At 43.8% G+C, this 106,782-nt stretch overlaps 3 protein-coding genes, 2 long non-coding RNA genes and 1 pseudogene across 7 annotated transcripts; all 6 read left to right on the top strand.

The window, feature by feature from the left end:
- The first annotated feature begins 7,036 nt into the window (after positions 1-7,036).
- On the top strand, positions 7,037-12,215 carry CDKN1B (cyclin dependent kinase inhibitor 1B). The gene is made up of 3 exons (XM_086401950.1): positions 7,037-8,024; positions 8,582-8,711; positions 10,869-12,215. The coding sequence occupies exons 1-2, from the start codon at positions 7,550-7,552 to the stop codon at positions 8,701-8,703; spliced, it is 597 nt and encodes a 198-aa protein (XP_086258076.1). The 5' UTR covers positions 7,037-7,549; the 3' UTR covers positions 8,704-8,711; positions 10,869-12,215.
- A 1,198-nt stretch (positions 12,216-13,413) lies between these two features.
- On the top strand, positions 13,414-14,325 carry LOC147372667 (uncharacterized; annotated as a pseudogene). Its single transcript, XR_015164242.1, has one exon. The product of XR_015164242.1 is annotated as an uncharacterized LOC147372667 (transcript).
- A 1,341-nt stretch (positions 14,326-15,666) lies between these two features.
- Positions 15,667-44,281, top strand: LOC147372666 (uncharacterized). Of its 2 annotated transcripts, none has more exons than XR_015164244.1 (2): positions 15,667-15,792; positions 41,549-44,281. It is a non-coding gene; the product is annotated as an uncharacterized LOC147372666 (long non-coding RNA). The 2 variants fall into 2 exon arrangements; XR_015164243.1 differs by lacking the exon at positions 41,549-44,281 and adding an exon at positions 33,975-34,347.
- Positions 44,282-63,160: 18,879 nt separating this feature from the next.
- APOLD1 (apolipoprotein L domain containing 1) lies at positions 63,161-68,793 on the top strand. Its single transcript, XM_086401949.1, has 2 exons — positions 63,161-63,298; positions 64,997-68,793. Exon 2 carries the CDS (start codon positions 65,000-65,002, stop codon positions 65,738-65,740), a length of 741 nt encoding a protein of 246 aa, XP_086258075.1. The 5' UTR covers positions 63,161-63,298; positions 64,997-64,999; the 3' UTR covers positions 65,741-68,793.
- Positions 68,794-86,167: 17,374 nt separating this feature from the next.
- DDX47 (DEAD-box helicase 47) lies at positions 86,168-99,257 on the top strand. Its single transcript, XM_086404098.1, has 12 exons — positions 86,168-86,360; positions 87,552-87,645; positions 89,736-89,924; positions 90,178-90,249; positions 90,467-90,585; positions 92,314-92,385; positions 92,511-92,627; positions 93,156-93,302; positions 94,026-94,163; positions 95,783-95,853; positions 96,425-96,554; positions 98,686-99,257. The coding sequence occupies exons 1-12, from the start codon at positions 86,268-86,270 to the stop codon at positions 98,815-98,817; spliced, it is 1,374 nt and encodes a 457-aa protein (XP_086260224.1). The 5' UTR covers positions 86,168-86,267; the 3' UTR covers positions 98,818-99,257.
- Positions 99,258-100,637: 1,380 nt separating this feature from the next.
- Positions 100,638-105,166, top strand: LOC147372663 (uncharacterized). The gene is made up of 2 exons (XR_015164897.1): positions 100,638-103,647; positions 104,760-105,166. It is a non-coding gene; the product is annotated as an uncharacterized LOC147372663 (long non-coding RNA).
- The last annotated feature ends 1,616 nt before the right edge of the window (positions 105,167-106,782 follow it).

Below are 106,782 nucleotides of genomic sequence, written 5' to 3'. Positions count from 1 at the left end.
GGCGCATGGTCCTAGTTGCTCCCAGGCCTGTGGGATCTTCCTAGACCAGGGATTGAACCCATGTCCCCTGCATTGGCAGGCAGATTCTTAACCACTGGACCACCAGGGAAGTCCCTTTGTTACTCTCTTAAGGAATATAACCTCTTATTCTTTTTTCCCTCAAGGATATAGTTCATTTCAATATATATACTGACTGTAACAAATCAAATTCTCAATCTTCCCTATTCTTTATCTCCCAGACTTTCCCATTTGTATTAGTTGTTGTTGTTGTTCAATCGCTAAGTCATGTCTGACTCTTTGAGACCCGTGCACCACACCACACCAGGTTTCCCTGTCCTTCACTGTCTTCTGGAGTTTGCTCAAACTCGTGTCCATTGAATCAGTGATACTATCCAACCATTCCATCCTCTGTCACCCCCCTTCTCTTTCTGCCCTCCTGTATTAGTTAAGATTGACTATAAAATGTTATAACAAATCGACCCAAACTAACATGGTTCGACAAAGTAGAAATTCGCTTTCTTCTCTTGGGTCAAGTCATTGATGGTGGCTCTATCATCTTTAATGTGTGGCTTCCAAGGTTGCAGTGATATTCACCTTAACAGTCCATGGGAGTGGGGAGAGAGAAGCGGAAGGGGAGGGGTCATGTGATAGGTTTTATACACTAGGCTGGAAGACACATATCACTTTTTCCTACATTTTGCTGGAAAATACCTATCATCAGACCACATCCAACTACAAAGGAGGGTGGGAAATTTAACGTAGCTGGGCAGCTGTATGCCTGGTTACAATTCTGATACTGAGGAAGAAGGTGAGAATGGAATTTGCTGGACAGCAAGCCATTTCTGCTGCATCCTCCCTTTGTGCTACTTCTCTTATTTAATGGCACCATTCTCTCAGTTACCCTTAAAGTCATCCCCCATTTCTCCATCTTTCACCAGCCCTCGTATCTGTTCTGACTACCTAAGCAAACCCACATTCATTCCTTGTTTTCCATTCCTTCCTCTGCGCCACAGCTTAAGGCCCTTGTATCTCTTGCTTAGGCTGCCCAGGTGGCACTAGTGGTAAAGAATCCACCTGCCAGTGCAGGAGATGCAAGAGACGTGGGTTCAGTCCCTGGGTTAGGAAGATCCCCTGGAGGAGGGCATGGCAGCCCACTTCAATATTCTTGCCTGCAGAATCCCAGAACAGAAGAGCCTCGTGGGCTACAGCCCATAGGGTCACAAAGAGTTGTACACGACTGAAGCGACTTGGCACACACACAGCTCTTGCTTGGGCAACTGCAATCAGCCTTGAAAGTCACCTCCCTATGTCAGTGCCTCCATGCTCATCACAACCACCCTAGACTCTGCTGTCAGATGCCATTTCTGAACCCAAACATCTGACTGTCCAAGACAGCTTGGGGCCCTTCAATTTTTTTAATTAATAAAAAAACATGTATTGATTTGCCTGCACCAAATCAATTAGTTGTGGCACAAGAGATCTTTCAGTTGTGGTATACAAACTGTTAGTTGTGGCATTTGGGGTCTAGTTCCCTGACCAGGGATTGAACCTGGGCCCCTTGCATTGGGAGCACATAGTCCTATATTGTTTTAATTAATTCTTATTAGAGGTACTTCCTTGGTGGTCCTTGGGCTAAGACTCCATGCTCCCAGTGCAGAGGGCCCGGGTTCAATCTCTGGTCAGAGAACTCGATCCTGAGGATTCCAACTAAAGATCAAAGATTCCCTAGTATCACAACTGAGACCCTGCGCAGCCAAATAAATAACTTAAAAAATTTTATTGGTGTATAGTTGCTTTACAATGTTGTCTTCAACTGTACAGCAAACTGAATCAGCTACATATATATATATATATATATATATATATATATATATATATCCCCTCTTTTTTGGATTTCCTTCCCATTTAGGTCACCACAGAACACTGAGTAGGGTTCCTGAAGCTATAGGTAGGTTCTCATTAGTTACCTATTTTATACATGGTATCAATAGTGTATATATGTCAATCCCACCCCTCCACCCCCTTGTTAGTTTGTTCTCTACATCTGTGTCTCCATTTCTGGACTCCACATCTATGCAGCTTGGGTCCCTTAACTGTTACCTCCACTCCTGGTCAAGGTGGTGATCACTGCATACAAAGTATCTGCAGCTATGCCTTTGTAACTCAGTAGCTCACACCAGACAGCCTCCTGTTCTCTGTTCCAAGCCCTTTTTCTCTGGTCTCGTGGCTCATGCTTCTACCCTATTGCCTCACATTTGTGCTCTGTGCAAAACTCAGTTCCCTTTCGATTAAGGCCATAATGGGATTGTCCACCCACCTTTCATTTGGCTCCGTCCCTAGACTCTGTTTCTCAGAGCACAGGCTTGTTCTTGGTCAGGAGACATGTTTGAACAGTGATCATGTTATTCTCTTCACCAAAAGCTCCTTTGCTTACTGAATAAAGCAGACTTTTTCACTAGCATGTCACCCCCATGCCTGTCACTGTCTGATCCCAACCCCCAATTACCACCCCTGCCAATACATCTTTATAATTTTTATGGTCTCTCTGGAGTCCTCAAAGCATTTCTCCAAGGGCACTTTCTCATTCTTCAAGATCTGACTCATATCACCTCCTTGACAGCTTCCTCTTTCTCTCTCCTTTGTACTCCATCTTTGAACACAGTTCTTCCATATTCTGCTTTCTATCTATGGAGAGGGTGGTCTCCTTATCTAAGATGAAAGTGTTAGTCGCTCAGTTGTGTCTGACTCTTTGCAGCCCCATGGACAGTAGCCCTCCAGGATTCTCTGTCCTTGGGATTCTCCAAGGAAGAATACTGGAGTGGGTAGCCATCCCTTCTCCAAGGGATCTTCCTGACCCAGAAATTGAACCCCAATCCCCTGCATTGCAGGCAGATTCTTTACCATCTGAGCCACCAGGGAAGCCCTCTAGGATGAATACTCCCTAAAAGGCAAGAATTGTGACTTCCTCATCCTTTCATTCTCCACACTGCTGAGAATACCACCTTGGGGAATACCTTACCCATGGTGAGAGGACATCATTCCAGTGCTTAGAACCTCCTACTGCTTCAGTGGCCTCTCCTGTCATTCAGTCATGGATTAAAACCCTGCAGCGGCCTACCTCGCTTTGTTTGAGCAGATGTTGCTGCTGTTACTCCCTCCTCTCTCCCCTTTGTTCCTTGAAGACAAAATCACACTTCAGAACTTTTGTGTTTGCTGTTCCTCTCCATCCTCCATTAAAAAAAAAAAAAAATTAAGTCTTTTGAATTTGTTACAATATTGCTTCTATGTTTTAGTGTTTTGTTGTTTATTTTTTTTTGGTCAGGAGGCATGTAGGATCTTAGCTCTCCCACAACGGATGGAACCCCCACCCCCTGCATTGGAAGGAGAAGTCTTAACCACTGGACCACCAGGGAAGTCCTCTGCTGTTCCCTTTATGGGGACACTACATGGCTGCTCTCTCTGGAGTCCTCAGAGCATCTCTCCAAGGGCACTCTCTCCATGAAGCCTTCCTGGACCACACTAGTCACACTGGAACCTCACAACACTCTCTTTCCCCCTCCTCTTGTTATTCTCCATAGCATGTATCACTTCCTTCCGCGGTATGTATATTTCAGCCATGTATCACTATGTATTTTCTGTCTCCTCTCCCCCTACTAGAGTGTAAGCCGTCATCCTAGTGTAAATCTGCTTGTTTACCTCTGTATTTCCAGAGTCTCGGATATCAAGGCACTCAGTAAATATTTGTAGAAAGAAAGAATAAGCAAATTAATAGAAAATGCTCAGTAAGTATTTATTAAATTGAATTAAAAGGGTCAGAAACAGACTGTGAAATTTCCAAACTCTAAAAATGTGTCGGTTTAGGAGCATAGTGAAATTGAGCGAGCGTCGCCTCACCGTAAACATCCTCGAGGAAGGATTAAAATCGTGTACTAGAGGTGGGAGGGGCAATGGGGCCAGGAAGCGTGCGCCTTCGCAGAAGTTTTGGGGGCTGCCTGACTTCCCCCCTGCGAGGAACTGCACCTGGGAGGCGAGCTTGCTGAGCCGCCCCGCCGTGACATTCGGCTACCACACAGGTGTTTTCCTTTAAGTAATTTTGGTCTTCGTCTCTCTCCTAAGCTGTTAAAGGACACACACAAATCTTGGGTGGCTTATGAGCCACTTCTCAGCTCTAAGGAGAAGACTACCAAGAGTGAAACTGACAACAAAAACATCACCCAGGACGAGATTCTGGGGCTTGGGGGCAGCCGAACCCCCTTTATCAGAGCAGCGCGAGTGTAACTTTCTGTCTTCTCCCAGGCTCCGCCTTTAGGCTGTTTATTGGAAATTCTTCTCCCGGGCTCAGTCTTTTAAAGCCGCCGCCTACTGTCCACAGGAGGATGGCGCTCACAGCTCCGGGTTCTCTTCCCTCGGGGACTCCGTCGTATTTTTTTCACGCTTCGTCGCTACTACAGCGGACGCCTGCCCTCTCACTATTTGCCCCGCAGTTCTACGGTGCCTTGACTGTAAACAAAACACTTTAGATCATAGCAAGGTCGGAGTAAGCACAGCCTTTCTGCTGGCAGCCAGACGTCTTAAGGTGGCGTCACCGTGACTCGTTTGGTTTTCAAGATTAACAAAGCGACAAAATGGTGGTCCTACATACTAGTTAAAGAAATATTCAGGGTGCGTAGGGGATGAAAAATCCATTTTTAACTTTTCTGGAAGATATTAATTCCACGAATAAAATCCAACATCTGTGGCAAGGTGTAATACTCTAGGATGTCTCCATTTACATAGATATGGTAGCTGTGTACTTATGCATCTGAATTTATGCTCATATAGAATACAGAATTTTGGTGTAGTCCAACAACTGTGTAAAGATTTCAACAAAAATAATCTATAATTTCAGGAGTAGGGTATAAATTATGGTATTGAGACCTACCCTAATTTTTCTTTCCCTCTTCTCCATCTTCTCCAATTCAGTAAGTTAAGTGGGGGCATTCGACCTAAAATAAAAGAAAGAAAGAAGATGAGACCTTTTACTTAGATGCCAGGTGAAATATTTTCTCTCCATCAGGTAGGAAGTCCGGCCTTTGAAAGCACTGCCTCTCTTGCTGCTCTCTGGGTCTCACCCTGCCCTTTTGGAATCTGCATTTTAGTCATATTAAGTGCAAGGTCATACCAAAGGCCAGTGACAGTCGTATTTAAATATCAGGGACCACAGGCCACATCAAGAAAACAGCTGCAAGCAGCCCAGAGCATGAGAAGGAGCCATTTTGAATCATTTATAGGAGAGGAGGACCTGCAGACTATAGACAGGAGAATCACTCTGGGTGATACCCAGAGAAACCTCTCTTGAGTCTCAGTTTCCTCACTGGTTAAAAGACAAGGTTGAACCACAGGGTTTCCAAGGTTCCTCCTAACTCCTACATTCTGGAGTGTCTGAAGCAAGGCAGGCACACAAAGTGGGCAAATACTATGTGGGTTAAGAAAACAAGTTAAATGTCAAACTCACCTGTAGCATAAATGCCTAAGAAAACTGTAGTGCACAATTGCTGTTGGGCACTGTTAGAACCGGAGATTACTTTCCAGTAAAATGTGTAACTTTGTTCCAGAACAAAAGGAGGATAGGGAGGGCAGTTAAAGACCCTTTGTTTCAGATGTAACAGCCTGTGCATCCTGTTTTAACTTCCATCACCTTGATCAGGAGCACACTGTTAGGTAAATTTCAAGTTGCAAAAGGGAGCAGAGAAATGCCGAAATACTGGGTTGACCAAAAAGCTCGTTTGGGCTTTTCCGTAGGATCTCCTGGAAAAATCCGAACGAACTTTCTGACCAACCGAACAATCTCAGACGTGAGAACACGGTTGTGGTTGCTTTAGAAATCACTTCGCAACCCGGACTTTCCGATTCCTTTCACTCCTAGAAGACCCGCCGCCCTTTAAAAGCGTCACTCACTTGCATCTGAATGGTGTTCTGGGTGGGTTCCAAGAAGCTGAGTTTGGTAGGAGAGAAGGGTGGAGGAAGGAAGAAGCTGTTGTGTTTGGCGGCTGGACTCAGGTAGAGGAAACTGCTACAACCCGGCAAAGAATTGAAAAATACAAAGAGGAGACGAGTTCCCACACGCAGCCCGCGTCAGTGATCTGTACTTGGGAGGCAAGAACCTGGCCAGGGGTTTAACATGGTTTTTTGTTTTTTTGTTTTTTTTTTTTAAACTAAAAGTGTCTGAGACAGCTACAAAGTTTATTAGGGGCTTGAGAGACCAGTTGACTTTTTGATCTTGCAATCCTTTCTTATTTTTTATTGAGGGAGACCTTGGGTTCAGAATACATGATTAAGACTGCATCTATTCAAGGGTAATTTGTAGAAAGACGTCCTCCTAGGCTTCTCCCCTAAGCCCCTAGCCTCCCCTAGAAATAGCAAAGACTTCTAGGTTAAGGGTGAACTAACCACTGCTCACCCCCAGCTTAAGGCACCCAGGCCGAGGGGCTCCCCGCCTCCCCCGCCGTGTGAGCGATTGGGGGCCCCCGGGGGGGAGCCCAGCTAGGGGGCCCAGCTCCCACACTGCATCCCCCCATCCCCCGCTCGGCGAGTGCGGGGAAAACAAGATCGCCAGCCATGGGTACCACCACTGGCGGCCGAGCACCTTGGAGCTCTCCCCGGCTTTCCCGGGCGAGGAGCCGGGGAGGTGCGCAGCGCCCGGGATCAGAACACCCGCCGGCCGGCACCGCTGCCCAGGCCCCTCCCCGGCTCCCCGGCCGTTTGGCGAGCTTGTTTGTCTTATTTGTAATTTCTCCTAGGCCAGCCGGAGCAGGTCTGCTGGCAAGACGTGCGCCTCCCGCAGTCACGCGACCAGCCCCGGGTCCCGGCCGCGCGCTCGGCGGCGGCGGTGGCGGCGGCGGCGCGCCCGGGAGGCGGGGAGGCGCGGCGGGGCCACCTTAAGGCCGCGCTCGCCAGCCTCGGCGGGGCGGCTCCCGGCGCCGCGACCAATGATCTCCTCCTCTGTTTAAATAGACTCGCGGTGTCAATCATCTTCTCCTTCGTCAGCCTCCCTTCCACCGCCATATTGGGCAACTCCAAAAAGGGGGCTCGTCTTTTCGGGGGTGTTTTTTTTTCTTCCTCCCCGCTTTCCTCTGGGCTCACTCTCTCGCCGCTCCGCGACTCCGCGACGCCCGCAAGGTTTGGAGAGGGCGCTCGGGCGGCGGGACCCGCGGGCTCGCGGCGGCCGGGACTCGGAGCGGCTCTGCCCCCTCCTGTCTCGGCGGCGCTCGGCTCCCCTCCCCTCCGCTCCCCGCCCTCCCGCTTGAACGGCCGGGATCGGGGCTGCCTGGCCCCGGGGGGCTGCCCCTCGCCCCCTCCCCCAGCCCCGTGCGCGCCTAGACGCTCGGGCGCTGACTCGGCTCGCGTTTGTTTCTCTTGGCTCCAGGGGCCGGCGCAGGGCTTATAAAGAGGGGCTCGGGCTGGGTCGGGGCGTTTTGTTTTGTTCGGTTTTGTTTGACGAGAGAGAGAGCGCGCGCAAGAGCCTCAGTCGCCGAGACCCCCCACCCCCACCCCACCCCCCGGGAGGAAGATGTCAAACGTGCGAGTGTCTAACGGGAGTCCGAGCCTGGAGCGGATGGACGCCAGACAGGCGGAGTACCCCAAGCCCTCGGCTTGCAGAAACCTCTTTGGCCCGGTCAATCACGAAGAGTTAACCCGGGACTTGGAGAAGCACTGCAGAGACATGGAAGAGGCCAGCCAGCGCAAGTGGAATTTTGATTTTAAGAATCACAAGCCCCTGGAGGGCAAGTACGAGTGGCAGGAGGTAGAAAAGGGCAGCCTGCCCGAGTTCTACCACAGACCCCCGCGGCCACCCAAAGGCGCCTGCAAGGTGCCGGCGCAGGAAGGCCAGGATGCCAGCGGGGCCCGCCCGGCGGTCCCTTTACTTGGGTCTCAGGCAAACCCAGAGGACACGCATTTGGTCGATCAGAAGACTGATGCCCCGGACAGCCAGACCGGGTTAGCGGAGCAGTGCCCTGGGATAAGGAAGCGACCTGCCGCAGATGGTAATGACCCTTTCCGATGCCTAAAATGTCTGTCTGTGTCTGTCTGCCGTGCTCCTTTCCCTGCTCGAGGGTCTTTAACCGCAGCTTTCTTTTCAGCGAGTTCTGACTTAGCTTTTGGGGCGGAGGCGGGGGGAGCGCACTTTGCTACTCTGAGGTACATGAGTACATGCTATTTATTTAGTTGCCTGCTTGTCTGTTTATGACTTTTAAGTCAGAAGCTTGAGATTGTGTTATCTGATCATTTCTCTAACTGAAAACATCGCGGCTCCTCCCAGCTAGACAGCGGTAGGTATGTGACAACGTTGGGATGTTTATCAACTGCCTCCTTCTTCGCTTTGGAGAGAGAGCTTTGAAGCGTAGAAAATACACTTTCTGTTATGTGAAAACAACTTCATTTTGTGCCCTTAAAGGCCACTGGGAATGACGGACCCAGGATTGTGGGTGGAGGTGGTGGGTTTTTTGTCCCTTGACTCTTGGGCTCACTTCTGTCGGCCATTGTTTTTTTCTAATAAAGATTGTTTGTGTGTGTTCTTTTTAAAATTCCCTCTTGCCCTTAGATTCCTCTCCTCAAAACAAAAGAGCCAACAGAACAGAAGAAAATGTTTCAGACGGTTCCCCCAACGCCGGTTCAGTGGAGCAGACGCCCAAGAAGCCTGGCCTCAGAAGGCGTCAGACGTAAACCACTCGGTGGGTTGATGACTTGGAGCAAATAAGTGACACCCCAGTTGGGTTGCAGGAACTCGTGGGCTTTCAAGCCCCAAGATAACCCAATCTCAGTGGTGGCTGGCAGATGAAAACTTGTGGGCTTTTGTTTTATGCTTTGGGAGGACAAAAAGGTAGGAATGGGGAAGACTGGGAATCAGTGGGGAGGTACTATAGTTCTTCCCGGTTTTCACCTCCTGAGATTATTTTCCTTTGAAGCATAACTGGTCAGAACAAGTGTCCCAGGCAAGTACTTGTAACCGAGGCTCCGTGAGTAGGAAGGTCAGTTGCCTGAAGGTGCCATCAAAACATGTCCAGAACAATAGGTTCTTTTTCCATCTGACCAAGAGCAGGGGTCTGCCTTCATCCCACTTCATGAGAATTCATCTCCCACAGGACCACATTGACTCAGTAACAGATTTTGAGCTCTACATGGGCAAAAATGGCAAATAAATGATTTAATTCAGAACTTTGAGGGAAAAGTGAGGCACTTTTCCTCACTGAAAAAGTGGTTCATATCCAGATAATCAAATAGTTAGAAATGTCACGAGAGAAATATGTGACTTGCTTTTGTCTTTATCATTTTCATATGCTCTCACACTCTCTGGCTTCTGATAAGTTTGGAGGATGGAGAAGGAACCTGTGTGTTTAAAAAAATAAAACTGAAATGGAAGGCTCAAAAATACTAAGGTTCCTGCGGAATTTCTGATAACACTGAAGTTGCAAAGCAGAAGTTAGAGTGACTCTGCCAGAGTAAGCAATCCAGGAACACGTCAGCATGTGTATGCTAATCATGCTATAACAGGAGAAGCTGGGTACTTGTAGAGGAAATGGAGAGTACTTATCAGGGCTGGCAGGGGTAGCTGTACCCCCAACTTTAGAAGTGGAGATTTTTGCCATTTACTAAAATATGATCAACATGAAAAGCTAATTTGAATAATCAGCCCCCAGCTTTACACGGATTGGTCTTCTTAAGGATCAAACTACACATATTCATAGTCTGTAAACTTTTTACAATAACTATGTCCTTCTTTCTCTCTCCAAACACTCTAACTAGCCTAGCATATAAAGAGATCCTAAGAAATGTTTACACTAACTTTTAAAATCCTCATTTATAAAAATTTTAAAAAGGATGAAGGTGAGGTTCAAGTTGGTTGTGTTTTTAAATCAGTCTCATATATAGGACTTGGTTACATATACCTGATATTTTTCAGAGCTTATATAAAACAGTGCTATGAAACCTCTACATCACAGCTTCTATATATGAAGTAGGTAAATTGGATGAAAATGATTTCTGAAGTAACCCTAACACCTGCGGCTCTTGGTTTGTGACTTGTGGCATAGGTCGTCAGATGAGCAAATCAGACCTGCTGAATTTTGATCTGGCTACATTCTCACATACCGAGAAGCACTTGTTAGTAAATATTGCCAGTTCAGAGAATACAGGAAATCGTAGTAAGGACCTATTCATAAGCATTCGTGTGTATATTTGTACATATGACTAAGACTAGAAAATTTTGGGGGAAAAAAAAGTGAATAGAATTTTCTTTGGAGAGCCTTTATAAATATCATTGCCAGTTATTTTTCAAACTGAGAAAATTCTGCTACTCTTAAGTGTTATTGGTTTCTGAATTTTCCCATGTCTGTTCTTTCTCATCTTTGACCCCAATTCTCTAGACCAGGGTTTCTCAACCTCTGCACTGCTGACATTTGGGGCCGAATAATTCTTTGTTGAGGGAGGCTGTCCCAGGCATTGTAGAATGTTCTGGCAGCATCCCTGATCTATTGAAGCACATGCCAGTAAAAACCCCTCCGGTCATACCCAGTGTGACAACCAAAAATGTCTCCAGACATTGCCAAATGTCCCCCTGGGGGTGGGGGGATGGCGAGGGGCAGGCAGCAAAATTACCCACTGTTGAATACTGCTGTTCTAGACAAAAGCCTATAGCACAGGGGAGAGTGAAAAGCCAGTGAGAGAAATGTTGGTTGGAGATGACTCTAGTCACCAGCTTTTAGTATGTTCATTCTTTCCCATTGCTCAGGTATTTCCCAGCTAAAACTAACAAAATAATTCCGGTAATATATTGACAATGTTATTCTAGTGCCTTTTCTTCTAATTCTTTCTCCTTGTTTCTTTTGCAGAACTAAGAGTATGTTTCCTTGTTTATCAGATACATCACTGCTTGATGAAGCAAGGAAGATATAAATTAAAAATTTGGAATACATATCGCTGACTCCAAGAATGGACATCCTTTACAAGCACTGAACAGCAACAGACTTAATAACACTAAAGTTTTAGGCACTCTTAAATCATCTGCCTCTAAAAGCGTTGGATGTAGCATTGTGCAATTAGGTTTTTCCTTATTTGCTTCATTGTACTACCTGTGTATATAGTTTTTACTTTTTATGTAGCACATAAACTTTGGGGAAGGGAGGGCCGGGGTGGGTACTGAGGAATTGGCATGGGGGGTTGTATTAAGAGCTTGCTTCGATTTAGAGCAAGGACAAAAATATTTGACTTGCATGAAAAGAAGCAGTTTGGGGAAAGGGTTTTTGAATTATTTTCTTTAAAGATGTAATGTCCCTTTCAATGAAAACTGATATTTCATGTAAAAAATCATCCAAATTTGAACACTGGCTGCAGATAATTGCTGTTTATTTTTACATGAAGTTTTTTTCTCATTTGGGAGCTCTGATGATTCCGTTATGTAGTAGCAAATGGCTTTTTTTCTTTTTTTTTAACAACAACAAAAAACTCAGTGCTCCCCACTAGTATCCCTTACAATTGGCATTTACCAGTATTCAGCAGTCTGGTAATCACTCCAGGTACCTCTGGCCACTCTGGCATGTATGTGGGGAGTGTTCTGAATGCTCAGAATTGACCATTTAATTTTTATCAGATTTTTGAGAACATTTCTTAATTTTCTTTTCACTTCAGGGTGTGTAGACACAGTCAAAATAATTCTAAACCCTTGGATATTTTTAAAGATCTGTAAGTAACTTGACATAAAAAATAATGAAATAATTTTTAATTTACAGCTTCTCATTCAGTTTCTTAATTTGTCCAAAGGATAGTGGTATTTTTAAAGGAAAGTGCATATAGAGAAAAGCACCCGTGGGTTGGCGAAATGGATACTACATCTTTAAACAGTATTTTTACATTGCCTGTGTATGTGTATGAAACAAAACCATTTGAAGTGTACCTGTGTACATAACTCTGTAAAGACACTGAAAATTATACTAACTTATTTATGTTAAAAAGATTTTTTTTTTAATCTAGACAATATACAAGCCAAAGTGGCATGTTTTGTGCATTTGTAAATGCTGTATCGGGTAGAGTAGGTTTTTCCCCTTCTGTTCTTCTGTTAAATAATATGGCTATGCTTAAAAGGTTGCATACTGAGCCAAGTATAATTTTTTGTAATGTGTGAAAAAGATGCCAATTATTGTTACACGTCAAGTAATCAATAAAGAAAACTTCCAGAGCTATTCGTTGAGTTGAACTGTATGTAAATATACCTTACTAAGCTTGAGGTGTTCGACTTAGCATTCTAGTCATTTCCACAAATGTAATACGATGTGGCAAATACCTAGATAATTCAGGCCTACCACTCAGATGATGTTTATGTAGGACCGAATGTAGTAGTCACGCTTTTCCACTTAGTTCTGTATGGGTGGACAAAACTTTAGAAGTGGAAAGTGGGAAAGCCACATTTTCATATTAATAAGATGGTAATATTTATATCTTCTAGAATATGAATATGTCAGAACCAAAAATTCTTACATAAGTGTAGACTGATCACACACTTGCAGGATTGAAAATGAAACTAACATGGTGACTTCTCTAAATTCTGCATTTACACACACAGAATGTTGTAAGGAGCTAGTGCAAATTGTTCAGACCCCCTAAGCTACACCTCTCTTCCAAAATATTCAGATATATAGGTCCTTTAGCAGGGGGCGTGCATTCCACACTAATTTAGATAGAACAGGTATCCTTCAAATTGAACTGGCCATCACACACCAGTTCCTCAACTTTACATTTCCTGGTTACACTCTACACAACCTAAAACTGGTTAATCTGAATACCCAATCTGAGGGTTTGGGGGTCCCATATCCACATAGCAAAATTATTTTTTATTTAAATAAGAAAAAAAGTTAAACAGCATCTTTAAGATTTACTAAGATGATCCCTCTAATTTAAAATTCCCTTAGAAAATGTGGCTAAGGTGTAAAAAGTAATTATTTTTTCTAGGAATCTGCAAATGGTTAAATCGCAAAAATCTGGATTTGGATTAAATAGTTTCTCTTGAATAGTTGCATTTAATTTATTGTACCTCAAAGGGGGCTCTAAACAAGATGATTTCAGCTTATTTTGACCCGAAATTGCTTATCCAAAAAAAAAAAAGGATTGTCTGTCTGCGACTGCCGGGAAGGGAAAAATAGGTCCTTTGGTGGCTGGGCCACATCTTCCAAGTTGGGGTATTATTTTAATTAAAGGCTAAAGGTGTTTTTGTGATTCTATTCAAAACACGAAGGCAGGGTGTTTTTCAGGAAGAGACTGAGAAAGCAAGAAAAACAATTCAAAATGGGGAGGAAGGAGTGGAGAGTCAGGAAATAATGAAATAAAGTCTCTCTGAGCCAAAAAGTACTTTAAAACGTGTTTCTATCAGATGGGGGGCAAAAATCCTTTTCTAAAAGCTGCTTCTACCCCCCACCCCCGTTTCTTTCCCCAAGAGGCATCGTTAATCCGAATTTTTAGAGATTACGTTTTAGGAGTACAGGGCCAGAAAGAAGTGGATGCTCGCCGCGCCAGGCACGTTCACAGGAACGCAGCCCCTAAAGTCATCGTGTCGGTCCTTCGCCCGTTCTGCGTCAAGTCTCTAAAAGTGTCCCCGAGATTCTGACCGTTCTCTCCCCGACCCCAGACTGCCTGGCCCGCCGCGGGCGTCGCTCCGAGGGGATGCGGCCGCCGGCCCAGGCACCCCCCACCCCGCTACTCGGGCCACCGCGCCGTAGTCTCTCCGCCCCGAGCCGCAGCCTTACGATCGCCCGCCGCGGCAGTTGCGGGGTCGGGCTGACCGGAGCCTCGGCAAGAAAAGACTATCAAATCTAGCTCCTCGTCTGCTACCGGCGGCTCCCGCAACTCCCGGATCGCTGCGCGCAGTTCCCGCGCCCCGGGCACCCGCAGGCCGTGAAGGGCGGCTGCGCCTCGGCCCGCGCAGCTGGGCTGGGCGGTTTCTCCGAAACTTGCCTCTCTCATCATCTCCCCTCTGGGCTCAGAAAGAAGCGAAAACCCCCATTCCTCTCCACAATCAGACCCTGCCCATCAGTACCCCGTCAACTCCAGGGCGCTGGGGAGATGTGAGCGGAGGGGAGAACCTTTCCGAATTCGTGGACCCTCCAGGGCAGCAGTCCGCTCCCACCCCCACCCCAGGCTCCAATGATCCTCAGCCCCGCGCATTTCGAAAGCCTTCTCGGCTCGCCGGCGGCCCAGGAGGGCCGCAGCCGCGCGCTAGAGGGGCCGAGCGCCGCTGCCGCTCGCGGGGGTCGCTTCCTCGCTTACACCCGCTCTGCCAAGTCCCCCGGTCGCATCCCCGCTGCCCAGTGAAGGGGATCAGGGCAGAGCAGGGAAGAACTAGGAAACTGTGGGTCCAGGGGCGTGATTGCAGACGAAGGGGACCGTGGAAATCTACAGGAGGGGAGCGGGGCGCGCGGCCTTTCAGGCCACGGTGCGCCCACCGGCCGCGCGCCGGGACCTTTCCCGGATGCCGAGGAACGTTGCCTTCGCCATTTCATCTTCACCCTTGTTAGCGTAGACACTTGTTCTTCCGAAGCTTTTTCTGACTGGGAAAAAAAAGTGTTTTGAAAGCTCATCTAGGATCTGCTATCTGTTTTCCAGACTATTAGTTTTTTTTTTTTAAGTTTGCCAAGTCTTTCACCTGGGCCACACCCTATGCTCGCTCCCCTCCCTCCCGGCCAAAATTAAGGTGAAAATCCTGTGCAGTGGGGGAGGGCAAGAGGGTCCATGGTCACGCTTGACCCTGCCTTCCCGGGTGTCGGCATGGGGGCGGTGGCACCGCCTGTATCTCGGCTTGCGTGGGGGTGGGGCAGGGTGGGGTCAGCGCCAGCCCGGACCCCGCAGAACCGAAAGTGTAGCCTTCGCACGTCAATTCGAGGCCCCGTGGAGTGGGGGTGGGGGGGATGGTGGTGCTCTCTGCGTACTGGGCCTGTCCCGCGTGGGAACACACACAAGAGGGAGGCAGGAGTCAGTAAGTGAACAGTACAAAAAGGAGTAGAGGCGGGCTGGGCGCGAAACATCGACGCGCCTCAAAAGGAAGGCGAAGAAAAGGCCGGGAGAAGGGCGCGCAGCCGGGGGACCGCGGGGCCGGGGGATTGCATCATTGTAGCTCCCCCGCCAGAAAAAAAAATGGGCTCCGAACCGCGGCCACCATCATGGCGCTCGGGCCGGGCCGCGCTTCCCGCGCGCCTTCCCCGAGCGCACGGGGCCACGGGCGCTTCGCGTCGAGCGAGAGATCTGCGGACACGTTCCCCTTCCCTCTTTGGCACCCGGCCCCCACCCGCTCCTGTCTTTTGTGTCCTTGTGGACATGTGTGCGTGCCTCCCCGCGAGTGTGTGTGCAGACCCGAGAACTTGCAGATTATTTTTTTTTTTCCTCTTTTTTTTTTTTTTTTCCCCTCCTGTGCTGGTGGTTGTAAACTTGATTGGCATTGGCTGCGCCCACTGACCCCGGCGCCGAGTCCACTGAAGATTTAAGGTGGATCCGAGAGGCTGCAGCTTCGGGCGGAGTCTCGGGCTTTTAGCTAGTTTTGGAGGAAAAAAAAAAAAAACCCAAACCGTGCGCCCGCCGTGTTTTTACGCATCCCCTGCGGTACCAGCCCTGGCGCCCGCCCCGCCCCGCTGGCTCCTCCCTCCTCTCGCTTCCTTCCCATTGGTCCGCGAGGGCAGTTTGAATTTTTTTTCCTTGGGACGCTTGTTTTCTCGGGGGAAAAAAAAAATTCCTGCGCCCCAGATCGTGTGATGAAAGCTACCTCGGCTGCCGGAGGTGGGGTGTTGTAGCCGGTTTTGTGTAGGCGGGAGGGAGGTGGGTTGGTGGGCCGAGTTTCTAGTCCCAAATTTTCCTCCTAAGAGCGGTTGACAGTGTGCGCGCGGGTCGGGGGGCGTGGGGCCGCGGTAAACTATCTGGAGACGCTCGGGCTGGGGGGCACAGTGTAGTATAAAAACGTTAATGGATGTCCAGGGCGCGTCGTTTCCCCGGCTGCTGGCCAGTGAGACTGGGAGGCGCTGGCAGGAGCCCTAGAGAAGACGCACCTTTCCCCTGCCTTGGGGAAGCATCGGGAAGGGCGAGGGGCGGGGAGGTGAAGGTGGCCGGGAAAAATAGACCGTCTCATTTCCTAGGAGGCTGAGGAGTGGGGTGGGGTGGGCAGTGGTAAGAAACCGAAAAAGTACATCTATAGCAAAAATGTATTATTTCAAAGGTCATCCATTCGGAATCCCTCGAGATTCAGGCAGTGCCATTTTTTACTGAATTTGTGGGGAAAAATTGCTTTCTGTCTCTTGATTTCTAGGGTGTTTTTGAATAAGAAAAATGTTAAAATCGAGATAGAGATTGAGACTGAAAGGGCTTTTGATTTTTGAATCTGAAGTGAATTCTTTCTTTACCATGTAGGATACTGTTATTTGTAATACAGGTCTAAAACAAATGATCTCCTTCAATAATTTATATCCCAGTTGTGTTTTAATGTGAAAATTTTGAAAGTTTATAATAATTTGGGTTATTCTCCAAATTACTGTATTTTCAGATTAGTGAAGTTAGCATATATACAGTTGCTTTCCCTGTTATTTTTGTGGCGGTGTACCTGATGATTTTAACCAGCTACCCAGCGCCAGCCTTCAGTATAACAGTTCCTATTCTGTCCAACCTACAGTCCATTTTTTTTTTTTTTTAAACTACTAAACTTCCCCAATACTTCCTAACCTCACTAACCCCTTAAGGTTAGCCCAGACCACCTGAGCTCTTCAGACCACCATCAACCAATCTCCTTGTGCCCTTAGCAAGGAATTTTTGATGTTACAATGCCTCCCCTACCTCACCCCAATAGACAGATTAGCATTAGGAAGCAGTGATCTCGTTCCTGGAAGTAATAGTCAAGCGCTAGTCTCCATGGCCCCTTAATAGGGACATCGCGGGAAAGATTCAAATAGCAAGTGAATATTAGGACTAGTGATTTTGTAAGTCTGTTCCAGACCTTTGAGATAGTGTGTTTCCCGTCTTAGAGTTTCTGGATTTCTACTAAATTAAGCAGTTTATCTCGTTCATTACCATTTTCTTTTCTTTCTTCTTTTTTTTTAATATGGACCGTTTTTAAAGGTTTTTTTTTTTTTTGGATTTGTCACAATATTGCTTTTGTTTTATGGCCAAAAGGCATGTGGGTCTTAGCTCCCCAATCAGAGATGGAACCTGCACCCCCTGCGTTAAAAGGGAAAATCTTAACCTCTGGACCAGCAGGGAAGTCCCTCGTTACCGTCTTCTAGTGTTATGTTATCCATTGTGGTAGGCAAAAGCCATATGTGGTTGTTGAGCACATGAATGTGACTAGTCCAAGTTGAGGTGTGCTATAAATGTGAAATACACTCAGGGCTTCCAAGAATTAGTATGAAAAAGTGTTAAATATCTCATTAATAATTTTTATATTTATTACATGTTGAAATCATATTTTTGGTTATTAGGTTAAAATATTAAATATAATTTCGTCTCTTTCTTTTTACCTTTTTTGTGTGTGGCTACGTGACAGTTTTAGTTTATAGATGTGACTCATGTTTTCATTGGACGTTGCTGTTCTAGACCAACACTCCTGGTAACTTGAAGCCCCATCTTTGAGATCGGTGGCTGATAATACTGAGGAGTAGGTGGTAATATCTAGCTGTCATTCTCACTTCCCAAGTTAAATCAAGGCCTAGAGTGGCTTCAGGGACCCTTAAAGAAATCTGCCAGCACCCGACACCTACTGTTTAATCTCTAATACGTAGTATTGGTTTTGAGCCCAGACTATGGAAATATGGTACAATTCTGTGGCTCAGTGCTAAAAGAATCCACCTGCCAGTGCAGGAGATTCAGGAGCCTCAGGTTTGATCCCTGGGAGGGAAGTTCCCCTGGAGGAAGAAATGACAACCCATTGCAGCATTCTGGCCTGGAAAATCCCGTGGACAGAGGAGCCTGGCTGGCTATAGTCCATGGGGGCCAGAAGAGTCAGACACGACTGAGCGACTGAGCATGCACTGTCTGATGAAATCAGACTTGATTACAGCTTTCCACATTATGTAGAGAACCTGAGAAATTCAATATGTTAGACATGACTCTGAAAAAAAACATTTAGACCCCAAATGAAGTCTCCATGAGTAACTTTTCACTAGCCCTTAGCAGCAGAGAGGAGGGTGGTGGGGAGATGAAAGTGTTCTCATTCTAAGATTGTATCTCTATCAGAAGATTTGAACAAATGAAAAGATGTGCCATATTTTGGGGTAGGAATACTCAACATGATAAAGATGGCAATAAATTTATACCTTTGCACTAAATTCTAAGTTCTCATTCTATTTCATTCCATTGCCCAATCAGTTTAAACACCGAGAACCATTTAACTTTAATTACTGTAAATTTAGAATAGTTACAATTACTCATAACACTAATCCTCCACACCCCAACCAGTACCTTTATACTTCTTTTTTTTTTTTCCCAGAATTTTCCTGGCTTCTTTTCCTTGCCTTTTCTCCCCCACCCAATGGATTTAAAATGAATTTCGTCTAGTTGCAAATATAATGCCTATTGAGTTAAAATATAAATAAAGTGGGATCTTTATTTCCTGCTTCATACCAGATAAATTCCTGAAGGATTAAAAAGCGAATTTTTTTTTTTTAAATGAAGCCATAGACATACCAGAAGAGATCTCAGAGAATTTTTAAAATTTAATCTTGGAATGAGGATGGTCTTTCTAAGTATGACACAACATATAAAATCTATAACCTGAGTTTCCCCAAAATCATTACATTATTCTGGTTTTGCCTTCTTATTCATAAATCCAGTGACATAAAAGTGTTCTGTGTGGAAAGCTCACCATAGAAAGTCAAAAGACAGTGACTTGGTGGTGGTAGCTGCACAACAATGTGAATGGACTTTGTATGCTTAAAAGTGGTTAAGATGGGAAGTCTTATGTTACATTGTAATAACTGTGTATGCACACAGGCTCAGTGTGTCTGACTCTTTGCAACTCCATGGATTGTAGCCTGCCAGCCTCCTCTGTCCTTGGGCTTTTCCAGGCAAGAATACTGGAGTAGGTTGCCATTTCCTACTCCGATAATTAACTATGATAGTAAATAAATATGCAACTCCAGTGGTCCCCCCTTATCCTAGTGGATGTCTGAGTCTGAGGATAGTTCTGAACCCTGTATACACTGTTTTTTCCTAAACTAAGGAGTAGCTATGCTAGACAGTGGGATGATTTTTGTCCTGGGTGGGATGGGGCCAGACCATTGAGAGATTTCATCATGCTACTCAGACGGTCCTGCAATTTAAATCTGTGAATTACTTCCAGAGTTTTTCATTGAATATATCTGGACCCCAGTTAACTGAAATTAACTGAAACTGAGAACATTGAAAATCTGGATAAGGAGAGACGACCATCCTGAAAGAATTTTATTTTTTTTAAATAGTTAATTGTTTTTTTAATTAAAAAAATTATTTTATTTGGCTGTGCTGGGTCTTTGTAGCTGCGTGGAATTTTCTCTAGTTGTGGTGGTAGGGGACTACTCTCTAGTTTTGCACAGGCTTCTCATTCTAGAGACTTCTCATTGAGGTGGCTTCTGTTTCGGAGCACAGGCTATAGACCATTTGGGTTTCAGTAGTTATGGTTCCCGGGCTCTAGAGCACAGGCTGAGTAGTTGTTGTGCATGGGCTTAGTTGTTCCAGGCATGTGGGATGTTACCAGACCAGGGGTGGAACTAGTGTCTCCTGCATTGGCAGGCAGATTCTTTACGGCTGAGCCACCAGGGAAGCCCCTGGAAGAATTTTTAAGTTCATCCATGTCCCACCTAAAAGAATCTCACAAGATTCTGGATCCCATCTTTTTTGAGGCTCTGAAATGAGACTCTTCAGGGTAGAGTTATCCAACTTACTCTGTGCAAGACCATTTTGGAAGTAACTTCACCTTCCCTGGTGGGTCAGGTGGTAAAGAATCCGCCTGCAATGCAGGAGACCTGGGTTTAATGCCTGGGTTAGGAAGATCCCCTGGAGAAAGGAATGGCAACCCACTCCAGTATTCTTGACTGGAGTGGACAGAGGAGCCTGGCAGGCTACAGTCCATGGGGTCACAAAGAGTTGATCACAACTGAGTGACTAACACTTTTCATCCTTTATAGTTTCTATTTCTTTAGCTATATAATGAGGGTGCTTATAGTTCTCTCGAAGGATTATTAATACTGTTTGGTGGCATAATGTGTGTGCAGTATTTAGCACAGTACCTGGTATATAATAAATAATAATCATTGTATTAATATATACAATTAATAAGGACAGCCAGTTTTTTTTTTTTTTTTTTTTTGTCCATACCATGTGGCATGCAGGATCTTAGTTCCCTGACCAGGGATCAAACGCATGCCCCTGCAGTGGAAGCTTGGAGTCCTACCACTGGACCGCCAGGGAATTCCCCAAGACACCCAGTTCTTATTTTGGATTCTCAAGTAACCACAACCAGCGCTATACTAACCTTGTCAATTTATTTTCTCATTTTTAATGACTGCCATTGTTACCCTTAAGAAGAACAAATGATTTTAGAGGAGGGTGGTAATTTAATGAATAAAATGAAGATATTGTAAAAACTTGTCAAAATGGTAGAGTTTAATGTGGGAGTTCCCTGGTAGCCTAGTGGTTAGAATTAGCTTTCACTGCCATAGCCTGTGTTCAGTCCGTGACGGGATAAATGAGATCCTTCAAACCACACACCGAGGCCAGGCCAAAACAAAACAAAAAGGCATTTGTTTAGTTTGAAAAGTGTGTTAGTCACTTAAGTCATGTCCAACTGTTTGCAACCCCATGGACTATAGCCTGCCAGGCTCCTCTGTCCACAAAATTCTCCATGCAAGAATACTGGAGTGGGAGAAGAAAATGGCAACCCACTCCAATATTCTTGCCTGGAAAAGTCCATGGACAGAGGAGCCTGGCAGGCTGCAGTCCAGGGGGTTACATGACTGAGCATGTGTGCATGAGGGTGGAGGGAGATGGGTTGGTAGCAATAAAGTGGTAGAACTTAAAAAAAAGAATACTGGAATGGATAGCCATTCCCTTCTCCAGGGGATTTTCCTGACCCAGGTGTTGAACCTGGGTCTCCCTCACTGCAGGCAGATTCTTTACTATCTAAGCCACTGGGGAGGTTTAGGGTCATCATTTATTATCTTGGAAAGGACCTGGTATAGATTTGTTTGGGGTACTAAGTCAGTAACACTCACACCCATACAAAAGACAATGGCAAACTGGAAAAAATGTTGGCAGCCTATATATCGAAGACCTCGTTTCCCTGATAAATAATTTCTACAAATCAACAAGAAAAAGCAAACAAAGTAGAAAAGTAAGCAAAGTATGTGACCACGATTTTCAGAAAAGGAAATACAAGAGACTCTTAAAAGACATGCTCAGGTGTAGTTTGAGACTGTTAGGATATGTCATGTGCAGAGTAGGTGAGTTTGGGTAAATAGAGTTACAGTTAGCATCTCTTGGATGCAAAGTTGACCATTATTCTTTCTTGAGATTTTGACATTTGCTTCCCTCCCTTTTGTCCAAAGCTGAGTGGTTTTTTCCCCAGCTTCACTGAAGATCAAGATGCAAGGAATTTGCATTTGTGAAAGCCATGACCACCTTTCAAGTTGAGGAGAAATCCCTCTCATCCAAACCATCTAATTTTTGGCTTTTGGCATCACCTTACCTTGCCCATAGAAGTAGGTGCAACGACCTTTGTCAACATGTTTCATTCATTCTTGATTTTTTTTTTTTTTGCCACACCACCATGTAGCTTGCAGGATCTTAGTTCCCCAACTAGACACTGAACCTGGGCCCTGGGCAGTGAGAGCACAGAGTCCTAATCATTAAACCACCAGGGAATTCCTCATTCCTGGTTTTAATGGCTGTATATCATTGGATAATCTGAGTTTCTTAAAAATTGTTGCCTTATTCTGGCTTTCCCTTTACTTTCTCTATTGTTGTAAAAAGGTTCAAGCAGAATTTATTATATGATAAATATGAAATGTTAAATAAGAAGAGAATGTGCTGTGCTGTGCTAAATCACTTCAGTCGTGTCTGACTCTGTGCGACCCTATGGACTGTAGCCTGCCAGGCTCCTCTGTCCATGGATTCTCCAGGCAAGAATCCTGGAGTGGGTTGCCATGCCCTTCTCCAGGGGACCTTCCCAACCCAGGGATTGAACCCATATCTCTTATGTCTCCTGCATTGGCAGACGGGTTCTTTACCACTAGCGCCATCAGTAGAGAATATTATGGAATAAATACTAGGTTTTAGCTAATCATGTGAATAAAGGGTTAAATCCCTCCTACACACACATATACACACATACATATCACATTTTATGTTATCTACTGTAGGTTTAGTCTTGGATTCAGCAGTTCTACAATTTACTTTATAGAAATAATCGTATGTGTGACTAAATGTGGGCTTCCCAGGTGGTGCAGTGGTAAGGAACCTGCCTGCCAATGTAGGTGACATAAGAGACTTGGGTTCGATCCCTGGGTCAGGGAAGATCCCATGGAGGAGGGCATGGCAACCCATTCCAGTGTTCTTGCCTGGAGAATCCCATGGACAGAGGAGCCTGGTGGGCTACAGTCCAAGACTTAGCACACATGCTGCGTGTGCCTAAATATATATTTACCAGAATGATTGTTGTTAAGTTATATATTAAACTTCAAAAGGAAACAAAAAAAGTAAACAACCAAACAACCTCCCCTTTGATATAGGATTGCAAGATTGATTATTTGATTGGACCAACTATAGAATATACAAAAAAGACACAGATGACAGCTACTAAAACACCCCAGGTAGCTTTATTGGTATGAATAGGGAAAGTTTATAATATTAAACTTGGCACAGAACAATATTTATAGTATGATCCCATTTTTGTAAAAATATTTTTTAAATACCTGGTAGCTCAGACAGTAAAGAATCTGCCTGTAATGCAGGAGACCGGGGTTTGATCCCTGGGTTGGGAAGATCCCCTGGAGAAGGGAATGGCAACCCACTCAAGTATTCTTGCCTGGAGAATCCCCATGGACAGAGGAGCCTGGCGGGGTACAGTCAATGGGGTTGCAAAGAGTCAGACACAACTGAGCCACTAACACACAGACATGCACACGTGCATAGACCCATGTCTATGAAAGATTACCTCTTCCGTGTTTGAGAATGAGATTATGAAGCGATTTCGCTGTAGACATTTCATTATTGGTTGTATTTTTTAGAATGGATTTTAACAAGAGAAAAAACATGAAGAGATTTCAAATTTGAAAAAAAACTATCCTTATAATTCTTAAATGCAGAGTAAGTTTGTAAAAAAAAAAGTTTCTCTTTGTCTCATACAGTCTCTTTTCAGACATTAGGAGGGAACAAGGCATTTCTTGATTCATGTCCTCTCCATTTTTCTATTTAGTTTCAGGTATTGTTAAATCCATGAATGAGTTATGAGAAGTGTGTGAGTTTGGGTATATGATTTTGCTTCCAGGGCACATCAGCGAGGTATAAATATCATTCCTATTAACTCAGGGGTAACTTAACAAGCCATGGAAAATTGAGCCTATTCCATCTTTTTGCCACATGGGATCCCATTGGTAATATTATCCCAAACGTCACATTCCTTGAACTTTGGCACAGTTATGGATTCTGTCTGAAATTCAACAAATCAACTCCCTGCTGTAGTTTACTTACTTAGCACCTAGTGCTGGGGAAATGTTTTAAATTTCAAGTGAGTAGACCAGTCTTGAGCTGTCATTCTCCATGGGACTGACCTGGGGCAGAACTTAGAAATCTCACAATACCCGGGATGGGAGATCACCAAGTTCCGTCTTCATCCGACAGATGAGGACATTTGAATCCATGATTTCCTGTAAAGTGGAAAAGTTAAACATGATGATTTATAGGTTCCTTCTGGCTTACAATTCAGAGATTCCTGTTTCCTAGTCCAGATCACGCTTTCCATCCCTGTGGATCAGGTTATTTTCCAGGAAGCTAGATTCTTGATTTTTTGGCCACAAACCACATATTCACCAGAGTCGAAGGAAAATAGCAGTTCAAGAGTGCAGCCTGAACACTGAACATTTATTTATTTATTTATTTAACCTTTTTATTTTGTATTGGGGTATAGCCGATTAACAAACAAGGTTGTGATAGTTTTAGGAGAATAGTGAAGGGCCTCAGCCACACATATACATGTAATCCATTCTCCTCCAAACTCCCCTCCCATCCAGGCTGCCACATAACATCGAGCAGAGTTCCACGTGCTCTACAGTAGGTCCTTCTTGGTTATCCATTTTAAATATAGCAAAAGAGGAGAGTATTTTTTATTTATTTATTTTTTTTGAGAGTATTTTTTAAATTAGTTAATTTATTTGGCTGCATCTGGTCTTCGTTGTGGTACAGCATGCAGGATCTTAGTTCCTCTACCTGAGATCGAACCTGCTTCCCCTGCACTGGAAGTCCCCTGAACACTGAACATTTATTATTTTACCAGAAAAAGGCATGTGAAGGTACAATGTAATGGTTGCTTGGTGGTTCTAAACACTGCTTCACTGCTGCCTGAATATCATGGAGCCTCTTCTAAGGGCCAAGCTTTGTGTCTTCAACATGACAGATAGGAGCCTCGCCCTCATGAAGCTAGAGGAAGCTAGGACAAGGAATCCCAACCACAGTTACCTGTGAGTGTTCTGAACAATAAGTGCAATGAAGGGACCTCAGAGCTTCTGCTCTGTGCTCCACACAGAGGTGTCCAGTTGAGGGATCAGACTGGAAGCAGAAGTCCACACACTTGCCCCAGGCCGCCTTGTATTTGCCAAAAAGAAACAAGCCTTTAAAAATCCATCCTTCTGTGTGTGCTTCTGCAGCCCCCTGTGTCGTAGGGGCTGCCCTGTAGGATGCTGTTTGGAACACAGGGTCTCACGTAGTGGTGGGGGCCAGTTGAAAGAAGAGTGGTCCAGGCAGAGCCCTGCCCAAGGCCCCAAATCCAGGAAGGCTTTTGATGATGTGAAAGAAGGTGTTTGTGGCAGGTATGTAGCCAGCAGGGCTAAGTGCTTGGACTGGAGTGACGGGCAAGTCTACATGGTGATGGCCTTTTAATTTTGGACTTTACATCAAAAGCGATGGAGAACCATTGGATAACAGAAGAGAGACTTCAATTAAGCTTCAGTGAAACTCTCTCACTTCCTCCTTTTGTCTCATTCTAGTCAAAACCCTTAGTCTCATACTGGGATCATTCCAATAGGTGTGGGGGAAAAAATTGCAGGCTCACACCTTTGTATTTATTTGAGAGGGTGTTCAGCATGCTTGCTAAGTCACTTCAGTCACGTCTGACTGACTCTTTGCGACCCTGCAGACCGTAGCCCACCAGACTCCTCTATCCATGGAATTCTCCAGGCAGGAGTACTGGAGTAGGTTGCCATGCCTGCTTCCAGGGGATCTTCTGGACCCAGGGATCGAACCCAGGTCTCCTGTACTGCAGGCAGATTCTTTACCACTGAGCCACTGGGGAATCCCACTGCTCAACATACACAGTGTAAACAACTTTTTAAAGCTTTGCTCTCAGTAAGTAAAAGAGATGTGAAGTCCTCGTACCATCAGAGCACGTGCTGGTCACAACTGATTTATTTCTGGTTTTGAAGGAGGACCCAAGCAAGTGCTATGGCCTGGTGTTGGGTGATCAACTAACTGACCCCTTCCACTCTACCTTCTGGGGATTCAGCTTGCATTCTCTTCATTGTCATGATGAGTTGTATGTGTTGTTTTATGGGCCAATCCATGTTTTACCCTCTGCTGGTACAGTTGTTGTGAAGCTTCTAAGCTAGTGAACAGCTAGGGATGAATATGAAATCATTGAAGAGATGATTCCATATTCCAGCATTTTATTTATTTATCTTGTTGCTCATCTGGACTGAGCAACCAGATCCAGTGTTCACAAATACTTTGGCCAAGTGATTCCTTATTTACATGTTTGTTTTTGAAAAGAGACTTCAAAAGAGGGATAATAAAAATGGGCAACTCCCGGGATTGTTTCCCCCACCCTGCCTTCAATGAAGATCAGTAAAACAGAGACCTCTGCTGGTTAAACTGGTATAATAACCTAGCATTGGTCTGTGGCCATTAAGCTTTCACAGGTATTAGCAAATGGATTCCGCACAGTTTATTCATTTTCTCAGCTCCCAACTTGGGTTCTTTTGGAACTAATCTAAGTAACAGCCCCAGTCACAGTCGTTTCTGCTTCTGTCTTCGGTGTTAGGCTTCCATATTTCTGAAAAATAATAGCCCTAAGTGTCAGCTGCAGCCAAAACCCAGACCTGAAATACCTCCCACATCTTGTCTTCTGTTTCCTTCCTCTCTTCTGCCTTTCACCTCTCTTCCTCCTCTCTGCCAGTAAAATAAAATAAAACACATCTTCACTCAAAAGAGAGAACTGCTGATGGAAAGTGAGAAGGAGGGAACAAAACTCTTATCTCTAGCTCATCCTTCCCTGGCTCTAGAGGCCTGGGGCCCAGGGTTGGGGTTATATACCTGAGAAGAGCTGTGAATCCCATTAGCATCTTCCGATGGAAACGTGCAACCGTGGGAACATGAGTTGTGTGTGAATGGAGACCAAGGATGCTGCAGAATGTAGAGTGGAGTTACGTGGTAGAAGAAAGGGGACTGTCTCCGTAAGACCTTTTGTCTGTCAACAGTGCAAACCATGATTTGTACCTGCTGAGTGCCAGGCCCTGAGCCAAGCCGGTGATGTACCTTATTCTGTTTCTTGCTTTTCCTCTCTATCGATGATTTTAACACCTTTCTATGAAAAAAAATATAAGCGAAGGACTTAGTACAAGGCCCACATAAAAATAATCTCTGTGTGTATGTTTGCTATTTTAGGATTATATTTTTACTCTGGAATAAGGCTACAAGCATTATTCTACAGTGCTATTATTCTACATTATTACATTATTATTCTACATTATTCTATAATGCTACAAGCCTTGCACATGAGAGAAGGCCTTCCTGTGCTCACTAGAGTATGCTCTAAGCTCACCTCTAGAACAACATCTCCAGCTCTTTGGAGCAGAGCAGAAGAGGTGCCTCTGGTGTGCCACATTTCTTCTGCACAGTGGCCCCTATCTCCTGTTTTCCCAGGTCTAACCTACTCTCACTCCTTTATTCATTCTTGTACTTTCTTTAAAAAAATATTTATTTGGCTGCACCGGGTCTTAGCTGTGGCATACAGAATCTTCAATCTTCATTGTAGCATGTGGGATCTCTAGTTGTAGCATGCAGAATCTTTTTTCCCAGGCCTCCTGCCTTGGATGCACAGTCTTAGCCACTGGATCACCAGGGAAATCCCCATTCTCATACTTTAAATAACCTCTTCTGGATTGACTGAAGCACAAGTGTCAGTATCAAGTTATATTATTATCATAATATGCTAATGTTAGTATCAAGTAATGATCATTTTAATGCTCATTAATGCTTAGCTCGTCTAGCCCATACTTCTCCTCTGAGAAAACTGAGGTCCAGAGAGGTTGTCAGTGGTCCAAGTTTACCCAGTCAGCTGGTGACTGAGGCAGGGCTGAAACCCAGAGCTCCTGGATTCAGCCCTTCCTGTATAATACCTGCATTATCCTTGGTCTGCAGTGTGCAAAAGATGATTTTTACTTGTACTTCCTGCTCCTCTCTGGGGTTGCCTGTCACCCGGTTTTCTGCCCCCCTCCCCCCAGTCTCCCCTGCTGCACTCAGGGAACCTGGGCCCTTCAGCACAGTCACCAGGCAACTTCTCTGACCAGCTCTGGGGCAGGCTTTCTCCTTTTCCTCAACTGCTCTGGCCTTTTTAGGGCACTAACAAATCACTTGAGTCACAAATTTACCAAAAGGTGTTTGTAGGCTTTTATCCTTCTCGGAAATGTCTCCTGACCTTGGCATTTCTAGGATGCTGGGTAGTGTTGAGTGCTTCTTTGTGTGTGTGCATGCTGTAAGTTTCCATAGTGCGTGTGTGCTAAGTCGATTCAGTCACGTCTGACTCTTTACAACGCTATGGCCCGTAGCCCACTAGGCTCCTCTGTCCATGGGATTCTCCAGGCATGAATACTGGAGTGGGTCGCCATGCCCTCCTCCAGGGGATCTTCCCAACCCAAGGATCAAACCCCCATCTCTTATGTCGCCTATGTTGGCATGCAGGTTCTTTACCACTAGCGCCACCTGGGAAGCCCATGTTAGAAGTTGACTTTTACTTCTTTGAACTCTCCCAGCTCCCTCAGCATAATACAGTAGCCTTTACTGGAATTATAGTCTCTTGAGAAGGCAATGGCACCCCACTCCAGTACTCTTGCCTGGAAAATCCCATGGATGGAGGAGCCAGGTAGGCTGCAGTCCATGGGGTCGAGAAGAGTCGGACACAACTGAGTGACTTCACTTTCACTTTTCACTTTCATGCACTGGAGGAGGAAATGGCAACCCACTCCAGTGTTCTTGCCTGGAGAATCCCAGGGATGGCGGGGCCTGGTGGGCTGCCGTCTATGGGGTCGCACAGAGTCGGACACGACTGAAGCAACTTAGCAGCAGCAGCAACAGTATAAATCTCTCTCTCTCTCTCCCTCTACATATATTGAGCTTCCCTGGTGGCTCAGATAGTAAAGATTCTGCCTACAGTGCAGGAGACCTGGCTTCGATCTGTGGGTTGGGATGATCCCCTGGAGAAAGAAATGGCAGCCTACTTCAGTATTCTTGGCTGGAGAATCCCACGGACACAGGAGCCTGGTGGGCTACAGTCCATGGGGTCCCAAAGAGTCTGACACGTCTGAGCAACTAACACTTTCACTTTGATACACACACACACACACACACACACACACACGGGAGCCTGGTGGGCTACAGTCCATGGGTTGAAGAAGAGACACGACTTGGTGACTAAACAACAACAGAAACATATTTATCTGAATCACTTTGCTGTTGACTTGAAACTAACATAACACTGTAAATGAACTATACTTCAATTACAAAAATTAGGAAAAACCCAGAATAATTCTCTACCTGGGGATTTTAGGTACTGTGGTAAACCAGTTATAGAGAGATTTTAAAGAGTTACAATTATACCTTATAGTTTCTAATGTGGTGCCCTGGGTATACTGTTACAATCTACTGAAGTTTTGTAACCGATAAATCGCCCTACTTCCGTACTGCTGCCAAATTAATTCATTTGTGGATCCGGCAGTTATTTAAAGAGGGCTCATGAAGTATGCTGGACTGTGTTAGGCCCCGAAGGTGTTTGAAAAGAAGTTTGACGTGTGCCTATCTGTCGCCTTCTGGCTGCCTAGAAGGTGGATATGATGGATGCAACTTGAGGAGGCATCCTTTGTTCCTGAGGATAGAAGGTGCATTGTGGAGCAGAAAGATACAGGCACTCTAGGCGATGCCATGCCAGCTCTGCTTCGCTTATCTCCAGAATTCCTTTAAAAGAAAAGAAACTTTTATCTTGTTTAAGCCACTCTTATTTCTGGGCTCCGTTACTAGCTGCCAAATGCAAAGCTTAACTGATACAGAAGTCCTTGAGGAGTTTTGAGGAAGGAATCGATTCTGATTGGTAGCTATGAGAGAGATGGATTGGGGAGGCGGGGGTTCCGGGGCATACAAAGAGATAAAAGTTGGCTTGGCAGGTGGGGACAGATTGTGGGGAGAGCCTCTGAATGAGGAGAATACACATTGATCTTACACAGGATCATTGATTTTGCTTTTTTCCCAGGACACCTCTGCTGAACTCCAGTTATATAGTTGTTATTTAAATAGGTAGTTATTGAGTCATTTGCATTCTGCTCTTGCCCAGTAGCCTGAAAGCTTGGGAGATTGAGAAGATGGGTACTATTCCGTGTCTTAAAAAGAAACAAGCGAAACTGGAATGGAAAAACAGTATCAGTGTTACAGTAAAGTGAAGTTAGACCACCTTTTCAGAACTCCTGCAGACATTTTCAAGGAAGGGAACTTTTGTTACATGTGATTGTCTAACCAGGATTCAAAATGTATCCACTACTGGATAGCAACTGTAAACAATATTTTAAAAATACATCTTGGAGTACTTTGCTGAGAAAAGATAATTTTATGTGCTAAAAATTTCTAAAGGGGGAAATTTATATTTTGTTAACTTACTCTGAGCTTCATGTAATTACACAGTAGCGGCTGCCTCATCATGTAAACTTTTCGCCTTGAGGTTAGGTAGGTAATTTCACACCTCTTAGATTAGAGGACGTTTAACTATTGTTTACATGGGTTATAAACATGATAATATAGCTATATAATAACACAGCTTTCCTCTGAACCAGACGTGCTAACAACATCACAATCTCTGTTTCCTTAAAAATGGGTTGGCATTTCCAAAGTTCCTTCTAAATCTGACGTGAACAGGGAATTAGAAGTCATAACGCAAATGCCAAGGTCCCTTAAGGCAGTGGCCTTCAGCCTTTCTCCCCCCGCATGTGAAGGGCTAGTGTGCCCAGTATTACCTGAAAATCCTTGCTCATGAATTATGTCTTACCACTCTTTCCCCTCTTTTGGAAAAAATACACCTAAAATGCAAGCAACTGAATAGATACTAGGCTATAGCCTGGACCATCGGTTGCGAACTTCCATACTTTTTTCTACCAACTCAACTATAATAGTCACATAGGATTATTCCCGATTCACAGTGGGAAGAAATATTAAAAACGAGTCCAAATGTTGGGTTTTGATTCACACCTCCCTGAAGTGCCTGGTTGCATTTTGCTACAGCCTGCATGCAGGAGAAAGCCCCGAGTAGTCTGATAAGCAGAGGTTTTCTCTCTACAGGTAAATAATAACTGGCCAACATTTATGAAGCAGTGTGTGTTAAGGTACTTGTCTACGTGATTTCTTTTAATCCTGATGAAATTCTGAGAAGTAGCTTTATCGATGAGAAAGCGGATTCTGGGAGCTATGGCTCCAGGTCACATTAAACCGCTGAAAAAGGCTCAAATTTAGGTCTTGCTGACTCTCAGGCTGTCTTTAGAGGGTGTTTTGTTGTTCTTGTAAATAATCTCAATATGAACAAGGCCAGCTGGCTCAGGGTGACACGTGATCCCCAATCATTCTCTTTCACTTTCTGCCAGATTGGAAGACGGTCTTGTGATTAAATATTTCTGGCCAGCAATATCTTGCTGCCTACGGAAAAATGATATTCCCAAATCCTTGATAATTGTTTCACTGGACACAGAAACAAAGCTTGGAATGTCTACAGGAAAACCGCTGTTTCTCTGTACCTGTCTTTCCTCCGGCAAGATGGAAAGAACGGTATCACTTTAGAAAGGCTTTGGGAAGAAGGAAAACCAGGGATGCTGCTTGGCTATGATTAGTAGACACTTTGGGGGGCAGGCTACGCCTACCACTGGACATTTTAAAATTTGGAAGCCACTTCTTAAGGGATGAAGGCAGGAGAACCAGAGAAGGCCCAAACAAGGAGATTGGTTGGCTGCTTGATTGATTGACTTGAGATAGGAAGGACTTTTACTATGGGCCTGCCTCTGAGCTTCCCAGGTGGCTCATTGGTAAAGAATCTGCCTGCCAATGCAGGAGATGTAGGTTTGATCCCTGGGTCGGGAAAATTCCCCAGAGGAGGAAATAGCAACCCACTCCAGTATTCTTGTCTGGGAAATCCCATGAACAGAGGAGCCTGGCGGACTACAGCCCATGGGGTCATAAAGAGTTGGACACACTTTCACTCTGATTTAAATATATAGTGTACAACATATTATTATGCATTGTATATAACAATTTAATAACATTATGTTATTATAACATCGTGTAATAATATAATGATTAATATTATTAAGGGCTTCTCTGGTGACTCAGTGGTAAAGAATCTTCCTGCCAATGCAGGAGACACAGTTTCCATTCCTGAGTTGGGAAGATCGCCTGGAGAAGGAAATGGCAACCCACTCCAGTATTCTTGCCTGGAAAATCCCATGGATAGAGGAGTCTGGTGGGCTGCAGTCCATGGGATTGCAAAGAACTGGACACAACTTAGTGACTAAACAACAGCAACAACAGTCTTCTCTTTGCTTCCCTAAGGAACACTGAGTAAGTACTGGATCTGTGGCAGACTGGTTGCAGGAAGCCCTGAGGCTGGGCCTCTGGGCAAAGGCAAGAGCAAGATAACCCTAAACAGCCTGAGTGGTTTCAGGTGGTCAGAGTGAGGGGAAAGGAATGGGAGGATGCAAAGCAGTCTCTGAAGAGCAGGTCTTTCACTAGGAGTGGTTTGCTCAGGACTCAGGAATTCTTCAGAAAGGATGCAGGAAGAAGCTACTCCTCAGGAGAGTCCAGGAAAAAGATCAAGGAGAGGACATCTATCTTACCCCATTTTTAGTTCAGTTCAGTTGCTCAGTCATGTCCGACTCTTTACGACCCCACGGACCGCAGCATGCCAGGCCTCCCTGTCCATCACCAGTTCCCGGAGTTTACCCGAACTCATGTCCATCGAGTCAGTGATGCCGTCCAACCATCTCATCCTCTGTTGTCCTCTTCTCCTCCTACCCCACCTTGGGTTCCATTAATTTGCTAGAGCCGCTCACAGAACTCAGGGAAACATTTCACTTACCAGGTTGTCTGTTTATTTTAAAAGGATGTAACTCAGGATCAGCCGAATGGAAGAGATGGGACAAGGTCGGGGAAAGGGGGTGGAGCTTCCATACCCTCTGCCAGCAGGCTCCTCTCCCCAAATTTCCATGTGTTCACCAACCTGGATGCTCTCTGAATCCTATCTTTTGGGGGTTTTATGGAGACCTCATTACAAGGGCATAATTGATTACATGATTGGCCATTGGTGATTGATTCAGTCTGGGGTTGGAGGGGTAGAGGAGAGCCTCTCCCCTCCCCCATAGGTCAGGGGAGTGCGACTGAAAGTTCCAACCGTCTGGTCACACAGTTGACTTCTCTGGCAACCAAACCCCTTGTGGCTCAGCTGTTAAAGAATTTATGTGCAATTCAGGAGACCTGGGTTCTATCCCTGGGTTGGGAAGGTGCCCTGGAGAAGGGAATGGCTACCCACTCTAGTTTTCTGGCCTGGAGAATTCCATGGACTGTATAGTCCATGGGGTCCCAAAGAGTGGGTGGCAACTTTTCAAAATATATCCCTACCTGTTCACTGTTATGCCTCCACATCTATTCCCATCAGTCCTTGCTCTCTCTCTTACTTTGCATAGTATATTCATAGACATCCCTCCATTCAGTTTTAGCAGCTGGAGCATTGTATTTGTTTTCCTTGGTGGTTCTGTTCAGGTTGGAGGCTACACATTATTCTTTACTTGAGGAACACAGAGAACAATTCGAAAATGAGGAGGGCGTATTGTAACACTGCTTAATAATCTGATACAACGTGGCCCATGCTCAGAATTCGAAGCATGTTTTCTTCATGGCTGGTGTGTTAGACCTGCTTCCTAGGGCCAGTGCCTCATTCTGAGCACAATGAAAGTGCTTCAGTCGGGTCCCTCAGTCGTGTCCAACTCTTTGCCACCCCGTGGGCTATAGCCCACCAAGCTCCTCTCTCCATGGGATTCTCCAGGCAAGGATACTGGAGTGGGTTGCCATTCCTTTTTCCAGGGGATCTTCACAATCCAGGGGTCAAACCCAGGTCTCCTGCATTGCAGGCGGATTCTTAACTGGCTGAGCCACCATGAGAACCAGGCCATGCTGGTGTGATATAGCTGCATTAGTGCTTGGCATAATCTATTCTGTGGTCATATGACCAAGTCATTAAGAGAGCTAAAATAACATGTCCATGGTGCTCATACATGGTGCACCCGGGTCTCCCGCGTTGCAGGCAGACGCTTTACCGTCTGAGCCACCAGGGAAGCCCGTACATGGTGCAAGGAGGCCCATTTGTACAAAGTTCAGGCAAATATCTATCTGAGAAGTTTTGTCATGTCAGTTTTCTTTTTTCCCTTTTCTTTTAGGTTTCAATAAAAACGTATTGAGGGCTCCCCTGGTGACTCAGTGGTAGAGAACCCGCCTGCCAATGCCGGAGACACAGGTTCCATCCCTAGTCTGGGAGGATTGCGCATGCCATGGGACAGCTAGACCTGTGGGCCACAACTATGTAACCAGTGCTCTAGAGCCCACGAGCCACAACTATTAAGCCCATGCATTGCAAGTACTGGAGCCCATGCACCCTAAAGCCTGTGCTCTGCAACAAGAGAAATCACTGCAATGAGAAGCCTGCACACCACAGCCAGAGAGTAGCCCCCATTCACTACAACTAGAGAAAGCCCACACACAGCAACAAAGACCCAGCACAGCTATAAATAAATACATAAATCTTTAAAAAAATATGTATTGAGCACCTACTGTATGCTAGGCATTAGGTAAAAAAATACACACGCACATTATTTAAGCCTTCTAGGAACTCAGAGGTGTGTGGTTTTGTGTGTGTGTGTGTGTGTGAAATCACAGTATAATGAGTTATGAACACCAAAATAGATTTGAACAACCTGCTGTGAGAGTATGCAACGGGAAAAGATAACTCTGCAAAGGTTTGGCTGAGGAAATGTGATTTTAAGTATTGGAGGATTGGTAGGAATTGGCCTGGTCAAAACCCAACAAACAAAAATGTAGAAGGATAGTCCACAGAGCTGAACAGAATCCCCAGAGGCACTAAGGCATGGAGGAAGATGATTGGGAAACATAATGCATAGGCTGGTGTTACTGTGCTTGGTGTATGTATTCTAAAGTGAGTAGGAAGAGCTGTTCCATAAAAGAGGGAGGGGCTGACCCTGGAAGAAAGGAGGAGAGCTGGACAAACAAAAGGAGCAACATCCACCACCTTGCCCACCATGCCTTGTCAGTTTCACAGAGCTCCTGCGAAGATCCTGTTTTTACAGTTAAGAAAACTGTGGTTCTGAGAAGTTGTGTAACTTGCTCAAGATGACATGTTTCAAGTGATGGAGATTTTTGGATTAAAAAAAGAGATGTACCTGTTAACCAAAGCTAGAGTAATTGGGAGAGTGATGTATATTGAAAGGATAGACACGAAGACCAATGGGACAGAATACACAGTCCAGAAAGAGATCATCCCTATGTTGTCAACCTGTTTTTAACCAAAAAGCAAATCCAATTTAATGTAGGAAGGATGGTCTTTGCAATAAATGGTGTTGAAACAAGTAACAACCGTATGGGAAAAAAAGGAGGAGGGGGAAGGAAATCGGGAAGGAGGAAGAGGAAGTAGAGAAGGAGGAGGGAAAAAAAAACCCACAACCAATAATACCTTTTATCTTGTGCAAAAATCACCTCAAAATGGATCACAGATCTAAATGTAAAATTTAAAACTATAAAACTTCTAAAGAAAACATAGGCGAAAAATCACTGTGACTTTGGATGAGGGAAAGAATTCTTAAATATGACACTGAAGGAATGATCCATGAAGGAAAAAATCCACAGTTGAACTTCATAAAAATTAACAACGTTTATTGTGTCAAAGACACTGTTAAGAGAATGAAAAGACAAACCACAGGCTAATAGAAATATTTTCAAATCACATACCTGACAGAAGACTTACGTGTATAATATATGAGAACTTTTAAAAATTCCTATAGGAAATTTGCCCACTTAAAACTGGGCAAAAGATTTCGAACAGGTACTTCATGAATGGTGAATAAACAAATGCGCATATTCTCAACATCATTAGTAATTATGAAATTGTAAATTAAAACCACAGTGAAATAATACCACACGGTTGTTAGAATGGCTATAAACCCAACCCAAATCAAACTGAAACAAATCAAAAAACTACATGCTGGCAAGAGTATTAAACAACTGGAACTCTCATATATTCCTGTTCCTGGTAGGAGTGCCAAACAGTATGGTCACTTTGGGAAAGAATTTGGCAGTTTCTTATAAAGGTGAACATACACTTACCAAATAACCCAGTAATCCTAGGTGTTCACCCAAGCGAAATGAACACTTAAGTTCACACAAAAAGACTGTACATGATTGTTTATTGCAGCTTCATTCATAATCACCCAAACTGGAAACCCAAATGTCCATCAACCATTGAATGGATACACTGTGGCACATGTATACAATGAAATACTACTCAGCAATAAAAATGGAAAAACTATTGATAGATACAATAACATGGGTGAATCTCAAATGCATTTTGCTATGGGCAAGGAGCCAGATCCAAATATGATCTGCAGATCGTATGGTTCCATTTAGGCAACTTCCTCAGAAAGCAGAAATAAAGAGATGGATCATTTGTTGCTGAGGGCTTGGTGTGACAAGATGTTCTGGCTACACAGAGGCAACACTAGGAGATTCCTTGAGCTAATACAACTCTTTTGTACCTTGGTATCGATGGAGGCATACTGCTCCTTCACTTCTGAGTCAAGAGAAAAGATGCACACATTTTTGCAGTCTAGGGAGCTAATAGTAAAAAATTTTAACTTCTGTTTTTTGATTATATTGAAATAGTCGTACCTACCCATTGACTTCTCTCCAAGGGCTTTTGACCTCTTGCAGCATAAGTTGGAAATTTCAGAGTCATTGACAAACCTAGAAAATTCCATCACAGATAAGATGTGGCATGGAGAATAATGGTTGGTCTATGGGTTTCCCAGGTGGTGCTAGTGGTAAAGAACCTGCCTGCAGGAGACGTAAGAGACTTGGGTTCAATCCCTGGGTTGGGAATACCCTCTGGAGGAGGGCATGGCAACTATTCCAGTATTCATGACTGGAGAATCCCATGGATGGAGCCTGTCAGACTACAGTCCATAGGGTCGCAGAGTTGCGACTGAAGTGACTTGGCATGCATGAAAATATGTCTATATTCTAATCCTTGGAACCTATAAACATGTTACCATAAGTGATGAAAGGGTCTTCATGTTTCATGATTAGTGTTGTGGATCTTGAGATGGGGAGAAGAGCTTGGATTATGCAGGTGCGCTCAATATGATCAAATGAATCCTTAAAGGAAAAACAGAACCTTTTCAGCTGTGGTCAGAGGTTGACATGACAGTGAAAGAGTGGTCCCTCCCTCTTTCGCATCCTTGCTCTGTTTTTCTCCACAGTACTCCTCACCATGTGGTAGGTAGAGTGATGACTCCCCAAAGATGCACGCATCCTAACCCCCAGATTCTGTGCTAATGTTTCGTCACATGGCAAAAGGGAGATCAGGTTGCAGATGGAATTAAGTTTGCTATTTTGCTGACCTTCAAGTAGGAAGATTATTTTGGGTGATCCAGGTGGACCCAGTGTAATCACAAGGGTCCCAAAATGTGGAAGAGGAAGGCAGACGAAGTCAGAGTGAAGTGATGAGAGGATTCAGTTTGCTCTCGTTGGCTGTGAGGATGGGGAAGGGTCATGAGCCAAGGAATGCAGCAGTCTCTGGAAGCCGGAAAAGGCAAGGAGAAGAATTCTCAGGACTTCCCTAGTGGTCCAGTGGCTAAGACTCCACGCTCCCAGTACAGGGGGCCCAGGTTCCATTCCTGGTCTCGGAATTAGATCCCACATGCCTCAGCTAAGAGTTTGCATGCTGCAACTAAGACCTGGTGCAGCCAAGTTAAATAAATAATGATTTATTTTATTTTTAAAAATGAGAATTTCTCCATTCAACACCTTGATGTCGGCCCAAGGAGATGGGTGTCAGACTCCTAACAAGAGACTAAGTTTGTGTTGTTTCCAGCCACCAAGTTTGTGGTAATTTGTTACAGGGGCAGTAGAAAATGTATTATTCTTAAGCATAACGAGAAAATATTGGGTAGGGAACTACTTGGTTTCCTGGTCCCTTGACCTTCAACTGTGGGCAGGGTATCTGTTTGTCCACTTTCAGAATCATTGCCACTGGGATCAGTTCTAGGGCTGCAAACTTAACAGGATGTTTATTTTTGTAGTTTATTTATTTGTGGCTGCTCTGGGTCTTCATTGCTGGGAGCAGGCATTTTCTAGTAGCGGCAAGTTGGGGCTGCTCTCTCGTTGTCATGGGCGTGGTTCCCATTGTGGTGGCTTCTCTTGTTGCAGAGCGTGGCTCTAGGGTGCACGGGCTTCAGTAGTTGCAGGACACGGGCTCAGTAGTTGTGGCTTGTGAACTTAGTTGCCCCTCGGCGTGTGGAATCCTCTCAGACCAGGAATTGAACCTGTGTCCCCTGCATTGCAGGCGAATTCTCACTAGGGAAGTCCCGTGATGTTTATTGAGTTTAAGATTTACTGAGTATTAAATTAAACCGTGCCCATTGCCAGTAATATTACTGAAAATCGTTTCCCTCCTCCTGTTCACAGGTGGTGTGGCCTCACTTGAACCCAGTTTTAGGTCACGTGTGCTCTGCATCAAGAGTGATGCTCCTGATCTGAAGTTTTCCCTTCACTAGATACCACTGCAAACTGGTCCCTACCTAGACCCATGCTGGCTTCACTCTGACATAGATTTATCTTCCCTCCGCTCTTTGCCGGCTTGGAATTTTGCTTTATGCCTGTGTGACATGGGGAAAATGTTTTAAAAGGGTGTCCTGGCAATACCTCCCTTCTTGTCTGCAAGGAAGAATGAATGCTTTGTGCACTCCGCTCACTAGAGGGCCTTTGTTGAAATAAGCAGGGTGATTGGCAGTGAGGAGAATTAAAATGCTGAGAGGAGACCGAATTGTTTTACCCACCAGAGAATGAGGAAGAAAATATTATTAGTATCTTAAGAGAAGAGGAAGTAGAGATGGGTGAACTCTAAGCTGTGGAGCTTTTGAGGAAAGAAACTCAAGGAATATTTCAAAGGAAGGTTTTCTCTGTAACATGTAATGTCATCTCTTTAGGGCTTCCCAGGCGGCTCTGTGGTCAAGAATTCCCCTGCAATGCAGGAGATGTGAGTTCAATCCCTGAGTTGGGAAGATTCCTTGGAGAAGGAAATGGCAACCCACTCCAGTATTCTTGCCTGGGAAATCCCATGAACAGAGGAGCCTGGTGGGCTACAGTCCATGGGATTGCAAAGAGTTGGACATGACTTAACAGCTAAACAACAGCAGCAACAGTCTTCTCTTTGCTTCCCTAAGGAACACTCAGTAAGCACTGGATCTGTGGCAGACTGGTTGCAGGAAGCTGAGGCTAGTCCTCTGGGCAAAGGCAAGAGCAAGATGACCCTAAATAGCCCGAGTGGTTTCAGGTGGTCAGAGTGAGGGAAAGGGATGGGAGGATGCAAAGCAGTCTTTGAATAGCAGGTCTTTCATTCGGGTGTTTGCTCAGGACTCAAGAATTCTTCAGAAAGGTTGCAGGAAGAAGCTACTCCTCGGGGGAGTCCAAGATAAAGAGCAAGGAGAGGGCATCTGTTAGCCCGCTTCCTCCCATTTCCCTTTCCCTTGGCCAAAGTTCACCCTAGGAAGACCTAAGTCCTCTGATCTCCCAGGTGGCAGAATCTGGCCACTCTGTGACCATTTGGGAAATTAACTTCACACCATGTGGTGTGGCCACTTCATTCAAATCTGGAAGTGGGGAGTGACTCTAGTTGGTTTTGTCAAAGTAGGCTTTGCAGTACGCCCTCATCGCCTTGTGCTGGGTGCAAAAAGAAAGAGGACGGGTAATGGAGGGACGCTGAGAAGGCTAAAAACATTTGTGTCTGTAACTGAGAAAAAGTTGTATTTAAATCTTTCTTAAAATTAATTTGTTTTGGATTGTAGTTGCTTTACAATTTTTTTTTCCTGCTGTATGGCAAAATGAATCAGCTATAAGTATACATATAGCCCCTCTTTTTAAATTTCCTTCCCATTTAGGTCACCACAGAGCACCGAGTAGAGCTCCCTGTGCTATATAGCAGGTTCTATTTAGTTCTCAGTTTTATACATAGCAGTGTATGTATGTCAGTCCCAATCTCCCAATTCATCCCATCCCCTTCATCCCTTAGTGTCCATATGTTTGTTCTCAATGACTTTGTCTCTATTTCTACTTTGCAAATAAGATCATCTATACCATTTTTTGTGTATGGATGTACGAGTTGGACTCCAAAGAAAACTGAGCACCGAAAAATTGATGCTTTTGAACTGTGCTGTTGAAGACTCTTGAGAATCCCTTGGACAGCAAGGAGATCCAACTAGTCCATCCTAAAGGAAATTAGTCCTGAATATTCATTGGAAGGACTGATGCTGAAGCTGAAACCCCAATACTTTGGCCACCTGATAGGAAAAACTGATTCATTTGAAAAGACCCTGATGCTGGGAGAGATTGAAGGTGGCAGGAGAAGGGGATGACAGAGGACGAGATGGTTGGATGGCATCACCGACTCAATGGCCATGAATTTGAGTAGGCTCCAGGAGTTGGTGATGGACAGAGAAGCCTGGCATGCTGTGGTCCGTGGGGTGTAAAGAGTTGGACACGACTGAGGGACTGAACTGAACTGAATACCATTTTTCTAGATTCCACATATATGCATTAGTATACGATATGTTTTTCTTTCTTTCTTCACTTTTTCTGACAGTCTCTAGGTCCACCCATGTCTCTACAAAGGACCCAATTTCATTCCTTTTTATGTCTGAGTAGTCTTCCACTGTATATATGTACCACATCTTTATCCATTCCTCTGCTGGTGGACATTTAGGCTTCTCCCATGTCCTCCTGGCTGTTGTGAATAGTGCTGCCATGAACATTGGGTTGCAAAACTTGTGTTTAAATGTTGCTACAAATTGTGAATTGTGTTTTTAAGTGCAAGTGTTTTCATAAAGGCACAGAAAACTATTGGAAAGAGTAGGAAATCATTTCCTTGTGCTGCCAGAGAAATCTAAACTTTAGACTTCCAGATTATAACTGTAGCATCCCCAGCCCACCAGGTAGCAGCTTCTACCGTCTTGTTTTTTTTTTTTTTTTCCACCCAAGTCATACATACTTACATTTTACTCTTTAAAAGAAAATGTAAACACAGCGTTGTGGGTGAAGGGAGTTGCATTAGTGTGACACTTGGCTTTTTGGGGGGCCCTTTCTTAACTCTGCCCTGAACTGAAGGAGGGCATGGTTTAATTGGCAGATTTGTGGGGAGTAAAGTGAGCTTGCTCAGCTCATTCTTGTCCCCTTCCCTCTTTGGCACCAGCCAGCATGAGGTCTGCTCTGGGAGCAGCTGACCCTCCCATCCCCATCAAGACAAGTGTACTTTAATCAGAGTTGCTGGATCCTATTCTAGGACTTGGTGTCAGGAAGCTCTTCTCTCATAGTAAACCGAATCCTGCAACCCAACTTTATCAGGAATGAAGTGGTCATTTGGTTTTCTTCTTCCATTCTGTTATCTCATTTTTTAATTTGCGTTGAACTCAGAAAAGGAGGAAGGGTGCTTTCTACTGGACCCTTCTTCAGTGTTCCCACGTTTGAGGCACTGACTAGAAAACTGCTAAGTGAAAAATAAGAACAGTCAGGGAGAAGCAAATGAAAACACGTGGAGTGATCAAGGCTTCTGGAGTCGCTAAAGATGGGTGTTGGTCCTGGGGTCTCGTTCTTGAGTGTGTGCAGGACATCATGATTGTTTGTTTTAATTGAACATTGATTTACAGTGTTCTGTTTCGTTACCTCTGTACAGCAAAATGATTCAGTTATGCACACACACCTTGGTCACCTGATGTGAAGAGCCGACTCACTGGAAAAGACCCTTATGCTGGGAAAGATTGAAGGTGGTATGAGAAGGAGGTGACAGAGGATGAAATGCTTGGACGGCATCACTGACTCAATGGACATAAGTTTGAGCAAACTCCAGGAGACAGTGAAGGACAGGGAAGCCTGGAGTCCTGCAGTCCATGGGGTCCCAAAGAGTCGGACCTGACTTAGCAACTGAACAACAGCAGCAAATATGTATACATATATATATGTACATAAGATTTTTTATATGGGCCATATTTTTAAAGCCTTTATTGAATTTGTTACAATATTGCTTCTGTTTTATGTTTTCCTTTTTTGCTGTGAGGCATGTGGGATCTTCACTCCTCTACGAGGGATAGAACCCAAACTTCCTTCATTGGAAGGCAAAGTCTTAACCACTGGACTGCCAGGGAAGTCCCTATACATTCTTTCTTTATATTCTTTTCCATTGTGGTTTATCACAGGATACTGAATATAGTTCCCTGTGCTATGCAGTAGGACCTTGTTGTTTTTCCATTCCATTTTCTCTCTCTCTCTCTCTCTCTATATATATATAAAAGCTTACATCTGCTAACCCTAACCTTCTCCATCCTTCCCCCAGCCCCCTCACCCTTGGCAGTCACTAGTCTGTTCTCCAAGGACATTTTGCTCTTGGCACTTTGTGTAGGCATATATTGGACCAGGTCGTTGTTTTTTTTATGATGGTGCAGTTGGCTTTTAAGAGCTGTGGCTGGGGAAAAAGACCTTGGAAAAGCCACTCAGAGGTTGTAAGTGGCCTTGGCAGGGGCACAGGAACCAGGAGAGGAACTTAGCAGGGGCCAGCGAGCTGAAGAGGCCTTAATAAGCAGTTACAGCTGGGGCAAGGATTCAATTATAAAGAGAAAGAAACAGTCCCTTCATACACTCTCCTTTTAGATATTAAAGGAGTGGGAAAATATTTGCCATTTTTTAAACTGTGGGGCAGCTGGGTTCTCTCTGGACTACAGAGCATTAGTGAGGGATTAGTTTTCAGTGTGCTAGTGCTAGGCCTAGGTAGGTAAGATAAACAAACAACTCTACTTTAAATTCTGCTTTTATGTTGTTTTGAACCATCTTCAAGGGCAAAAGAGGGCAGGGTGGATGGACCTAGTTTGAATTCCTGTGGCCCAAGAATTATTCCCTCTATTTTTGTCCTCAAGGCTACTAGAAACTAGTTATTTAGATACAATAGAGAAATCCTCCCCAGGTAATGGTTTACCTGTGTAGTCACTCCGTCGTGTCTGACTCTTTGTGACCCCATGGACTGTAGTCTGCCAGACTCTCTGTCCATGGGATTCTCCAGGCAAGAATACTGGAGTGGGTTGCCATGCCCTCCTCCAGGGGAGCTTCCCGACCCAGGGATCAAACCTATGTCTCTTACACCTCCTGCATTGGCAGTTGGCAGGCGGATCCTCTACCACTAGCACCACCTGGGTCCTTCTGTATGTTCTACTAAATCTATCTTTAGGGAAAAAAGGTACATCACAGACTCGGCTGGTATTATTATTTTATAACTGGGAGGTCCTGTAAGAACTATCCCCATTCCAAAGAGATGCAGCTTAACACATTATTGACTGGGGGATTTTTTGCAGAAACGAACACCTTTATGTTTTTGGCTGGTATTTGTTATGTAAGTGAATGTTGAAACATTAAGGTATTAATACGTCTCTGGTCAATGAATTGTTAAATTGCTAGATGATCTCTGACTCCACTCAGGCATTGAAATCCTCTCCAGCTGAGAGCAGAACAGCAAGATGGGGGGGGATGAATTTTGGACTTTAATTTCTTTGAATTTTAACTCATAAAAGAAAGAAAATTATATATTGAGCTTTACTTTCTTTGAACTTTAATATCTCATGATTTTGATCGCATTTTTTGGATGTTAATTTCTTCCTAGAAATTTAGTAAAGGGAAGAGGTTTATGTTAAAATTTTTTTCCCCTCAACATTATTGGCATTATGTTATTGTATTGAAGTTTCTGTTATTTATTTTTTTTTAGGTCTTCTTGGTTTATTAAAATCATGACTCTGAGAAGAAAGACTATGAAAAACATGGTTATAAGAAAAACTTTGATGTTCTTATTTTATTGAGGTATAATTAACATATTAGTTTCAGATGTACAACCTAATGATGTGATACTTGTAGACATTGTGAAATGAACACCACAATAAGTCTAGCTAACATCCATTGCCACATGTAGTTGCAAAATTTTTTTTCTTATGATGAAAAAATTTAAGATCTATTCTCTTAGCAACTTTCAAATATGCAATACAGTGTTAACTATGGGTTTCCCTGGCAACTCAGTGGTAAAGAATCCGCCTGAAAATGCAGGAGACATGAGTTCAATCCCTGGATCAAGAAGATCCCCTGGAGAAGGCAACCCACTCCAGTATTCCTGCCGGGGAAATCCCACAGACAGAGGAGCCTGGCAGGCTACAGTCCACGGGGTGGCAAAGGAATTGGGTACAACCTATCAACTAAACAGCAACAACAATTATTAACTATAGTCACTGTGTCATATACATACCCTTAAGACTTAGCTTTGGAAGACTGTATCTTTGACTGTCTTCACCCATTTCACTCAACCCCTACCTTGGCAACCACCAGTCTCTTCTGTCTATAAATTCATTAAAAACAATTCTACATGTGAGTGAGATCATATGGTGTTTGTCTGACTTATTTCACTTAGCGTAATAGTCTATTTATCTCCCACTTTAAAAATTCATTCATCCGTTGGTGGACCCTTAGGTCGCTCCCATGTCTTGGCTCTTGTCAATAATATTGCAGTAAACATGAAGTGCATATATCTTTTCAGGTTAGTGTTTTGTTTCCTTCAGATAAATACCTGGATGAAATTCCTGGATCATATGCTAGCTTTATTTTTAATTTTTTGAGGAACTTCCATACTGTTTCCCACAGTGGCTGTACCAGTTTACATTCATACCAACAGTGAATGCATAAGGGTTCGAATTCTTCTATTTCCTCACCAATGCTTGTTACTTCTTGTCTGTTTGGTAAAAGCTGTTCTAACAGGTGTGAGGTGATATTTCATTGTGGTTTTGATTGCATTTCCCTGATGATTATTTCCAAGTTTCCTTTTGCATGTTATTATTTGACTAGTATAATTTTGTTATTTAATCTCATTGATAATCCTCTGATATGCTATATGGACTGCATTGATAGGCATAATAAAAAGTAATAGAAAAATGAATGAAAACTTAGCCTTGGATACTGAATGGCATTAAACCATTAATTTAATTAATAGGGAACTCTTTTGGAACTCTTCATGAGCAAAATCTCTTTCCTACCAGTGTCCCTGGGAGCAAACAGTTGGCATAAGAGGGCAATGAAACTTCTGTCACAGACTGAATAATGGTTCCCAAACATGTCCACTGGAGTAGGAAATGGCTCCCCACTCCAGTCTCCTTGCCTGGGAAATCCCAAGGGCATAGGAGCCTGGTGGACTGGAGTCCATGGGATCGAAAGAGTCAGACACAACTTAGCGACTAAACAACAACAAAACATGTCCACATCCTGACCCTCACACCTGTGAATATGTTACCTTATACAGCAAAAAAGGACATTCTAGATGTGCTTAAGTTAAGGATCCTGAGGTAGGGAGGTTATTCTGGGTTACCTGGTTATCCCAAGGTAATCACAGGGGTCCTTATAAGATAGATGGGTACAAGAGGGCTCAGAGTGAGAGAAGAAGGTGATGCGATGACAGAAGCACAGATGGGAGTAATGAGCTTTGGAGATGGAGGAAGAAGCCATGAGTCAAGAAAAAGAGGGGTCGTAGAAGCTGAAAAAGGCAAGAAAACAAATTCTCCCCTGAGGGCCTCCACAAGGAGCCAGCCCAACCAACGCCTTGACTCTAGCTCTGTGAAATGGATTTTGGACTTTTGACCTCCAGAGCTGTAAGAGAATAAGTCTGTGTTTGTGGTAGTTTGTTACGGTGACACTAGGGCATGAATACATCTTAGGTGGGAAGACGTTTAGTACCTCTCCTGTGTTTTTGGAGAGGGTGACTTAATCTGATTGGTAAATTCTGGAATAATAAATAGGGCATCATTGGCTTCATTCTCCTTCCTCTTTGGGAGCCAGTCAGCTCAAGAAAGCACAGTTCTATTTCTTGCAAGATAGGATGCCATCCATGTGATAAAACCTGTCCGCATGGTGCGGCTGGACCTGGATGGTTGAGGTTATATAATTCTGTGGTTCAGTATTAGTAAACTCATTTGGCTTTTGTGCTAAGCTACATTCCCCAGTAGCTGGATCAGAGTGAGGTGATATCTTGGTCAGGCAGAATCTCTCTGTGAAAACAATGACTTACATAAAACTGATACGCATGATCTATAGGGAAAAGATGAAATATCAGCGATGCTGGGACAGCTCATTATACATAATTAGACCTCTAGCTCAGATCATATACTCAAAATGAATTCCAGATAAGAATCCAAAATGAAAAGCAAGTTTTAGAAGAAAAAAACAAAATTTTTATGATTATGCCTTTTAAGGTGAGAGAAAGCCCAAAACCCAAACTACAAAGGAAGAAGTTGATCATTTCAACTACAGTAGAATGAAAAAAAGTCTGTTTATTAAAAGACATCATAAAAATTGATTGTAACAAGTTAAAATGTGGAAGGAGACATTTATAACATAAGGATTAGTATCCAGATTTTATAAACTCCTACAAATCAATAAAATACAAATAACCTATTGTGGAAAAAGAGGCAAAAAATTAAAAAAAATTCACAAAAAAGAAAAACCAAATAACAAATCATAGGATGATGAACTTTATTAGGAATCATAAAAAGGAAAATAAAAACAAGTGATTCAATTTTTCAGCCAGTTTGGCAAAAATAAAAGTGAAGAAACCAATTGCTGGTGAGTGTATGGAATTACAGTTGGAACTATTATGTACCCCCTGGAAAGAATATAAATTGGTATTACGACTTCTTTTTAAAAAATATTTATTTGGCTGTGTCAGGTCTTAGTTGCAACATGTAGCCTCTTTAGTTACATCATGTGGGATCTAGTTTCCTGACCAGGGATTAAACCCTGGCCGCCTGCATTGGGAGCATGGCATCTTACCCACTGGACCACCAGGGAAGTCCTGATACATCTACTTCAGAGAGCAATTTGGTAATGTCTAGAAGGGTTCTTAAAAAATCAATTAAAAAAATAGAAGGGTTCTTAATGCACATAATCTAGGGCCTAGGATTCCACTCAGAGGCATGTACTTTGAAGAAACTCTTAGCGTAGTAAGTCAACAAGACTTGGACAAGAATGTTCACAGCAGCGTGTGCTTAGTTGCTCAGTCGTGTCCGACTCTTTGTGACCCTGTGGATTGTAGCCTGCCAGGCTCCTCTGCCCGTGGGATTCTCCAGGCAAGAATACTGGAGTGAGTTGCCACAGTCTTCTCCAGGGGATCTTCCCAACCCAGGGATCAAACCCAGGTCTCCCCCATTGCAGGTGGATTCAGAACAGCATAGTAAAAGCAAAAAAAATCAGAAACATATTAGAAATATTCATCAATAGGAAAATAAGTATTTAACTTGGAGTCTCTTAATAAAAGACTACTACAAAATAATCTGATTAGATTATGATTAAACGGAATGATCAGGATCAATCCCTGGGTTGGGAAGATCCCCTGGAGTAGGAAATGGCAACCCACTCCAGTATTCTTGCCTGGAAAATTCCATGGACAGAGGAGCCTGGTGGGCTATAATCCATCATATCACAAAATAGTTGGACAGGACTCAGTGACTACACAATGTGTCAATGTAGGTGGACCATTGTAATACCACTATATCTGGTGGACGTTGATAGCAGAGGAGGCTGTGAATGTGCGTGCATGCTATGTCTGTGTTCTGTATAGTAACACATTTAATAAAGTGAACAATTATTGAAGACTACCTAAATTTTTAAAACCAAATCCGCAAGAAGTAGAAAACCTGACCAGGCTAATAACCACAGAAAAAATGGAATGGTTGTCTAAGAACTACCCACCAAAAAGGCACACAGCCTAAATGTTTTACAATGAGTTCTCCCAAATAGTCTGCTGCTGCTGCTGCTAAGTCGCTTCAGTTGTGTCCGACTCTGCGACCCCATAGACAGAAGCCCATAGTCTAGGAACATAATTCCCATGCTCTCTAAGCCTTTCCAGAGCACAGAATGAAATGGAAAGCTATGTGATTCATTTCATCAGCCCAACTTAACTCTGATACCAGCGAGGACAAGGACAGCATAAGAAAAGAAACAGACCCAATCACTTATGGAACTCAGAAAAATCACTCACTCAAGAAATAGATTTAATTTAGATGTATTCTGAATGAATAATGCATCATGACTGAATAGATGCAAAAAAAGTCTTAATGAGAATGTGACTAATTTACTATGTTAACAGATTCATTCAACAGATGTTTATTGAGCTCCTATTACCTGCAAGGCACAGTTCTGGCAGTGGGCAGTAAACCAACAACCTTTAAAAAAATTTTTTTTAATTTAAATCAACTTTGTTTACAAAAACAGTATTGTAAGAATCACAATTCTATAACATTATGGAGAGTAATCTGCTTTACTTAAAGTCTATCAATTTAAATATAAATCACATCTGAAACAGTTTCATATCAACATTTAGACTGGTTTGACCAAACAACTGGGCACCAGAACCTAGCCAGGTTGACCCATAAAACTAACCATCACATCCCTCATTCATTAATTCATGGACCTTTGTTGTCAAGGGATTCAAGGGGACTTCTTCCTTTTGCTTCTCCAGAAAGCATGCATGGACCTTCCAGAATCCTTCTCACTAAAGGATTTCCCCCTGGCCTACCACATGCTTCAGCAGCAAGGAGAAAGACCCATCCACCAAATGTTTGCTTCCCTTTATTCCCCCATGTCCTATGTCACTCCACTGTCTGTTTATTCTGACAGTGGCTTCTCTTTCAGGCTGAGTCAGCTTTCAGTCAAACCATCTACTGAACTAGAGACCTCTTTTTAAAAATCTCCTTTCAAAATTAATTTTGAACTGTGGCTTATTTATTGCTATTACTTAAGAGATCATGTGTGTGTGTGTGTGTGCTCAGTCGCTCAGTCATGTCTGATGCTTTGCCACCCCATGGAATATAGCCTGCCAGGCTCCTCTGTCCATGGAATTCTCCAGGCAAGAATGCTGGAGTGGATAGCAGTTCCCTTCCCAGGGGATCTTCCTGACCCAGGGATCAAACCCAGGTGTCTTGTATTTCAGGTGGATTCTTTACCGTCTGAGCCACCAGGGAAGCCCATACACAAAGGAAATAATGAGCAGATAATCCATACAGGAGTATATGGGGGGGTTGGAAACCAAAACAAAAGTCACCTTAAATATATGAAAGGTGCTCAGTTTGCTCATAATCAGGGAAGTGTGTTTTATGTTTCTATTTTTGAACTTTTTGTTTTGTATTGGGTACAGCTGTGTGATAGTTTCAAGTAAACAGAAGAGGGACTCAGCCATACATATAAATATACATGTATACATTCTCTCCCAAACCCCCCTCCTGAGGAAGTGTATCTTAAAACTGCAGCATAAAATTGTATAGTATGGATGTACTGACATTTAACCATTTCCAGACTGGTGGAAATTTAGATTATTTTTAGCTTATTACATACAGTGCTCAATGACTGTCTTGACTTCTTGAATCTATGTCTGCTTCTGAGATAGTAAATCTTGTAAACTTAAACCTAGAATGTAGCAGCAAACACCTTGTTATCTGGGCTCCAAATGGAAGTAGCACATTATGTGAATGTACTTTGAAACTTACCATCAGAATGTTCTTTGGATTTTATTCTTAATCATGTGCTTAATCTAATACACTTAGAGACTACTGGAACTTTTTCTGGTCAGATTAGTTCAAACAGTCAGAAATTGTTCTCTTTCCTTGAAATAAAGCTGATTGAAGGATTACATTGTCTGAATAGCTGTAGGACTCAGAAACTCCTTTACAAAGACTTACTTTATTTTTAGGTTTAAAAATATCCACGATTTCTTTTGGACTAACGATCTAAACATGCATGTTTTACCAGAGCCTTACTTTTTCATTCATCATAGCTATCGCTTGTTTGTTGCTCATTAAATATAAGTATGCTCTAGGGAGAGGAAATTGTTGACTCTCTGCCCAGGAGGGAGAGAAAATATTTATCAAGTTTAAAGTTAGTATGTCTTTTGTTGCAGTAATTCCAATTTTAGGAATCTCTCTTACAAACATACTCACCAAGGGTATACACACATATACACATACCCACACACATATACACATACCCACACTCATATACACATACCCACACACATATACACATACCCACACTCATATACACATACCCACACACATATACACATACCCACACACATATACACATACCCACACTCATATACACATACCCACACACATATACACATACCCACACACATATACACATACCCACACTCATATACACATACCCACACTCATATACACATACCCACACACATATACACATACCCACACTCATATACACATACCCACACACATATACACATACCCACACTCATATACACATACCCACACACAAGGATGGTCACTGCACCATTGTTTGTAGTAAACAGTGCAATTGAAAATATGACAGGGACTTCCCTGGTGGCACAGTGGATAAGAATCCACTTGCCAATGTGGGAGACACAGGTCCAATCCCTGGTCCAGGAAAATTCCACATGCTGTTGGGCAACCAAGCCCAAATGCCACAATTAATGAGCCTGTGTGCTGAACTACTGGAGCCCATGTGCCTGGAGCCCGTGCCCGACAAGAGAAGCCACTGCAACAAGAAGCCCGTGTATCACAATGAAGAGTAGCCCCTGCTCACGGCAACTAGAGAAAGCCTGTGCGCGGTAACGAAGACCCAGCACAGCCATAAATAAATAAATATTAAAGAAAATGTGATAAATGTCCATCAATAAAGGAAGGGTTAAATAAATCATGACTTGTCCATAGGATGAGTGACGGCTACATGTATCACCTTAGCAAAACATTTGTATAAGAGAGGGTCCCAGAAGGAAACAGGACTCAGCCTAGATGGTTCAGTGAAGAGCTTTTAAGGAAGAGTTTACTTACAAAGGTTGGGCAGTGTTAAACAAACAAAGGGAGGAGGACGAACCTACAGACTAGCAACAGTGGAAAGTTACTACATTCTAAGGCTTAAGGCACAAGGGAGAGAACATTCTCCCAGAAACAGTCATAGAGAACAGACTTGCGGTTGCCAAGGGGGAGGGAGTGGGGGAGGAAAGGGCTAGGAGTTTGGGATTAGCAGATGTAAACTATTATACATTGGGCTTCCCAGGTGGCTCAGTGGTAAAGATCCGCCTGTCAATGCAGGGCACTCGGGAGATGAGGTTTCGATCCCTGGGTCAGGAATATCCCCTGGAGGAAGAAATGGAACCCACTCCAGTATTCTTGCCTGAAAAATCCCACGGACAGAGGAGCCTGGTGGGCTGCAGTCCATGGGGTCTCTTAAGAGTTGGACGCGACTAAGCAACTGACTGAGGACTAAGGACTGCCAAGTGGGGAGGGGGAGGAAAGGGCTAGGGGTTTGGGATTAATAGATGTAAACTATTACATGTGGGTTTCTTAGGTGGCTAAGCAGTAAAGAATCTACCTGCTGTTCAGGAGACCCAGGAGAGGTGGGTTTGATCCCTGGGTCAGGAAGATCCCCTGGAGGAGGAAATGGCAACCCACTCCAGTATTCTTGCCTGGAGAATCCCATGAACAGAGGAGCCTGGCGGGCTACGCTGCACGGGGTCCCAAAGCGCTGGACATGACTAAGCAACTAACACTTTCATAGTTGTTTACAATGTTGTGCCTATCTCTGTACAGAGATCGGGTCCCAAAGAGTCAGACGTGACTGAGTGACTGAGCACGAACAGACTATTACATATAGGATAGATTAAACAACGAGTCCTACTGTGTAGCACAGGGAACTATAGTCAAAATCCTGTGATAAACCATAGTGGAGAGTATAAAAAACGAGGACTTCTCTGGTGGTCCAGTGGTTAAGACTGAGCTGCCAATGCAGGGGCTGTGGGTTCCATCCCTGGTTGGGGAACTAAGACTCCCCCCACCACCACCATGACACAGGTTACAGCCAAAAAAAAAAAAAGAATGCCTAATATGTATGAGTGAGTCACTTTGCTGTACAACAGAGATAGGCACAACATTGTAAACAACTATGAAAGTGAAAGTGTCAGTCATGTCCAGTGCTTTGCGACCCCATGGAGTGTAGCCCACCAGGCTCCTCTGTCCATGGGGTTTTCTAAGCAAGAATACTGGAGTGGGTTGCCATGCCCTCCTCCAGGGACTCTTCCTGACCCAGGGATTGAACTCAGGTTTCCTGAACTGGAGGCAGACTCTTTACTGTCTGAGCCACCAGGGAAGCCCTAAATCAACTATACTTTGATTAAAAACTAAAATAAAAAATAATAAAAGGAGTGTGAAATTTGGAACATAGAGGCGGGACCAAGCAGTGAAACTATAGCCCATGAGGGAATCTGTGACAGTTGTCCCTCCGTATCCATGGGGGATTGGTTTCAGGACCCCCTAAGGTTACCAGAATCTGCAGATGCTCTTGTCGCTTACAGCTGGTTCTCTGTATTCACAGGGATGAGGAACCTGTGGGTATGGAGGGGCTGCCTGTACTGTAAAAGACAGAGCTGAAGCGAGGGAAAGCAGGGAAGGAATACTCTGATTTACTTCTTTCCCATTAGGCTCCCATCTCTTGCTGGTACCTCCCTTGGGTTGGACATAGTCAGCCGTGATGGAGCATGAGTAGGGCAACCTGCTGGGGCACAGAGCAGGCAGAGAGAAAGGGCAAAAACTAATATATGGAGGTAGGGAGTGACTAGCACGATATGTCATATTTTTTCAGTGGAAAAAATGTTGCCTAGCAATCCAGAAACACTAAGTTATTTTGTAAAAGAAAATCATAACCACATATTTATATAATTGTGAACATTATGAAGAATGCATAGGAAACTGTAAACCTTGGTGCCACTTCTGGAGAGTGAAAACAAATGGAGAGGGAAAACCTAACTTTCTATGTTCTTATACTATGTGAATTTATTATAAGAAGTATTTCTTTTGTGATTAGGAAAATAAAGTACATGTTCCATGAAAAGAAAGTACTGTTATGCCTAAGATGAAGACAAAGGTAGAGGAACCCTACTGCTGCTGCTAAGTCGATTCAGCCGTGTCCGACTCTGTGCGACCTCATGGACGGCAGCCCACCAGGCTCCCCCGTGCCTGGGCTTCTCCAGCCAAGAACCCCTAAATGGCTATGAAACAGTTAATTCACTTAAAGTGAAAGTGTTAGTCACTCAGTCCTGTCCAACTTTTTTCAACCCCATGGACTGTAGCCTTCCAGGCTCCTCTGTCCGTGGGATTCTCCAGGCAAGAATACTGGAGTGAGTTGCCATTTTCTTCTCCAGGGAATCTTCCCACCCCAGGGATGGAACCCAGGTCTCCTGCATTGCAGGCAGAATCTTTACTGGCTGGTACTGCATAAACACCTCCAAAAGTCTGTTATTATTTTTTAATGTTAAAGAGTCAAATTTATATGCTGTAGTGTTGGTTAGTTGAGTTCTCTGTTGCAAAGATCAGAAAGCAAATCAAGATCATTTGAATAATAAAAGGGGAGTTAAAAAATAAGGATATAGGATGACTCATGGAACAGAAGGACGGCAAGAAATAAAAATTTAGACTTTCTTTCTGTTTGCCTTTCAGGTCTTGTCTCTTTATTTTTTTTCCTCAGCAAACAAACTTTCTCTGCTCTGCGAGTGTGTGTGCTAAGTCACGTCAGATGTGTCACACTCTGTGTGACTCCATGGACTAGGTTCCCCATGGACCCACCAGGCTCCTCTGTCCATAGGATTTGCTAGACAAGAATACTCAAGCTATCTAAGACAGTTGCAAAAAGGGCAAGAACATTATAAGTTGATAAGTTAAAAATCACTTTTGAATGGCCCCATAGCTGAAAAATACAAATATTTATGAGAGAGCCTTAGAAAGTCTATGATAATATGCTGATTTAAAAAATCAGCTAATAAATAATATACTATCAAAATAATAAAGTATAAACAGTTGAACTATTTAAAAGTCATCAGAAATCACAAGTAGTCACTGGTTTGGAAAAAGGTACCAATAACTCATGTTTGTACCCAAATTCCTAGGTCTCAAAAGGACTCAATGTTCATTTTCTAATTTAATCAAGAAAACTTTGTAAGGTCTCAGAGAGGTTCAGTGATTTGCCTAACACCACACAGGAGATGTAGACTCAGGATTCAAGCCCCACGTTATCACTGTATACACAGAGGTCTACCTTATAGAATCTGTTTTCCCTATTTTTCAAAGGTGGTTTAACTTTTTTTTTTTAGCATAGAAAAACCTGAATGAGGCTTGAAAAACTTCTAATCTAATTCTGAGAATATAAAGAAATACTCTGTTGTAAAAACAAACCCAGGAAATTAACATGTAATACAGTACTACTGACTAAAATACAGATTTTGTTCAAATTTCAAAAAAAAAAAAATGGGTGGGTTGTACTGACATCGATTCTGGTGATATTCTATTATAGTTTTGCAAAGTTTTACCATTAAGGGAAACTGTGAAGGATAGTGAATTTCTCTGTGTTCTTCCTTACATGTGAATGTATATTTTTCTCAGAATAAAAATTTTAACTTAAAAAAGAAAGTAAAGGCAGAAATGCTTTTTTAATATTATAATAATATTTTATTTATTTATTTGGCTGCACCAAGTCTTGTTTGGAGCACACAGGATCTTTTGTTGCAGCATATGGGATCTAGTTCCCTGACCAGGGATAGAACCTGGGCCTCCTGCATTGGGAGCACGGAGTCTTAGCCACTGGACCACCAGGGAAGTCCCAGAAATAATTTTTAAAGTGCTAAATTTAGGGGGAAAAGTAGACTACAAAAAGTTATTTTCTCGTCTAATTCAAAAGCAAATAAAGTTGAAAACCCTCAATAGTAACCATTTATTTTTTAAAAAGCAAATAACTAGAACAAAAACAATCAACTTTCAGAGTATAGCTGCATACACTCTTGCTTCACTGTAATGTCTGATGTGAAATGACTGAATTCTTATTAAACATAGGCTTTAAACAAAGTTAAAAAGGAAGACCAATATCTAACATTCTCTCGCCTGTAAGACACATGCTAAAAATGAAACTATTCAAATATCTGAGATTTGAGGGAGCCCTGAAGATTTATGATGCCTCTCTACATATAGAACAAGCAGGGGTTAGGATCCAGGTTGCAATGATTGTTATGAATGCCTGAGAACTTGGGAGAAAATGACTAAGTCTGGGAAAGGAAGAGACCAAGGTAATAGTTTGCCCGTGTCCCGGGAGATAAGAGAAGCTTTAGGTTACCAAAGGGATGTAGACTCAGCTGTAGTCTTTGTGGCACCAGAGGAAAAGGCATGTGGTAAAGAAGTTATACTATAATAGAGCCTGTGGGGTCAATGCTTCTATGTGAATGATGTAATGAATGTTTCACCCACATGATCCCAGGTGTTCTGTGCAAGTGTGCACACCTGTGAAGGAGGAAGTGGAACAAACTTAAATCAGCTTCAGTTGATCATATTAGCAAGGTTACAGCAACCAAAGAGCTCCCATTGTCAGATTTGTCCAGAAGAACAAGCAAGTAAAATTTTCCAGGAAAATGTGATTATGATAGATTCTTCCTTTAAAAATAAAAATGTTACTATGAGGCAATGATTTTCAAAATAATATTATCTTGAATTTAAAAAGGTAAATTGATAAGTAAAATAGAATAGAGTTTCTAGAAGTAGATGTAAACAACAGTAACAGATCAAGGAAAGAAAAAGACAAAGAGCAATAACTCATCTATAGAAAAGCATATTACTGGCTAACAAACACATGAAAAGATGCTCAACATCACTCATTATCAGAGAAATGCAAATCAAAACCACAATGAGGTACCATTTCACGCCAATAAGAATGGCTGCTATCCAAAAGTCTACAAGCAATAAATGCTGAAGAGGGTGTGGAGAAAAGGGAACCCTCTTACACTGTTGGTGGGAATGCAAACTAATACAGCTGCTATGGAGAACAGTGTGGCTGCTGCTGCTGCTGCTGCTAAGTCGCTTCAATTGTGTCCGACTCTGTGCGACCCCATAGATGGCAGCCCACCAGGCTCCACCATCCCTGGGATTCTCCAGACAAGAACACTGGAGTAGGTTGCCATTGCCTTCTCCGAGAACAGTGTGGGGATTTCCTTAAAAAACTGGAAATAGAACTTCCATATGACCCAACAATCCCACTGCTGGGCATACACACCAAGGAAACCAGAAATGAAAGAGACATGTGTACCCCGATGTTCATCGCAGCACTGTTTATAGTAGCCAGGACTTGGAAGCAACCTAGATGTCCATCAGCAGATGAATGTATAAGAAAGCTGTGGTACATATACACAGGAATGTATTCCTGTGTGTTCCTGTGTAATATGGAATATTACTCAGCCATTAAAAAGAATACATTTGAATCAGTTCTAATGAGGTGGATGAAGCTGGAGCCTATTATACAGAGTGAAGTAAGCCAGAAAGAAAAACACCAATACAGTATACTAACGCATATATATGGAATTTAGAAAGATGGTAACGATAACCCTGTATGTGAGACAGCAAAATAGACACAGATGTATTGAACAGTCTTTTAGACTCTGTGGGAGAGGGCAAGGGCAGGATGGGAGAATGGCATTGAAACATGTAAATTATCATATATGAAACGAATTGCCAGTCCAGGTTCGATGCATGATACAGGGTGCTCGGGGCTGGTGCACTGGGGTGACCCAGAGGGATGGGATGGGGATGGAGGTGGGAGAGGGGTTCAGGATGGGGAACACATATACATGGTGTATTCAAGTCAATGTATGGCAAAACCAATACAATATTGTAAAGTAAAATAAATTAATTAATTAAAAAAATTTTTAATTAAAAAAAAGAAAAACATATTACTATTTTAAAAGGGATTAATCTGGAAAAAATGAGCTTAACTCTCATCTTAAAAGTGAAAGTGTTAGTCACTCAGTTGTGTCCAGCTCTTTGCAACCCCATGAACTGCATTGCTTGTCAGGCCCCTCTGTCCATGGAATTCTCCAGGCAAGAATACTGGAGTGGGTTGCCATTCCCTTCTCCCAGGGGATCTTCCCAACCCAGGGATTGAAGGTAAAGACTCAGATTCTTTACCATCTGAGTCACCAGGGAAGCCCCAACTCCCACCATGTACTGTAACAAATTCCTCTTTCAGCGGCTGTGAAGCTGGGGAGGTCCTGGCCAGCAGACAGATGTCAGATCTCATTGTCTTCCCAGCCTTTCAACCCTCCCCTGAAACCCCTCAATAAAATGGTTTGATTCCCCCCAAAATAAATAAATTTCAGGTGACTTGCCTCCTGTGTATCCCTTCAGCCTCATTCCTGGACACCCGCAGCATCCACTTTATGCTCAGCCATAGAAAAGTGCCTATGCTATGCTATGCTAAGTCACTTCAGTCGTGTCCGACTCTGTGCGACCCCATAGACGGCAGCCCACCAGGCTCCCCCGTCCCTGGGATTCTCCAGGCAAGAACACTGGAGTGGGTTGCCATTTCCTTCTCCAATGCATGAAAGTGAAAAGAGAAAGTGAAGTTGCTCAGTCGTGTCCGACTCCTAGCGACCCCATGGACTGCAGCCTACCAGGCTCCTCCGTCCATGGGATTTTCCAGGCAAGAGTACTGGAGTGGGGTGCCATTGCCTTCTCCGAGAAAACTGCCTAAAGCATCCTAAATGTCGTACCACACCTTTGTCCATTTTGTTCCCTTAGCTTGCTCTCCTCTCCCTCCTAACTTCTATGCAAATAACCACTTCTGTTCCACTCTCAAGTTTCAGCTCAATAGCAGTGCTTCTAGAAATCCTAACTAGTGCTTCATAGGACTCTGCTTCTTTGGTGCACACACCTCTGGCACTTTCCACATAGAATTGAAATGATCTCTTCTGTATTTTTCTCTCCAGTGGATTGTCTTCATTCTGGATGGCAGACATGGTATCTTACTCAGCTTTTTATTCTCAGAATCTAGCGTGGTGTCTGACACACCCAGGTATTTGATACATGTTTGTGGAGCTGAAATAAACCAAACAAATTAAGTAGTCTTTGAGTAGTCTTATAGCCTGCAGCTGGAATTCTTACAAAGCTTATTGCATTATATCAATAAACTGGTTTTTTGGAAAGCAATACAACAACATGCAACAAAAACCATGAAAATGTTCATTCTCTTTTACTTGGTATTTTCCTGTTTGTGAATATTCCCCAAAGAAATGATCCCAAGGGGGAAAATTTACACAGATGTTCCCGGTAACTCTAGTTAAACTAGTGAAAAAAACTGGAGGCAATCCAAGTGTCTAATAGGGAAATGACTAAGCAAACAATGGGATTATAACAGAGCTATTAAAAATGACAGAGGTGAGGACTGTGTCAACATGGAGAAGTGTGTATCTGCAGGAACGCTAAGTAGAGAGAAGAACACAGGCCAGTGTTTAAACACGAATGGTTAAGGATGTGTGTATACATTAATGATCAGAGGCTAATCTGGAGAAATTGAAAATGGCTGGAGCTCAATACTTTCTTTCTTGTGCAACTCCATAAGTTTCTGGCATTAATAGTTTAGATCTCATGCAACATAGATATCTATTTTATTAATTAAAAAACGTTAAAAATTTTTTTTGGCTGTGTAGGTCTTAATTGCTGCACTCAGGATCTTCATTATGTCCAGCAGGATCTTTCAGTATCTTTCATTGCTCGCACAGATTCTCTAATTGTGGCATGGCTTAGTTGCTCTGAGGCACATGGAATCTTAGTTCCTCGACCAGGGATTGAACCTGTGTCCCCTGCATTGCAAGGCAGATTCTTAACCACTGGACCATAATTCTCGTCAAATTATTATGAAAATAATGACACTTCTTTAAGAGAACAAAATAGTTCACATTCAGCAAGTGATTTGAGTCTAATTATGTGCTATAGCACTTACATGCTCATGCAATTTACCAAAAAAAAAAAAAGAAAGAAAAAAAAAGTGGGCAAAGATCCTCAGGCAGTGGTGGTATTATTTTAACTTACTTTTGTTTATTTGGATAACTGTACCTTGGACTACAAGGAGATCCAACCAGTCCATTCTGAAGGAGATCAGCCCTGGGTGTTCATTGGAAGGAATGATGCTAAAGTTGAAACTCTAGTACTTTGGCCACCTCATGCGAAGAGTTGACTCATTGGAAAAGACCCTGATGTTGGGAGGGATTGGGGGCAGGAGGAGAACACAGAGGATGAGATGGCTGGATGGCATCACTGACTCGATGGTCGTGAGTTTGAGTGAACTCCGGGAGTTGGTGATGGACAGGGAGGCCTGGCATGCTGCGATTCATGGGGTCGCAAGGAGTCAGACATGACTGAGTGACTGAACTGAACTGAACTGAACACATTAGGACCTAGTACAAAGGAAAGTCTGAAAAACCTTTGGCCTAAATCTCACATTCACAAATTGTCTCTATTTTATACTTTTGATATTGTCTCCGAAAAGGGTTCTATTCACAGTCACTGATACACCAAGAAAGGCTAAAAGAAAAAAAGCCATCACTGGGGACTTCTCTGGTGGTCCAGGGGAAAGACTCCATGTTCCCAATGCAGGGGGCCTGGATTAGATCCCTGGTCCGGTAACTAGGTCCTGATGCCACAGTGAAGACTGAAGATCCCTTGTGTTGCAACTAAGACTCAGCACAGCCAAATAAATAAATATTACATTTAAAAAAAATGTATTTATTTTTAATTGGAGGATAATTGCTTGCAATATTGTGTTTGTTTCTGCCATACATCAGCATGAATCAACCATAGGCATACACGTGTCCCCTCCCTCTTGAACTTTCCACCCCATCCCACCCCTCTAGGTTGTCACAGAGCACCAAGTGTGAGCTCCCTAAATTTGTGTCACACTGCCAATGTAATGTACTATTTTATAAATCAGTGATTATCTTATGAATAGAGAAATAGTGATATTGTAAGATCTGTCATATGGCAATTAAAAGAAATAAACCACACATTTTTATATCTCATTTTAAAATTTCTTTTTATTGATTTTATTTTGATTGAAGTATAGCTGCTTTACAGTGTTATGTTCATTTCTGCTGCAGCCACATGGATGGACTGTCATACTGAGTGAAGTAAGATAGAGAAATATCATAGATACTGTTTGTATGTGGAATCTAAAAAAAGGGTACAAATGAACTTATTTACAAAAACAGAAATAGAGTTACGGATGTAGAAAACAAACTTATGGTTACCAAGAGGGGAAAGAAGAGGGGATAAATTGGGAGACTGGGACGAACATATACACACTACTATGTATAAAATAGATAACTAATAAGGACCTACTCTATAGCACAGGAAACTCTACTCAATACTCTGTAATGCTCTATATGGAAAGAATCTAAAAAACAGTGGATACATGTCTATGCATAACTGATTTACTTTCCTGTACAGCAGAAACAAACACATTATAAACCAACTAGACTCCAATAAAAATTAATTTAAAAAATTTCTGCTATATAGCAAAGTGATTCAGTTATACATATACTGGGTTGGCCAAAAAGTTTGTTTGAGTTTTTCTGTAAGATATTATGGAAAAACCCGAATGAACTTTTTGGGCCAGCCCTATATATACATTCTTTTAAAAAATATTCTGTTTCATTTTGGTTTCTCATAGTATACTGAATATAATTTTCTGTGCTATACAATAGGACCTTCTCGTTTATAAAATTTCTTCTTTAAAAAAAAATTCACTGAGACCCTTAAAAAAATAGAGGTGGCCCAGACCTTTCTAGAACTCTGGGAGGCCCAGAACATAGTTATCACTTTATTTTTAAAATGTGGTAATTTTAGCTGGGGGCCCCAGACTCATGAGTTGTTAATAACTTAACTGTGTAAACACCTGACTCACAAACTGCTATCTACTAGCCGTACTGTTTCTGCTGCGATGTAACCAGTGGTCAGAGAATTCACAGCTTCTACAGCAGTGGTTCACAGCCCTGGTTGCACGTTTAATCTGAAGGTCAGTCACCATTTTCAATGTAACGTGTCTGGGGTGATGGGTTACAGGTGCCCAGAAAACAGTTTAAAAAATAAATTTGAGGGTTCAGTTCCCAAGATGTTGGGGGAACAGCCTCAATAATACTTTTGATCAAAATACCTTCAATTATTCCTCAAATTTCTTATTGTGCTTAAATATATGAAAGTAAATAAATACTGAGCCAAAAGTATTATGTTCATGTGTCCATTTTTAAAAATGATGTGAAGTACCGGATTTTTATAGGCGGTAAAACAACAACAAACCCAAACTGTCAAATGAATGAATTCTTTTAGTTCCATTAAAAAAAAGAAAACACCCAAAGAAAACGGATTTGTAATAGAGAAAAACGAATTCTTGGATATTGGCTGAGGTCAGTGCTGCCCATTCTCCTGGACCTTCTCCTCTACATGCTGCTTCTGTACTATGATTATTGATGCTCTGAAGATGACGATCCTCTCTGTATCCCAGCAACATTCACCCATTCATGAAATATTTATTTGTGTTCATCTAAACCCCAAATTGATGCTTTTGAACTGTGGTGTTGGAGAAGACTCTTGAGAGTCCCTTGGACTGCAAGGAGATCCAACCAGTCCATTCTGAAGGAGATCAGTTCCGGGATTTCTTTGGAAGGAATGATGCTAAAGCTGAAACTCCAGTACTTTGGCCACCTCATGCGAAGAGTTGACTCATTGGAAAAGACTCTGATGCTGGGAGGGATTGGGGGCAGGAGGAGAAGGGGATGACAGAGGATGAGATGGCTGGATGGCATCACCGACTCGATGGACGTGAGTCTGAGCGAACTCCGGGAGTTGGTGATGGACAGGGAGGCCTGGCGTGCTGTGATTCATGGGGTCGAAAAGAGTCAGACATGACGGAGCAACTGAACTGAACTGAAACCCCAAACACGGCTTCCCTGGTGGCTCAGTGGTAAAGAATCTGCCTGCCAATGCAGGAGACGAGGGTTCGATCCCTGGGTCAGGAAGATCCCCTGGGAAAGGAAATGGCAACCCACTCCAGTAATCTTGCCTGAGAATCCCATGGACAGAGGAGCCTGGCACGCTACAGATACCACTCCGTGACTAAACAACAACAAAACCCCAAACACAAGAAAATGTCCAGAGAAGCTGGAGGAGCAAATGGGAATTGAAGAATCAGGGTACATTGTCTCACTCCCTGCCTACTCTACCACTGCCTGACCGCCTGCCCAATTCACCCTGCTTTACATTCCATTTGGAAATGACTATGTCTGTGGGTTCAGTGGAAGACATTTTCCCACCTCTTACCTCAAAAGCACAGGCAGGCACTGAAAGTGTCTGACTGAGGGTTATGTTTATCCTTTGAGGAGCTGTAACCAGAATTTTTGGACATGGGTCAGATTCAGAAAAAGCAAGTTCAAAGGCCCATGATTGTGAGAAGCAAAAAACTGGGTTGTGTTCCTCAATACCATGTCTACTTATAAAGGTGGGGGACTTGTGTTCAAGAAAGATATGGTTGCTAAGGCTTTCCAGACAAACCAGAGAATTCAGACAATAATTCCTATCTGGGAACCTGTGGCAGGAGTCTTCCTGGCTGAACGGCCAACACCTATCTGAATGTCCCAGAAAGCATCCACAGACACTATCCTTGTTTTCCTCTCCTGAATGATCCAGAATATTGCCCTTCAGCTGGTGCTTCACTCCGTGGGGGTAGAATGCACTCATATAACTCTTGGCTGGGCTACAGTGGTTGCTTCCCATGAAAACCCAGGAAACAGAATCCCCGCTGCTATTGAAAGTGTATAATTAGCTCCTCGTGCAGCCTGACCCCACTGATTTTTCTGACGCATTTGGCCCGAGGTGTGCCCTTTCTGAGACCTCCAAGAGCTTCTCTGCAGCTGGAGATGCTCAAAACTGCACGCAGCACTTCCTGTGGGCGTGGCTTTGCATTCTGATGGTTGCGCGCCTACTGAATCACGTGTTTCAAAGGCTCAGACTCACGATGCTTTTTAAAAAAAATACGGGAGTGGACTGTGAGTGGCTCTATCAGATAATAAGAGTCTCTTCCCTTTTTCTTTTTAAAAAGTGGTTGTGTACTGGTGGCCTCCCAAGAAACACTATAATTGGTCAGCCTGGGGTGCGTTTTATGTCCTCTCAGATAACGTCATTAGCTATTTTCAGGAAAGGGAAGGCAGAGTATGCCCGCGGGACAATGACAGCAGTTGTTTCAAGTTGGGGAAGAGCCTGTGGTTCTTTTCCTGCGTTTGGGGGAAAGCGAACACACAATGTTCATTTCCTAAATACGGGATGTGCTGCGAGGCTGGCGGGTCATTTTCCACCATGTCATATCCTTCTGGATGAAGGCAGCAGGGGCCAGGACAGGAAACGGCAAATTCTCAGAATAAGACAAGGCTTTCCCAGGGCCGTCATTGGCTCTCTGGAACTATAAAGCTTGCTCATCCAGAAACAGCCTCAGATTCTTCTTTCCTGGAGATAGCCAGAAGTGAGTGGTAAGTGGGGAGACCAGAGGGATGCTATCTGAAAAAATAGCCACTGGACTGGTAATACTGGGGTTGTATCCTTGGTCCGTAATATATTTGGAGTAACTTTGCCTCGTTTTTGCTCAGAGGTGTCTTTATCTGGCAGTTTGTCAGTGGTGGGTACAATTATGGAGGCATGCTAATAAAATTAAGATCTAGGCGTCTAGAGACCAAGATTCTACACTGGGCTCTGTGAAGTATCAGCTGCAGGTAGAACTTGTCTTTCAATTTCCTCACCTTCCACATGAGAATAATCATTTCTGTTCTGATATCTCACAGTAGTGAAATGGTGGATTTCTATCACTTTGTCACTTTTGAGAAGTTCCTAATAATGAAAAGTACAATGGCTATGAAGGGAGAAATCTTTGGCAACTGGAAAGGATGTACTTTTACTCAGGATGTACAGTTTTCTCTGTTAGTCATCTTCAATTGGCTTCCGTTCAGCTCGGTACGGGTAGCCCTCAGTGAGCTGTTCAACAAAAATTGTGGCCCCTTTTAAAATTCTGTTCAATTGTTACTCATTTTTAAAGGGAGCTTTCATCATAAAAGGACATACTGGTGCTAGTGTAATTTACTTCTAATTAAGCATGTATCAAAGAGTGAGATTTCTGAAGACCTGATGAGCTCTAGTTAAAAGAAATAGTGATTCTAAGATAAGAGCTGGGAAAAATAACAAACAGAAGAGTTGCTTCAGGTGAGCATCTAACTTAGAAAAATTAGTTTCTTACATTTGATAGATGCTTTTTGAGTTTTTGGTGATTTGTCTTTTTCACTCATCAGAGAGGGGAAAAAACTATTGCAAAACTCTTAAGATCTTAGTCTTCTTGTAAGGAAAGGGCTTTGTAAAGGGGTACAACCTACTGCTTGCCACATGTCATCTTTCAGAGATGAGGGCTCAGTATTCCATGCCTGTTCAATCCTGGGCGGCTCTTTCTGATCCCATGGATTGTAGCCTGCCAGGCTCCTCCATCCATAGAATTCTGCAGGCAAGAATACTGGAGTGGGTAGCCATTTCCTTCTCCAGGAGATCTTCCCCACCCAGGGATCGAACTTGCATCTTCTGCATTGGCAGGCTGATTCTTTACCACTTAGTCACCTGGGAAGCCCTTCAGTAATTGCAGTAGACTTATTAATAGCTGCTGCTGCTGCTGCTTCTGCTAAGTCGCTTCAGCCATGTGGGACTCTGTGCGACCCCATAGATGGCAGCCCACTAGGCTCCTCTGTCCCTGGGATTCTCCAGGCAAGAATACTGGAGTGGGTTTCCATTTCCTTTTTCAATGCATGCATGCATGCATGCTAAGTCGCTTCAGTCGTGTCCAACTCTATGTGACCCTATGGACAGCAGCCCACCAGGCTCCTCTGTCCATAGGATTCTCTAGGCAAGAACACTGGAGTAGGTTGCCGTTTCTTCTCCAACACTCCCTTATTTAACAGATTAAAAAAAAAAAAATCAATCCTTGGCATTCCCTGGGAGAAAAGTGGACGAGAGCATTATTCCTATTGGCTTACTCGGATTTAAGGTCCTGGGAAGTGGAGGACTCGTCCCAGATGACAGAACGGGTCTTTGAGAACCTGACATATGACTCATTGGAAAATGACCCTTTTCCCCTTGGGTGGCCGTAGCTGTTGCGCTCGACTTCGGGCTAACCGCGTGTCTCATCCCCGCAGGACATGGAGAGGCCGGCGGCCCGGGAGCTGCAGGGCGCGGATGCTCTGCGACGCTTCCAGGGGCTGCTGCTGGACCGCCGCGGCCGGCTGCACGGCCAGCTACTGCGTCTGCGCGAGGTGGCCCGGCGCCTAGAGCGCCTACGCCGGCGCTCCCTGGCGGCCAACGTGGCCGGCAGCTCGCTGAGCGCGGCGGGCGCTGTGGCCGCCATCGTGGGACTCTCGCTCAGCCCCGTCACCCTGGGGGTCTCGCTGCTGGCCTCGGCCGTGGGACTGGGGGTGGCCACCGCCGGCGGGGCCGTAACCATCACGTCTGACCTCTCCCTGATCTTCTGCAACTCCCGGGAGCTGCGGCGCGTGCAGGAGATCGCGGCCACCTGCCAGGACCAGATGCGCGAGATGCTGAGCTGCCTCGACTTCTTCTGCCGCGGGCAGGGCGGCGGAGACCGCCAGCTGCTGCAGTGCGGGAGGAACGCTTCCATCGCGCTGTACAACTCGGTATACTTCATCGTCTTCTTTGGCTCCCGCGGCTTCCTCGTCCCCAGGCGGGCCGAGGGGGCCACCAGGGTTAGCCAGGCCGTGCTAAAGGCCAAGATTCAGAAACTGGCCGAGAGCCTGGAGTCCTGCACCCGGGCTCTGGACGAGCTGAGCGAGCAGCTGGAGTTCAGAGTCCAGCTCTACACGAAGAGCAGCCGCGGCCACGACCTCAAGATCTCGGCTGACCGGCCCACGGGGCAGTTTTTCTGAAAACATCTTTTCCCATCTAATGACCGAAGCCAGAAAATCATCCCCATGGGATGCTCCATATTTGTATCTCCCTCAGGAAAACACGAAGTTGGGCTAGGAGCTGAATGCGAAGGATGAGAAAAACTATTCGAGGATGGGGGGTGGGGGGGTGTTCTCCCAACTCTTCTTTACCTATCGCTGACATCCTGCCAGGGGCTGAGTGCTAGGGATTTCTACCTGCCTGATCCTGGTGGGATATATGACCTGAAAAGTATTTTATATTTTATCATAACCGTTCGGTCTTCACACCCTTCCTTGGGCACTCCTGATTTAAAGTTGTTGCCACGTGCTTGTCCCTGCCTCGGCGGGTGATTTGAGCCGAGGCTGGAGAACGGTGCAGACACCCCCACCCTCTGGGTCCTCTTCGAGCCCCATTAGGCTTTGAGGTCCTCAGAAACACCCGTGAGAAGAGACACTAGCTTTAAAACCTCTCTGGCAGAGTTTCTGAGTACGAAGAACTCCAGAATCTAGAGCTAATCAGACTCTCTCTGAACCTCCCTCTCTCTCAGCGCCCTCCTCTCTCAGCGTGCCCTGCTCACAGATCCAACCTGGGGATGGAGTGGACCTTCCTAGGTGACTTCATAGCCAGACCTCCAAGGTGCTCTGAGAGGGGAAATCCACTAACCCGTCACCTAAGTCCCGCCTCCTTACGGAAGAAATTGAAGGAAAGGGAAATGGTTAACAGCTTCGTATACTGACTTCATACTGTAGAGAAGGGAGCAATGGCTTTTGAGTTAGTCCTGGGTTTATTCTGTGTGAGACTTGGCTTCCTAGTCTGTAAAATGGGTGCTAAAACCCCACCTTATTGGGAAGTATTGAGTAAGATAAAGCCAAGCACAGTGTCTGGGTGGTAAAGAGTGGTCTCTGGGCTTGAAGCATCACCTGGGAACTTGTTGCTGCTGCCGCTAAGTCGCTTCAGTCGTGTCCGACTCTGTGCGACCCCATAGACGGCAGCCCACCAGGCCCCGCCTTCTCAGAAAGGCCAATTCTTGGACTCAGCTCTAGACTTAAGGAGTCAGCAACACAGGTGGGGCTCAGCAAGCTGTGTTTAAACAAGCCCTTGGGGGTAATTTGATGCCTGCTGAAGTTTGAACACCATTGCAATGGGTGTTAGTTTGTAATCCCCTGATGAGCGTTCTCTAAGTCTATCGCCTCTCTAGGGGCTGCTCCGTCTTTAGTGTCATTCACAGACGGTCAAGGACAGACTGTGTCCCAGAAGTAAAAGAAAGAATGTGCGTGGGGGCCTTGTGTCAATGCTTCCTGGAGCAATTTCCCACCAGTTGAACTAAGAGATGTAACAGAATCAGCCTGTTAGAGGGCAGTGTTGCCTGCTCATTGTAGAAATTGGTACAGAAAGGAATGTGAATTTAATGAAAATTGACCTTTATTACCTTTTCTAAAAACCTCCAGACCATGTTTTTTAATTATTATTTATTTTAAGTTTATTATTTAATTACTGTTTATTATTAACATTTAATTTTATTTAACCACATTAGAAAATAATAGGAATAGCAAGTTTCCAAATGGGAGACTACTGAGATTCTTTTCAGGAGACTTAGCTGAGTTTGCCTTTCTAAGGTGGGCCATGAGCTGTAAACAGTATTGTGTTCCTTAAATAAGTCTCCTTCAGAGGGAAATTTTTTCCCTAGTGTTTTGAATGATCCTTTTAAGTAAATGAGGGTAGTTCTTTTTTTCTCTTGGATTTTTTTTTGGTTGCTGTTCTTTTTATAAGTAAATAAGGGAAGTTCTGAATAAAGAGACCAGGAGCTGAATTTAAGCCTCATAAATGGAGGCTTGACTTGTCAATATAGAAATGATGCAAGCATATCTATCCTGAAGGTAACTGGCCCGCAGATAACACTTGACCTGAAAGGCCCTCCCTATTTAGTTCAGGGGAAAGAAAACCCAAGTAGAGGCATATGAAGGAAACACTAGGAAGCCTGATGTCCTGTGAAGTTGGGTCTTAGGAGCGACAAAGTAGCTTGTGTTATGATGGTGATGTGTTATATTTTCACTTTGGAACCTGTAAGATATCTGTAAGCTGTCTCTAAGAAAATACTTCCAGTTTCTTCAATTTCTATTGCTACCACTGTATTGCTGAAAAATATGTTGAAAAGTCTTTGGGATCACACATATACCCAAGCTAGGTTGAATTATGTGATTATCTAATGTGTTTAAATTTACCCAGTTGATCCCCCATGCTTACCAATGATGGCAGTGTGTCTGAGGAAGTGTAATTTCAGTGCTGGGAGAGGAGTTGGCATGCCTATATTTTTATTTTTCCTAAAATGGCAATTGATTTGTATTTTGATTTATTTTGAAATTGGTACCTTAAAAAAAAAATGGTGTCAAATTTCTTAGGTTACCTTGCACAGATGCTAGCATTTTAGATCACCAGAATGTACTTCATACTGTTATATTATGTTTGAAGGTACAATCATTGCCTAACTCCATCTTGTATTAAAGCTTAAGTTTGAATTATTCTTCCAAATGCCTGAGCTGTTCCTTAGAAATAAACCGGGCACTTTTGGAAGCAGCAGCAACAGAGACCATTTCATATCATTAGGGTATTTTGACTGTACCAGTGTCTTAAGCTCCTGAAATTATTATTTTAGTGGCCTACTGTACATCTAAGGAAGGGTGTCTATTTTGGAACAGTACTTTGCACATTATAGGAGCATAGTAAATGTATTTGAATAATTTAATAAACTTTAGCTCTATTTAGGAGTTTGTTTTGATAGTGAAAGATCATTCATCCTCTTTTGTGTCTGTTATAGAGATGGGAGCCTCTACCAGGATTTAAGTCAAGTTTAGTTAAATGGATCCTAGAGACAAGTATTTTATTTATTTCTTTTGTGGGAATGTGAATAAGGCTTTTTCCTTAAGGCCATCGTTCTGTAAACAAACAGACTGAAATGGTATGTTGTAAAGGGAAGGAGAGAAAGGGGTATTTAGATTACAAGTGTACTTCAGAACAATATCCGAGTTGGAAAAATAAACACGTTCATATTGAAGGTTTAAGTGCTTCTGTTGGTTTCCGGGGTTTACAATTGTTTGGATTGTTTTCTTTCACAAGAAAGGAGTTTCTTTTGGTTCTGCATCTCAAGGATTCAATAAAACTACATTCTACTCTATTAAAAAAAATAATCCTTAACAGACATTCTGATCCTAATCACTTTGATGCGTTTGTCCTCAGGTGCCTGTCATTTCCAATGTGGCAAATGTCAGTGTCCAAAGTATTTATTGGGAGGAAAAAGAGAAAAGTGATGTAGAAGCCACCCTAGATCAGATATGTCAAGCAATTTGTCAACTTGATATATTACACAGTCGATGCCTTGGTATGAAGTGCAAGTAGAAGGAATGGAGACACTGAGATAAAGCTATTTTGCAGAGAGAAATGGGATACATTTAAATTCAGCAGTTTGTAACCTCCTAATTTTTTTCCCCACTGTAGCAAAATCAGTCCTCTCCCTTTATTGAAATAAATTGCCCATTTCTCTTTCTTTTCAAAAAAATTTTTATGATTCTTAATCTTTTTATTTTATTGAAGCAGAGTTGATTTACTCAAACTTCTTGATCTTCCTCTAATTAGTTACCTAATCTCATGTTTGCCTCTGTATAAATTAGTAACTTTGAGGAAAGGTAGAGGTTTCATCATTTTAACTTAGAATATTCCGCATCAAACTGTATAAATCAATTTTTAAAGATTAATCAATTCATGTACAGGAATTCTCTTATCTAAAAATAAGACTTCCAGCAGTTTCAAACCTTTGAACATAACTACAATCTGAGAAGTAATTGAAAAGAATGCTTGTTGTTCAGTCTCCTAGTTGTGTCTGACTCTTTTCGACCCCATGGACTGCAGCATGCCAGGCCTCCCTGTCCCTTACTTACCACCTCCCGAAGTTTGCCCAAGTTCATATCCATGGCATCGGTGATGCCATCCAGACATCTCATCCTCTGACACCATCTTTCCCCTTCTGCCCTCAATCTTTCCCAGCATCAGGGACTTTTCCAATGAATCATCTGTTCACATCCGATGACCAAAATACTAGAGCTTCAGCATCAGTCCTTCCAGTGAATATTCAGGGTTGATTTCTGTTAAGATTGACTGGTTTGATCTCCTTGCTGTCCAAGGGACTCTTAGGTGTTTTCTCTAGCACCACAGTTCAGTTCAGTTCAGTAGCTCATTCGTGTCCGACTCTTTGTGACCCCATGAACCGCAGCATGTCAGGCCTCCCTGTCCATCACCGACTCCCAGAGTTCACCCAGACTCACGTCCATCGAGTCAGTGATGCCATCCAGCCATCTCATCCTCTGTCGTCCCCTTCTCCTCTTGCCCCCAATCCCTCCCGGCATCAGAGTCTTTTCCAATGAGTCAACTCTTTGCATGAGGGGGCCAAAGTACTGGAGTTTCAGCTTTAGCATCATTCCTTCCAAAGAAATCCCAGGGCTGATCTCCTTCAGAATGGACTGGTTGGATCTCCTTGCAGTCCAAGGGACTCTCAAGAGTCTTCTCCAACACCACAGTTCAAAAGCATCAATTCTTTGGCGCTCAGCCTTCTTCACAGTCCAACTCTCACATCCATACATGACCACAGGAAAAACCATAGCCTTGACTAGACACCACAGTTAGGAGGCATTAATTCTTTGGCACTCTGCTTTCCTTACGGTCCAGCTCTCACAGGCACATCAGGCTTCAGAAAACCCAAACACTAGAGAGGGGTAGAGAGCGAGGACAAGAGACAGCCTCTACATCAGATGGCAAAACTTTCCCAGAAGTCTGCAGTGGTCTTCACCTGGCAAGTCACTAATTTTAATTGTGCAAAGCAGGCTGGGAAATATAGTACCTTTAGCTAAGAACTAACTGTTCCCCAAATACCTAGGTTTCTGTTTGTAATTAACGAAAAGGAGGATGGACATTGGTTGAAGAGGCCAACAGTCCAAACAACGAGCCTATAGTGGTTGCTGCAGTCTGTTGAGAACTGTTGCTGAAGGTAATCTCATTATCTGAGTGCCAACCTGAAGCCCCACCTTGGAAACACCCCTGGGTCCGGATGTTGCACTGTTAATGACAGTGCAACAACAACAAACAAAAGAGGGCTGTGTTGGCAGGTTGGATCCTGGCTGTTTGCAAAGGCCAGCCATAAGCTTGGATTCTATCTTTGCTGAAGCATACGGTATTCCTGTCATAACAAGTATCCTTTTAGTTAACTGCAATAAATCTTTCCTTGTTGAGTTGACAGGGGGTTGGGATGTTGTTACTTTTTGCTCCTGGCAAACTCCTAAGTGGGAAAGTAAACCCTGCTGTGGTTCTGACTAGGACAAAGAGTGAGTCCTAAAATATGGAAATAATCTCTTAGCAAACAACAGGTTGCTAGGAGAGGGGGAAGTGTGCTGATCAAGCTCTCAGGGCCCAGGAATGAATATTAGGGACCTTCAGCATCCTCAGACTCTGACTGGCATTAGCACAGGGTAGTGGAGAGCAGGCCCTGCGACGTGGTCCTGCCTGCACAGGTAAAGCTTGTCCATATGAAGCTCACTGGCAAAGAGTGATGTTTACTCCCATTTATATTAACGTTTCCAATACAACCCCACGGGGCGGGAGTGCAGGCAGGTCTGCAACCTGATTTTCACCAGAACTTTAGCAGTGAGTCATGGCCAAGGTTTCTGCCTCCCAAGCGTACAGGGCACCCATAACAGGACTTGTGCCAGCACTTGTATGGATCCAGTTGCTAAATTAAACAAAACAGCTGTAATTGGGAGAAACTTCTGGTGTACATGGAATTGGAGATGGGTAGTGATATCTAAAATCTTTCTTTTAGGCCCCAGATTTCTTTTCCCAGTTTCCCTGGTTGACATGGGGACATTTAGTAAAACTGACCTTGTTGCTTGGCTTCCCAGGTGGCGCTAGTGGTAAAGAACCCGCCTGCCAATGCAGGAGACATAAGAGACTGGAGTTTGATTCCTGGGTCGGAAAGATCTGCTACAGGAGGGCATGGCAACCCACTCCAGTATTCTTGCCTGGAGAATCCCATGGACAGAGGAGCCTGGCAGGCTACAGTCCATGGGGTCACAAAGAGTCAGTCACAACTGAAGTGACTGAGCAGGCATGCACACAAGACCTTATTATAAACCTGCCCTGAACTTATTTACAAAACAGAAACAAACTTACAGATACTGAAAACAAACTTACTGTTACCAAAGGGGAAACATGGTGGGGAACGGATAAATCAGGAGCTTGGGATGAACATACACTACAGTATATAAGATAGATAACCAACAAGGACCTACTGTAAAGAGGAAACTCTACTCAGTATTCTGGGATAACATATATGAGAAAAGAATCTAGAAAAAAATGAATATATGTACCTGTATAACTGATCACTTTACTGTACACTTGAAACTAATACCACATTGTAAATCAACTATACTCCAATAATATAAAAATAAAAAACCTGCTCTGTCAAAATTTCATTAAAGAACAATACTTTCCTAAATACTTAAGTAAATGACATTTAGGTAACAAAGTTATAAAATAAATGTGGATTTTTGAAAATACTAATCATAGTTAAAATTTGTGGAAGATTTACTAAGTAGTGTCCTAAGTACAATTTGATGTGGATTATCACATTTACAAAAATCTTTTGAGGTAGGCACTATAATTACCCCATATTATTAAAGAAAAGAAATAACTGGAAGGTTGTACAGCTAGCAAAGGCTGCTCCAGGATTTGAATCCTGGCAGCCTGACTCCAGGGTTATACTCTTAGTTCTTCTGAGAGTAAGTTTACTCCTAATATAAAGTAAAAACTAACAGGAGTGACAACATTAGTTACAAGTCTGACAGGTTCATTCATTTAGAAAACATTTATTGAGTGTTCACCTTGTATCTCCCACTGCCATTTGTGAGCAATACAGACAGGACTCTAGATGTTATGGCCCTGACAATCTGGGTGGGCTATACTCTGGTTTTTCCAGTAGTCATGAATGGATGTGAGAGTTGGACTATAAAGGAAGCTGAGCACCGAAGAATTCTTGCTTTTGAACTGTGGTGTTGGAGAAGACTCTTGAGAGTCCCTTGGACTGTAAGGTGATCCAACCAGTCCATCTTAAAGGAGATCAGTCCTGAATATTCATTGGGAGGACTGATGCTGATGCTGAAACTCCAATACTTTGGCCACCTGATGTGAAGAACTGACTCATTTGAAAAGACCCTGACACTGGGAAAGATTGAAGGTAGGAGGAGAAGGGGAGGACAGAGGATGAGATGGTTGGATGGCATCACCAGCTCGATAGACATGAGTTTGAGTAAGCTCTGGGAGTTGGTGATGGACAGGGAGGCCTGGCATGCTGCAGTCAATGGGGTCGCAAAGAGTTGGACACCACTAAGTGACTGAACTAATACCCTGATGATGCCAGTAGGTTAATCAATAAGAAATTAGGGGAATTCCCCAATGGTCTAGTGGTTAAGACTTCGACCTCTCACTGCAGAGGGCCTGGGTTCAATTCCTGGTCAGGAAACTAAGATTCCACAAGCCGCATGGTTTGGCAAATAATAAATAAATAAATAAACAGACAACCATGGGATTCTCCAGGCAAGAATACTGGAGTGGGTTGCCATTCTCTTCTCCAGGGGATCTTTCCTACCCAGGGATTGGACCTGTGTCTCTGGCATTGCAGGCAGATTCTTTACTGTCTGAGCCATCAGGAAAACCCCTAATAAATAATAAAATAAATTTAAAAAGAAATTAGAATGTAGTTTTTCAAATGGCTAGTATTTGCTAAAAGCAACATGGGCCAATTTGAAAATGATGAAACTTCAGCTCTGATTGTAAAAATTTGTGCATAGGTATTTTGTAACCCTGCCCCAAATGTCCAAAACATGGCAAGATTCTTGTGAATACAACACCTGAAATAAAAGGATGTGATTAATAAGAGCATATTGCTAGCTACTGATATGCTGAGACAGAAGGTGTGGGCCGGGACCACACAGACATGAATAAAGGAATTACTGGTTCAATAGACCTTTCCAGATCCTGCATAAAAACCTCTGAAAATGAAACTTCTTGTGGTCATTCCATCGAAACTATCACTGAAACTGCTTGTCAGTTTTCTTCCTGATAGGGGTGTGTACTCAAGTTCTGTATGGTGGCTATGGACTAAAAGGGCTAGACACTTGTGTGTGAGTAGACAAGTGTGTGTAGGAATAAGATTCTAATAGTAATAAAATAATGCATTATATAATCTATGCGCGTCTGTGTCTGCCTACTTTTAGTCAGCTTTCTGTTTGTGAGAGTCACTTTTGTTATTTGGTTGTAACTTGTTTATTCTTATTACTTTATAGTATCCCGTGTGACTACTGTTTGGTTTTTGTTGCATTTGTGTAGGCAAATACCTGAAGTATATAAGAACAATTCATTGTGTTGATGCAAATTCATGGAAAAAGCCCTTAAAAGTACCCAATGTCTCTAATTCTAACTCTGTACATACCATGATGCAAACCTCCGATGTGTAATTTGAGACTCTCCATGACTCTATCCATCTGAAAGGAGAAGCCTGGGCTGATGGTCTAACAGTTCTGGTGCCAAAGATTCCCTTCTGCAACTTAATAAACGGAAGTCTAGAAAAAAAACAATAGTAATAAAATTACTCAAAATAATAATGCTTTGTCTTCGAATGATTTGTTTTTAACACAGTTTCCTGAGATTTTGCATGGAGAACACTACTGTTGGATTTTCATGCTTTTTTTTTCCAACAACCATTTTTTATTAATTTTCAAGACCTTTCAAGGAAGGCATTTCTATCGGTTTTTCTGTTACTCAAAGGACCTTTCTTTGATGTTTGGGTACCTCAGGTATTCACATCTACCATCATCTAGTTATCACTGGAGGGAATCCCCTGATGGTCCAGTGGTTAGGACTCCATGCTCCCACTGCTATGGCCCAGGTTTGACCCCTGGTCAGGGAACCAAGATCCTGCAAGCTACGTGGCATGGCCAAAAAAGAAAGAAAAGTCCTGGAGCAGGACTGGGCTTGAAGTCTTGGAAAATCTGAAGCAGATATCTTAAGATTGATGTGGCCATATAGAAAGTTTTACTAACCTTTTAAATTGTATTGATTCATTTTATTTTTACCAGTGCTGGGTCACTGTTGCTGTGTGGGCTTTCTCTAGTTGCAGTGAGCAGAGGTACTCTTCTTGGTAATGTGTCGACTTCTCGTTGTGATGGCTTCTCTTGTTGTGGAACATGGGCTCTTGGGTGCATGGGCTTCAGTAATTGCAGCACGTGGGCTCAGTAGCTGTGGCTCCCGTTCTCTAGAGCACAGGCTCAAGAGTTGTGGAACACGGACTTTGTTGCTCCAAGGCATGTGGGATCTCCTGGAATCAGGGATCAAACCCATGTCACCTGCATTGGCAGGCAGATTCTTTACCACTGAGCCACCAGGGAAGCCCTCCTAACCTTTTAAACTACAATTTAATTTACATTTAAGACTTTCTGCCCCTAAGGAGAATTTTAGAGTATACTGAATGTTTTAGGTGGCATTGTAAAAATGTGAAGTAGTATAAGAAAATGACTTTATCTTTCATTTATTTCAGATTTATTTATATTTCATGGAAAGATTCGCCTTCTTTTTAACAGACAATAAAGAAAAAAGAAAAACATGCAGACGGTCAATAATAGGCCTTTTACTTTTTCTAACTTTTCTGTAGTTTCTATAGACATTGTTGACTACTTAGTTCTTAGAAGACTCTGAATACACACCCCAGAGATGAGTTTCTGTGATGTTCGTTTCATTTTAACAGTGGGTTATGAAAGGTGATGTTGTGAAGGGCTAAGATGAACTTAATCCTGTGGTTTTAATGGAAAAAATAATGAAGTAGTTTATGGACTTTACAAAAAGGGCCAGATCTAGAAGTCTGAGGGTGGCAGGGGCAAGGGCTGAGGGGAGGCTTGGGAGGGGGAGGAAGGTAGAAAGCAGAGGGTGAGCAGCAGCAATAAGCAGGGTGGGCAGTGACTAGGGGAATGTCCTCCATGAAACTATAGGTTTTATGGCTTTGAGTGACCAGGAGGGAAGAATCAGATCACCACACACAACCAGTTTGCAGGAGCTTCGATGGTGAGAAACAGAAGCAGCAAGGAAAGATAGTTGAAATTGATGTCTTACTTTCATAGGCTCTTAAACCTGTGTGGTTGGCATAAAAAATAGAATACGTGCCCAGCCTTAGGTCAGCACTATTCTGCAGCTGAATCATAAATCTATGGTGCTGACAATTAACTTCCTGACCTCCAATAGCCTTCCTCTCCTGGGAGGCCTCCTTTTAAAGGCGTGTTATCTGAAAAGGAGAAGACTTTAGAGTGACTCGGGTTACCCAGTCCCTCCTCTCCAGTATGACCATTTCTGTAAGCTTTGTTAAGTTGCTGATCCACATTTACCTCTCAGAACAGGACCAGGGGACATTCATGTGCAAGAGCTGCCAAGAGAGGTTTTTCTTTTCCACCGTCAGATTGAACCTTGTCACTACACAACTGCCTTACACTTGGAAAGCTGCTCTTCTGTCTGCACGAGGGATGAGCAATCTTGGCCCAGGGTGATAACCTGCTCCAGAAGCCCAATTTAGTTTATGATATCCTTTACGTACAAGCCTATGGCCTTTCCGTATCACGGTGGCTGGTTCATCTGGCCTTTCTCATCCCCTTGCATACACACTATGGACAACATGGATATTCCTCCATTCAACAAAATAGTTATTGGGGAAATATTTGCCAACTATTTGCTAAGTTTATTTCCAGGCGTGCTCAGTCGATAAGTTGTGTCCAACTCTTTGCAACCCCATGGACTGTAGCCCACCAGGCTCCTCTGTCCATGGAATTTTCCAGGCAAGAATACTGGAGTAGGTTGCCATTTCCTTCTCCAACTGAGCACAGAGTAGTGAACAAAAACAGGCAAATGTCTTGACTTTGTATTCTAGTGATGATAGGGAGCACAGACATAAAGAAAATAAATGTCTGGTTTGTGAGATGGTATGTATTCATTTACGATCGTTGCTGTAACAAGTTGTTGCAAGCTTAGCAGCTTAAAATAACACAAACTAATTTTCTTACAGGCAGAAGTCCAATGTGGGTCTTACTGGGCTAACATAAAGTAGCTGACAGGGCTACAATTCTATCCGGAGGATCTCAGAGAGGATTCGTTTTCTTGCCTTTTCTACCTTCTAGAGGCTGCTGCATTCCTTGGTTTGTGACCCTCTTCCACCCTCTCCGATGCCTGAAATGATCAGTTGAATCTTTCCCTACTGTGCCACTCTGACCTTCTGCCTTTCTTCCACTTTTAGGGCCCTTTGATTACAAAAAAACCCCAACCAACCAACCAAACCCCCTGCCCCCAAATACATCCGCTCAATGAGAGGAAAGGTAGGGCATGTTATCAGATGGGCGTGGTTACTTGTGCTGGAAAACGAAGTTTCCTTCATTTCCCCATGAAATAGGAAGTGATATCATGGAAGTGACAGTGGAAGAGGAGCACTGGATGGTTGAGAGGACGTTCAGGACAGAGAGGGAGAGAGTGGGCTGAGGAACGCCCTGGGCTTGCCAGGCAACATGAAAGGCCGCTTACAGAGGGGCGGTATGGGGCAGGTGTTTTATGATGTATCATTAGGGAAGCACACTTCCTTTCCCTCAGCAGATTGGCTAGTCAGGTTTCTTACATTCAAACAGTAGAAGCTCTTTCAACCAGTTAAGCAGAAAGGAAATTTATTAATTTGTGTTTAGCCTTTATGGCATCCGGTCCCATCACTTCATGGCAAATAGATGGGGAAACAGTGGCTGACTTTGTTTTTCTGGGCTCCAAAATCACTGCAGATGGTGATTGCAGCCATGAAATTAAAAGACACTTACTCCTTGGAAGGAAAGTTATGACTAACCTAGATAGCATATTCAAAAGCATTACTTTGCCAACAAAGGTCCATCTAGTCAAGGCTATGGTTTTTCCAGTGGATATGTATGGATGTGAGAATTGGACTATAAAGAAAGCTGAGTGCCAAAGAATTGATGCTTTTGAACTGTGATGTTGGAGAAGACTCTTGAGAATCCCTTGGACTGCAAGGAGATCCAACCAGTCCCTCCTAAAGGAGATCAGTCTTGGGTGTTCATTGGAATGACTGATGTTGAAGCTGAAACTCCAATACTTTGGCCACCTGATGTGAAGAGCTGACTCATTTGAAAAGACCCTGATGTTGGGAAAGATTGAGGGCGGGAGGAGAAGGGGACGACAGAAGATGAGATGGTTGGATGGCATCACCGACTCAATGGACATGGGTTTGGGTGGACTCCAGCAGTTGGTGATGGACAGGGAGGCCTGGTGTGCTGCAGTTCATGGGGTTGCAAAGAGTCAGACATGACTGAGTGACTGAACTGAACTGAACTGAACTGATTGTTTGTTAATTTATTAAAGCATAATGAGGAAGAATCTCCAAGAAAGTGAAGGTCAAGTTTGGGGGCCTTGTAGTCAAGAACAACACCCAAACCTGGAGATCAGCAGGCCAGCAGAAACTCCACTGCTGCTGCCACTAAGTGAGGACACCTTGGAGTGCATGTTCCTTACACATGCTGGACACCAGACCCTTTGCCACGGCTGCCCCCTCAAGCTGGACACCTATGCCAATGCCAGGATCCACTTTTTTGTATTGCTCTGGAGAGGTGTGTCTGCTCGGTAGAGACATTTAGGTGCAAAGGTGGGTGGGAGAGTGAATTTCTGGTTTCTAGTGGGCTTGAACTGGGAGAATTTTGCTCATTGCAGGAAAACTGTTCAAAAGATGTCAGGCTATCACCAAGCATGAGAAATTGTCCAGGATAGCAGTTAACGTTTTATTTTATCTATTTATTTTGAACATTTAGACATCAAACCCTTTTACTTAAATTCAAAGGCTTCCATTGGAAAGTGTGGCTGGAAGCTGCCGTGTCCTATACTTAATATTTCATTGTGGCAATGATATCTGGATTGACTTTTTACTTATGTACTTTTGGCTGCACTGGGTCTTCGTTGCAGTTCATGGGCTCTTCCTTGCCGCACGTCGGCTCTGTAGTTGCCACTTGAGGGCGCTAGAGCACAGGTTCAGTAGTTGCGGTGCATGCGGTTAGTTGCCCTGCAGCACGTGGGATCTTCCCCAACCAAGGATTGAACCCGTGTCTCCTGGATTGGTAGGCGATTCTTAACCACTGGACCACCACCAGAGATGTCCCAAGGAGTCTCTTGCTGCTGCTGCTAAGTCGCTTCAGTTTTGTCCGACTCTGTGCGACCCCATAGACGGCAACCCACCAGGCTCCTCTGTCCCTGGGATTCTCCAGGCAAGAACACTGGAGTGGGTTGCCATTTCCTTTTCCAAAGGAATCTCTTAAACACCTCCATTTCTAGCAATTTGTTTTCTAAAAAGTTGTGTATGCATTTAAAAGAACACTTGTATGAAAGAATACCAAGCAACCAGGAATCAGGAAATGAGTCAAAGTTGCCTTTCCTTTATCACCCACTCCATAGTAAGAAGTGACCTTGAAACTCTAGCCTTTGTGGTTTATAAGAACTATAACATTTGAATTTCCTGCTTGTTGTTGACATCAGGCTAAACCCTCTTTTCCCCAGATTTTATTTACATCTCGGTATATCTATGACATCATTTTAACTCCCAAAACCTCAGACATCAGGTTTTTTCAGGTGCTGGACGTGAAAATCTTTTATCTTAAAGACTTAAGGATGGTAGTGGACCGAGGGTTTCTGACTAATGTTCCAGGGGCCAAATGACAAGTTAGGTAGAGAAGCTGGCTTTACTGCCACGGTGAGCTGCTCCTGGCCACTGAGGATGGGGTGGTGCCTACCGCAGGAGTGGCTGCAGCCTGCCTTGTTAAATGACCACACTCCAAGGTCAGTTTCTCCGTTTTTTGTGTGTGTGTGTGATTCAGAAATTCCCTATGATTCATCCAATTAGCAAATAAATAAACTCAGGGGATATTCATGCCAAGCATGCTCAGATCAGATCAGATCAGTCGCTCAGTCGTGTCTGACTCTTTGCGACCCCATGAACCGCAGCACGCCAGGCCTCCCTGTCCATCACCAACTCCCGGAGCTCACTCAGACTCAAGTCCATCGAGTCAGTGATGCCATCCAGCCATCTCATCCTCTGTCGTCTCCTTCTACTCCTGCCCCCAATCCCTCCCAGCATCAGAGTCTTTTCCAATGAGTCGACTCTTCACATGAGGTGGCCAAAGTACTGGATTTTCAGCTTTAGCATCATTCCTTCCAAAGAAATCCCAGGGCTGATCTCCTTCACAATGGACTGGTTGGATCTCCTAGCAGTCCAAGGGACTCTCAAGAGTCTTCTCCAACACCACAGTTCAAAAGCATCAATTCTTCGGCGCTCAGCCTTCTTCACAGTCCAACTCTCACATCCATACATGACCACAGGAAAAACCATAGCCTTGACTAGATGGACCTTTGTTGGCAAAGTAATGTCTCTGCTTTTGAATATGCTATCTAGGTTGGTCATAACTTTCCTTCCAAGGAGTAAGCGTCTTTTAATTTCATGGCTGCAGTCATCATCTGCAGTGATTTTGGAGCCCCAAAAAATAAAGTCTGACACTGTTTCCACCGTTTCCCCATCTATTTCCCATGAAGTGGTGGGACCGAATGCCATGATCTTCGTTTTCCGAGGAGACTAATCTACAAACCATTCTCATTTATTCATTGAACAACAATTTACTGAATGCCTGTTCTGTGCAAGGCACTGGGAATGGCAGTGACCACCAATGAGTCACTGCTCTCCTAATGTTTAAATCTACTAGAAATCAGACAATGATAAAGTTCATTTTCAACAGTGGTGGTAGTGATGGAAAGGCAGAAGTAAAGGGACTCAAGATAAATTTAGGCAGCTGAGTCTACAGCACTTGCTGATGAGGAAGCTGAGAGATGCAGAGAGAAACAAGTGTGGAAGAGAAAGCCAGATGCTCATGTCTTAATGTTCATTGGAATATGAAAGTGAAGGTGTTAGTCACTCAGTTGTGTCTGACTCTTTACAAGCCCACCAGTCGGTAGCCCACCAGTCTCCTCTGTCCATGGGATTCTCCAGGCAAGAAAGTTGCAGAGAAGAAGCCAATCCTGACTGCATATTAGAACTGCTTCTTTGACTTGCTTTTCATTGCTTTTGTTATTCTAATCATCCAGAACAGCCTGCCTCAGAGAATCCTGGCCTCTAGTAAACTGAAGTACCTTTGTTCAGAACTCTATCCGCCAGTAGGTGGCAAGGAAGAAGTTAGCACATCCCTTGCTTGAGGCTGGTCATTCTGGGAGATGTTTGCAAGATTCATGGCCTTTTTACTTTGCTTCCTATCTCGCCCCATCTCTGATCTATCAAAGAACTTGGCATCCAGACCCCAACAAGATGGTAATTTTGAGGCACTAGCCTGCCATCTTCTCAGTCAGCTGGTTCCCTGATTAAAGTCTCTTCCTTACCTCAAACTCTGGTCTCTCGGATTCATTGGCCCATCGTGTGGTGAGCAGATAGAGCTTGGCCTCAGTAACAAGAATACTGGAGTGGGTAGCCATGCTCTTCTCCAGGGGATCTTCCCAAACCAGGGATCGAACCCAGGTCTCCCGCACTGCAGGCAGATTCTTTACCGTCTGAGCCACCAGGGAAGTAAGGCCCTAAATATTCAGGTCCCCACTTATACCTCCATCATCATCATAAATCATCATATTATAATCTCTATAAGTTTCATTTGATTTTTCTCCACTGCAAAGCTTAGCCTGGAAGATTCTTTCTGCCTGTAAACAGCTCTCTGCACAGCCAGTCAATGATGCTCATCTTCCAAATTTCAGTTTAAAAGTCCCTTCTAGGGGGAAAATGTCCCTGCTTCGCAGAGGAAGGCCAGCTCACCCCATCATATATTGCTGTAGTATCTTGCTTTTCTCCTTTTAACCATGCATCTCACTTTTGATTCCTTCTTTTGTTTCTGTTCTTCCCACTTAAGATTTATTTATTTACTTACTTTTGTTATTTAAAACATAGGCTGTCCCCCCTCACTGGATATAAATTTCATGCTTACTTCCAGTTCCTAGTGTGTGGTCCACAGTCTGCCATAGTGTTTGAGAATGTTTGTTAAACATAAAGAAAGACATACAGTTTTTCTATATTTTAAAAAACTTTTGAAACTATAGGCAAAAAGAAGAAGGAAATAAATAAATAACCAGGACTAGTTATCTTTTTTTTTTCTCTAGACACAAATTGGTTAGATAACAAAGTATTTTATACGTCATTTTTTATTGATTCCATGGAGACTGAAATCTCTCTCTGTCCTCATTATTACATCATTAGTGTCCTTTCTTCCCTTGGACATACATATCCATAACAGAATTATAGAATTCATAAGTTATGGGGAGTTCCCTGATGGTTAGAACTCTACGCTTCCACTCCACAAGGCACTGGTTTGATCCCCGGCCTGGGAACTAAGATTCTTCAAGATGCCAAAGATTTTCAAGATTTTTTGGGGACAGCCAAAAAATTAAAAAAAAAAAAAAGAATTCATAAGTTAAAGATAACTTTTTGATAGATTACATTTTGCATTGCTAGCTTCCTGATGAGTATAGAGCGCTGTGTTAGAGGGAGCTTTCTCCAAAATAGACTACAGGGTATGTAGCTCCTGGGAAGAGCTTGAGCAGAAACTGATTAAGAACAGATTCTTGTTTGAATGAAAAGTTTGTGTTACTTTGGTCCGGGAGCCACCTCTATCCTCGCAAGCTTTCACCCCACAGCAGCCCATGTCACTGGCCTGTTGAAGGCTTCCCTGTGGTCTTCACACCCTTCCCTTATCCACCAGGTGCAGGAGCCACTGTGCCTGGGAGCCTACTATACTTTTAGAGGCCCACATAAAGGTTTCATTTCTTTTAAAATATCAAATGAAAAAGATAACTTTTAAGTCAAAGAAAATATTTTAATATGTAATATTAACATGTTTATGTTAATATAGCCATAAGCTATAGTTTTTAATATATATTTTTGCATGTGTAGAGGAAGAGGTGCATGAAGGCCTGGAAAACATTTCGGAGGGAGAGGGATAAATTAGGACTGTGAGATTAACAGATACAGGGGAAGGAGAGGGCGGGAAGAATTGAGTAAGTAGCACTGACATATATATACTATCATGTGTAAGACAGACAGCTAGAGGGAAGCTGCTGTGTAACACAGGGAACTCAGCCTGGTGCTCTGGGATGACCTGCGGGGGGAAGCAGGTGGGAAGGAGATAGAGGTTCAAGAGGGGGCTATATGTGTGTGTGTGTGTGTGTGTGTAATGATGACTGATTCAAGTTGTATGGCAGAAACCAACATACACTGTAAAGCAGTTTCCCTCCAATCAAAAAAAACCATATACACGCTGCTATATATAAAGCAGGATAAACAACAAGGATCTACTGTATGGCATGGGGAACTAGAGTCAATATCTTGTAATAACCTACAATGGAAAAGAATCTAAAAAAGAATATATATTTATATATATACACACATATAAAACTGAATCACTTTGTTGTATACCTGAAACTAACCCAAGATTGTAAGCCATCTGTACTTCAACCAAAAAAATTGAAAGCAAAGAAAAAACCTCTCCGGGGGAAGGGAGGTGGGATCAGTCACTTTGACCTCTCCTCCTGGAGCCAGTGTATTGTTTCAGGGCTGCTTTGCCCCTTATTTTGAGTGTTTATTGGGATTTCCTCTTTAACGTTTCTCATTGTTCTGAAAGTACAGGATATGACACGGTTCAGTTACTAGAACAGACCTCTATTATTTCTATGACCAGAATGTGAATATCCAAACTACTCCAGACTTAGGAATAGTCAAAAGCCCACAGTCCTCTTGACTGGACCCGCCTGTGCTCACCCTGTTGATCTGACATGAACTCTGTCATCAAGGTGGGTGCTGGCACCAGAGGAAGTTTGAAAAAGAGCCCATGTCTGAATTATCCAAGAACACACAGAAGTGTACTTGCATATGTATGGCTGAATCCCTTAGCTGTCCACCTGAAACTATCACAACATTGTTAATCGGCTATACTCCAATACAAAATAAAAAGTTCAAAACAAAACAAAAAAGAACACAGAAGTGCTTTTCCCTTGGGTAAAGTGGGCAGAATTTGCTATGATAATAGCAGCTTGTTGGTTTGAATCCATTTCCCTTTAGAGGAGCCCCAGAAAAGACCCTGATGCTGGGAAGGATTGAAAGCAAGAGTAGAACGAGATGGAAGACGATGAGATGCTTAGACAGCATCACTGACTCAATGAACATGAGCTTGAGCAAACTCTGGAAGATGTTGAAGGACAGGGAAGCCTAGTGTGTTGCAGTTGATGAGGTCGAAAAGAGTCTGACGTAACTTAGCAACTGAACGACAGAGCCCCAGAAATCTTGTGTGATTTTTGTTGTTGCTGTTCCTGTAACACATTTTAACAAAACTTGGATAACTTTAGACCCTGTATTATATACAGTCCTCTCGATCATTTCCATCTGGCTCCCCTTTCCAGGCCTCTTTGCTCTGCTGTCTCGAACTTTCCAATACAGTCTTCCACCTTCTCCCAGAACTTTTAATTCCATTCCATTCGCCTATGTGAAATCAGCATGAGCCTCAGGGAAGCAAAGTAAATCCTTCTCTCTTTGCTTTTACAGAAAAATCTGTATGGCAGAGGAATTCTGTGCTGGGAAAAGTTGCTTGTTATCATGGAAAATGATGTTTCTGAAAGTCTCTTCTTCAACAAACGAAGGTGTCAGGACTGCAGCAAAGGGTCCCAGGTCCCAGGTCCTAGCCTGTCTAATACTCAGGTGAATTTTGTTTTTTCATAACAGGAGGAGTGTTGCCGGTCAAAACCTAGGTCTTCTCTGCCCACCGAAGCCGAATAAGAAATACAAAGACAGAATTTGGAAGAAATAGAAAGGTGGCTTTAATTCTCAGCCAGCAGAGAGGGGAACACAGTAGGTTCTTGTCTCAAAAACTGTGCCCCACTCCATAAGGAGTCTAGGGCTTCTATAAGAGGAGGGCTCCCGGTCAGGAGTTGGCGATGGGGAACAAAGGTATTAGGATCTTGATTTCTTCCTCTTGCATTGTTTCAATGACAGTCATAGGCTGGCATCAGTAATCCAGTAATTGAATCTGGTATTTCGGTGTCTCTGCTGCCTTCTTTCTGATATGTAAAAAGAAGAACTATAAGGGGAAGAGTGTTGTAAGGGTAAACACCAGAGACAGGATTTATTTAGCACAGAGTCAAATGAAAGCCTGTCCAACTCTTTGTGATCCCATGGACTATACACATACAGTCCATGGAATTCTCCAGGCCAGAATACTGGAGTGGGTGAAAATGAAAGTGAAGTTGCTCAGTCGTGTCCGACTCTTTGCGACCCCACAGGCTGTAGCCTACTAGGCTCCTCCATCCATGGGATTTTCCAGGCAAGAGAACTGGAGTGGATTGCCATTTCCTTCTCCAGGGGATCTTCCCAACCCAGGGATCGAACCCAAGTCTCCCGCGTTGCCAGCGGATTATCAGCTGAGCAACAAGGGAAGCCCAAGAATAATCGAGTGGGTAGCCTATCCCTTCTCCAGCAAACCTTCCCACCCAGGAATCCAACCAGGGTCTCCTGGATTGCAGTCGGATTCTTTACCAATTGAGCTATCAGGGAAGCCCATCTGCCTGCAACGCTGGAGACCTGGGTTCAATCCCTGGGTCCAGAAGAGTCCCTGGAGAAGGGAATCGCAACCCACTCCAGTATTCTTGTCTGAAAAATCCCATGGATAGAGTAACCTGGCAGGCTGCAGTCCACAGGGTCGCGGAGAGTCAGATACGACCTAGCGACTGAAAAAAAAAAAAAAAAAAAGGAGGGCTGACTGCAGACCCTGGTCATCAAGTCCTTCTGCTTTTGGTTCAGTTCCACAAGTCCTAAAGTTTATATCCATCCTTTTTTTTTTTTTAATATATATCAGTTCAGTTCAGTCACTCAGCCTTGTCCAACTCTTTGCGACCCCATGAATCGCAGCACGCCAGGCCTCCCTGTCCATCACAGACTCCCGGAGCTCACTCAGACTCAAGTCCATCGAGTCAGTGATGCCATCCAGCCATCTCATCCTCTGTCGTCCTCTTCTCCTCCTGCCCCCAATCCCTCCCAGCATCAGAGTCTTAACCAATGAGTCAACTGTTCGCACGAGGTGGCCAAAGTACTGGAATTTCAGCTTCAGCATCATTCCCTCCAAAGAAATCCCAGGGCTGATCTCCTTCAGAATGGACTGGTTGGATCTCCATATGTACTTGTCCGCGAATCCCCGCCTGCCGGGCCGGCTGGTGCAAATCCTGGCCAAACCCTCAGCGGGGCGCCCACAACACGCCGCCGCCGCCGCCGCCGCCGGAGAGAGCTAAAACTACGTTTCCCAGAATCCTGTGTCCGCCGACCCACTTCCGGAGTTCGCGGACAGCATGGCGGCGTCCGTGGAGCACGATTCCCTGGAAAGCATGGAGGCGCCCCAGACGGCGGTGGAGGTGGAAGAAACGAAAACATTTAAAGACCTGGTAAGAGTGGATGATGCCAGCTTCCCTTTGTTCTTCCGGCGGCAGGCGCGGGCAGAGTCCGGTTGCCTTCCATCTAGGCCTGTGGTGTGCGGAAGCAGCCGGGGCCTAGCTCAGATTTCCCCCAGGGTACCCGAGGCTCAGGTTTAGGACGAGGGCCCGCCCTCAACTCCGAGTTTGGGTGGTGGGAAGGAGGCCGGGCCCAGGAGCCCCATTTGCCCATTTCAGCTCCACTTGGTGTGGCAACGCTGTGTTTGTGCAGGATATTGTCCAGTGCGACCTGTCCGATTTGGGTTTAGAATTCCGATGAGCCGGGTTTGAATTCTGACCCATTACTAGATGCAAGTTCTCTCGGTTCCTGACCTTCCACCTCTGTAAATTGAGGATTATGATAAGTATCTTATAGAACTGTGAAGATTAAATGAAGTAACCCACGTAAAGAACTTGTTGGCTTGGTCCCTGGTGAGTGAAGAGTGATGACAGCCTTGAGTTACTGTCCCAGTACTCAGAATTAAGGAGGAGACTGAGTCAGTTCAGTTCTGTCGCTTCGTGGTGTCCAACTCATTGGGACCCCATGGACTGCAGCATGTCAGGCTTCCCTGTCCGTCACCAACTCCCGGTGTCTACTCAAACTCATGTCCATTGAGTCGGTGATGCCATCCAACCATCTCATCCTCTGTCGTCCCCTTCTCCTCCCGCCTTCAATCTTTCCCAGCATCAGGGACTTTTCCAATGAATCAGTTCTTTGCATCAGGTGGCCAAAGTATTGGAGTTTCAGCTTCAGTATCAGTTCTTCCAGTGAGTATTCAGGACTGATTTCTTTTAGGATGGACTGGTTGGATCTCCTCGCAGTCCAAGGGACTCTCAAGAGTCTTCTCCAACACCACAGTTCAAAAGCATCAGTTCGGCTCTCAGCTTTCTTCACAGTCCAACTCTCACATCCATACATGACTACTGGAAAAACCATAGCTTTGACTAGATGGACCTTTGTTGGCAAAGTAATGTCTCTGCTTTTTAATATGCTGTCTAGGTTAGTCATATCATGGCTGCAGTCACCATCTGCAATAAATACCTTTTGAATCAAAATGTAGGAGATGCATGTGTCACCAGCAAGGCTGCCCTGACAGTCCTTTAGTTGTATGGGGGGCGAGTGTGTGTTGTTCTTTGCTAAACTGTGTTTTTCTGAATTCCAAGGGTGTGACAGATGTATTGTGTGAAGCTTGTGACCAGTTGGGATGGACAAAGCCCACAAAGATCCAGATTGAAGCTATTCCTTTGGCCTTACAAGGTAGGTTGAAATTAAGTATGTGGTCTGTTTCAGGTTCAGTGTAAAGTTGCACATACTCAGTTAAATACTTACCACATTTGAGAGCTATTGCTTTGCCTACTTCAAGTGAAATAAAGTATGGTCAGTAAAGATAAAAAGTTTGTGGCTTTTTTGGCTTTTTAAAAAGTAATTCTGCAGTGTTAATGAGCTTACTTTCTGCAAGGTGGTTTGTTGTCTTTTGTCTTTCCAGCATTTCTTTCTCAGTTTCTTCTGGTTCTTTTCCTTTGCCTTGCAGTGTTAATTCTAGCTTCATCCTTTTTTACCCTCACTGTAAAATTCTAAGATTTCTCATCCAGTCCTGAAGCTTTAATGCTGGCTGCATCAGTGAGTTTCAGCCAGTGCTCATTAGAATCACCTGTGGATCTTTTAAAACTCTAGTGATTTCTGGGCTCCAGCCTAGACCTCCTGAATTGGAATTTCCAGGTATGGGACCTAGGCATATACAGATATAAAACTTCATGGTTTACTCTGATGTGTCTGCCCCTGGGGGAGCACCACTGGTCTGATGCTCTTGCCTCCCACATCTGTATTTCTAGCCCATATTTTTTCGGATGAACTCCACAAACAAGTTTGTCCAACTGGTTTTTAGATACTTATTTCCAGGCTTACTGCAGGAATCTCAAGTTCCCTGGATCCAAACCAGAGTCTTTATTTTTCTCACCAGAACTAATTTCTCTGTAGCCTATATCTCAGTTTATGGCCTTTGAGTTTCCCCAGGTAGAAACCTCTGTGCCAATCAGATTTTCTTTCATTACTTTCTGTCTTTTATTTTTATTTTATTGAAATATAGTTGATTTACAGTGACTCTTCATTTTTGTTTGTTACTTTCTGTCTCTCACTTCACCTGGCCTCCATTCAGGCTACCATCATAGCTCCCCTTGTATCCTCTCTGAGGTCTCATTTTCCTGTGCTTTCCCCATTTTGGCCCTTGAGGTCACTTTAGAGTGTAAGGAAGAGAGTCACGTTCAAGTTGCGTCAGGGAAAATTTCTAGGTGAGGAATCCTGAGCAATCAAGTGTGGCGGTCATTACTTGAAGGAAACCTTTCCGCTGGGGGCTGAGACATTGATTCAGTGTCCCAGTCTCTGGCCCAGGCCAAAGATCGCTGCCTTGGGGGCTACAGCGAACCTAGAGACAGTGGTTTTGGCTTGGGAATTAATTGCCAGACCTTCTCAGTTATGGCTTGATTGGCAATAACAGACCATTCTTAAGGAATCTGGCATTCTTCCCTCAGGAGGAGCAGTATAAACAGTGATTACTGTTAAGCTCCTTGGCTTCTCCTTATGCCATCAGGCCTGGGGTTTATCTTCTTAAAGAGTCATGTCATGTCATGTGTTAGTCGCTCAGTCACGTTCGACTCTTTGTGACCCCCGGACTGTAGCCCGCCAGGCTTCTCTGTCCATGGGATTTTTCCAGGCAAGAGTACTGGAGTGGGTTGTCATTTCCTTCTCCAGGGGATCTTCCCAACCCAGGGACAGAACCCAGGTCTCCCATATTGCAGGCAGCTTCTTTACCATCTGAGTCACCAGGGAAGTCTTAAAGAGTGTTGATACTTAAAGGTCATGATACTCCCTGCCTAAAATCCTTCCATTCCTCTGTCTTAAAGGAAGACATCCAAACTCCTTAGCATGGCTGTGGGTTTCCTCATTCTTCTCCGTTTTCCCCCTTGACTTCTGTGTTCTGGCCATGTTGTACTTTTCCCTTTCCTTACTCATTCTGTGTTCTTTAAAGCCTCTTTCCTCACATGAGACTGTCCTTTCTTTGCTGACCTCCAGATTTAATTTGCTTGTCACCTCTGTTAGCCTTTCCTGACGACTCCTTCCTTTTTCACCCTGTCCTGCAGGGACCTATCATATTATTATGTATTGTGTGGATTTTGAGCTTATTCAGGACAGAGACCGTGTCTTCTGTCTGATCAACTTTCTCTTCCCCTCAATTCATCAAATATTTATTCATGGTCTGTGTTGTGCCCAGCATTTAGTCATATTCCCACCAATATGGGAATGGCGCAGAGAGCATTTCTTTGCTATTATGTATATTTTTTGTCTTCTAGGTCGTGATATCATCGGGCTGGCAGAAACCGGCTCTGGGAAAACCGGCGCCTTTGCTCTGCCCATTCTCAACGCATTGTTGGAGACGCCCCAGCGTCTGTTTGCCTTAGTTCTCACCCCGACTCGGGAGCTGGCCTTTCAGATCTCAGAGCAGTTTGAAGCCCTGGGGTCTTCGATTGGGGTGCAGTGTGGTAAGTGTTGGGAGGAAAGGACTCTTCACAGTTTCTTCACAGGTTGAGCATGAATGTGAAAGGGAATGAAAGGAAGTGTTAATGGAAGTTCACCAACCTAAAGAGCTGATTGGGTATTTTAGCTTCGGGGAAAGTTGTCATTGTAAGGGAAGAGAAATGAAAGTAGAAATCTGGCATTGGCTTTAAAAGATGTTTAGTGCATCATGGAAACAAAATTAAGGATCTCTTTTTAATATTCTTTTTATTTCTGTAGCTGTCATTGTAGGTGGAATTGATTCAATGTCCCAATCTCTGGCCCTGGCCAAAAAACCGCATATAGTGATAGGTGAGTGACTGACGCCGGTAAAGGGTGCTGGTGAGGAGGGATTTCAGAAAGATCTACTGATGCTAGGTGTAATGTACTTGTGCGGAGAGTGTTCCAAGAGTGACTGTCTGCAACCCTGTTTAATGGTTTTTTTTTTTAATTTCTGGAATTATTAGGAGTGGGAGTTTACTCCCTTTCTGTCCTTTTTCTTAAACACGTCCTCAACCTTTCTTGTTAGCAACTCCTGGCCGACTGATTGACCACTTGGAAAATACGAAAGGTTTCAACTTAAGAGCCCTCAAGTACTTGGTCATGGATGAAGCAGACCGAATCTTGAATATGGATTTTGAGACAGAGGTGAGCTCTTAACATCTTTCCTCCTCTTAGAACTTCTCAGGTACCCCGTTTCAAAGTCTGATTCATAGCTCACTTGCTTTTTGGAGCACTTACTACTGTCAGTTAATTTAACATACCTGCTGCTTTTCTTTTTTGTTGAAAGATGGTTGATTTACAATATTATATTGCTTTTAGGAGTGCAACATAGTGCTTCAGTATTTCTGTGGATTATGCTCCATATACTCCATTTAAGATTATTACAGAATAATGACTCTGTGTCCCTATGCTGGTACAATATATCCTTGTTGCTTTTAAATTTAATTAATTTTGAAATTGAAGCATTATTGATTTACAGCGTTTCTGGTATATAGCAAAGTGATTCAGTTATACATATATCTATGTGTGTATATGTGTGTGTGTGCATGTTCTTTTCCCTGTTCCGTTCCATTATAGTTTCTTACAAGATATTGAAAATAGTTCCCTGTCCTGTATAATAGGACCTTGTTGTTTATTTACTTTATACACAGTAGTTTGCATCTGCCAATCCCAAACTATTAATTTATCTCCCCCGCTTCCTCTTAGTAACCTTAAGTTTGTTTTCTATGTCTCTGAATCTGTTTCATAAATAAATTGATTTGTACTGTTTTTTAGATTCCACATGTAAGTGATATCATAGGATATTTGTCTTTGTCTGACTTCACTTAGGATAATAATCTCTAGGTCTATCTGTGTTGTTGCAGATGGCATTGTTTCATTTTTAATGGCTGAGTACTATTACACTGTATAATGTACCGCCACTTTATCCCTCATCTGTCGATGGACATTTAGCTTGCCTTCATTTCTTGGCTATTGTAAATAGTCTCAGCATCCTCTTAAGAATATAGTCTGACTTTTGAGGGGAGATAGATTAGGAATTTAGGATTAACATATACAGACTATTATGTATAAAATAAACAACAGGACCTACTGTATAGCACATGGAACTGTATTCAGTATTTTGTAATAAGCTGTGCTGGGGGGGCTTCCCTGATGGTTCAGAAGATAAAGAATCTGCCTGCAGTACAGGAAACGTGAGTTTGATCCCGGGGTTGGGAAGATCCCCTGCAGAGGGGAATGGCAGCCTACTCCAGTGTTTTTGCCTGGAGAATTCCATGGACAGAGGAGCCTGGCAGGCTACAGTCCATGGGGTCACAGACAGTCAGACACACGACTAACACACACGCACACATACACACAGTGGAAAAGAATCTGAAAAAGTATATGTATGTGAATCACTTTGCTGTATACTTGAAATGGTGTAAATCAACTATTCTTCAACTAAAAAACAAATAGTTGGACAAAAAGCATATATATTATATGTAGTCTGACTTTGATTTTAGAGGTAAGAAATATCAAAACCAGATTTTCTTTTCTACTTCATTTGATTTCAACCTCTTCTATCTTTTCTTTAACAAGAAGTTCTTCATAACTTAGTTGATTAATGCTTATTCTTTTCTTTTCTCTTAGATTAGCTATACTGTACTGATTTAAAATGTTCTTTTCTCTGATTAGCATTATTTTTTGATAGCATCGGATGTGCTACCTGACAGTATATATTCAGTAAGTTTTAGCTGAATTGAATCGAAGGTTTGAGTTCCCAAAATCCAGTGTGATGTATTTAGTTTGTGATCCCTTATCTCCTTCACAAAATACATTTGCAGGTTTCCAGTGTAAATGTCATGTTGGTATCCTTTGCTCTTTCTGCCTTAGGTTGACAAGATCCTCAAAGTGATTCCCCGAGATCGGAAAACATTTCTCTTCTCTGCTACGATGACCAAGAAGGTGAGCTTTTCTAGGACTTCTCTTTTCTTCTTTATGAGAACTGATAAGTAGAAACAGCCCCAGTAACAAGAGTAAAACCAGAGCACTTAGGAATCAACATGCTAATCTAGATGTCCCTTCTCCAGGTGCAGAAACTTCAGCGAGCGGCGCTGAAGAACCCTGTGAAATGCGCCGTCTCCTCCAAGTACCAGACGGTTGAGAAGTTGCAGCAGTATTATCTTTTTATTCCTTCCAAGTTCAAGGTAGAGTGTTTACTCTGATCATTCCTTCCTCTCCCTCCCCTCCTTCACCACAGTGTCTGAAAGTGTCAGCTCTTGATTAGCTAAGTGCTGTTTGTTTTAGAGCTCATGCCGTGTTTACATTTATCACTGATAACGCCGAGCATTCCGGGAATTCACAATGTATTAAACCAGAGTAATGAAGTCATGATATAATCCCTTCCTAACCCCATCCTTGAGGTAGTTTTTCTTTGGTCTGCTTTTTATGTGGCTTTTTTGTGGGCAGCGGACCCTAGTCTTGTCCTCTGATGTAAGGGCTTTGCGTGCTTGCTGAGCCCAGCTCGCCTTGTGCTTGGTGTCAGGCTCTGTGTGTTACTCATGGTTCTCAGAGATGATAATGATAAAGCTGATTAAGGGGTACAGGGCTGCCAGCTGAGCATCTGGGTAATTGAGAAGCAGCTAGAGGCTTAGTCTTTTATGTAGCTTGTATGCCCAGGACTCTGACTTTCTTCCAGGTTCAGTTACATATATTGTTTTGGCTTTGTGACTTAGGATACCTACCTGGTTTATATTCTGAACGAATTGGCCGGGAACTCCTTTATGATATTCTGCAGCACCTGTAACAACACTCAGAGGACAGCTCTGCTACTCCGAAATCTTGGATTCACTGCCATTCCCCTCCACGGACAGATGAGTCAGGTAACTATTCTTCAGCATCATTGGTGAGAAAGGTAAACCTCACGGCAGGAGGTTTCTGCAGTAGCAGCATGTGACACTAATGTGTCCTTCCGCGGTTGTCCTGCTGTTACGGGCTTTAAAGTGTTGCCGTCAATGCTGCTTCCTCCTTTCAGGATAGCAGGAGGCTCCAGTTAGAATATTCCACAGGTAGTCGTCTAGTATGGAAACTGTAGAGTTGATTTATTCAACATGTGTGCGTGCTAAGTTGCTTCAGTTGTGTCAGACTCTGTGTTATCCCATGGACTGTAGCCTTCCAGGCTCCTCTGTTCATGGGATTCTCCAGGCAAGAGTACTGGAATGGGTTGCCATGCCAGGGGTTCTGGAGGAGGTCTCTTGCATCTCCTGCATTGGCAGGCAGGTTCCTTACCACTAGCACCACCTGGGAAGCCCGATTTGTTCAGCCCTTGTGGTAAATTATTTCCCGGTTACCTTTCTGTCATGTTTGACAATATTTTATGTTAGTATTTTCTAGCTTTAGTCTTAGACCTTTTTTTTTTTTTTTTTTGCTTTCATGTTTCCTTTTGACCTGTGAAGCCCAGTTAGACTGAAGGGGAAACATCATTTAAAAAATTTCTTTCTTGGTTCTTGTATCTATTTAATGTGTCTAGTTTATGTGTCTTGGATTTCCAAGATTCCTTAGATTTTCAAGATGAAAATTCATTCCATTTCTTTTCATTGTTTCAGAGCAAGCGCCTGGGATCCCTTAATAAATTTAAGGCGAAGGCTCGTTCCATTCTTCTAGCAACTGATGTTGCAAGCCGCGGTTTGGACATACCCCATGTGGATGTAGTGGTTAACTTTGACATTCCTACCCATTCCAAGGTGAGTCTTGTTGCTGACCTGACTTTCTCACCCAAAATATTTTTCTTTCTTTTTCTTTCTTTTCCTTTCTCCTTCCCGTCTCCTTTCCTTTCCTCCTCTCTAATTCTGTCTTCCCCCTTTCTTTTCTTTTTTTTTGAATTGAGGTGTAATTGACATGTAACATTATATTAGTTTAGGTATAAAATGTGTTGATTCAGTATTTGCATATATTGCAAAATGGTCACAGCATCTGTCACCATTCATAGTTGCACTTTTTTTTTTCTTTTGATGAGAACTTCTAAGATATTTTCCCTTAGCAACTTTCAAATGTGCAGTACTGTGTTTTTAACTCTTGTCCACAAGTTGTACATTACATCCCCATGACTTCCTTATTTTATAACTGAAATTTGTACCTTTTGACCTCTTTCACCCATTTCACATACACCCATCCCTGCCTCTGGCAACCACCAAACCTGTTTTCTGTATCTGTGAGCTCAGTTTTTTGTTGTTGTTAGATTTCACATATAAGTGACATCTCTGTATTTGTCCCTGTCTAACTTATTTTACTGAGTCAAATACCTTCAAGGTCTAGCCAGTGTTGTCACAAACAGGAAGGTGTCATTCATTTATATGGCTGAATAATAGTCCATTGTGTCCAAAGTGTATTTCTTTTATCATCTGAGCCATCAGGGAAGCCCCCAAAGTGCATTTCTTAATGTTTTTTGTCTTCCTTTAGTTACAGTCTTGGGGTGTGTCTTTGGGTGTGTATGTGTGTCCTTGGGTAGTTAAGTATCAGAAATTAGGAAACTCTTGATCTGTTCATTCTCCTCATCTTGCACATGCCTGTGGATGTGTTGTCAATGAACGTGAAGGAAGGAACCCAGGAGAGGGGCAAGGTGCTCAACCATCAGAGGAGCAGATGTTTCACATGCTGACCTCTGTTGGTCTAACTGATGAGAATGGCAGCTTGTGGTCCTCGGCAATCCCAGGGTTTCTCAGCCTCATTAACACCTCAGGCCGGGAGTTCTCTGTTGTGTGGCTGTCCTCTCCACTGTAGGATGCTTAGCATTCCTGACCCCTACCCACAGGTGACTGTGGCCACCAGGTATGTTTCCAGACAGTTCATAGATGCTCCCTGGGGAGGACAAAGCTACCCCCAGTTGAGAACAACTAGTGTGTCTCGACTTTGTATTAAACTGCTGTAGACAAGGTGCTCTCGCATAGGATTTTCGCAGTAATGCTGAGTTTGCAGTGTGTTGTGCCCCTGACTTATAGACAGAAACCATGGTTCAGAGAGGTTCTGGGACTTGCAGACAGTTGTGTTGTGGGTTGGGATGGGGGGAAGCAGAGCTGGGACCCAGGTCTACCTCTAGACCCGGGCCGTTTTCCTCTGTCTGTGTCTGTGGAGGTGTGCTCTGTGGATTCATCTTTCTATAAAAGAAAGGAAAAGCGGGGGTCAGTTTTGTGCTGTGAGGAGAATTTAAAAAGTGAGGCAGACATATTTCAATGGATTGCCAGTCTGTTTCTCCACATTCCAGGACAGATCTGTTTTCTTTCAAAGGTTGGCGGGAAGACTTTACATACACAGTTTTTAATTCATATTCCAGCTGACTCAGAGTTACTTGCCCATTGTGTTTTAGGATTACATCCATCGAGTGGGTCGGACGGCTCGAGCTGGGCGCTCTGGAAAGGCCATTACCTTTGTCACACAGTAAGTGACCCGACTTCAGGGCAGAGCAATGTAGAGAAAGAAGCAGAACCCTGGGGCCAACTCACTTGGAACCTGACTTCACCTTTTACTGTAATAGGCACTAAGCCTTCCTCATCCCACCTTCATCATTTGTAAAATGGAAATAGTAATACCAACCTTGCAGGGTTTTAATGAAGACTGAAGACGTATATGGAAAGAGCATATACTGCATGTGTGTAGCGGAGTCCTTGGTGTATAAAAGCACACACACCAAAACCCTGTTCTTTTAACGTCTGGAGCCAGAGAACAGTGACCATTCCCTCAGCTCACCATATTACAGTAACTGTTCTTCTGATTTTGTTTTTAAAGGAACAAACAGCCACGTGTCCTAGGCTTTTCGGGAGTCAGGGATGTGGTGGGTGGTTTTCTGCTGGGCTCTGCACAGCAGGTTGCATTTAATCAATGTTCTGAAAAGGAGTAATAGGTTTGATATTATAAAAACCGTGGCTCCTGTTGTGTCATCGTTTTGGGATGAACAGATGGACGTGTATGTTGTCAGCCAGCCAGAGCCGTGTCAACTTTCCTTCCTCAGGTATGACGTGGAGCTCTTCCAGCGCATAGAGCACTTGATTGGGAAGAAACTGCCTGTCTTTCCAACCCAGGACGACGAAGTCATGATGCTGACAGAACGCGTGACCGAGGCCCAGAGATTTGCCCGAATGGTGTGCAACTCGTTCATTTGTTTATTTTTGGCTGCGCTGGGTTTTCAATGTTGAAAGACAGGCTTTCTCTAGTCGCACCGAGCCCAGGCTGCTCTCTAGTTGCAATATGAGGGCTTCTCATTGTGGCGGCTTCTCTCGTTGCTGAGCATCGGCTCTGTGGTGCACGAGCCTCCGTAGTTGTGATGCATGGACTCTAGAGCACAGGTTCAGTAGTTGTGCGCAAAGGGTTAGCTGCTCTGAGACTTATGGGATCTTCCCAGACCAGGATCGAAACCATGTCTCCTGCATTGGCAGGCAGATTCTTTACCATGGAGCCACCAGGAAAACCCCTGCAATGCCTTTTCTCACCAGCTTCTATGCAACTTAACTGCATGCAAGACACTTTATCGTGTTAATCCTCAATAAATGGTATTATTTTATTCCAAGTGTAAGATGAGTATGCTAAAACATAGAGATGCAGGCAGTTTGCTTTTGACCCTGTAACTAAATGGTCAAATCAGGGTTTGGACTCAGTCTGATCACAGTGACTACATTCATTCCCAGCCACCGTCTGTGGTGGCAGGAATGGTGAGGCAGGAAAAGCTTTGAACTTGAGAAGACGCAGCTGTGAGTCTGCACAAGGTGTCTGACCTCTCAGAGTCAGTCCCTCACCTGCAGATCAGGAAGAGTAGTTACCTTGGAGACATGGTGTATAAGCATCAGATAAGTCGGGTGGACAGTGTAGTTCCTGAGAGCAGCTGTAGGGGGAGCACTGGAGATAGAAGGGTCTAGAGGAGAACGCTTGCCAGTGCCCTATTATCCCAGGAGTGCTGCTCTGAGGGGTGAAGAGACTTAGTGCACGGAGCGCTTTCTGAGTAGCTGAGGTATGGGCTTGTTTTTCTGCCCATATGGAAGTCTTGGTGTTTTTGTTTATAGAAAATTTGATGTGTGTTGGAAAACATTTTTTAGAAAATACAGAAAGGATTAAAATAGTGAAATACACAAAACCATTGATTACATTTGGCTGTTTTTCTTTAGCCATAATGAGACTTTTTCCAATTTGTATATGACTTTTATCTAAATGTGTATTGTTTTTTCTGTTTCAACTAATCTAGATTCATGTGATCACATTTTTTTCTTTTTCTTTCACATTTTAAACTCTATTCAAAAATCTTCATCTAGGCTGCATGTTAGCGTTCATTTGATTCAGTTACCAAACTTGCCTAAACATAGCGGCATGACTGATTTCTTAGAGTCACTGAAAGCTCCTTCACTACCTTCTGAATTGGCAAGGGGCCAGATTATGTGTTCTAGACAATTAGTAGTCTGAGGAGGATGAATTCAGTTTTTTAAAACAGCACCACTTGTAGGTTTTAGAGATGTTACCTTAAATGCTAGCTTTTTAAAATTCTCATGCCATCCCTTCTTAATGATTCTGTTATGAATATATAACGTGCTTTCCATTGATATGTGTTCATGCTTTTCCCAGTTTTATATATTTTAGTTAATAACTGTGTTGAGCATCCTACTATGTACAGCTTTGCACACTTGTTTCCTTAGAATAAATTCCTAGAAGTAGAATAAATTGTTGAGTGGAGAACACACAGTTCAAATTCATACAGAATGCCCAGTTGCTCTCCAGGAAAGCTATAGCAGCTTACACGACGTATGTGACATTGTACGCGGGACAGTGTCTGTGTCTCCCCACTGCCCTGACCAGTTCTAGGTATTACCGTTCTCTTAAATCTTGCTAGTCTGCCATATGAAAATAGTAGCCCCCTGTTTTCATTTTTTTATCTTTGATGACAGTTTTGTATATTGGGATTTTGGTTTTATTTCTTTGCTAATGTGAGGTGTTAGGGAATTACTTAGGGTTTGTTTGTTTGTTTTAAATAAATGAATTCTCTTAATTTATCAAGATTTTATTTATCTAGCTTGCCAGCTACACCAGGTTTCTTAGTTGCAGTATGTGAGGTCTATTAATAGTTCCCTGACCAGGGATCCAACTGAGCCTGCTGCATTGGAAGCAGGGACTCTTAGCCACTGGACCGCCAGGGAAGCAGAGGGCTTGACTTGATGGAGTGGAGACCAGGGTGTGTTCCCCTCAGTGACAGCAGTTCACGATCAAGCCCGTCCTTTCTGTTTGTTGCAGGAGTTAAGGGAGCACGGAGAGAAGAAGAAGCGCTCACGGGAGGATGCTGGGGACAATGATGATACGGAGGGTGCGATCGGTGTCAGGAACAAGGTGGCTGGAGGAAAAATGAAGAAACGGAAAGGCCGTTAATCTCTTTTATAAAGACTTGATTTCTGCCTTCTGTGCTGTGGAGATGACTGAAGGAGAGAACGGGACCTCTTCCTCAGGCCAGTCCGTCAGCACGTGTCCAGACGGCCCGGCTCCTACAGTACTGGGCCCCCGTCTGTGTGTTCAAGCATTGTTGCTGTGGGACATTGTCACAGAGCTGATGTCGAGACTCGGACTGGCCTTCCACTGTGGTTACTTGTTCCTGACATGAGGAGCACATGCTCTCCTGTCCCTTCACACCCTTCACACAGACCTGTGCTTTTTTCAGCTGCAAATCAAGGACTGGGCTAATGAAGCCCTCAGCCTGTAATTGCAAAGGAAAGGGATGTTTATATCTAAAAAACAGTGGAACTCAAGCGGTCTCAGCTTGTGTTTCATGACTCTGAATGGGAAATAATAAATTTAAATATTATTATAAAAAAGTTCAGACTCCTTCAAGACCTTTTTGTGGTAAAGACTTCATAGGAGAAGACTTGCTGTGCGCGGATGTCTCTGGTTGCGGCTAGTGTGGACTGCTCTTCACTGCAGTGCGCAGCTTCCTCGTTGCGGTGGCCTTGCCTGTTGTAGAGCGCTGGCTCTAGGTGCCCAGCTTCGGTAGTTTCACCTCATGGGCTCAGTAGTTGTGGCACACGGGCTTAGTTGCTCCAAGGCATGTGGAGTCTTCCCGGACCAGGGATCACACCTGTGTCCCCTGCAATGGCAGGCAGATTCCTAACCCACTGTGCCACCAGGGAAGTCTTCCATGTACATCTTAATGGAAAGTGCATGTTGTGTTTCTTAAAGTTGAAGTGTTCAGTAAGTGAAAAGTAGATGTCAGTAAAATTCTCTGTGGGAATCAAGTGTGGACCGTTGATTGCAGGAAGATGTTTGTAAATATGGTGGGTGGGGTGCCCACCACTGGGGGTAATTCTCCATTGGTGTGTTTCCTGTTGGGACTCTCAGAGCAGCTTAGATACTGGTAGCTCTGTCTCCCTCTGAGCCAGTGGATAAAAGCCAATGGATGATTGCTATTTCAACTCGGTGGAAGACTTTAGAAGCAGGCTTAATTTGAATCAGATTGTGGGTGGTGGGCTTCCATGGTGGCTCAGATGGTAAAGAGTCTGCCTGCAGTGCTGGAGACTCAGGTTTGATCCCTGGGTCAGTAAGATCCCCTGGAAAAGGAAATGGCAACCCACTCCAGTATACTTGCCTGGAAAATCCCATGGGTGGAGAAGCCTGACAGGCTATAGTCCATGGGGTCACAAAGAGTCAGACACGACTGAGCACTTTGTGGGTGGTGCGTAAGAAGAGATGAATTATTCTGAAGAAGTCTGAACTTTTTAAATAGGATCCCAAACCTAGGGTCTGTGGACCCTTCAGGTACATGCATATTTCTGCAGAGACTAAAAAGGGTAGAAACCTTCTAAAGCTTGGCTGCTTTCTCTGAAGTACTTTAGAGTATGCTTTGCTAGGTTGGGAAGATGGGCCACTAAGGGAAGAAAGGTGGATGATGTGTCTTCAGGCATATTGGTGGGTCCAGACCATAAACTACAGAGTCTCGGGCAGAATGAGTAGAGAGAGCCTTGTGAAGGGCAGCAGGCACAGAAATGAATGTGATTCAGGTGCAAATGAGGACGAAGCTGTGGGTTTATATCACTAATCAAGCTGTTTTTCATGCTCCCTGTCCGCCAAGGCAAGATTGTGAAGTCTTGAGTCTCCTGGGGCTCCTGTAACAGTGAGTTTCCCTGGTGGCTCAGACAATGAAGACTCCGCCTGCAATGCAGGAGACCCAGGTTCAATCCCTGGGTTGGGAAGATTCCCTGGAGAAGGAAATGGCAACCTACTCCAGTGTTCTTGCCTGGAGAATTCCATGGACAGAGGAGCCTGCTGGGCTACAGTCCATGGGGTCACAGAGTACAATGTACATGTAACAAAGTACCACAGAGGGGGGCTTAAAAGAACAGCAGTTTGCTGGATCACAGTTCTGTAATCTAGAGGTCCAGGATCAAGCTGTCACCAGGGCCATGCTGCATCTGAAGCCTCTCGAGAAGGGTCTGTCCTCTCTGCTACTGGTGCTTGCTGGTGGTCCTTGGCTTGTGAAAACGTAGCTCCAGTCTCTGCCCCCGTCTTCACATAACCTTCCCTTCTGTGTGTCTGTGCTTTTACATGGGCTTCTTGTACAGATGCAGTAGTTGAATTTAGCTGTTTTTAGTTGCTAAGTTGTATCTGACTCTTAGTGACCCCGTGAACTGCAGCACACTAGGCTTCCCTGTCCCTCACTATCTCCCGGAGCTTGCTCAAACTGTCCATTGAATCGTTGATGCCATCCAATCATCTCCTCCTCTGTCACCCACTTCTCTTGCCCTCAATCTTTCCCAGCACTGGGGATTTAGGTCACACCCTACTCTGGTATGACCTCATCTTGACTCATTATATTTACAAAGGTCCTATTTTCAATAAGGTCACATACTTGCATTCCATGTAGACATGGATTTTGGGGAGACACTTCAACCCAGTACAGACTGTCTTTCTGGACTGCTACATTTTGGGGGGGAGTGAAAGAGTTGGCTTAAAGCTCAACATTTAGAAAAAGAAGATCATGGCATCTGATCCCATCACTTCATGGGAAACAGATGGGGAAACAGTGGAAACAGTGTCAGACTTTATTTTTTTGGGCTCCAAAATCACTGCAGATGGTGACTGCAGCCATGAAATTAAAAGATGCTTACTCCTTGGAAGGAAAGTTATGACCAACCTAGATAGCATATTCAAAAGCAGAGACATTACTTTGCCAACAAAGGTCCATCTAGTCAAGGCTACGGTTTTTCCTGTGGTCATGTATGGATGTGAGAGCTGGACTGTGAAGAAAGCTGAGCGCCAAAGAATTGATGCTTTTGAACTGTGGTGTTGGAGAAGACTCTTGAGAGTCCCTTGGACTGCAAGGAGATCCAACCAGTCCATTCTGAAGGAGATCAGCCCTGGGATTTCTTTGGAAGGAATGATGCTAAAGCTGAAACTCCAGTACTTTGGCCACCTCATGTGAAGAGTTGACTCATTGGAAAAGACTCTGATGCTGGGAGGGATTGGAGGCAGGAGGAGAAGGAGATGACAGAGGATGAGATGGCTGGATGGCATCACTGACTCGATGGACGTGATGGACGTGAGTCTGAGCGAACTCCGGGAGTTGGTGATGGACAGGGAGGCCTGGCGTGCTGAGATTCATGGGGTCACAAAGAGTCGGACACGACTGAGTGACTGAACTGAACTGAACTGACAAGATTGTGTTGTGGAATTCAACTGGTAGAATTAATTACAAAGAAAGTGGAGAAAAGACAGGAAGTAGCTTCCCCAGTGGCTCAGTGGTAAAAATCCACCTGACAACGCAGGAGACGTGGGTTCGATCCCAGGGTCAGGAAGATCCCCTGGAGGAGGGAATGGCTACCCACTCCAGTATTCTTGCCTGGGAAATCTCATGGACAGAGGAGCCTGGTGGGCTATAGTCCACGGAGTTGCAGATCAGACAGTACTGAGTATGTATGCACACGAGTCTTCAGAAATGGGAGGATGGCTAGAAGTACAGAAATTTACAGTGACATCCTCTTAAATGTAAATTGTCTTTGCAGTAAAGGTCCCAAAGGGTCTAGTTTTAGAAGTGGGGAAGGAGGTCTCTAGCCTTTCTTCTAGTCCCATCTTGGTGTAATTTCTTAGTTCTGCTTTCCTGATTTAGGACACTGAGGGCTTTAAAATAATTAACTATCTTCCCCTGCCTCCCAGTTGCAATCAATTCCCACACCTAACTTATATGACTTAGAGGGATTATCTTGCAGTAGTCAGTGATGCTGCCCCAGAGAAAATTCTCCCTTATTTCTCGTCTGAATCATAGAGCCACTTTATACAGTATTCATTGTATCATGGTTTCAGGATACTAACCAACCTAGTTTTACTTACTTCCTCCGTGCTGAGCCAAAGTGAAATGAGGAAAGTATCTTTACCTTATGAAGGGAGGGGTCTTAGGATCCCAAACAAAGCTATGCTTTTCCCAGCAGTCATGTATGGATGTGAGAGTTGGACTGTAAAGAAGGCTGAGTGCCGAAGAATTGATGCTTTCAAATTGTGGTGCTGGAGAAGACTCTTGAAAGTCCCTTGGACAGCAAGGAGATCAACCCTGAATGTTCATTGGAAGTACTGATGCTGAGGCTGAAGCTCCAATACTTGGGCCACCTGATGCGAAGAGCCGACTCATTGGAAAAGATCCCGATGCTGGGAAAGATTAAGGGCAGGAGGAGAAGGGGGCAACCGAGGAGGAGATCGCTGGATGGCATCACTGATTCAGTGGACATGAGTTTGAGCAAACTCGAGCAGATAGTGAAGGACAGGGAAGCCTGGTGTGCAGCAGTCCATGGTGTCACAGAGTCAGACACAACTTAGAAACTGAACAACACAGGATCCCAGTGCTGGGGTTTCAGCCGAGAAGGTGGTTCTAAGCTTAAAGCAGGCCCAGAATTCCAGGCTGTCTGGAATTTAAGGGCCGTCTGGGAGGATTCTAGAAGTTGCTGGGAGGGATCTAGACTCAACTAGGTTATGATTATTATTTTCCCAGCCCTTCAAAAATGTGATGAAGGACTTCCCTGGTGGTCCAGTGATTGAAAATCCACCTTCCAATGCAGAGGACAGCAGGTTCGATCCCTAACCAGGGAAATAAAATACCACCTGCCACGGGGTAACCAGGCCCACATGCTGCAATGAAGACCCGGTGCAGCCAAGAAAAGTGGATCTCCTGGAACTTGGCTGACTCTATAGGAACATCTGGTTTATAGCCAGAGTGTTTTCCAGGTAAGTTCCTACCTGCAGATCTAGCCCCAAATCCAAATCCGAGACTATCTGCCCCCGGTCCTTCAAAGCCCTGAGGAATGAGACCAGAAAGAACCACAGACTGTGGTGTTGGTTACAGAAAATGAAGGCATCCACGTTATCAAAAGCAGGTAACAAAATAACATCAAGCAAGTATGCTCCAAAGACTTGAATGCAGAATCAGAGAGTAGACAAGTTTTAATCCACATAGTTCTTAGGGTGAAATCCAGCCTCAGGGCCGATAATAAATCAGGGTGTGAGTCACCCCTCTTTAGCTGGAATGACAAGAGACCCAGACCCTGGCACTAGAGACTCAAGGGCTACCCACACCCACATTCCTTTTCATGCCTCACCTGTCCCAGGTATGCACTATAAACGCCAGCTAAAAATAACTGCAGAAACTTGAACTCTGAGAAATCGTACTAAGCAGTCTCACCTAAAGTGAAGAGCTGACTTGTGTCAAGTGGAAGAGAGATGAGGGGAAAATATGGGCTCATATAGAGACTAGAATCTCTAGGAGGTGGACCTCATATCTGTTCATATTCTTGAAGTTTTTATCTGTTCATGGTCCACCCAGTACCTTCCCAAAATGTCATCCTTCATTAACCCACGGGCGCCATCTAGGGACTGGAAGAAACTGGAGGGACATGGAGCACAGCGGAGTGTGGGAACACAGTCTCCGTCAAGAGACTGATCGTAGCTCTGTGACCTTGTGGAGTCGTTGACCCTCGATTTCTCTCGTTAACACGGAAATAAGAGCATCTCTCCCGTCTGCCTCACAGAGTCTTTTTTAAAAATTAGAAAAAAAATTCTTAAAAAAATTTTTTAAATTTTATTTTGGCTGTGCTGGGTCTTCGTTGGGGTGCCCAGCCTTCTCTAGTTGCGGCATGTGGGCTCTCTGGTTGGAGGTCCGTATGCTTAGTTGGGCCAAGCCATGTCGGATCTTAGTTTCCTGGCCAGGGGTTGAACCCACATCCCCTGCATTGGAAGGTGGGTTCTTAACCAGTGGGCCACCAGGGAAGTCCTGCCTCGCAGAGTCTTGAACCGGGTTTTATTTGTTTTTTAACTCTGTCCCCTCCCTTTCTCCTTTCCAGCATCTGCTCTCTCGCAGCCGCTGTGGCAGGTAGCAGGAAGACAATACTGAAAAGTTGGGTGCTGTCTGGGCTGAACTCAGTCTTAATGTTGTATTGTGATTGTGCTCACCCAGTGGGCAGGGACCGCAGCCTTCTAGTGGATGTGATTCCTAACATCCTGCAGAGCCCGGCACACAGAAGTTTCAATATCTATCATATTCTGTAACAAACTGTGTATCAGCAACTTCACTTGTCTCTAGTTTCTTGAACAATCCTGAAAGGTGGGTATTATTGTCCGCATTATAAGCTAAGGAGCCGGACTATCCAGTTGTGAGACCTTGGGCAAAGTATTCAACTTTTCTTGTTTCAATGTCCTTATCTGAAGAAACACGGATAGTAATAAAGCTACCTTGTGAGGTTTAAATGAACTATACTGTGGCTCTTCCTTATAATGATTACTAAGTGTTAGCCATTGTGATTGTCATTATTGTTAGGATTATTACAGATGAAGAGTGGATAAGCATTAATAGCTTGCCCATACAGCTTGCCATACAGCTCGCCATACAGCTCATAAGGGACCCAATTTGATGCCAAGTTTCTACTCTTTATCCTAAATACACTTTGTATTATGTGTACATGTATAATTTCATATTATTCATTCAGCAAGTGCTTACTGATTGAAGATCGAATCATCGTTTATATTTTTTTCCTTTGAAAAAAAATTTATTCCACCTAATAAAGAAGTATATGACACAAAAGGGCTTTCAAACCCATTTGCAGATCCAAACTTCCAGATCCTTGCAGATCCTCCTTCGGTGGGAGGCTATGATATTTTCATTTTCACCAGTAGATGGCAGAAGGGAGAAAAATACTCCAGAATGGGAAGTTTTCACTGTGGCCTATTTAAAGGGCTCTTTGTCTGATATTTGGCCCACAGTGATGAAGGGCTGGGGGTCAGGATGGCTATGAGAACCACCTTCAGGTATTTGAAGGTGTCAACCTTCATGAGGATCTACTAGGTTGACCCAGAAGATGGGGACTGGGAGATAAAAATAAACTGAAATTCAGATGTTATAAGAAGAAAAAGTTGCATTCCTCTATTATCTCTTGCTTACAGTCCCAGCTGGCATTCCCTCCTTTTCAGCCCACAAGCAGCTTTGTTCTTTTCAAAAGCCTGTCCTTCCCTCCTGGGATTTTGATAAAGTCCCTTGCCATCCATTGATGCCCCCTGCAACGCCCACCCCGGTCTGTAACCTCAGAGTACTGTTGATGTTTTCACACACCGCCCACCCACCCCCCCGTATCATCACTTACCCACTGCATGCTTGTGTTTCTGAATGTGAATTTGCTAAGCCACGAATCCCTCTTCTGATGTGCGTCACTCAGTTGTGTCCAAGACTTTGTGACCCCGTGGACTGTAGCCCGCCAGGCTCCTGTGTCCCTGGAATTTTCCAGGCAAGAAGACTGCAGGGGGTTGCCATTTCCTCCTCCAGGGGATCTTCCTGACTCAGGGATTGAATCTGCATCTCTTGCATCTCCTGCATTGGCAGGTGGGTTCTTTACCACTGCGCCACCTGGGAAGCCTCCTTTTACTGCATATCCATCTAGTTCCTCATAGCTCAGTTGGTAAGTTATCTACCTGTAATGCAGGAGACCTGGGTTTGATTCCTGGGTCGGGAAGATCTCCTAGAGAAGCAAGTGGCAACCCACTCCAGTATTCTTGCTGGAGAATCCCATGGACAGGGGAGCCTGGCGGGCTACAGTCCACCGGATTGCAAGAGTCGGACACGACTTGGCGACTAAACCACCATCACCAAGTTTTGTTAAGCCCGCACTCCTTTGTCCAATAAGCCTGTTGCTGGTTAGCTAATGAGTCACTTGCTCGTCCATTCTGTACTGAAGACATGTCTTTCAGCTCCAAGTGATGGGGAATTGTCTTTTTGGTTCCAAAAGAGTGGTAGCAGCATACAGGTGAGGTATGCTAACTCCACTGTAACTGATTTCAGTGCTGGCTTTTCCCACACATTCCTTTCAGGGGAGGAAT

Source organism: Bos grunniens, chromosome 5, assembly GCF_055505025.1.
Source record: "Bos grunniens cultivar Pamir isolate PY7600 chromosome 5, Bosgru_T2T1.0, whole genome shotgun sequence".
Taxonomy (NCBI): Eukaryota; Metazoa; Chordata; class Mammalia; order Artiodactyla; family Bovidae; genus Bos; species Bos grunniens.
This window is presented reverse-complemented; position numbering and strand designations above follow the sequence as displayed.

Excerpts from the sequence above, each read along its gene's own strand:
- CDKN1B (XM_086401950.1), top strand. The coding sequence starts at position 7,550 with ATGTCAAACGTGCGAGTGTCTAACGGGAGTCCGAGCCTGGAGCGGATG. Across the intron at positions 8,025-8,581 it reads GAAGCGACCTGCCGCAGATG|ATTCCTCTCCTCAAAACAAA; the intron begins GTAATGACCCTT and ends TCTTGCCCTTAG.
- APOLD1 (XM_086401949.1), top strand. The coding sequence starts at position 65,000 with ATGGAGAGGCCGGCGGCCCGGGAGCTGCAGGGCGCGGATGCTCTGCGA.
- DDX47 (XM_086404098.1), top strand. The coding sequence starts at position 86,268 with ATGGCGGCGTCCGTGGAGCACGATTCCCTGGAAAGCATGGAGGCGCCC. Across the intron at positions 90,586-92,313 it reads ATATGGATTTTGAGACAGAG|GTTGACAAGATCCTCAAAGT; the intron begins GTGAGCTCTTAA and ends TTTCTGCCTTAG. Across the intron at positions 95,854-96,424 it reads GCCATTACCTTTGTCACACA|GTATGACGTGGAGCTCTTCC; the intron begins GTAAGTGACCCG and ends TTCCTTCCTCAG.